Raw genomic sequence first — 144,179 nt, forward strand, 5'->3', positions numbered from 1 at the left:
GGTTGACACTCTATAAGACCAAGAAGCGTGAAGCTGAAGCTACACGTTACAAAATGTTTAGACCAGAAAGACCAAAAAAAACGTGAGACATTAGTCCACACGTTTGAAATGGAGAAACTTTGAAACTCTCAACCTCTACACGAGGTGAAGAAGAAGACAATGCACTAGACCTTATCATCTAAGTCTGCAGCTGGCATGTACAGTGCCTTGCAAAGGTATTCATCCCCCTTGGTGTTTTTCCTATTTTATTGCATTACAACCTGTAATTTAATTGGATTTTAATTTTTATTTCATGTAATGGACATACAAAAAATAGTCAAAATTGGTGAAGTGAAATTTAAAAAATAACTTGTTTCAAAGAATTCTAAAAAATAAATAACGGAAAAGTGGTGAGTGCATATGTGTCACGAATGTCAGTGAAATGCGGTGGAAGAAGTCAGCCGCAGGACACAGAACTCTCGGAAACGTACTTTACTCAGAATGCAAAGAACACGAAACAGAATACCTCCACACAGGGAGGAACTAACCCGCTCACCAACGACACACGTCACAAAGAAACAATCACACACAAAATCCAAATGAGAGACAGGGGTAAATATAGGGCATACAATCAAACATAATGGGGAACAGGTGTAAACAATACAGACTAAACTAGACAAACACCGAAACATCGATCGGCAGCAGTTAGTTCTCCGGGGACGACGAACGCCGAAGCCTGCCCGAGCAAGGAGGAGGAGCAGCCTCAGCAGAATCCGTGACAGTACCCCCCCCCTTGACGCGCTGCCCCAGCCGTGCGCCGACCCCGGCCTCGGGGATGGCCAGGAGGACGCGGAGCAGGGCGAGTCGGATGACTCCGGTGGAAATCCCTCAACAGGGAGGGATCTAGGATGTCCCTCCTAGCGACCCAGCACCGTTCCTCTGGACCGTACCCTTCCCACTCCACGAGATACTGCAGACCACCCATCCGACGCCTCGAATCCACGATGGAACGGACTGAGTACGCCGGAGCCCCCTCGATGTCTAGTGGGAGCGGAGGAGCCTGTTGTATCTCATTCTCCTGGAGTGGACCAGCTACCACCGGCCTGAGGAGAGACACATGGAACGAGGGGTTAATGCGGTAATTAATGGGCAGTTGTAACCTATAACATACCTTGTTCAATCTCCTCAGGACTTTAAATGGAGCCACAAACCGCCGACCCAGCTTCCGGCAGGGCAGGCGAAGGGGCAGGTTTCGGGTCGAGAGCCAGACCCGATCTCCCGGTGCATAAACCGGACCCTCACTACGGTGGCGATCGGCGCTCGCCTTTTGCCGTCTGATGGCCCGCTGCAGATGGACATGCGCAGCGTTCCATGTCTCCTCCGAGCGCCGAAACCACTCATCCACCGCAGGAGCTTTGATCTGGCTCTGATGCCAGGGTGCCAGAACCGGCTGATAACCCAACACACACTGAAAAGGCGTAAGATTAGTGGAGGAGTGGCGGAGTGAGTTTTGGGCTATCTCTGCCCAGGGGATATACCCCGACCACTCCTCCTGCCGGTCCTGGCAATAGGACCTCAGAAACCTACCCACATCCTGGTTTACTCTCTCCACCTGCCCATTACTCTCAGGGTGAAAACCCGAGGTAAGGCTAATCGAGACCCCCAAACGTTCCATAAACGTCCTCCAAACTCTAGAGGTGAACTGGGGACCCCGATCAGACACTATATATCCTCAGGCACCCCGTAGTGCCGGAAAACGTGAGTAAACAGGGCGTCGGCCGTTTGTAGGGCTGTAGGCAGACCTGGCATAGGAATGAGACGGCAGGCCTTAGAAAACCGATCCACAACGACCAAGATCGTAGTATTCCCCTGGGAGGGGGGAAGGTCCGTAACAAAATCCACCGACAGGTGAGACCACGGCCGTTGTGGAACGGGTAGAGGTTGTAACTTCCCTCTGGGCAGGTGTCTAGGCGCCTTACACTGGGCGCACACCGAGCAGGAAGAAACGTAAACCCTCACGTCCCTAGCTAAGGTGGGCCACCAGTACTTCCCGCTAAGGCAGTGCACCGTCCGACCAATACCAGGATGACCAGAGGAGGGTGACGTGTGAGCCCAATATATCAGTCGATCACGTACCTCGAGCGGCACGTACCTCCGCCCCTCTGGACACTCTGGGGGAGTAGGGTCGGTACATAATGCCCGCTCGATTTCCGCGTCGACCTCCCACACCACCGGTGCCACTAGACAAGACTCCGGAAGTATGGGAGTGGGCTCAATGGACCTCTCCTCTGTGTCATATCGTCGGGACAGGGCGTCTGCCTTAACGTTCTGTGACCCTGGGATATAAGTGAGCTTAAATACAAACCGGGCAAGAAACATGGCCCACCTAGCCTGACGAGGGTTCAGTCTCCTCGCTGCCCGGATGTACTCCAGGTTACGATGGTCAGTCAGAATGAGAAAAGGGTGTTTAGCCCCCTCAAGCCAATGTCTCCACACCTTCAGGGCTTGAACCACCGCTAGCAGCTCCCTGTCCCCCTCGTCATAATTGCGTTCCGCCGGACTGAGCTTCTTAGAATAGAAAGCACAGGGGCAGAGTTTTGGAGGCGTGCCCGAGCGCTGAGACAGTATAGCACCGATCCCCGCCTCGAACGCCTCCACCTCAACTTGGAACGCCAAAGAGGGATCCGGATGTGCCAGCACCGGAACCGAGGTGAACAGGTCCTTCAAATGTCTAAACGCCCTGTCCGCCTCAGCCGACCACTGCAAACGCACCGGGCCCCCCTTTAGCAGGGAGGTGATGGGAGCTGCTACCTGTCCAAAGCCCTGGATAAACCTCCGGTAGTAATTGGCAAAACCCAAAAAACGCTGCACCTCCTTAACCGTAGTGGGATTTTGCCAATTACGCACGGCTGAAACGCGGTCAATCTCCATCTCCACCCCTGACGCGGACAACCGATGTCGCAGGAAGGAGATGGACTCCTGGAAAAACAGACATTTCTCCGCATTCACATACAGGTCATGCTCCAACAGTCTACCCAGCACCCGACGTACCAGGGACACATGCTCGGTTCGTGTAGCGGAGTATGTTAGAATGTCATCAATATACACCACTACCCCCTGTCCATGCAAATCCCGGAAAATCTCGTCCACAAATGATTGGAAGACTGAAGGAGCATTCATTAAACCGTATGGCATGACGAGGTACTCATAGTGACCCGAGGTGGTACTGAATGCTGTCTTCCACTCTTTCTTCTTCACAAAAAAGAAACTCGAGGACGCAGGGGAAGTGGACGGCCGTATGTATCCCTGTCTCAAGGATTCGGTGACGTATGTCTCCATAGCTGCCGTCTCCTCCTGAGACAGAGGATACACATGACTTCGAGGGAGCACAGCGCCAACCTGGAGGTCTATCGCACAATCCCCCTGTCGATGAGGTGGTAATTGAGTCGCCTTCTTCTTACAGAAGGCGAGTGCCAAATCGGCATACTCAGGAGGAATGTGCATTGTGGGCATTTGGTTCGGACTTTCCACCGTCGTTGCCCCTACGGAAACACCTACACACCGCCCCACACACTGATCAGACCATCCCTTGAGAGCCCTCTGTTGCCATGAAATGTTGGGGTCATGAGATGTTAACCAGGGAAGCCCCAACACCACAGGAAACGCAGGAGAGTCAATCAAATACAACTGTATAATCTCCTATTGGCCCTTCATCTTAAGTGGCGCTGTGACCTCCCTAATCAATCCCGACCCCAAAGGACGGCTATCTAGGGCATGGATGGGGAAGGGCACATCGACTGGTACAATAGGGATCCCTAACTTATATGTGAAATGGCGATCGATAAAATTCCCAGCTGCGCCTGAATCTACTAGCGCCTTATGCTGGGAGTGAGAACAAACCTCTGGAAACACAACTTTAATACACATATGTACAGTGGGGGAAAAAAGTATTTAGTCAGCCACCAATTGTGCAAGTTCTCCCACTTAAAAAGATGAGAGAGGCCTGTAATTTTCATCATAGGTACACGTCAACTATGACAGACAAATTGAGGAGAAAAATTCCAGAAAATCACATCGTTGGATTTGTAATGAATTTATTTGCAAATTATGGTGGAAAATAAGTATTTGGTCACCTACAAACAAGCAAGATTTCTGGCTCTCACAGACCTGTAACTTCTTCTTTAAGAGGCTCCTCTGTCCTCCACTTGTTACCTGTATTAATGGCACCTGTTTGAACTTGTTATCAGTATAAAAGACACCTGTCCACAACCTCAAACAGTCACACTCCAAACTCCACAATGGCCAAGACCAAAGAGCTGTCAAAGGACACCAGAAACAAAATTGTAGACCTGCACCAGGCTGGGAAGACTGAATCTGCAATAGGTAAGCAACTTGGTTTGATGAAATCATCTGTGGGAGCAATTATTAGGAAATGGAAGACATACAAGACCACTGATAATCTCCCTCGATCTGGGGCTCCACGCAAGATCTCACCCCGTGGGGTCAAAATGATCACAAGAACGGTGAGCAAAAATCCCAGAACCACACAGGGGGACCTAGTGAATGACCTGCAGAGAGCTGGGACCAAAGTAACAAAGCCTACCATCAGTAACACACTACGCCGCCAGGGACTCAAATCCTGCAGTGCCAGACGTGTCCCCCTGCTTAAGCCAGTACATGTCCAGGCCCGTCTGAAGTGCATTTGGATGATCCAGAAGAGGATTGGGAGAATGTCATATGGTCAGATGAAACCAAAATAGAACTTTTTGGTAAAAACTCAACTCGTCGTGTTTGGAGGACAAAGAATGCTGAGTTGCATCCAAAGAACACCATACCTACTGTGAAGCATGGGGGTGGAAACATCATGCTTTGGGGCTGTTTTTCTGCAAAGGGACCAGGACGACTGATCAGTGTAAAGGAAAGAATGAATGGGGCCATGTATCGTGAGATTTTGAGTGAAAACCTCCTTCCATCAGCAAGGGCATTGAAGATGAAACGTGGCTGGGTCTTTCAGCATGACAATGATCCCAAACATACCGCCCGGGCAACCAAGGAGTGGCTTCGTAAGAAGCATTTCAAGGTCCTGAAGTGGCCTAGCCAGTCTCCAGATCTCAACCCCATAGAAAATCTTTGGAGGGAGTTGAAAGTCCGTGTTGCCCAGCGACAGCCCCAAAACATCACTGCTCTAGAGGAGATCTGCATGGAGGAATGGGCCAAAATACCAGCAACAGTGTGTGAAAACCTTGTGAAGACTTACAGAAAACGTTTGACATGTGTCATTGCCAACAAAGGGTATATAACAAAGTATTGAGAAACTTTTGTTATTGACCAAATACTTATTTTCCACCATCATTTGCAAATAAATTCATTAAAAATCCTACAATGTGATTTTCTGGATTTTTTTTCTCATTTTGTCTGTCATAGTTGACGTGTACCTATGATGAAAATTACAGGCCTCTCTCATCTTTTTAAGTGGGAGAACTTGCACAATTGGTGACTGACTAAATACTTTTTTTCCCCACTGTACAACAGAGAGCTGAGTTGGGTGCTTACTCACCTGGAATGACTCATCAGTGCGTTGCCTACTGCCTCGATTCCTAGGAGACCCTCCCCAGCACCGAACCGCAGTGTGTCCTCTGCGGCCACAGTTGGTGCAGGGGACGGCCTCTCTCCTGGTCTCCCTCCTAGTCTCCATAGCACCAGCACCCCCGAGCTCCATAGGGCTCGGCTCGGAAGTGCTGGAGGATGGAATGGACGGCCCCAGTTCCGGACGTCCGCGGGTAGCCAACAGGGTATCTAGGCAAATCGACATGTCCACCAGCTGATCGAAGCTTAGGTTGGTGTCCCTGCAGGCCAACTCTCGACGAACGTCCTCCCTTAAGCTGCACCTGTAGTGGTCGATGAGGGCCCTCTCATTCCATCCCGCATTGGCAGCCAGAGTCTGGAAGTCCAGTGCGAACTCCTGAGCGCTCCTCTTCCCCTGTCTGAGGTGAACTCCGCATAGTTTACTGTAGCGGCGTCATTCCCCCCCACTCGGCGTTGGCCCACTCCAGTGCCTTGCCGGACATACAGGAGATGAGGGCGGACACGCTCTTGTATCCCGAGGGCGCCGGGTGGATAGTTGCCAGGTAGAGTTCCACTTGGAGCAGGAAACCCTGACACCCGGCTGTGGTGCCATCATAAGCCCTCGGGAGCGAGAGCCGAATCCCACTGGACTCCTGAAGTGAAACGATGGGTATGGCTGATGGTGGTGGTATCGTTGGAGGAGGTGTGGGCAAACCTCCTCTTTCCCATCGCCTCAAAGTGTTTATCACCCCTTCCATAGCGGTACCAAGATCCTGGAGCATAGCCGCCTGTTGTAAAACGCGCTCCTCCAGTGATCCCGTTGGCACCGCCGCTCCTGCTGACTCCATGTCGTGGTGTGTGATTCTGTCACGAATGTCAGTGAAATGCGGTGGAAGAAGTCAGGCGCAGGACACAGAACTCTCGGAAACGTACTTTACTCAGAAGGCAAAGAACACGAAACAGAATACCTCCACACAGGGAGGAACTAACCCGCTCACCAACGACACACGTCACAAAGAAACAATCACATACAAAATCCAAATGAGAGACAGGGGTAAATATAGGGCATACAATCAAACATAATGGGGAACAGGTGTAAATAATACAGACTAAACTAGACAAACACCGAAACATAGATCGGCAGCAGCTAGTACTCCGGGGACGACGAACGCCGAAGCCTGCCCGAGCAAGGAGGAGGAGCAGCCTCGGCAGAATCCGTGACAATATGTATTCATCACCTTTACTATGAAGCCCCTAAATAAGATCTGGTGCAATCAATTACCTTCAGAAGTCACATAATTAGTTAAATAAAGTCCACCTGTGTCACATGATCTCAGGACATATACACCTGTTCTGAAAGGTCCCAGAGTCTGCAACACCACCAAACAACTGGCACCACCAAGCAAGTGGCACCATGAAGACCAAGGAGCTCTCCAAACAGGTCAGGGACAAAGTTGTGGAGAAGTACAGATCAGGGTTGGGTTATAAAAAAAATATCAGAAACTTTGAACATCCCACGGAGCACCATTAAATCCAATATAAAAAAATGGAAAGAATATGGCACCACAACAAACCTGCCAAGAGAGGGCCGCCCACCAAAACTCACGGACCAAGCAAGGAGGGCATTAATAAGAGAGGCAAAAAAGAGACCAAAGATAACCCTGAAGGAGCTGCAAAGCTCCACAGCGGAGATTGGAGTATCTGTCCATATGACCACTTTAAACTGTACACTCCACAGAGCTGGGCTTTACGGAAGAGTGGCCAGAAAAAATACATTACTTAAAGAAAAAAATAAGCAGACACGTTTGGTGCTCGCCGAAAGGCATGTGGGAGACTCCCCAAACATATGGAAGAAGGTACTCTGGTCAGATGAGACTAAAATTGAGCTTTTTGGCCATCAAGGAAAACACTATGTCTGGCGCAAACCCAACAGCTCTCATCACCCCGAGAACACCATTCCCACAGTGAAGCATGGTGGTGGCAGCATCATGCTGTGGGGATGTTTTTCATCGGTAGGGACTGGGAAACTGGTCAGAATTGAAGGAATGATGGATGGCGCTAAATACAGGGAAATTCTTGAGGGAAACCTGTTTCAGTCTTCCAGAGATTTGAGACTGGGACGGAGGTTCACCTTCCAGCAGGACAATGACCCTAAGCATACTGCTAAAGCAACACTGGAGTGGTTTAAGGGGAAACATTTAAATGTCTTGGAATGGCCTAGTCAAAGCTCAGACCTCAATCCAATTGAGAATCTGTGGTATGTCTTAAAGATTGCTGTACACCAGCGAAACCCATCCAACTTGAAGGAGTTGGAGCAGTTTTACCTTGAAGAATAGGCAAAAATCCCAGTGGCTAGATGTGCCAAGCTTATAGAGACATACCCCAAGATACTTGCAGCTGTAATTGCTGCAAAAGGTGGCTCTACAAAGTATTGACTTTGGGGGGGTTAATATGTATGCACGCTCAAGTTTTCAGTTTTTTTGTCTTATTTCTTGTTTGTTTCACCCCCAAAATGTTTTTGCATCTTCAAAGTGGTCGGCATGTTGTGTAAATCAAATGATACAACCCCCCCCCCAAAATCCATTTTAATTCCAGGTTGTAAAGCATCAAAATAGGAAAAATGCCAAGGGGGGTGAATACTTTCGCAAGCCACTGTATGTAGACACGTCTGAAAATGTGGGCACAATCAGAATGTGGACAAGATCAGGACCAATGATTCAGGTATAAATAAGGCTAGAACGAGGATCAGTAGAAGGTGTGTCCCCCAAATGGCAGCCTATTCCCTATATAGTGCACTACTTTTATCCAGGGCTGTAGGGCTCCTGTCAGAAGTAGTCCACTATTAAAGGAATATAATACGGTGCCATTTGGGAGACAACCAAGGCTATGGTTAGACGGTTAGCATGGGACGTCATGGTCCTCTCACACAATCGATCTACTCTACAGGTCAATGTCCTTGGTCTCGATGATTCAGAACTGTTTCTTCCTGTTCAAAACATACAGTACTGTACACTAGGAGAAATTGACAGTTGGATTTGGCAACTAGGGCCATACGTTTCGCAAAAATTATTGATTGGTTGTCAAGTTGCTCAAATTGCACATGCAATTCTCAAGGTTGGGTTGGCGGCATGAAAGACTGGCCCTCAAATTCAAATCTGGACCTCAAAGCCAGCTCCATAGCTTTGTTTTCATGCCCCTCTAATCAGGGCCTGATTTAGACCTGGGACACCAGGTGGGTGCAATTAATTATCAGGTACAACACAAACCAGTGTCTCTCTCTCTCTCTCTCTCTCTCTCTCTGTCTCTCTGTATCTCTCTCACTCTCTATCTCTAACACACACAAAGACACATTGGACACACACACGAACAAGGTCATAAACACGAACGTGTACACACACTCTTGGGCAATATACTTTTCTCCCTCCCTCCCTCCCTCCCTCCCTCCCTCTATCCCTCCCACGCTCCCAGTCCAGATTCCTGCAGCGTTTATGTCACAAGCCGGGCTAGAAACTCCGGTCTCAGATGTGGAGAGCTGGGGGTACTACCCCTTAGCCACAGCGGAGGTGTTGTAGGACCCAAATGAAACACCCAAGGCAATACTCCAGGCAAGTAGATTTAATGTTCCAAAACAGGAGGCAAAACAAAACAACTCCACGAGGGGAGAAAAACAAACTAAAGATAACTTTGAACAACTTACTAGGACTGACACAGGTGGGACAAAGCAGGAGACACATAGTCAGGACGCAATAACCAAGTGAGAAACAAGGGGAAAACACACAGCTAAAATACACAAGGGGGAAACAAGGCACAGGTGACCTGGATCAAGCTAATTAGGACACATGAGGAAGAACTAAGGCAGAGGGGAACACAGATGACCTCTAGAGGCCCGGAGACAAACAGGAGGCAGGAAGCTGACACACACGAGGAAGAACTAAGGCAGAGGGGAACACAGATGACCTCTAGAGGCCCGGAGACAAACAGGAGGCAGGAAGCTGACAGGACCCCCTCCTCTAGGAACGACTCCCGACGTTCCTCCCAGAACACCCCGGCCCCAGGGTGCGAAAATCTCGGATCAAACCTGGGTCCAGGATGTCCCTGGCTGGAACCCAGGAGCGCTCCTCCGGCCCGTAGCCCTCCCAGTCCACCAGATACTGCAGAGAGTTCTGGACCCTCCGGGAGTCCAGTATCCGGCGGACTGTGTAGGCTGGCTGGCCGTCAATGATCCTGGGAGGTGGCGGGGGTCTGCGTGGGGGGCAAAGGGAGAAGACAAGACAGGTTTAAGGAGTGAAACATGGAAAGTGGGGTTAACTCTAAGGGAGCGAGGAGAACCAAACGATACGACACAGGGTTAACCTTTCTAGCAATGCGGAAAGGCCCGATGTATCTCTGGGAAAGCTTCCTGGATTCGACCCGGAGGGGCAGGTTCTTAGTGGCCAACCAAACTCTCTGACCAGCTCGGAAACTAGGGCGCCCGGCGGTGGCGATTAGCCTGACTTTGGTATCTCTGGGAGGTCCGAAGGAGGGCACGCCTGGCCTTCTTCCAGGTCCGCCTACAGCGTTGGACAAAGCGCTGGGCCGAGGGAACACCAACTTGCGCCTCCTCCTCTGGAAACAATGGAGGGTTGTAACCGAACTGGCATTCGAAGGGGGACAATCCGGTGGCTGAGGACTGGAGGGTGTTGTGGGCATATTCAGCCCAAATGATATAGGTGGCCCAAGACGTGGGATTACTGGCCGCCATACACCGCAGGGTGGTCTCCAGATCCTGATTAATCCGTTCCGTTTGGCCATTAGACTCTGGATGGAACCCCGACGATAGGCTGGCTGTGGCCCCAACAAGCCTGCAGAAGGCCCCCAAAACCGGGACGAGAATTGGGGACCTCGGTCAGAGACCACGTCCAGGGGAATACCAAATATCCGGAAGACATGGTTCATGAGGAGCTCAGCAGTCTCCTTAGCCGAGGGCAGCTTGGGCAGGGGAATAAACCGGGCAGCCTTAGAGAACCGGTCTACCACCACTAGGATGACGGTGTTGCCCTGGGATAGAGGAAGTCCCGTAACAAAGTCCAGAGAAAGGTGTGACCATGGCCTTCGAGGAACAGGTAAGGGATGGAGCAGTCCCTGGGGTCGCTGGCGTGTCGACTTTCCCTGGTTGCACACAGGGCAGGCCTCAACATAGACCTGCACGTCCTTCTTGATGGACGGCCACCAAAACCGCCGCCGGAGGAACTCCAGTGTGCGAGCACTGCCTGGATGGCATGTCAAGGGCGACTCATGACCCCACTGCAAGACGCGGCCCCGAACAGAGAGAGGAACGCACAGGCGACCGGCAGGACCACCGCCTGGATCGGGCTCCTGGACAAGAGCTTCTCGTACCCCCTCTTTCTAGTTCCCACTGAAGAGGTGCGACGATCCTAGACCTCGGAATAATCGATGCCAAGGGCTTCTCTTGTAACTCGGGAGAATAGACTCGAGACAGAGCATCCGGCTTGACGTTCTTGGTGCCAGGTCGGTAAGTCAGGAGGAACTGGAATCGATTAAAGAAAAGGGACCATCGTGCTTGCCGAGGGTTCATCCGCTTAGCCTGTTGGAGATATTCCAGGTTCTTGTGGTCTGTGAGAACCTGGAAAGGGTGCTGAGCCCCTCAAGCCAATGGCGCCACTCTTCCAATGCCAGTTTTACCACAAGCAACTCTAGATCCCCCACGTGGTAGTTGCGCTCGGCCTCAGACAGGCGGCGAGACATGAAGGCACAAGGGTGTAATCTCCCATCCGCACCCCTCTGTGACAGGACGGCTCCCACCCCCCACCTCTGAGGCGTCCACCTCCACCACGAAAGGTCTCTCTGGGTCAGGGGTCACCAGAATCGGAGCAGACGTGAAGCGGCGCTTGAGATCCTCGAAGGCCCCTGCTGCTTCCGGACCCCAGTGAATCTTGGTCCCTCCTCCCTTGGTAAGCGTCGTCAAGGGGGCTACCACCGAGCTGAAATTCTTAATGAACTTCCGATAGAAGTTAGAAAAGCCAATGAACCGTTGAACCTCCTTGACCGTGGCAGGTGTGGGCCAATCGTGGACCGCCTTGACCTTCTTGGGATCCATCTCTAGGTGCCCGGGAGTGACAATAAACCCGAGAAACTGAGTCTGAGAAACATGAAATTCACACTTCTCAGGCTTAACGTAGAGGTGATTGTCAAGGAGCCTCTGGAGAACCCTGCTAACATGCCCCTCATGCTCCTTCAGTGACCTCGAGAAGATGAGGATATCGTCCAGGTACACGAAGACGAACAGATTAAGCATATCCCGGAGAACATCATTAATCAGGGCTTGGAATACTGCGGGGGGCATTGGTGAGCCCGAACGGCATCACCCGATATTCATAGTGCCCCGTGGGCGTGTTGAACGCCGTCTTCCATTCGTCTCCTTGCCGGATCCGCACGAGATGGTAAGCATTGCGGAGATCCAGCTTAGTAAAAATGGAAGCCCCTTGAAGCAGCTCAAAAGCAGTGGCCATGAGAGGAAGGGGGTATCGATTCCGAACCGTGATCTTGTTGAGTCCCCGGTAATCAATACAAGGCCTAAGACCCCGTCTTTCTTTTCAACAAAAAGAAGCCCGCCCCAGCCGGGGAAGTAGAGACATAGATGAGGCCGGCTGCCAAGGACTCCTTAATGTAGGTGTCCATAGCTGCGTGCTCGGGGAGGACAAGGAAAAGATCCGACCTCTAGGAGGGCAGCACCCAGGGAGTAGATCAATGGCACAGTCATACGTGCGATGAGGCGGTAAGGAAGTAGCCCGGGCCTTGCTGAACACTGCCTTGAACCGATGGTAAACACTGGGGACTCGGGAGACGTCAACAGACTCTTGAAACTGGGTACTAGGGGCTGAGGGACTCTGTAGCATGCAGGTGAGTTGGCAGGCGGGACCCCAGCTTAGAATGGTGCCCGTAGGCCAGTCGATCTGGGGATTATGTCTGCATAGCCAAGGGTGACCCAGGATAATAGGATACTCGGGAGAGTCAATGAGATAGAAGGTCTCCTCCTGCTGGTGTTGAGAGATGGTAAGTCGCAGGGACTGAGTCGCCTCGGTAACCTTTCCTGGTTCCAGAGGTCTGCCATCTAAGGCTGTAACTGCCTGGGGTTGAGGAAGTAGTTGGGTAGGGATCTTAAGTTCCTTAGCCAAGGTTACATCCAGGAAATCACCTGCGGCACCGGAATCGATCATAGCCTGGACCCGATGCTGGTGGCCCCCCCAGGACAGAGTGGCTGGAATAGCCAGGACAGCGTTAGTAGGAGGCGCTCTAACTCTCCCCATCACAGCCCTCCTGTAGCTGGGTGGGGACAGGCGTTTCCCGAAAGCTCGGGGCAAGCGGAGCGGAAGTGGCCGGCAACCCCGCAGTAGAGGCACCGACGTTCCCTCATGCGACGTTCCCTTTCGTTGGGAGAAAGCCTGGAACGGCCTAACTGCATGCTCTCCGGGGAATCCTGGAGCAGTTCAGGAGCCGGGGAAGCTCTGAATGACGGAGTCCAAACAGGAGAAACAGAGCTGCTCAGAGGAACTTGGGAATGAGACACCTGACGGCGAGCCGTTCTCCGCTCTCTTAGACGATTGTCCAGGCGGATGGCCAAGGCTATGAGGGACTCGAGATCACCAGCTGGTTCTCGGGTGGCTAACTCATCTTGAAGGGGCTCAGATAACCCTCCCTGAAAGCAGACCCTCAGCGCTTCATCATTCCATCCGCTCCCTTGCTGCTATGGTCCGGAAATCAATGGCAAAATCTGCCGTGCTTCGGGGCCCCTGACGGAGAGACAGTAGGCGCTGGAAGCCTCCCGCCCACTGACAGGATGATCGAACACCCGCTTGAACTCTTCTACAAATGCAGTGTGGGAGTCACAACAGGCCTCCTGGGACTGCCACACCGCAGAAGCCCAGGCGAGCGCCTTGTCTGAAAGAAGGGTAATGATGTAGGCAATCTTGGAACGGTCTGTGGGAAAACTTGAGGGTTGGAGCTCGAAGGTGAGGGAGCATTGGGTGAGGAAACCCTGGCAAGAGCTTGGATCCCCAGAAAAGGGCTTGGGAGGTGGTAGTCGGGGCTCCGCCAACCGAGACGACCTGTCGTCACTGGGGGTGACCTGGGGAAGGGAGAGGACCCGGGAGGCGTTCAAAGAGCTGGCGGAGGGAACTCATCATTTCGGCCAGGAGTTGAGAATGACTAGCCATCAGCTCCTCTTGTCGGCTGAGAACGGCTTCATGGCGCTGGAAAGAAGCCTCATGTCGAGTGATCACCGCCAACAGGTCCGGGGAACTGAGTGTTTCTGGGTCCATGATTGACTTGGTTATTCTGTCACAAGCCGGGCTAGAAACTCCGGTCTCAGATGTGGAGAGCTGGGGGTACTACCCCTTAGCCACAGAGGAGGTGTTGTAGGACCCAAATGAAACACCCAAGGCAATACTCCAGGCAAGTAGATTTAATGTTCCAAAACAGGAGGCAAAACAAAACAACTCCACGAGGGAGAAAAACAAACTAAAGATAACTTTGAACAACTTACTAGGACTGACACGGTGGGACAAAGCAGGAGACACATAGTCAGGACGCAATAACCAAGTGAGAAACAAGGGGAAAACACACAGCTAAAATACACAAGGGGAAACAAGGCACAGGTGACCTGGATCAAGCTAATTAGGACACATGAGGAAGAACTAAGGCAGAGGGGAACACAGATGACCTCTAGAGGCCCGGAGACAAACAGGAGGCAGGAAGCTGACACACACGAGGAAGAACTAAGGCAGAGGGGAACACAGATGACCTCTAGAGGCCCGGAGACAAACAGGAGGCAGGAAGCTGACAGTTTACAGTAGGGGACGTCACGACACACACACAGGGTCATTGGGTAAGCAGCAGTAAAAGGATAATTACCCATGACTACGTACCTACTGTATCTGCTGATCTGCTGCCGGTTTTATGCTTTATTATACCCAACGGCTCTAGTCTGACTCACACTGTGTCTGTTGATAACAGGTCACTCCTATGATCTATATATTGTAATCAACATGGTCTGTGTCCCAAATGGCACTCTATTCCCTATATAGTGCATATAGGCGCTGGCTAAAAGTAGTGCACTTTATAGGGAATAGGGTCCATTTGGGATGCATTCATGGGCTGTGATTCTGAAGGGCAAGCTTCTGGTTGTTAATCTCAACATTCATTACACCCCACATTTCTACCCCATCCATCTAGTTTACATTGTGTGCGCAGGCACGGGCATTTACGTCTCCTCCTCAGACGAGCTACACCCGGAGGGGAGAACGTAACACTAATGTTTGTCTTAGCTTTCCGAGCTGGGAGTGTTTATCTCTGCATTTTGAGCAGGGCCTTTTGATCTTATCAACCCGGCAGGTGGGAAACACACACACACACAGTAATCATCAAGGTAGGGTCTATCAACATTATAGATGGGACGATAGTCACGGCTATATTAGGTTTTGAGCCAGCAATGCATATTAAAGTGAGTTTTTCCCCTTGTCATTTCTCCGTCAATACTCCATATTACGGAACCAAATTTGACACACCGGATGAGAACAAAATTCCCTAAATGGTCAGCAGATGGTGCCGTGATCCACTTGCTAGTTTTCTTGCTGGAAGGATGGATGGAAATGTTGCATTCTCCCACAGGGATTCTCTTTTGAAGTAATTTAAGAAATTCCACTAAGTTGTCAACAGTGACACTCAAATGACAGAGAAAGATTACATATCAGAAGTGCCTTCTGTTTGAATATCCGAGAAAGGTGTTCTTGATGTAATTAAAAACAATATTTTCTCTGCTATCTTTTACAGCAAAAACTGAAGGAAAGCTAACTAATTACATGGGGGCTAACAGGCTAATATTTCATTTTTGTTGAAGGAGAAACAGAAAAAGATAGAATTAGGATTACAGATCACACAGCCTCATTGGAGATCTTTCTGTTCTATGTACCGAGCTGTGACGCAAAACTGAAACCTAGCCACTCTCTCGTATTTTAGCAACAGTAGCTACACAAGTTTTTAGCTAGCTAGCTAACTTTATATCCCGACAACATTGACGCTCAATATATTTTTGTTCTCAGCCATATCTAAGTCATATTCAAAATTGAATTCAAGCCAGATAGCCTACATTAATTGAAATTGTTTCTGTTTCGTTGGTTAACATTGTAATGTTAGTTGCTAGCTACCTAGCATGCTAGCCAGGCTCCCGGGTTCACGTCTCGTCCGAGCAGCCCAGCTATGGCACAAGTTGGCTAGCTGTTGTACCTTGACTAACAACATGCTTCTTTTGTTCAATTATCTTAGCCATATTCACAATTCAAGGCAGATTAATTATCTAACAGGCATGAGCTCAGATCAGCTACAAACATTAATTTTGTTGCATCAAATCGACCTCTCCACCGTAGCTAGCTAGTTAGCTACGCTACATAATCAAATCAATGCTCTAAAATTACATACAATAGCATAATGACACGACAGTTTTATCAAACAGAAGTGGAACATTATAGCTATGTCAATTCTTACCTTGATTGTTGGGATTAGCTACTCATTGGCCATATCTCCAATATTATGTGAAGTCTCATCACAAAATCATGAATTTAAATGTCCAGGAAATGTTGTTCTGTACTAAGATGGCTGTTGACTGATATTGCAGCATCTTAGCCTGATTTTTCCTCACTTTCTGACAATTGTGTAATTCATAAACAACTTATCTATTGAAATGCAAGCAGCAGGTGATGAGACCAGTTATAGAAAGTATTACAATACCAAAACATAAACAAAATAACAATATTTCACTCAAATCAACCTTACCAACATGATTGTAATACAGTCATCCGTACTATTCATATTAACCTATTAGACCTTCTTAGCACAAACAAACAAGAATATGAAACAAAGATGATTTACTTTATTTTAAATGATGATGTAATGGTGAATTAATCCCACATTGAAAAATGTGGTAGCTGCAAGCTGTCTGTGTTTACATCCCTCTCAGTCCAATCACCAAAGATGGCTATAGTAAAGGGAGAGAGAATACAAGAGAAAAGGGTGGGGCCTACAGTAGGTGGAGGTTCAGATCACCTGGAGAGTTACCCTCCTGTGGTTTATCAACCAGCTAGTTATTAGAATCAGGTGCACTAGATTAGGGTTGGAGAAAACCTACAAGACAGTAACTCTCCAGGAGAGCCCTGTATCAGATCATGCTGGATCTTGCATCAAGACTGTTGATTCCGTCTCGAACTGGTCATCCTCATTGTGATACTACATCGTCACATCCGAGTGAACCTTAAATGTCCCTTGCCCAAGCAAGGGAGAGTGATGATCGGAGAGGCAACGTCCTTGGTAGAAATCTTGAAGTTGAGCTTAAAAACAACCAGGGAAAGTGGCTAGCACAAGGGCTGAGGGGGTAAAAATAATGTGTTTGGACTGCAGCCATAATCTTCCTCCACTGTCCCTGTCCCACACTGGGCTAAAAACCAGTGATCCTCTGCTCGCAAAGCACACGTGACCGTCCTCCTTGATAATGTACCAACGGTTTGAGCCACCCAAAAGGTATCAATTGGATGCCTTCATCCACAACATTTCATGCTAGCTGTGGAGTGAGCTTACAGCACGTTCTTAACTCTTCTACACGTTTGTATGTGATCATGTATTATTGTATGTCTGTGATTCCTCTCGTGACCCACGTACCCTCTGCACTACTCATTCATGTCTCCTCTCTCTCTTAGACCATGGTACTGTACTTGCAGTGGTGTAAAGTACTTAAGTAAAAATACTTTAAAGTACTACTTAAGTAGTTTTTTGGGGTATCTGTACTTTATTTTACTTTTATTTATATTTGACAACTTTTACTTTTACTCCACTACATTCCTAAAGAAGATATGTACTTTTTACTCCCATATGCTTAGCAGGACAGAAAAATGGTCCAATTCATCCCTACTGCCTCTGATCTGGCGGACTCACTAAAATTATGTCTGAGTGTTGGAGTGTGCCCCTTGCTATCCATAAAATAATAAACCAGAAAATAGTGCCTTCTGTGAAAATATTTATACTTTTACGTTTAATACTTAAGTACACTGCTCAAAAAAATAAAGGGAACACTTAAACAACACAATGTAACTCCAAGTCAATCATACTTCTGTGAAATCAAACTGTCCACTTAGGAAGCAACACTGATTGACAATACATTTCACATGCTGTTGTGCAAATGGAATAGACAACAGGTGGAAATTATAGGCAATTAGCAAGACACCCCCAATAAAGGACTGGTTTTGCAGGTGGTGACCACAGACCACTTCTCAGTTCCTATGCTTCCTGGCTGATGTTTTGGTCACTTTTGAATGCTGGCGGTGCTTTCACTCTAGTGGTAGCATGAGACGGAGTCTACAACCCACATAAGTGGCTCAGGTAGTGCAGCTCATCCAGGATGGCACATCAATGCAAGCTGTGGCAAGAAGGTTTGCTGTGTCTGTCAGCGTAGTGTCCAGAGCATGGAGGCGCTACCAGGAGACAGACCAGTACATCAGGAGACGTGGAGGAGGCTGTAGGAGGGCAACAACCCAGCAGCAGGACTGCTACCTCCGCCTTTGTGCAAGGAGGAGCAGGAGGAGCACTGCCAGAGCCCTGCAAAATGACCTCCAGCAGGCCACAAATGTGCATGTGTCTGCTCAAACGGTCAGAAACAGACTCCATGAGGGTGGTATGAGGGCCCGACGTCCACAGGAGGGGGTTGTGCTTACAGCCCAACACGGTGCAGGACGTTTGGCATTTGCCAGAGAACACCAAGATTGGCAAATTCGTCACTGGCGCCCTGTGCTCTTCACAGATGAAAGCACGTTCACACTGAGCACATGTGACAGACGTGACAGAGTCTGGAGACGCCGTGGAGAACGTTCTGCTGCCTGCAATATCCTCCAGCATGACCGGTTTGGCGGTGGGTCAGTCATGGTGTGGGGTAGCATTTCTTTGGGGGGCCGCACAGCCCTCCATGTGCTCGCCAGAGGTAGCCTGACTGCCATTAGGTACCGAGATGAGATCCTCAGACCCCTTGTGAGACCATATGCTGGTGCGGTTGGCCCTGGGTTCCTCCTAATGCAAGACAATGCTAGACCTCATGTGGCTGGAGTGTGTCAGCAGTTCCTGCAAGAATTGATGCTATGGACTGGCCCGCCCGTTCCCCAGACCTGAATCCAATTGAGCACATCTGGGACATCATGTCTCGCTCCATCCACCAATGCCACGTTGCACCACAGACTGTCCAGGAGTTGGCGGATGCTTTAGTCCAGGTCTGGGAGGAGATCCCTCAGGAGACCATCCGCCACCTCATCAGGAGCATGCCCAGGCGTTGTAGGGATGTCATACAGGCACGTGGAGGCCACACACACTACTGAGCCTCATTTTGACTTGTTTTAAGGACATTACATCAAAGTTGGATCAGCCTGTAGTGTGGTTTTCCACTTTAATTTTGAGGTTGACTCCAAATCCAGACCTCCATGGGTTGATAAATTTGATTTCCATTGATAATTTTTGTGTGATTTTGTTGTCAGCACATTCAACTATGTAAAGAAAAAAGTATTTAATAAGATTATTTCATTCATTCAGATCTAGGATGTGTTATTTTAGTGTTCCCTTTATTTTTTTGAGCAGTGTATATTTGAGCAATTACATTTACTTTTGATACTTAAGTATATTTATTTACTGGGTGACTTTCACTTTTAGTTTAGTCATTTTCTATTTAGGTATCTTTACTTAAGTATGACATTTGGGTACTTTTTCCACCTCTGTGTACTTTTACTCCTCAGTCTTGCCTTCATCGTTCTTTAGATAGACGAGGTGGGGGTATTGGGGTGTTGCCCTTGGTCTCATTCATCTGAGGCAAGCCTCTCCAGAGGAACACTGAGGGGGGAGAGAGGGATAAATGGGAAGGAGAGAAAATGTACATGGTCTTATCAGTAATGTATACCAGTATAAATACAGGTATTCTGGTTGGAAATTGGGTGATTGTTGAGGCAAATAATGCATTACTAAACCTTCTAAAAAGACATTGAGGAGCCATTTAGACATTGAGGAGCTGAGAGGGGAGGATACTCACATGCACATGGAGAGGAAGCCATAGTTGGAGTTGACTACGTACGTCTCCTAGTTGAACATCTTACTAGCATCCCAGCCATTAGACTATCAGAGAGAGATACAAGGGAATGGTGGTCAGTGTGTGTGTCACAGTGTGTGGTATACTACGAAGCAAGCTAGATCAACTCAGGCTTTTCTGAAGCTTTATGAAGGCTTCATCCGTACTACGAAGGTGGATATTGCTTGCACGCCTGCCGCTAACAGCAGCAAGCTTGTAACTGAGTTTGTATGTCGCACATGGCTAGTAAAACGCCAAACTCTTCATTGAGACAATGTTAACACATCAAACCATGGGCGAGTCAGTGCCACATTTTCATTTGTGACAAAATCTAAATGAAAGAAAAGTTGTCTTGCAAATTCAGCAGGCTATGGTGTGAAATAGACTTTTAAAAGTGCAGTCTTTATCTTATTATTTATAGCTAATGCCGTCTTTGGTGTGCTTTGGTGTGCTTATCAATGCACAAGCACCTTATTCCCACTCCTATCTCTCCCTCTATCTGTGGAACAGCTTGTTGCCTTGTGGCCATAGACATATAATCCATAGAAGGGTTTTGAAACCTCTAACCCTGGTAATTTGACTGTTAAACTCATGGGTACACTAGCAATGGCTGCCAGTCTTGACTTGAATGGGAACTGCCATTTATGGATTATATGTCTATGGTTGGTTGCGGCTGTCAGTTTGCCTTTTGCAAATTTCAAAATACAATTGCGCGAAAAACTTGGTTTGGAAAGCAAATTCTGTCCTTACTAAATGTGTAATGTGATAGGTATTACTATTGTTTTTACAGACAAAAAGAAAACATTTGATTAATAAAATATTTTATCAGTCATCTTCCTTTTTCTATTTATTTGTTTACTTTTTTTATACAGGTGGGTCACAATTGAAACCAGGGTCTCATTTACAAGGGGGCCCTGTGAACATGAGCATACACAATTGAATACACATAATGTAAGATAATAATATCAATACAATACAATAAATACAACAAGATTAATCAAAACAAACACAACTCTCACATAGCATCTCCTTTAAACTAAATCTAAACTGTCCAATGGAGACCAGCCAGTCTAATTCCAAGGTGGCCTGAAGGCTATTCCCTGAGCTGGGGGCATAAAAACTAAAAGCATTTTTCCCCAGTCAGTGGAGACCTGCGGGAACTCCAGAACCAGCCAGTCCGGAGAGCAGGTCTGAAAATGGCTGGATCTCCAATTAATACGTGAACTCAGGTAGTGGGGGAGTCTCTGAAGAACCGCTTTATGTACAGAAAGTAGCCAATGCTGGGCCCTTCTGGTAGTCAGAGACTCCCAGCCAACAGAATTATACAAAATGCAGTGATGTCTACGAAAATTGTCCTCAGCGCAGTGCTGAGTAATCTAAAGGTTTTAAAACAGAGGCTGTCGCACGCATGTAGATTAAATCACCATAATCAAGTACTGAGAGAAGCGTTGCTTGAACAATCTTCCTTCTACTTTCCAAAGTGAGGAAGGATTTATTTATATAGAAGAAACCAATCTTAATTCTCAGCTTTTATGTCAGTTTTTCAATGTATGTTTTAAAAGAGAGCATATCATCATTTTATTTTAAATTATTATTATTTTAATTTTTTTTGCAGACGCTCTTATCCAGAGCGACTTACAGTTAGTGAGTGCATTATTATTTCTTCATACTGGCCCCCCGTGGGAATCGAACCCACAACCCTGGCGTTACAAACGCCATGCCCTACCAATTGAGCTACATCCCTGCCGGCCATTCCCTCCCCTACCCTGGACGACGCTGGGCCAATTGTACGCCGCCCCATGGGTCTCCCGTTCGCGGCTGGCTACGACAGAGCCTGGATTCGAACCAGGATCTCTAGTGGCACAGCTAGCACTGCGATGCAGTGCCTTAGACCACTGCGCCATACCCAAGTACTTATAATGGGGAACTTGCTCAATTTGGCCTCCCTTCAATGTGAAAATACGCGGTAAGCATTTTGGGGAATTGAGTCAAAACCATGCTGAAGGTCATGAATGGCCTGCTGTACTGAGGGGGCACAGGAGACAATAACTGTATCATTCACGTACAGATAAATGCTTCAGGTTTTAACAGATAGACCAACTAAATGCATGCTCTTCAACCGAACGCTGCTTGCACCCGCCCACCCGACCAGAATCACTATTCTCGGCGGGTATGACCTAGAGTATGTGGACAACTACAAATACCTAGGTGTCTGGTTAGACTGTAAACTCTCCTTCCAGACTCACATTAAGCATCTCCAATCAAAAGTTAGATCTAGAATCGGCTTCCTATTTCGCAACAAAGCCTCCTTCACTCATGCTGCCAAACATGCCCTCGTAAAACTGACTATCCTACTGATCCTTGACTTCGGCGATGTCATTTACAAAAGAGCCTCCAACACTATTCAGCAAATTGGATGTAGTTTATCACAGTGCCATCCGTTTTGTCACCAAAGCCCCATGGGCGGCAGGTAGCTTAGTGGTTAAGAGCATTGTGCCAGTAACCGAAAGGTCGCTGGTTCTAATCCCTGAGCCGACTAGGTGAAACATCTGTCGATGTGCCCTTGAGCAAGGCACTTAACCCTAATTCCTCATGTAAGTCGCTCTCGGTCTCCCGAGTGGCGCAGTGGTCTAAGGCACTGCATCGCAGTGCTAGCTGTGCCACTAGAGATCCTGGTTCGAATCCAGGCTCTGCTGTAGCCGGCCACAACCGGAAGACCAATGGGGCGGCGCACAATTGGTCCAGGGTAGGGGAGGGAATGGCCGGCAGGGAGGTAGCTCAGTTGGTAGAGCATGGCGTTTGCAACGCCAGGGTTGTGGGTTCGATTCCCACGGGGGGCCAGTATGACAAAAAATTAAAATAAAATAATGTATGCACTAACTGTAAGTCGCTCTGGATAAGAGCGTCTGCTAAATGACGTAAAATTAAAAAATTTCAATGGATAAGAGCGTCTGCTAAATGACTAAAATGTAAATGTAATACTACCCACCATTGTGACCTGTATGCTCTTGTTGGCTGGCCCTCACTACATATTAGTCGCCAAACCCACTGGCTCCAGGTTATCTATAAATCACTGCTTGGCAAATCCCAGTCTTATTTTAGCTCACTGGTCACCATAGCAACACCCACCCGTAGTCTGCGCTCCAGCAGGTATATCTCACTGGTCATCCCCAAAGCCAACACCTCCTTTGGCCGCCATTCCTTCCAGTTCTCTGCTGCCAATGACTGGAACGAACTGCAAAAATCTCTGAAGCTGGAGACTCTTATGTCCCTCACTAACTTTAAGCGTCAGTTGTCAGAGCAGCTTACCAATCACTGCACCTGTACACAGCCATTCTGAAATTAGCCCACCCAACTACCTCATCCCATTATTGTTATTTATTTTGCTAATTTGCACCCCAGTATCTCTATTTGCACATCATCTTTTGCACATCTATCATTCCAGTGTTAATAAGAAATTGTAACTATTTTGCACTATGGCCTATTTATTGCCTTACCTCCATAACTTACTACATTCGCACACACTGTCTATATATTTTCTGTTGTATTTTTGACTTTATGTTTTGTTTACCCCATATGTAACTCTGTGTTGTTGTTTTTATCGCACTGCTTTGCTTTATCTTGGCCAGGTCGCAGTTGTAAATGAGAACTTGTTCTCAACTGGCTTACCTGTTTAAATAAAGGTGAAATAAATAAAAAATATTATTTATATAAATAGTGAAGAGAAAAGAGAAAAGGGCCCAAAATCGACCCCTGTGGCACACCTTTTGTAATATTGAGGAAACTAGATTTTATACAGTCAGTAAGCAAACATTGTGTCCTTTCCGTTAGATAGTTTGTGATCCAATTGCAAGATGCCTGATCTAGGCCTACAGTGCCTTCAGAAAGTATTCACACCCCTTGACTTTTTCCACATTTTGTTGTGTTACAGCCTAAATTTAAAATTGATGACATTTTGATTTTGTTTCACTGGCTTACACACAACACCCCATAATGTCAAAGTGGAATGATTTTTTTGAAATGTTTACAAATTAATAAAAATTGAAAAGCTGAAATGTCTTGCAACAATAAGCATTCAGCCCCTTCGTTATGGCAAGCCAAAATAAGTTCAGGAGTAAAAATGTGCTTAACCTTTTACTACAGAGTTTCTTGGTAGTCTTAAACAAATCTACTTTGAAACAAATGTATACACACACACATGGTTATGGGGTTATAAAAAAGAAGACACCTGTACCATGTCACATATGCAATGTAACAGTTAAAATGTATTCAATTTTGAGTTTGCATACCAATATTACACTGTATATACATCATGGAAGACTAAAATATAACAAAACTGTTTGACATAGAAACACCGGATTGTCATTTATTTATATTTTTATGTTGATTAATTATGAAATTATGACAAATATTAACAACATTCTATCCATGAGTTCACTAGATGTGTGAAAGTTAGGGTATAAGCTAATGATCCATCATGTATGACATCCCTGGGAGTGTGTAAACTTACATTTTGTATTACCATATCATTTTTGTATGTTCTCTATAGTTATGTACTTGAAAATGTATCAATTGACCAATTCGGCACATTTGGGTAGACTTGAAACAAAATAGTCCAGTATTGCAATGCTTCACTGGATCAATCTGAAACTTTGCACACACACAGCTGCCATCTAGTGGCCAAAATCTAAATTGCGCCTAAACTTCAATATTATATTGTGATCTTTCTCTTGCATTTCAAAGATGATTAAAAAAAACTAAAAAACACATGTTTTACATGATCTTTTACCAGATATATTCTCCTACATTAATTTCACATTTCCACAAACTTCACAGTGTTTCCTTTCAAATGGTATCAAGAATATGCATATCCTTGCTTCAAGTCCTGAGCTACAGGCAGTTAGATTTGGGTATGTCATTTTAGGCGAAAATTTAAAAAAAGGGTCCGATCCTTAAGAGGTTAATGGGGTAAACCTACTCTAAGAGTATGTATTAGGCTGTTTGAGAGAAGGTTTGAACCCTAATCAACCCATTTAATGTTGTTACATCTGTTGTTGAAGTACAGTAGATCAATAAAGCTACAGTACTCTAGCAGTAGTCAAGCTGCTTATGCTGAAAAGCCTTGTTAGTGCATAGGTCAAATTAGCTTTTGAATTTCCTGTAATTTTTCAGGCTTCAGACAAAAGCTAATATTTAACTTAAAACATCATTTTTGTGTTAGTACTATACAGTGATTGTGAAATGTGTGTGCGTCTGTGTGTGTGTGTGTGTGTGTGTGTGTGTGTGTGTATGTGCATGTTTTTGGAATGTTATTTATTATTTGAATGGATCACGGACCCCATCACATGGTTCAAACCCTGGTCAAGGGGGAACTTCTATGTTCTTATTCTTTATTGACTCTTTGGCTATGTCCCAATTTCCTATGTAGTGCACTACTGTTGACCAGGGTGGTGCACTATATAGGGAATAGAGTACCGTTTGGGTCGCATCCATTGACTAATTTGAAAAACAAAGCCCTGATATCATGTCAGGCCACGTAGCTATGACAACCAACTGCCATGTCACTCAGGTCTGTGCATCCCTCAGAGATAAAGCAGGGGTGAAGTGGGGATAATGTAGCTAGGTAGAAGGACCTTAGCATGATCATCAGAAATCTGCTAATTCTGTTCAATTCCCTCTGTTAAATGGCAATACAAAACAGCACACACACACACACACAGAGACACAGAACAAGTGCAACGTTCCCAATCTGTGCTGGATGTTTGGAAGCACCCTCTTCCTGTGGCAGGACTTGAACCATCCCCTCAGCTTTTCGCTCACATAAACACACACACACACACACACACACACACACACACACACACACACACACACACACACACACACACACACACACACACACACACACACACACACACACAGGACTTGAGACATCCCCTCATTTGTCCTCTTGCACAAACGCTGACGATAACACCCATCCTTTTCCTTTTGTCCCAATGAGAGGAACCCTCTGGTGTGTGTATGCCAGGCTGAGCTTCCACCACCGTCACTACTACTGGAACACCTCATTGGTACCACTCCTAACTACGCAAGCTGCTGGCGCTGCGCCATATACGGGAAGTCTGTGTGTGTGAGAAAGCGAGAAAGAGAGAAAGGCACTGTGTGTGTGTGTGTGTGTTTCAAGTTTTAATGTCACATGCACAAGTACAGTGAAATGCCTTTCTTGCAAACTCAAAACTCAACAATGCAATAATCAATAACAATGTATTACTAGAAAAAAACACACGAGAAATAAGAATTAGAAATAAGAAATACACAATAAAGTAAGTAAGTAGGCATACTATATACAGGAAATATTTAAAAAGTCAGTTCCAATACCATTTTTGCATGTGAAGGGATACTGGAGTGATGTAGGTAGATATGTATAGGGGTAAAGGGACTAGGGAACAGGATATAAGATAAACAGAGTAGCAGCAGCTTGTGTGTGAGTGGGTGTGTGTGTGTGTAGAGTCAGTATAAATGTATGTGCATATTATGTGTGAGTGAGAAAATGAGTGTCTGTGAGTGTTGGAGTGACAGTGTGTGTGAGTGTGTAAGGCCCTGTGAGTGTGCATAGAGACAGTGCAAATATTGAAATACAAGTTCAATAAAGACACAAGGTAAACTCTGTCCGTGTAGCTATTTTGTTAGCTATTTATCGGTTGTATTGCTTGGGGATAGAAGCTGTTCAAGAGCCTGTTGGTGTCAGACTTGATGCACTGGTACCTCTTGCCATGCGGCAACAGAGAAAATATTCTCTGGCTTGGGTGGTTGGGGTCTTTGACGATTTTCCGGGCCTTCTTTTCACACAGCCTGATATAGAGGTCCTGGATGGCAGGGAGCTTGGCCCCAGTGATATACTGGGCTGTACGCACAACGCTCTGTAGCGCCATGCGATCAAGGGCGGTGCTATTGTACATAATGTTTCTGCCACAGTCTCTTATGACTGAAAAAGAGCTTCTGGATATCAGGACAGCGATTACTCACCTCGTACTGGACAAAGATTTTTTCTTCAACAAGGGAGGAGAAAGAGGAGAAAGAGGCGGAGATATTGGGGACGTAGGTCGGGTGCCTTGTAAGGGTCCGACAGCCAGTGGGTAATCTACCTCTTCCGTCAGTCCTATTAGCCAACGTACAATCATTGGATACCAAAATTGACGAGCTACGATCACGAATATCCTACCAACGGGACATTCAATACTGTAATATCTTATGTTTCACCGAGTTGTGGCTGAATGACAACATGGATAACATACAGCTGGCGGGGTTTACGCTGCATCGGCAAGAAAGAACAACGGAAACAAGATGGCGTATTGAACACAAAGCGGTAAAATTCACCTCAAGATAAAAACATAATATTCAATATCAGGAAGTTAGACTAATTATTAGAATTAACATATTCGAGGGTAATAACATTCAATCTGGATAATAACACAAAACAAATTATAAGGCTAGAGAAATGTATCGACAAATATTACAACAACACGCAACACCCAAACATGACTGAAGATAAACGAGGAGAATCAATCTCCAAGAGAAAACGAGACTCCTCGACTGATACATATTTTACATTTTAGTCATTTAGCAGACGCTCTTATCCAGAGCGACTTACAGTTAGTGAGTGCACACATTTACATACTGGCCCCCCGTGGGAAACGAACCCACAACCCTGGCGTTGCAAGCGCCATGCTCTACCAACTGAGCTACATGGGGCCTTGATAAACTCTATATTGACAATCAAATGTTCCGCGAAATTAGAACACAAGTACTCAATCAACATAGTGGAGATAAAAACATAGCAAACAGAAGACGTAGAAGTGTGGGGTGTGGGGATATGTGTGGATGAATTGTGATGGAAGGCGTGGTGTGCGTTTTGGTGTTTGAATAATTGTGGCGTTAAGTGAGTGAGAAAGGAAATGGTTGCATATCCCAGAACCAACATGTGTATGTGAGAAGAGGTTGTGAGAGAGAGCTTTCAATTTTGTGCAGATGAAGGATATACATTTTATAGTATAGTATACATCTAATATATTTTTTTATTGTCCTATCATGATTGAACGCTTCCCAACCCTATATCCTAGACACCCACCTGAGCGACCCATAAACCAAAGAGAAGTCCCCATCTGTTTTATGGACCTGCTGTGAGTTGCCTATATGCAGCCAAAACAGGAAAACAAATGCGGTCAGAGACCTGCTTGAGCAGCACCACCCCCTCAAGATTCTGAGCCTGTCTGGCAGGGTTGGTCCTACAAAGCCAGAGCCCCCTGATGGGAGAGCATTATATACAAGGAAATTCTCAAAGCTGCTAATGAGAAACTTGACGACCTTGTACCTAGCCGGTGGGGATTCCGGTGGGGTACCCCCACCCAGGTAGTGGCAGTGCTGGAAACACTGGCTGCAGTAACCCATGGGGAGGGGGTCCTTTGGACAGATACTCCAATCTCTGCTGTGGAGCTTCGCAGCTCCTTCAGGGTTATCTTTGGTCTCTTTGTTGCCTCTCTGATTAATGCCCTCCTTGCCTGGTCCGTGAGTTTTGGTGGGCAGCCCTCTCTTGGCAGGTTTGTTGTGGTGCCATATTCTTTCCATTTTCTAATAATGGATTTAATGGTGCTCTGTGGGATGTTCAAAGTTTCTGATATTTTTTTATAACCCAACCCTGATCTGTACTTCTCCACAACTTTGTCCCTGACCTGTTTGGAGAACTCCTTGGTCTTCATGGTGCCGCTTGCTTGGTGGTGCCCCTTGCTTAGTGATGTTGCAGACTCGGGGGCCTTTCAGAACAGGTGTATATATACTGAGATCATGTGACACTTAGATTGCACACAGGTGGACTTTATTTAACTAATTATGTGACTTCTGATGATAATTGGTTGCACCAGATCTTATTTAGGAGCTTCATGGCAAAGAACATTTGGACGCACCACTTTTCAGTTATTTATTTTAAAGAATTTTTTTAAACAAGATGTTTTTTTCATTTCACTTCACCAATTTTGACTATTTTGTGTATGTCTATTACATGAAATCCAAATAAAAATCTATTTAAATTACAGGTTGTAATGCAATAAAATAGGAAAAACGCCAAGGGAGATAAATACTTTTGCAAGGCACTGTAAATAATGTACTTACATTCAGTAATCTTGCTCTGATTTGTCATCCCAAGGTTCCCAGAGATAAAATGTAGCATAGTTTTGTTTGATCAAATAAATTTTTATATTCAATTGTAGGAACTGGGTTCTACAGTTTGAACCCCTGCTGTCTCTGGCTCCACACCCACCCCGCCCGGCCATCTAGATGTGTGAAAGTTAGTGTATAAAATAATGATCCATCATGTATGACATCCCTGGGAGTGTGTAAACTTACATTTTGTATTACCATATCATTTTTGTATGTTCTCTACACAGTGGGGGAAAAAAGTATTTTAGTCAGCCACCAATTGAGCAAGTTCTCCCACTTAAAAAGATGAGAGAGGCCTGTAATTTTCATCATAGGTACACGTCAACTATGACAGACAAAATGAGGATAATCACATTGTAGGATTTTTAATGAATTTATTTGCAAATTATGGTGGAAAATAAGTATTTGGTCAATAGCAAAAGTTTCTCAATACTTTGTTATATACCCTTTGTTGGCAATGACACAGGTCAAACGTTTTCTGTAAGTCTTCACAAGGTTTTCACACACTGTTGCTGGTATTTTGGCCCATTCCTCCATGCAGATCTCATCTAGAGCAGTGATGTTTTGGGGCTGTCGCTGGGCAACACGGACTTTCAACTCCCTCCAAAGATTTTCTATGGGGTTGAGATCTGGAGACTGGCTAGGCCACTCCAGGACCTTGAAATGCTTCTTACGAAGCCACTCCTTCATTGCCTGGGCGGTGTGTTTGGGATCATTGTCATGCTGAAAGACCCAGCCACGTTTCATCTTCAATGCCCTTGCTGATGGAAGGAGGTTTTCACTCAAAATCTCACGATACATGGCCCCATTCATTCTTTCCTTTACACAGATCAGTCGTCCTGGTCCATTTGCAGAGAAACAGCCCCAAAGCATGATGTTTCCACCCCCATGCTTCACAGTAGGTATGGTGTTATTTGGATGCAACTCAGCATTCTTTGTCCTCCAAACACGACGAGTTGAGTTTTTACCAAAAAGTTATATTTTGGTTTCATCTGACCATATGATATTCTCCCAATCCTCTTCTGGATCATCCAAATGCACTCTAGCAAAATTCAGACGGGCTTGGACATGTAATGGCATAAGCAGGGGGACACGTCTGCACTGCAGGATTTGAGTCCCTGGCGGCATAGTGTGTTACTGATGGTAGGCTTTGTTACTTTGGTCCCAGCTCTCTGCAGGTCATTCACTAGGTCCCCCTGTGTGGTTCTGGGATTTTTGCTCACCGTTCTTGTGATCATTTTGACCCCACGGGGTGAGATCTTGCGTGGAGCCCCAGATCGAGGGAGATTATCAGTGGTCTTGTATGTCTTCTATTTCCTAATAATTGCTCCCACAGTTGATTTCTTCAAACCAAGCTGCTTACCTATTGCAGATTCTGTCTTCCCAGCATATTGCAGGTCTACAATTTTGTTTCTGGTGTCCTTTGACAGCTCTTTGGTCTCGGCCATTGTGGAGTTTGGAGTGTGACTGTTTGAGATTGTGGACAGGTGTCTTTTACACTGATAACAAGTTCAAACAGGTGCCATTAATATAGGTAACGAGTGGAGGACAGAGGAGCCTCTTAAAGAAGAAGTTACAGGTCTGTGAGAGCCAGAAATCATGCTTGTTTGTAGGTGACCAAATACTTATTTTCCACCATAATTTGCAAATAAATTCATTAAAAATCCTACAATGTGATTTTCTGGAGAAAAAAAAATCTAAATTTGTCTATCATAGTTGACATGTACCTATGATGAAAATTACAGGCCTCTCTCATCTTTTTAAGTGGGAGAACTTGCACAATTGGTGGCTGACTAAATACTTTTTTGCCCCACTGTAGTTATGTACTTGAAAATGTATCAATTGACCAATTCGCCACATTTGGGTATACTTGATACAAAATGCTTCACTGGATCAATCTGAAACTTTGCACACACACTGCTCCCATCTAGTGGCTAAAATCTAAATTGCGCCTAAACTTCAATATTATATTGTGATCTTTCTCTTGCATTTCAAAGATAATTAAAAAAACGTTTTTTACCAGATATAATGTGTTATATTATCCTACATTAATTTCACATTTCCACAAACTTCACAGTGTTTCCTTTCAAATGGTAGCATTATCCCAGAAACCCTAGACCCACTCCAATTTGCATACCGCCCCAACAGATCCACAGATGATGCAATCTCTATTGCACTCCACACTGCCCATTCCCACCTGGACAAGAGGAACACCTACGTGAGAATGCTATTCATTGACTACAGCTCAGCATTCAACACCATAGTGCCCTCTAAGCTCATCACTAAGCTAAGGATCCTGGGACTAAACACCTCCCTCTGCAACTGGATCCTGGACTTCCTGACGGGCCGCCCCCAGGTGGTAAGGGTAGGTAACAACACATCTGCCACACTGATCCTCAACACGGGGGCCCCTCAGGGTGCGTGCTCAGTCCCCTCCTGTACTCTCTGTTCACCCATGACTGCATGGCCAGGCACGACTCCAACACCATCATTAAGTTTGCCGACGACACAACAGTGGTAGGCCTGATCACCGACAACGATGAGACAGCCTATAGGGAGGAGGTCAGAGATCTGGCCGTGTGGTGCCAGGACAACAACCTCTCCCCTCAACGTGACCAAGACAAAGGAGATGATTGTGGACTACAGGAAAAAAAGGAGGACTGAGCACGCCCCCATTCTCATCGACGGGGCTGTAGTGGAACAGGTTGAGAGCTTCAAGTTCCTTGGTGTCCACATCACCAACGAACTATCATGGTCCAAACACACCAAGACAGTCGTGAAGAGGGCACGACAAAGCCTATTCCCCCTCAGGAGACTAAAAAGATTTGGCATGGGTCCTCAGATCCTCAAAAAATTCTACAGCTGCACCATCGAGAGCATCCTGACTGGTTGCATCACCGCCTGGTATGGCAACTGCTTGGCCTCCGACCGCAAGGCACTACAGAGGGTAGTGCGTACGGCCCAGTACATCACTGGGGCAAAGCTTCCTGCCATCCAGGACCTCTATACCAGGCGGTGTCAGAGGAAGGCCCTCAAAATTGTCAAAGACTCCAGCCACCCTAGTCATAGACTGTTCTCTCTGCTACCGCACGGCAAGCGGTACCGGAGTGCCAAGTCTAGGTCCAAAAGACTTCTCAACAGCTTCTACCCCCAAGCCATAAGACTCCTGAACAGCTAATCATGGCTACCCGGACTATTTGCACTGCCCCCCCACCCCATCCTTTTTACGCTGCTGCTACTCTGTTAAGTATTTATGCATAGTCACTTTAACTCTACCCACATGTACATATTACCTCAACTACCTCAACGAGCCGGTGCCCCCGCACATTGACTCTGCAACGGTACCCCCCTGTATATATAGCCTCCCTACTGTCACTTTATTTTACTTCTGCTCTTTTTTTTTCAACACTTTTTTTTGTTGTTGTTTTATTTTTACTTTTTTGTTTAAAATAAATGCACTGTTGGTTAAGGGCTGTAAGTAAGCATTTCACTGTAATGTCTGCACCTGTTGTATTCGGCGCATGTGACCAATAAAATTTGATTTGATTTGATTTGAAGAATATGCATATCCTTGCTTCAGGTCCTGAGCTACAGGCAGTTAGATTTTGGTATGTCATTTTAGGCGAAAATTGAAAAAAAGGGTCCGATCCTTAAGAGGTTAATGGGGTAAACCTACTCTAAGAGTATGTATTAGGCTGTTTGAGAGAAGGTTTGAACCCTAATCAACCCATTTAATGTTGTTACATCTGTTGTTGAAGTACAGTAGATCAATAAAGATACAGTACTCTAGCAGTAGTCAAGTTGCTTATGCTGAAAAGCCTTTTTAGTGCATAGGTCAAATAAACGTTTGAATTTCCTGTATTTTTTCAGGCATCAGACAAAAGCTAATATTTAACTTAAAATATAATTTTTTGTGTTAATACTATACAGTGATTGTGAAATGTGTGTGCGTTTGTGTGTGTTGTGCGTGTGTGTGTGTGTGTTTGTGTGTGTTGTGTGTGTTGTGTGTGTGTGTGTGTATGTGTGTGTGTGTGTGTGTGTGTGTGTGTATGTGCATGTTATTGGAATGTTATTTATTATTTGAATGAATCACGGACCCCATCACGTGGTTCAAACCCTGGTCAAGGGGGAACTTCTATGTTCTTATTCTTTATTGACTCTTTGGCTGTGTCCCAATTTCCTATGTAGTGCACTACTGTTGACCAGGGTGGTGCACTATTTAGGGAATAGAGTACCGTTTGGGTCGCATCCATTGACTAATTTGAAAAACAAAGCCCTGATATCATGTCAGGCCACATAGCTATGACAACCAACTGCCATGTCACTCAGGTCTGTGCATCCCTCAGAGATAAAGCAGGGGTGAAGTGGGGATAATGTAGCTAGGTAGAAGGACCTTAGCATGATCATCAGAAATCTGCTAATTCTGTTCAATTCCCACTGTTGAATGGCAATACGAAACAGCACACACACACACACAGACTCACACACAGAGACACAGAGCAAGTGCAACGTTCCAATCTGTGCTGGATGTTTGGAAGCACCCTCTTCCTGTGGCAGGACTTGAACCATCCCTTCAGCTCTTCGCTCACATAAACACACACACACACACACACACACACACACACACACACACACACACACACACACACACACACACACACACACACACACACACACACACACACACACACACACACACACACACACACACACACACACACACACACACACACACACACACACACACACACACACACACACACACACACACACACACACACACAGGACTTGAGACATCCCCTCCTCTCTCCTCTTGCACAAACGCTGACGATAACACCCATCCTTTTCCTTTTGTCCCAATGAGAGGAACCCTCTGGTGTGTGTATGCCAGGCTGAGCTTCCACCACCGTCACTACTACTGGAACACCTCATTGGTACCACTCCTAACTACGCAAGCTGCTGGCGCTGCGCCATATACGGGAAGTCTGTGTGTGTGAGAAAGCGAGAAAGAGAGAAAGGCAGTGTGTGTGTTTGTTTCAAGTTTTAATGTCACATGCACAAGTACAGTGAAATGCCTTTCTTGCAAACTCAAAACTCAACAATGCAATAATCAATAACAATGTATTACTAGAAAAAAACACACGAGAAATAAGAATTAGAAATAAGAAATACACAATAAAGTAAGTAAGTTGGCATACTATATACAGGAAATATTTAAAAAGTCAGTTCCAATACCATTTTTGCATGTGAAGGGATACTGGGGTGATGTAGGTAGATATGTATAGGGGTAAAGGGACTAGGGAACAGGATATAAGATAAACAGAGTAGCAGCAGCTTGTATGTGAGTGGGTGTGTGTGTGTGTAGAGTCAGTATAAATGTATGTGCATATTATGTGTGAGTGAGAAAATGAGTGTCTGTGAGTGTTGGAGTGACAGTGTGTGTGAGTGTGTAAGGCCCTGTGAGTGTGCATAGAGACAAATAAAAGTTCAGTAAAGATTCAAGGTAAACTCTGTCCGTGTAGCTATTTTGTTAGCTATTTATCGGTCGTATTGCTTGGGGATAGAAGCTGTTCAAGAGCCTGTTGGTGTCAGACTTGATGCACTGGTACCTCTTGCTGTGCGGCAACAGAGAAAATATTCTCTGGCTTGTGTGGTTGGGGTCTTTGACGATTTTCCGGGCCTTCTTTTCACACCGCCTGATATAGAGGTCCTGGATGGCAGGGAGCTCGGCCCCAGTGATATACTGGGCTGTCCGCAAAACGCTCTGTAGCGCCATGCGATCAAGGGCGGTGCTATTGTACATAATGTTTCTGCCACAGTCTCTTATGACCGAAAAGAGCTTCTGGATATCAGTACAGCGATTACTCACCTCGTACTGGACAAAGATTTTTTCTTCAAGAAGTCAGAGAAAGAGGAGGAGAAAGAGGCGGAGATATTGGGGACGTAGGTCGGGTGCCTTGTAAGGGTCCGACAGCCAGTGGGTAATCTACCTCTTCCGTCAGTCCTATTAGCCAACGTACAATCATTGGATACCAAAATTGACGAGCTACGATCACGAATATCCTACCAACGGGACATTCAATACTGTAATATCTTATGTTTCACCGAGTTGTGGCTGAATGACAACATGGATAACATACAGCTGGCGGGGTTTACGCTGCATCGGCAAGAAAGAACAACGGAAACAAGATGGCGTATTGAACACAAAGCGGTAAAATTCACCTCAAGATAAAAACATAATATTCAATATCAGGAAGTTAGACTAATTATTAAAATTCATATATTCGAGGGTAATAACATTCAATCTGGATAATAACACAAAACAAATTATAAGGCTAGAGAAATGTATCGACAAATATTACAACAACACGCAACACTCAAACATGACTGAAGTTAAATGAGGAGAATCAATCTCCAAGAGAAAATGAGACTCCTGATACAGATAATTTATGCTTTCACCACTCGGACTGGTAAGTGTGGAAAGCAACCTGTTGAAGTCGATAAATGACAAACTGGGCATACTGGAGTTGGTCAGTAATGATGTAAAAGAGTTGAAGGAGAGTCTGGAAATGAGTGACGGAAAAGTTGCCATAATGGAGAGCGATACAAAAAAACTAAAATGGACAGTCACTAGGATGGAAACGGATGTTAAGGAACTTAAAAAGGAGAACAACTTTCTGAAAGAAGCCTTACTAGAAATAAAAACTAGAGAGAAAATCTAGTACTTACGGGTATCCAGGAAAAGGAGGGAGAGATTACAGAAAGAATAGTGAGGGACTTCTTTCTTACAGCGCTGCAGATTCCACTCAAGGCTGTCGATAAAAACTTGAACGTGTACACCGTTTCGGACAAAGAGGACAGAGATATGAGCGTCCAATCATTGCCAAATTTGCCTTTTTTAAGGACAAAGTAATGATGAAAAGCCTAGGAAAAAGACTTGCTGGCACGAAAATAGGCATGAATGATCAGTTCCTGAGGGAGATTGCAGAACGGCGCAAAGTTCTGTACCCAATCTTCAAGGAAAACACATTAAAAGGGAAGCGTGTTGCTCTCGTTATATATTTTACATTTTAGTCATTTAGCAGACGCTCTTATCCAGAGCGACTTACAGTTAGTGAGTGCATACATTTACATACTGGCCCCCCGTGGGAAACGAACCCACAACCCTGGCATCGCAAGCGCCATGCTCTACCAACTGAGCTACACAGGGCCTTGATAAACTCTATATTGACAATCAAATGTTCCGCGAAATTAGAACACAAGTACTCAATCAACATAGTGGAGATAAAAACATAGCAAACAGAAGACGTAGAAGTGTGGGGTGTGGGGATATGTGTGGATGAATTGTGATGGAAGGCGTGGTGTGCGTTTTGGTGTTTGAATAAGTGTGGCGTTAAGTGAGTGAGAAAGGAAATGGTTGCATATCCCAGAACCAACATGTGTATGTGAGCAGAGGTTGTGAGAGAGAGCTTTCAATTTTGTGCAGATGAAGGATATACATTTTAAAGTATAGTATACATCTAATATATTTTTTATTGTCCTATCATGATGGAACGCTTCCCAACCCTATAACCTGAGCGACCCAGAAGTCCCCATCTGTTTTATGGACCTGCTGTGAGTTGCCTATATGCAGCCAAAACAGGAAAATAAATGCGGTCAGAGACCTACTTGAGCAGCACCACCCCCTCAAGATTCTGAGCCTGCCTGGCAGGGTTGGTCCTACAAAGCCAGAGCCCCCTGATGGGAGAGCATTATATACAAGGAAATTCTCAAAGCTGCTAATGAGAAACTTGACGACCTTGTACCTAGCCGGTGGGGATTCCGGTGGGGTACCCCCACCCAGGTAGTGGCAGTGCTGGCAACACTGGCTGCAGTAACCCATGGGGAGGGGGTCACACTCGGATAATCAGAGAGGGGGCTTATCATTGTGGCCCAGGTGGCACAAAATAATCAAAGGTCTAACTGCACGGAGATGCTTGGGAAAAATGGTTACAACGGGGGACCAGAGTGTTTGTGTCTCAGGTGAAGTGGGTGGATCTGATCTCCATCACCTAGGACTTGACATAGATTAAATAGATTAATCAAATCTCACATTGTTTTCAATTTCTGCTCAATCTTGCATGCTTTCTCAATCAGCTGTAACTGTATATGCATTCGTAAATCAGGTCCTGTTGGGCTCTGGGATGTAACAACCGTTGAGCATCTGATTTTATGGTTGATTGTGGAGGAAAGGGGTTGAGTGTGTTAGAGTATGTGAGTGTGTGTTCATCCCACATCTGTTGGAAGGGGGTAAGGATGTTAGGGAGAACAATAATTGTTTACTAAAATAATAATTGCTTGTCAAAAATGAAATGTAATACAAATGCAATCCGAGTTATATGTTAAAATCCTACGCATGAACTGCCGACATTATTACGCATATTAATTGATAATGATGGAAAATAAGATATGCAAGATATATTGAGGTGACAGCATTGGAAATGCTTTTGGCGGTTTACCTGCTTCTGTTTGGTGGGTGGCACTGTGTGCTGTTTTCGATGGATGGGGGAATATACTTCTCCCATGGGCAAAGAAACTCAAAAGGGGTGATGATATTAATTAATAGTAATTTCGATTCGAATGTGCAAATTGTCCAAATAGATACGCAGGGTAGATGGATTATTTTAAATATGTTATTGGACCATAAACAGATATGGCTCATTAACCTTTACGGACCAAATAATTATGATCCACACTTCTTTGACAATATATATAATAAATTATCAACCCTGCAAGCAATTCAAGACAATATTATTATGGTGGGGGATTATAATACTGTTTTAAATAGCTCAATGGACCGTAAAGGAAATCACACCACAAACAATCACCTTCATGCTCTTAAGGAGATCGTGAATGTCATGGATACATTAGAACTAGTAGATATATGGAGGCTTAAATATCCTTATCTAGTGAGATATACATGGCGGAGACTCAATCAAGCTAGTCGTCTTGACTTCTTTCTTATGTCATTCTCGTTGGCACCAAAAGTTTTAAAAGTGTTGTGTAAAAAGTGTTGATAGGGGACAGAATGCGGTCGGACCATCATATAATTGGCATATACAGTGGGGAGAACAAGTATTTGATACACTGCCGATTTTGCAGGTTTTCCTACTTACAAAGCATGTAGAGGTCTGTACTTTTTATCATAGGTACACTTCAACTGTGAGATACGGAATCTAAAAATCCAGATAATCACATTGTATGATTTTTAAGTAATTAATTTGCATTTTATTGCATGACGTAAGTATTTGATACATCAGAAAAGCAGAACTTAATATTTGGTACAGGAACCTTTGTTTGCAATTACAGAGATCATACGTTTCCCGTAGGTCTTGACCAGGTTTGCACACACTGCAGCAGGGATTTTGGCCCATTCCTCCATACAGACCTTCTACAGATTTCGGGGCTGTTGCTGGGCAATACGGACCTTCAGCTCCCTCCAAATATTTTCTATTGGGTTCAGGTCTGGAGACTGGCTAGGCCACTCCAGGACCTTGAGATGCTTCTTATGGAGCCACTCCTTTGTTGCCCTGGCTGTGTGTTTCGGGTCGTTGTCATGCTGGAAGACCCAGTCACGACCCATCTTCAATGCTCTTACTGAGGGAAGGAGGTTGTTGGCCAAGATCTCGCGATACATGGCCCCATCCATCCTCCCCTCAATAGTGTGCAGTCGTCCTGTCCCCTTTGTAGAAAAGCATCCCCAAAGAATGATGTTTCCACCTCCATGCTTCACGGTTGGGATGGTGTTCTTGGGGTTGTACTCATCCTTCTTCTTCCTCCAAACACAGCGAGTGGAGTTTAGACCAAAAAGCGGTATTTTTGTCTCATCAGACCACATGACCTTCTCCCATTCCTCCTCTGGATCATCCAGATGGTCATTGGCCAACTTCAGACGGGCCTGGACATGCGCTGGCTTGAGCAGGTGGACCTTGCGTGCGCTGCAGGATTTTAATCCATGACGGCGTAGTGTGTTACTAATGGTTTTCTTTGAGACTGTGGTCCCAGCTCTCTTCAGGTCATTGACCAGGTCCTGCCGTGTAGTTCTGGGCTGATCCCTCACCTTCCTCATGATCATTGATGCCCCACGAGGTGAGATCTTTCATAGAGCCCCAGACCGAGGGTGATTGACCGTCATCTTGAACTTCTTCCATTTTCTAATAATTGCGCCAACAGTTGTTGCCTTCTCACCAAGCTGCTTGCCTATTGTCCTGTAGCCCATCCCAGCCTTGTGCAGGTCTACAATTTTATCCCTGATGTCCTTACACAGCTCTCTGGTCTTGGCCATTGTGGAGAGGTTGGAGTCTGTTTGATTGAGTGTGTGGACAGGTGTCTTTTACACAGGTAACGAGTTCAAACAGGTGCAGTTAATACAGGTAATGAGTGGAGAACAGGAGGGCTTCTTAAAGAAAAACTAACAGGTCTGTGAGAGCCAGAATTCTTACTGGTTGGTAGGTGATCAAGTACTTATGTCATGGAATAAAATGCAAATTAATTACTTAAAAATCATAAAATGTGATTTTCTGGATTTTAGTTTTAGATTCCGTCTCTCACAGTTGAAATGTACCTATGATAAAAAATTACAGACCTCTACATGCTTTGTAAGTAGGAAAACCTGCAAAATCGGCAGTGTATCAAATACACTGCTCAAAAAAATAAAGAGAACACTAAAACAACACATCCTAGATCTGAATGAATTAAATAATCTTATTAAAAACGTTTTTCTTTACATAGTTGAATGTGCTGACAACAAAAGCACACACAAATTATCAGTGGCCAGTGGCGTATTTGCCAATCTTGGTGTTAAATGCCAAACGTCCTGCACGGTGTTGGGCTGTAAGCACAACCCCCACCTGTGGACGTCAGGCCCTCATACCACCCTCATGGAGTCTGTTTCTTACCGTTTGAGCAGACACATGCACATTTGTGGCCTGCTGGAGGTCATTTTGCAGGGCTCTGGCAGTGCTCCTCCTGCTCCTCCTTGCACAAAGGCGGAGGTAGCAGTCCTGCTGCTGGGTTGTTGCCCTCCTACGGCCTCCTCCACATCTCGTGATGTACTGGCCTGTCTCCTGGTAGCGCCTCCATGCTCTGGACATTACGCTGACAGACACAGCAAACCTTCTTGCCACAGCTCGCATAAATGTACCATCCTGGATGAGCTGCACTACCTGAGCCACTTATGTGGGTTGTAGACTCTGTCTCATGCTACCACTAGAGTGAAAGCACCGCCAGCATTCAAAAGTGACCAAAACATCAGCCAGGAAGCATAGGAACTGAGAAGTGGTCTGTGGTCACCACCTGCAAAACCAGTCCTTTATTGGGGGTGTCTTGCTAATTGCCTATAATTTCCACCTGTTGTCTATTCCATTTGCACAACAGCATGTGAAATTTATTGTCAATCAGTGTTGCTTCCTAAGTGGACAGTTTGATTTCACAGAAGTGTGATTGACTTGGAGTTACATTGTGTTGTTTAAGTGTTCCCTTTATTTTTTTGAGCAGTGTACTTGTTCTCCCCACTTTTTTTATTTATTTTATTTTTATTTCACCTTTATTTAACCAGGTAAGCCAGTTGAGAACAAGTTCTCATTTCCAACTGCGACCTGGCCAAGATAAAGCAAAGCAGTGCGATAAAAACAACAACACAGAGTTACATATGGGGTAAAACAAAACATTAAGTCAAAAATACAACAGAAAATATATATACAGTGTGTGCAAATGTAGCACGTTATGGAGGTAAGGCAATAAATAGGCTATAGTGCAAAATAATTACAATTAGTATTAACACTGGAATGATAGATGTGCAAGAGATTATGTGCAAATAGAGATACTGGGGTGCAAATGAGCAAAAATAAATAATAATATAGGGATGAGGTAGTTGGGCGGGCTAATTTCAGATGGGCTGTGTACAGGTGCAGTGATCGGTAAGGTGCTCTGACAACTGATGCTTAAAGTTAGTGAGGGAGATAAGTGTCTCCAGCTTCAGAGATTTTTGCAATTTGTTCCAGTCATTGGCAGCAGAGAACTGGAAGGAATGGCGGCCAAAGGAGGTGTTGGCTTTGGGGATGACCAGTGAGATATACCTGCTGGAGCGCATACTACGGGTGGGTGCTGCTATGGTGACCAATGAGCTAAGATAAGGCGGGGATTTACTGTACATTTTACCCACTGTACATTACTCTTACTGAATTTCCACGTGGGCGAGGATATTGGAAATTTAATCAAAGCCTATTGGATGATAATCTATTTTTAACTAGGACAAAGGAATTTATAACTGATTTTTTCTGACATAACATAGGTACAGCAAATCCCGTTATTGTATGGGACGCCTTTAAATGTGCCTTTAGAGGCCATGCAATTCAGTACTCATCTCGAAAACAAAAGCAATATAGGTCAAAAGAGTTTATACTTACAAAGGAAATAAAAGGTCTAACAGAACAGATAGATGGCAATAAAAACTGTAACATAGCGGCTCAGAATAAATTAGAGGAAAAACCAAAAGAAATGGAGAAACTTATTCAAGAAAGATCAAGGGTAACATATTATAAAAAATAAAGTAAACTGGATAGAATATGGGGAAAAATGCACCAAATTATTTTTTAGAGGCCATGCAATTCAGTACTCATCTCGAAAACAAAAGCAATTTAGGTCAAAAGAGTTTATACTAACACAGGAAATAGAAGGTCTAACAGAACATATAGATGGCAATAAAAACTGTAACATAGAGGCTCAGAATAAATTAGAGGAAAAACAAAAAGAAATGGAGAAACTTATTCAAGAAAGATCAAAGGTAATATATTATAAAAAATAAAGCAAACTGGATAGAATATGGGGAAAAATGCACCAAATTCTTTTTTAATCTTCAACATAGGAATGCTACTAAAAATAATTTAATGAAACTGGTTACAATTGACGGAGTCACCCATGATTCACCAAATTACATTTTGAAGGAGGAAACAAAGTACTTTAGGCATATGTTTTCGTTTCAGTCGCCTCCATCTCCTCTAAATGAAGTTAATTGTAGAGATTTTTTTTCTATTGATAATGTACAATTAACAGCCATACAGAAAGACTCATGTGAAAGTGAAATTACAGAGGAGGAACTTCTGGATGCAATTAAAGACTTTAAGTCCGGGAAAACTACAGGGTTGGATGGCATACCAGTCGAGGTATACCAAAACATTTTTGATATACTAAGAGGACCGTTATTAGCATGTTTTAACCACTCCTATGTAAATGGTAGATTATCAGACACTCAAGAAGAAGGTCTGATTACAAGTGGAAAATATAAAGATCCAGTCCATTAAAAAGATTGGAGGCCCCTTACACTTCAGTGTTGTGATGCAAAAATTCTAGCAAAATGTATAGCGCATAGAATTAAAAAAGTATTGTCGGACATTATTCCTTCTAATCAGACAGGTATTTTACATGGAAGATACTGTGAGGGAAAAAAGTATTTGATCCCCTGCTGATTTTGTACGTTTCCCACTGACAAAGAAATGATCAGTCTATAATTTTAATGGTAGGTTTATTTGAACAGTGAGAGACAGCTTGTTACCTGTATAAAATACACCTGTCCACAGAAGCAATCAATCAATCAGATTCCAAACTCTCCACCATGGCCAAGACCAAAGAGCTCTCCAAGGATGTCAGGGACAAGATTGTAGACCTACACAAGGCTGGAATGGGCTACAAGACCATCGCCAAGCAGCTTGGTGAGAAGGTGACAACAGTTGGTGCGATTATTCGCAAATGGAAGAAACACAAAAAAACTGTCAATCTCCCTCGGCCTGGGGCTCCATGCAAGATCTCACCTTGTGGAGTTGCAATGATCATGAGAATGGTGAGGAATCAGCCCAGAACTACACGGGAGGATCTTGTCAATGATCTCAAGGCAGCTGGGACCATAGTCACCAAGAAAACAATTGGTAATACATTACGCCGTGAAGGAATGAAATCCTGCAGCGCCCGCAAGGTCCCCCTGCTCAAGAAAGCACATATACATGCCCGTCTGAAGTTTGCCAATGAACATCTGAATGATTCAGAGGAGAACTGGGTGAAAGTGTTGTGGTCAGATGAGACCAAAATCGAGCTCTTTGGCATCAACTCAACTCGCCGTGTTTGGAGGAGGAGGAATGCTGCCTATGACCCCAAGAACACCATCCCCACCGTCAAACATGGAGGTGGAAACATTATGCTTTGGGGGTGTTTTTCTGCTAAGGGGACAGGACAACTTCACTGCATCAAAGGGACGATGGACGGGGCCATGTACCGTCAAATCTTGGGTGAGAACCTCCTTCCCTCAGCCAGGGCATTGAAAATGGGTTGTGGACGGGTCCAGCATGACAATGACCCAAAACACACGGCCAAGGCAACAAAGGAGTGGCTCAAGAAGAAGCACATTAAGGTCCTGGAGTGGCCTAGCCAGTCTCCATACCTTAATCCCATAGAAAATCTGTGGAGGGAGCTGAAGGTTTGAGTTGCCAAACGTCAGCCTCGAAACCTTAATGACTTGGAGAAGATCTGCAAAGAGGACTGGGAGAAAATCCCTCCTGAGATGTGTGCAAACCTGGTGGCCAACCACAAGAAACGTCTGACCTCTGTGATTGCCAACAAGGGTTTTGCCACCAAGTACTAAGTCATGTTTAGCAGAGGGGTCAAATACTTATTTCCCTCATTAAAATGCAAATCAATTCATAACATTTTTTACATGCGTTTTTCTGGATTTTTTTGTTTTTATTCTGTCTCTCACTGTTCAAATAAACCTACCATTAAAATTATAGACTGATCATTTCTTTGTCAGTGGGCAAACGTACAAAATCAGCAGGGGATCAAATACTTTTTTCCCTCACTGTACATTGGAGATAATATAAGGCAAGTACCGGAAACAATAGAACACTATGGAAAATCTGGGAAACCAGGCCTGCTATTCATAGCAGACTTCGAAAAGGCATTTGATAAAGTACGACTGGGGTTTATATATAAATGCCTGGAGCATTTCAATTTTGGAGAATCTCTTATAAAATGGATCAAAATCATGTATAGTAATCCTAGGTGTAAAATAGTAAATAATGGCTATTTCTCAGAAAGTTTTAAACTGTCAAGAGGAGTGAAACAAGGTTGTCCACTATCAGCATATCTATTTATTATGGCCATCGAGATGTTAGCTATTAAAATCAGATCCAACAATAATATCAAGGGAATAGAAATCCAGGGCTTAAAAACAGAGGTGTCATTGTATGCTGATGATTCATGTTTTCTTTGAAATCCACAACTAGAATCCCTCCACAAACAGCCTCATAGAGGATCTAGATACATTTTCTAACCTCTCTGGATTACAACCAAATTATGACAAATGTACTATATTACGTATTGGATCACAAAAATATACAATTTTTTCATTACAATGTTGTTTACCAATAAAATGGTCTGATGGTGATGTGGATATACACGGAATACATATGGTCTGATGGTGATGTGGATATACTCGGAATACATATCCAATACATTTTAATAGAAAATTAGCAAAAATAGATAAGAGCTTGCTACCATGGAAAGGTAAATACCTGTCAATTTGTGGAAAAATCACCCTGATTAACTCTTTAGTATTATCCCAGTTTACCTATTTGCTTATGGTCTTGCTTACACCTAGCGAACAGTTTTTTAAATTATATGAGAAAAAAATATTCCATTTTATTTGGAACGGCAAGCCAGACAAAATTAAACATCCTATTTATACAATTAATATGAATTCGGAGGACAGAAATGATTAAATATTAAAGCATTAGACCTATCACTAAAAGCTTCAGTCATACAAAAGTTATACTTAAATCCGAACTGATTCTCTAGCAAATTAGTAAGATTGTCTCACCCAATGTTCAAGAATGGCCTTTTTCCCTTTATTAAGATTACAACCTCTCACTTTCAGTTATTTGAAAAGGAAATCATCTCCCAAATATCACTATTTCTAAAACAAGCCATAGAAAGTTGGTTGCAATTTCAATGTAATCCTCCAGAAACGACAGAACAAATAATGCAACAAATATTGTGGTTAAACTCAAATATACTAATTGACAAAAAAACTCTTTTTTTTGACAAAATGTTTAAAAAAGGTATAATCTTCGTAAATGATATCATCGGTTGGACTGGTGGAGTTATGTCGCACATGCAGCTAACAAAAACACATGGAAATGTCTGCTCTACCCAAAATTACAATCAAATAATTGCAGCCTTACCGCAAAAATAGAAGAGGAAAGTGGAAGGGGGAGAAAGTAAGGAACTTGTCTGTCGGCCTTACATTAAAGAACATGATTGGTTAAAGAAAACTGTGATAAATAAAAAAGTATACCAGTTTCATTTAAGGACAAAAGGATTGACAGCCGTCCCATATAGATTGCAAAATAGTTGGGAAGAGATTTTTGACATACCGATCCCATGGCATAGTGTTTATGAACTGATACGCAAAACAACACCGGATTCAAAACTTATAATCTTTCAATTTAAATTATTATATAAAATTCTTCCTACCAATAGAATGTTATTTATATGGGGGATACAATCTTCCCAGCTCTGCAGATTTTGCTGCGAAGAGACAGAATCATTAGATCATTTGTTTTGGTACTGTCCATTAGTAGCTTGTTTTTGGACACAGGTCCAGGAATGGCTAAAGGATTGCAATATTTACCTGGAGCTAACGTTGCAGATAGCATTACTGGGTGATCTGAAAAGTCATAGTCAATCGATCAATAATATAAAATACTTTTAGCAAATATGTTTATTTTCAATTTACAATCTGTAGAAACAATGAGAATAGAAAGGTTCAGAACTTTTGTAAAACATCACAGTACAGTTGAAAAATATATGGCAAATATAAATCCTATATGGATGGTGTTAAGAGATAGATGGGTGGTGTTGAATGGAGTTGAAGGATGGGACTAATAACAACTAACAACAACTAATAACAATATAACTAATAATGTAAGCATACTGTGTCCATAATAAGTATATAGGTTGTGTCAGGAATCCCGCTTCCTGAGTCGGTTTCTGCCTGAGTTGCCTGTTTTCTGTCCTGGAGTCTTTTTTTCCTGAGTTTCCTGAACGCACCCTGTCTGGTTGCCGGGCGACGAAGCAAGGCGGGAGATCTCTCTATTACCCGCACCTGCATCTCATCAGCTATCTGCACACCTGGTTCTGATCATCACCTCTCCACTTCATAAGCTCTGTCCTGACATCCATTCCCTGTCGGATCGTTAGCCATGAACATTGCTCTCCCGGAATATTCACTCCACCTCTGCCTGGTCGTCTGTGGCTTCAGAAACATCATTGGATCTGCCCATTCACTCCCACCAACTCTCCTCCACTGCCAGCTCCGTCACCTGGATTCTCCTGCTTCCACATTTAAGTCTTTAAATAAATACTCACCTTCATTTAACTCACCTGGTCCTGGTCTGCTTCTGGGTTCTGCTTTAGAGAATCATGACAGGTTGTAGGTTGGGAGCTTTTGTGAAAGAGCAGAGTTAAAAAGATATGCATATAGAAGCAAACCGGATGGACATCATGAAAATGATCGGAGAGGTTGAGAGTAGAAGAAGTTCAGGAGAAAAAACAAACAAAATATAATTATTGTAAAATTGACTGTGTCCATAAAATGTATATAGTAAGTATAAGCTGGAAGTAGAGGCCTAAGCATTGTTGTTCACTAGTTTACTCCAATTAGGGAAAGGGTGGTGGGGTTGGAAAGGTTGGAATATATATTTTAAAAAAGGATATGTATGTGTATGTATGTATGTATATGTGTATGTATATATGTATATGTATGTACAGTGGGGAGAACAAGTATTTGATACACTGCCGATTTTGCAGGTTTTCCTACTTACAAAGCATGTAGAGGTCTGTAATTTTTATCATAGGTACACTTCAACTGTGAGAGACAGAATCCCAAAAATCCCATTGTATGATTTTTAAGTAATTAATTTGCATTTTATTGCATGACATAAGTATTTGATATATCAGAAAAACAGAACTTAATATTTGGTACAGAAACCTTTGTTTGCAATTACAGAGATCATATGTTTCCTGTAGGTCTTGACCATGTTTTTACACACTGCAGCAGGGATTTTGGCCCACTCCTCCATACAGACCTTCTCCAGATCATTCAGGTTTCGGGGCTGTCGCTGGGCAATACGGACTTTCAGCTCCCTCCAAAGATTTTCTATTGGGTTCAGGTCTGGAGACTGGCTAGGCCACTCCAGGACCTTGAGATGCTTCTTACGGAGCCACTCCTTAGTTGCCCTGGCTGTGTGTTTCTGGAAGACCCAGCCACGACCCATCTTCAATGCTCTTAATGAGGGAAGGAGGTTGTTGGCCAAGATCTCGCGATACATGGCCCCATCCATCCTCCCCTCAATACGGTGCAGTCGTCCTGTCCCCTTTGCAGAAAAGCATCCCCAAAGAATGATGTTTCCACCTCCATGCTTCACGGTTGGGATGGTGTTCTTGGGGTTGTACTCATCCTTCTTCTTCCTCCAAACACGGCGAGTGGAGTTTAGACCAAAAAGCTCTATTTTTGTCTCATCAGACCACATGACCTTCTCCCATTCCTCTTTTGGATCATCCAGATGGTCATTGGCCAACTTCAGACGGGCCTGGACATGCGCTGGCTTGAGCAGGGGGACCTTGCGTGCGCTGCAGGATTTTAATCCATGACGGCGTAGTGTGTTACTAATGGTTTTCTTTGAGACTGTGGTCCCAGCTCTCTTCAGGTCATTGACCAGGTCCTGCCGTGTAGTTCTGGGCTGATCCCTCACCTTCCTCATGATCACTGATGCCCCACGAGGTGAGATCTTGCATGGAGCCCCAGACCGAGGTGATTGACCGTCATCTTGAACTTCTTCCATATTCTAATAATTGCGCCAACAGTTGTTGCCTTCTCACCAAGCTGCTTGCCTATTGTCCTGTAGCCCATCCCAGCCTTGTGCAGGTCCACAATTGTATCCCTGATGTCCTTACACAGCTCTCGGGTCTTGGCCATTGTGGAGAGGTTGGAGTCTGTTTGATTGAGTGTGTGGACAGGTGTCTTTTATACAGGTAACGAGTTCAAACAGGTGCAGTTAATACAGGTAATGAGTGGAGAACAGGAGGGCTTCTTAAAGAAAAACTAACAGGTCTGTGAGAGCCAGAATTCTTACTGGTTGGTAGGTGATCAAATACTTATGTCATGTAATAAAATGCAAATTAATTACTTAAAAATCATACAATGTGATTTTCTGGATTTTTGTTTTAGATTCCGTCTCTCACAGTTGAAGTGTACCTATGATAAAAAATGACAGACCTCTACATGCTTTGTAAGTAGGAAAACCTGCAAAATCGGCAGTGTATCAAATACTTGTTCTCCTCACTGTATATACATATATAGAGTGGGGAGAACAAGTATTCGATACACTGCCGATTTTGCAGGTTTTCCTACTTACAAAGCATGTAGAGGTCTGTCATTTTTTATCATAGGTACACTTCAACTGTGAGAGACGGAATCTAAAACAAAAATCCAGAAAATCACATTGTATGATTTTTAAGTAATTAATTTGCATTTTATTACATGACATAAGTATTTGATCACCTACCAACCAGTAAGAATTCTGGCTCTCACAGACCTGTTAGTTTTTCTTTAAGAAGCCCTCCTGTTCTCCACTCATTACCTGTATTAACTGCACCTGTTTGAACTCGTTACCTGTATAAAAGACACCTGTCCACACACTCAATCAAACAGACTCCAACCTCTCCACAATGGCCAAGACCCGAGAGCTGTGTAAGGACATCAGGGATACAATTGTGGACCTGCACAAGGCTGGGATGGGCTACAGGACAATAGGCAAGCAGCTTGGTGAGAAGGCAACAACTGTTGGCGCAATTATTAGAAAATGGAAGAAGTTCAAGATGACGGTCAATCACCTCGGTCTGGGGCTCCATGCAAGATCTCACCTCGTGGGGCATCAATGATCATGAGGAAGGTGAGGGATCAGCCCAGAACTACACGGCAGGACCTGGTCAATGACCTGAAGAGAGCTGGGACCACAGTCTCAAAGAAAACCATTAGTAACACACTACGCCGTCATGGATTAAAATCCTGCAGCGCACGCAAGGTCCCCCTGCTCAAGCCAGCGCATGTCCAGGCCCGTCTGAAGTTTGCCAATGACCATCTAGATGATCCAGAGGAGGAATGGAAGAAGGTCATGTGGTCTGATGAGACAAAAATAGAGCTTTTTGGTCTAAACTCCACTCGCCGTGTTTGGAGGAAGAAGAAGGATGAGTACAACCCCAAGAACACCATCCCAACCATGAAGCATGGAGGTGGAAAAATCATTCTTTGGGGATGCTTTTCTGCAAAAGGGACAGGACGACTGCACCGTATTGAGGGGAGGATGGATGGGGCCAAGTATCGCGAGATCTTGGCCAACAACCTCCTTCCCTCAGTAAGAGCATTGAAGATGTGTCGTGGCTGGGTCTTCCAGCATGACAACGACCCGAAACACACAGCCAGGGCAACTAAGGAGTGGCTCCGTAAGAAGCATCTCAAGGTCCTGGAGTGGCCTAGCCAGTCTCCAGACCTGAACACAATAGAAAATCTTTGGAGGGAGCTGAAGGTCCGTATTGCCCAGCGACAGCCCCGAAACCTGAAGGATCTGGAGAAGGTCTGTATGGAGGAGTGGGCCAAAATCCCTGCTGCAGTGTGTGCAAACCTGGTCAAGACCTACAGGAAACGTATGATCTCTGTAATTGCAAACAAAGGTTTCTGTACCAAATATTAAGTTCTGCTTTTCTGATGTATCAAATACTTATGTCATGCAATAAAATGCAAATGAATTACTTAAAAATCATACAATGTGATTTTCTGGATTTTTGTTTTAGATTCCGTCTCTCACAGTTGAAGTGTACATATGATAAAAATTACAGACCTCTACATGCTTTGTAAGTAGGAAAACCTGCAAAATCGGCAGTGTATCAAATACTTGTTCTCCCCACTGTATGTATATAATATATGTATATATGTATATATATATATATATATATATATATATATATATATAAAAACATGGGGGGTTGGAAGTGATGCAGACAATTACATTGATGGAAGTTACAATCTATCTGCAATATTAAGCTGATCTACCACCTAAAAAAATAAAAAATAAAAGCACAACGGCCTCTGGTAAGACAAGGGGTTGGGGTCTGTGTATATTTGTAAACAACAGCTGATGCATGAAATCTAATATTAAGGAAGTCTCAAGGTTTTTCACGCCTGAGGTAGAGTACTTCATGATAAGCTGTAGACCACACTATTTACCAAGAGAGTTTTCATCTATATTTTTCGTAGCCGTCTATTTACCACCACAAACCGATGCTGGCACTAAGACTGCACTCAATGAGCTGTATAAGGCCATAAGCGAACAGGAAAACGCTCATCCAAAGGTGGCGCTCCTAGTGGCCGGGGACTTTAATGCAGGGAAACTTAAATCCATTTTACCTCATTTCTACCAGCATGTTAAATGTGCAACCAGACGGGAAAAAAACTCTAGACCACCTTTACTCCACACACAGAGACGCGTACAAAGCTCTCCCAAACCCTACATTTGGCAAATCTGACCATAATTCTATCATCCTGATTCCTGCTTACAAGCAAAAACTAAAGGAGGAAGCACCAGGTGCTAAGAAGTGGTCAGATGATGCAGATGCTAAGCTAAAGGACTGTTTTGCTAGCACAGACTAGAATATGTTCCGGGATTCTTCCAATGGTATTGAGGAGTACACCACTTCAGACACTGGCTTCATCAATAAGTCCATCGATGACGTCGTCCCCACAGTGACCGTACGTACATACCCCAACCAGAAGCCATTAATTACAGGCAACAGCCACACTGAGCTAAAGGGTAGAGCTGCCACTTTTAAGGAGCGGGACTCTAACCGGATGCTTATAAGAAATCCCGCTATGCCCTCCGACGAACCATCAAACAGGCAAAGCGTCAATACAGGACTAAGATTGAATCGTACTACACTGGCTCTGACACTCTCCGTAGCTGATGTGAGTAAGACCTTTAAACAGGTCAACATTCACAAGGCCGCAGGGCCAGACGGATTACCAGAACGTGTACTCCGAGTATGCGCTGACCAACTTGCAAGTGTCTTCGCTGACATTTTCAACCTGTCCCTGACTGAGTCTGTAATACCAACATGTTTCAAGCAGAACACCAAAGTCCCTGTGCCCAAGAACACTAAGGTAACCTGCCTAAATAACTACAGACCCGTAGCCCTCACGTCTGTAGCCATGAAGTGCTTTGAAAGGCTGGTCATGGCTCACAGCAACACCATTATCCCAGAAACCCTAGACCCACTCCAATTTGCATACCGCCCCAAAAGATCCACAGATGATGCAATCTCTATTGCACTCCACACTACCCTTTCCCACCTGGACAAAAGGAACACCTACGTGAGAATGCTATTCATTGACTACAGCTCAGCATTCAACACCATAGTGCCCTCAAAGCTCATCACTAAGCTAAGGACCCTGGGACTAAACACCTCCCTCTGCAACTAACTCCTGGACTTCCTGACGTGCCGCCCCCAGGTGGTAAGGGTAGGTAACAACACATCTGCCACGCTGATCCTCAACACTGCGGCCCCTCAGGGGTGCGTGCTCAGTCCCCTCCTGTACTCCCTGTTCACCCACGACTCCAACACCATCATTAAGTTTGCCAACGACACAACAGTGGTAGGCCTGATCACCGACAACGATGAGACAGCCTATAGGGAGGAGGTCAGAGACCTGGCCGTGTGGTGCCAGGATAACAACCTCTCCCTCAATGTGATCAAGACAAATGAGATGATTGTGGACTACAGGAAAAAAAAGGACCGAGCACGCCCCCATTCTCATCAACAGGGCTGTAGTGGAGCACGTTGAGAGCTTCAAGTTCCTTGGTGTCCACATCACCAACAAACTATCATGGTCCAAACACACCAAGACAGTCGTGAAGAGGGCACGACAAAGCCTATTCCCCCTCAGGAGACTGAAAAGATTTGGCATGGGTCCTCAGATCCTCAAAAAGTTCTACAGCTGTACCATCGAGAGCATCCTGACTGGTTGCATCACTGCCTGGTATGGCAACTGCTCGGCCTCCGACCGCAAGGCACTACAGAGGGTAGTGCGTACGGCCCAGTACCCAGTACATCACTGGGGCCAAGCTTCCTGCCATCGAGGACCTCTATACCAGGCGGTGTCAGAGGAAGGCCCTAAAAATTGTCAAAGACTCCAGCCACCGTAGTCATAGACTGTTCTCTCTGCTACCGCACGGCAAAAATGCTTCTTAACAGCTTCTACCCCCATAAGACTCCTGAACAGCTAATCAAATGGCTACCCGGACTATTTGCATTGTCCAACCCCCCTCCTCTTTTACCCTACTGCTACTCTCTGTTTATTATCTATGCATAGTCACTTTAACTATACCTACATGTTCATATTACTTCAATTACCTCGACTAACCGGTGCCCCCGCACATTGACTCTGTACCGGTACCCCCTGTATATAGCCTAGCTACTGTTTTTTTTACTGTTATTGTACTGCTTTTATTTTTCTGATTGCAGTACCAAGCAGTGATGCAGCCAGTCAATATGCTCTCAATGCTACAGCTGTAGAACCTTTCAGGATTTGAGGGCCCATGCCAAACTTTTTCAACCTCACGAGTGTGAGTGTGAGTGTGAGTGTGAGAGTGTGAGAGAGAGAGAGAGAGAGAGAGAGAGAGAGAGAGAGAGAGAGAGAGAGAGAGAGAGAGAGAGAGACAGAGAGACAGAGAGACAGAGAGACAGAGAGTGAATGTGTCTGTGTGTTTTTTCTTTATACCCATATTCCCAGATCTGTTGGCCATTCTCCCTTTGAGAGGATTCAATATTATGGGGATCAGTGATGTCTTGGTGTCAACAGATTTCCTGTCTTCTCTGGACAAGATTCCTGTCATGTTGTCAGTGTCTACCCCACATGACGTCCATACACTGTTACAACACAACCAACCACAACATAGAGAGAGAGCCACAGAGAGGCCGCACTATGACCTACAGCCTGACCCCATGTTGTGCTGTTGCCCCCCTCTCCTTACATCCCTTTGTTTTTGTCTTCTGCTGGGCCCAGTGGTATGTCATTTTAATGCGTTATGAATTTAGTTACCTCTCCATACGCAACTACTCTGGTTGCCTCACACACATGGACACACACACACAGGAAAAACACAAAGGGTCGAGGAGATTGACGCAAGAGCTTACGTTGATTATTTTTTAATAATACGTCAATATCATAGCAGTGCAAACACTTATAGTATAAAATAGTTTCTCCATAAGAAATGTACATTCACATAAAACATATCAACCAATACTGTTTTGTTAACAAAAGGAATATTGGACAAATATTTAACCATCATTCAGGTTTGTATGTCATGTCTCTCTACATACAATATACAGTGAGTAATACCTAAACATATCACAATATTTCAACCCGTATCATATATGAAAATATCAATATCTAATTCACAGGAAATATAGAATATAGAACCCTTGTCCATCAATGTTACTGGCTGTCCAAAGCAGAGGTATATAAAAATCTTTTTTTTCTCTCAGAAACTGATATGACGATATGGAGATAGATTGAATCTGATCTGAATCGGATAAAGAACGATGAAGAGTTTGAGACTTTCTGGTTGATATGATATGATAGGCAGAATCACTTCAGTCTTAATAAAATATGGTGATTGTTGATCGTGCTACAGTGTTCCAATAAAGTTTCTCTTGAGTTACAAAAGCACTGAGATCCCCTTTAAACAAATGACAAATGGAAACAGTAAAAATACAGTCAGTGAAACCCCATAGCCACAGGTATGTGTGCTACTGATGAACACAGGATGGGAGCTTCCCAAATGCCACCCTATTCCCTATATAGTGCACTAATTTTGGTCAAAAGTAGTGCACTATATAGGGAATAGAGTACCATTTGGGACGGAGACGATATGTATAATATGTTTACGACAATAGGTTGGCCATTGATACATCACCTAATCCATATCATTATGACCACAGAGTAGATCCCCCCCACCAACTCCCGGCCTCCAACCATCCTGCAATGTCACAGTTAGGTCCAACATGACTCACAAACTGAAGTCGATTTCAGACGTTTGTTCAACTACCGCAAACATCAAATTGAAGATCGTACGACCACACCACAGCACAACGCCCCAAAACAGTCACAGGTTCAAAAGCAGCATATATTCAAGAGCACTGCTTTCCTTGGCTTAGTTTTCACATGCAAGAGGACTATAGTAGAGAGGAATGTAGTGTGTCTGTTGTGTATGTTGGTCTGTTTGTGTCGTTGTGTCTTTACCTCATACAGACAAGATGCATAGCAGGCCGAGAGGAGAGGCCTTCAAAGTAACTGGCTATGGTGGCCCATAAGAGACATACAGTGCCATGATATAAATAATTTGGCTCTGCATGAAACGGGGAGAGAATATGAAGGAGAATGGTTGCTCTTCAGTGAGAGAATTGTACTCCCCTTCCTGCTTCAAAACCACAGGTCTCAATAAATGTTTGATAAAAATAGAAGTTAAACACCTTGAACATGGTATTTTTGTCATTGAAAATATCACTCAATAAACAAGCAGGCAAAAACGTAATGTTTTAAACCACCAAAGAATTGTAACCTCACCACACTCAACACAAAAAAATAACTCTCTGTAACATGCTTTTCTTTTTTTGCACAGAAATACATACTTTTTTTTTGTCACGGCAATGCATGCTCTTACAAGTTAAGAGCACTATCCATTCAGGATGCTCTTGCAGTTAACAGCACTATCCAGTTAGGATGCTCTTGCTGTTAACAGCAGTATCCAATCAGGATGATCCAGTTAACAGCACAATCCAGTCAGGAATCAGGATGCTCTTACAGTTAACATCACGGTCCAATCAGGATGCTCTTAAACAGCACTATCCAATCAGGATGCTCTTTAACAGCACCATCCAATCAGGATGCTCTTACAATAAACAGCTATCGAATCAGGATGCTCTTACAATGAATAAACATCTATCCAATCAGGATGCTCTTACAATAAACATCTATCCAATCAGGATGCTCTAACAGCACTATCCAATCAGAGTTGGGCGACTGAACCAGCTGACCTCACGGCAAAACGTAATCTAAGGACTTCTAGCAACAAATCAAGGAGCCAATAGTGAATCTCACTGAAAAACTGTTGGCAACACTGCTACTGCAAGCAGGACAGGCCAGGGGACATTCTGTTTCAGAAGAACACACACTGTTTTATTGCTACACATTTACTGGAATTTACTGGAATGACAGAAGGAAGATTCTGGAAGTTATAAGCATCATTTATCCACTTTAATATAAACACACAGCAAACTGGACTCCAATGCAGCGGAAGGTGTCATCATGCGTCCAACAATACTGTTGGCCAATGCTGAACCCCAACTGATACAAGGCAATGCCCCATCTCTAAGATAATAGCTGTCCTTCTTAAATTCAAAGTTTTGTACATTTAAAAAGCTGTAATAAAGACTACTTCACTTTGCAATAGACAATGTGGTCTGGCAGTTTGTATTGGAGGAATATGGTCCAGGAAACGGAATATGGTCTAGTCTGTGACAGACATTCTTGGCAGAATTACATTGATATAGAAAAGGGATGAAATCTACATGCTTAGATAAAATCTACATCTATCTGAAAGGCAATAGAATTATAACACTTTCAGTAAACTCTGCCTGTAGAATGGTCGGTCGGTAAGGCAACAGCTCTGATATAAGATGCATAAGAGGTAGGGTTGCACAATTCTGGTAACTTTCCCCAAAATCGCAGGTTTTCCGGAAATCCTGTTTGTAGGATTCCTGGATTTCCATCTTATTCATTCCTAATTCCAGGTATCTTCCAACCGGGATTTCTGAAAAACCTGTGCATTTTGGGAAAGTTACTGGAATTTTGCAACCATAATAAGATGGATAGAAGGGTCAACCTAAGGTGAAGTGAAGGAAAGTTTAGGTTAGGAAAGGTAAAGGAATGGTTAGGTTAGGTAAGGTAAGGTGAATGAATAGTTAGGTAAGGTAAGGTAAGGTGAAGGAATGACAAGGTAAGGTAAGGTAAGGTAAGGTAAGGAAGGTAAGGTAAGGTAAGGTAAGGTAAGGTAAGGTAAGGTAAGGTAAGATAAGGTAAGGTAAATGAATGGTTAGGTAAGGTAAGGCAAGGTAAGTTGAATGAATGGTAAGGTAAGGTAAGGTAAGGTAAGGTAAGGTAAGGTAAGGTAAGGTGAGGTAAGGAAAGGAAAGGAAAGGAAAGGAAAGGAAAGGAAAGGAAAGGAAAGGAAAGGAAAGGAAAGGAAAGGAAAGGAAAGGAAAGGTAAGGTAAGGTAAGGTAAGGTAAGGTAAGGTAAGGTAAGGTAAGGTAAGGTGAATGAATGGTTAGGTTAGGTAAGGTAAAGGAATGGTTAGGTTAGATAAGGTGAAGGAATGGTTACATAAGGAGAAAGGAATTTCTAGGTAAAGTAAGATGAAAACAATGTAATGCGAGTGAAATTTGCATGGTACAGATTTTTTATCTTTGACTAGAAGAAATTGTGGTCTGCTAGCCCGGCTGGCCAGTCACCAAAATCCTTGAGTTCCATCTCCTCACAGAGAGAGAAAGGACTGGGTCCAGGACTATTTATCTGTCTGTCTGTACCGTGGAACCACATTCTCTCTGAGAGGGGGACCTAGTGAAAGTCCAGTAAAGTGGAACCCGCTTCTTCTTTCTCATCCCTATTTCACTCTCACTTTCAGTCCCTTTCTATCTGCTCCACTCTATCTCTCTCTTGATCTCTACTCTTATCTCACTTTCAGTCCCTTTCTATCTGCTCCACTCTATCTCTCTCTTGATCTCTACTCTCTATCTGTCAAGGAGGATTCCTTGGTCACTATGGAGTCAGTCTCCATGTCAGCCACTCACTCACACCCCCATCACCGTGGGAACAGCCACAGAGGGCAGGTAGAGGATGGTGCTGTTGGTGGAGGTGGTTGCTGCAGAGGCCGTGCCGGGGGTGAGGTTTCGCATCGTGGCATAGGGGGTCACGTTGGGGGCAGGGCTCAGTTTGGTGCAGATGTTGCTAATGGTTGAACGGTTGAACGGACTTGTCCGGGAACGATCCAGGTTCCTGGGCTGGTGCTGTGACCCCCTGCCGGGGATCCGCCCCTCCAGGAAGTAGGTGAGCATCTGTCCTTTGCCCTTGACGCTGACTTTGCCGCGACACACAAAGTCATAGTGACCCTTGATGATGCGCTGCACATCTTCTGTCACCTGTGGGTAATGTAGGACACATGGTAACAAACAACAACTGAATGATCACCTGCATATTGTGTGTGTGTGTGTGTGTGTGTGTGTGTGTGTGTGCGTGTGTGTGTGTGTGTGTGTGTGTGTGTGTGTGTGCGTGTGTGCGTGACTGAGAGTGTGTGTGTGCGTCTGTGTGCGTGTGTGTCCGTCTGTGTATCTGTGTGCGTCTGTGTGCGTGAATCTGTGTGCGTCTGTGTGTGTCTGTACATTTGTGTGTGTTTGGGGTGCTGTACCTGTATCTTGCCCGGTAGTCCGGTGGTGTCCATCCTGCTGGCCACGTTGACTGTGTTCCCCCAGATATCATACTGAGGCCTCCGCGCTCCAATCACTCCTGCTACCACTGGACCCACGTTAATACCTACACACACACACACACACACACACACACACACACACACACACACACACACACACACACACACACACACACACACACACATACACGCACAATGAAAATACATACATAATACATATCAGTATGATCCTCACTGTGGTTCACACAAATCTACAACGCCAAGTTTCTGCAGTCACACACATGCACACGCACACGCACACACACACACACACAGAGAGTCTGCAGACAGTATGGAATACTCGTTACCACAAACACAAAGTCATAATTATGGTTAAACCCTGCCTATTTCCACAATTTATCTTCTTAAAATCTGATTTTGAACCTAAGCCTAACCGTAACCCTAACCTTAACCACACTGCTAAACTTATGCCTAACCCTACCCTCAAATTAATGTAATTCTTTTAATGTGATAACTAGTGACAACCCCTCAGGTCTCTCTGTAACACGCTTCCTGTCACAAGGCTCTTTCAGTGACGCGTTTGAACGGACCGATGGAACACAGAGGAGATGGTGCTGACGGACAGCTAGTTAGTGTCAAAGGTCACAACTTTACGCATTGACTCTCACAAAAAACTGTGTGTGTGTGTTTTGACTCACCCACTCTCAAGACAAAGTCGTTGTAAGACTGGTAGTTGATGGCATCCAGTACATCAAACATCTCAACAGCAAAATCTGCCACTGTGCATAAGTGTGAGGAGGTGGACTTCTTAGCCTTGGAATCACAAGACAAGAAGAGAGAAATAAATACAAAATGGCACCCACTCATTTTTATCCCCAGGTCACATACTGTAAGTTGCACATTCCGTACAGCTATGAAGGAAGTTATCTAATGCAGCCCATATCATGAGGATTTAAAATAATGCTGGCTCACGAACAGTGTTGTTTGCATAAAGTTTGCATTTATGTCTCAAAATGAAAGCTTTGTTTGTCCACCTTAGAGGATCTCACTCACTCACTCTCTCACTCTCTCACTCTCTCACTATATTTATATATAGAATCTGAGGACCCTTGGATTTGGGTCTCCAGAAGCGGTTTGTATTGAGGTCACACCACATTTTCACACACACTCTGTATGCTATACTGTAGTTAAGTGTACCTTGGAGCCAGTGGTAGGCACCAGGCCTACTGCAGCCATGTATGTGCTGCCGATAGTTTTGATCTTCTCAATGTCCTTATAGCACTCTTTATCCATCAGCTATAGGCAGAGAGAGAGAGAGAGAGAGAGAGAGAGAGAGAGAGAGAGAGAGAGAGAGAGAGAAAGGAAAATAGATAAATAATTATATATACTGTAGGTTTACAGGGAGTTATTAGAGAGATGTGACTAGTAAGCATTATAAATAACAAACCAGAGTTGGGTTCATTCGAATTGAAGTCAGTCAATTCAGGAAGTGATTTGATTTTAAAAACCAGAAATCAACTAACTTTAGACATACATAGCTTCTCTTTTTAGGTTAATTGAAAATTCATTAAAAATAGATGTAAAAAATGCAAGTATGGAATTAGAAAAAAATTTAAGGTTTCTTTCCTGAATTGACTGCCTTCAATTCAAACTGACCCAAACCCTGTTATCAACTTTCAGCCAAAACAACCTCCTCCCCACATTCATATCTTCCTCTCCCTGAAGAGAGCAGAACTGTATGATCACGCCACTACTCTAATCTCTGACCAGCTAATGTCAACACTGTCAGTACACATGGAACAGTAGAAAGTGAAAGTAGAGGAGATGTTGGGCCACATCCCTATGCACTACATTTGACCAGGGCCCATAGGACTCTGGTCAAAAGTAGTGGACTATAAAATAAATAAGGTTAGATAGGGCTCTGGTCAAAAGCAGTGCACTGTATAGGGAATAGGGTGCCATTTGGGATGCCTCACCTCGTCAAAGTCTGCAATGATCTCGTTGAGCAGCCTGAGACACTCCACTCCCATGTTGTTGCCGTCCAGCTCGATGTAGAAGTCATTGAAATTAGCGATGGAGGCAAACAGCACTCCTACCTGACTATACGACTGGTAGTACAGGTCCTAACATAGATTCAGACAGGGAACCTGGCCGTTAGATAGGACTATTACACAGGTATTAACAGGTCCTGGGACAATTTTTTAGAAAGGGTTAAAGGAAAAGTTCATCACCCTGAAAGAACAGTTATTACAGAGTTAATGGTACCAGTCCTAGATCAGAGAGGCAGAAAGGGAGATACACAGGTTACATACACAGGTCCTGGGACAGTTGTTACATGGTTATAACAGTACAGGTTCTAAAACAGGCAGGCAGCTAGGTAGACAGGGAACAAGACTTACATAGGGCTATTGCACAGGTATTAACAGGTCCTGGGTTAACAATACATGTCATAGAACAGATACAAGGAACTAAAAGTTAGATAGGGCTAATACACAGATATGAGCAGGTCCTAGGACAGTTGTTACAGACAGAGGGTTAACAGTACATGTCCTAGAATAGAGGTAGACATGCAACCAGAGCTAGATAGGGCTATTACACTGGTCCAGGGACAGTTGTTACAGGGGTGGCAGAACAGGTCCTAGAGTGCCCTGGCATATTGGTACAGTGCATTGATGGACATAGGGATACATGGGATCAAGATGTTGTAACCATTCTACAACATTCCAGGGTTTAAGGGTCACCACTGTTCCCGGTATCCCTATGTCAATCAATGCACTGTACCAATATGCCAGGGCGCTGTAGGAACTGTACTGTTAACCCTATGTAAAAACTGTCATCTCTCTCCCTTGCTCTAGGACCTGTTATACCACCTCTATAACAACTGTCCCAGGGTCACTTCCTGGTTCCACTGTTTACAAAACAATCCTATCCTCGTGACGGGAATACACATGTCCTGGTTGGGAAGTCTACAGGATGTTTGATTTAAGCACTTCCTGTTCCTGAGAGGGGAGAGGGTGAGGGGCCTGGGAGAGGAACAGACATCAGTAGAACGGATATTGATCAATCAGTGGACACAGCAACGGAGAACCTGTCAGATAATAATAATATGCCATTTAGCAGAAGCTTTTATCCAAAGCGACTTACAGTCATGCGTGCATAATTTTTTTGGTGTATGGGTGGTCCCGGGGATCGAACCCACTACCCTGGCGTTACAAGCGCCGTGCTCTACCAGCTGAGCTACAGAGGACCACATCATATCACACCTCAACCAAACCACTTCCAAACCGTAACCAAACCACAACCAAACATCAACCACAACCACAACTAAACCACAATCAAATCTCAAACAAATATCAACCACAACCGCAACCAAATCACAACCAAACTGCAACCAAACCGCAACAACCATACAACCTTGGAGGTCAAAGAAGAAATTCTTAACATTTACTGTTCAAAAGTTCTCGGGCAACATCAAAACATGACCACGCATGATGCGGTCAGATCACACTTCAACCCAAACATGACCTCAAAACGACCTGATCGCACCAGCTCCTCCAGTGCACCGCTACCCAAACATGACGGGGAGAAGACCTAGCGGGGAACGGCGGGGACAGGGGGACGAGATGCAGGGTGACGGGGTGATGGGGGACAGGGGGACAGGGGGACAGGGGGACGAGATGCATGGGGGACGGGGTGATGGGGGACAGGGGGACAGGGGGACAGGGGGACGAGATGCATGGGGGACGGGGTGATGGGGGGGACAGGGGACAGGGGGACGAGATGCATGGGGGACGGGGTGATGGGGGACAGGGGGACAGGGGGACAGGGGGACGAGATGCATGGGGGACGGGGTGATGGGGGACAGGGGGGCAGGGGGACAGGGGGACAGGGGGACAGGGGGACAGGGGGACGAGATGCATGGGGACAGGGGGACAGGGGGGAAAGGGGGACGAGGCACAGGTGGGACGTGGGTGTGACTCACCATGTTGCGGGGGTTGGACATGAGGAAGTGCTGAGCTACGTGTGCAGGTAGGAGATTGAACAGGATCCTCTTGTTGTCCAGCTTGACTTTCTCCATGTCGCCTCTCTCCTCCTCTGCCTGCACAAAATACATGGAAACAAAAACAAGGTAGCCGCACATCTCTATCACTCTGATGCAATACATGTATTAGTATAGTCTGGCAACCTATTCCTTATAGGGCTCTGGTTAAAAATTGTGCACTACATAGGAATAGGGTGCCATTTGGGTTTCTGCTAAGAATCAACCAACAAATAACCAACACACCTGGATACAGACAGAATGAAAGAGTGATAGTCCTTTAATTGGTTTTCAGTTCAGAAAGTACTTCTCAGTGAGTCTCTTTCAGCTGTAATAGCTTTTCCTCATCACTAGAGGGGGGTAATGACTCACAAACACACACATACACACACATAAACACTCACCTGAGTGGCCCACAGGTAGTCTAGACGTAGTTTGAGGTCCAGTTGTCTACAGTGTAGAGCCAGAGCTACAGCAAACAACAGGAGACCCAGCACAGGATCATACCCCCGAGGGTGGAGCAAACCTCCCCTACACACACACACACTGCATTAAAACACACACACACACTTACCACACTTACCAATAAAGCATACCCTACCTATATTGAACCATACTCCTCTCACTCCCTCACGCCTTCGCCTCCCTCCCCCTTACCCCACGGCGATGCGGTACCCGCTGGTCTCCATGGCGATGGTGTAGAGGACCGAGAGAAGGAAGAGCAGGAGGATCTTGGGTAACGAGGAGACGCGGAGGTAAGGGACAACGGTAAGAGTTCCGGCCACGCAGGAGAGGAGAGCATAGGAAACGCTCGGACACACCCCCTCCGCTACCGTACCATTCACTGGCCCCAGCCGTGGCTCGCCCGGCGTATCCATGGAAACAGTCTCCACGGAGCTGCTACTGGAGTTACCTCCCATCATCCAGACCCAGGGTAAGCAGCTCACCTGGAGGAGGTAGGAAAAGGGTGAGGGGTAAAGGGGAAGGGGGAGGTTTAAAAAGAGAGGGAGAGGATATGCGGGGAAGGGAGCTCTTGTATGTCAGTCTAACAGTGGAGCTAACCTGAGTTTTAAAGCATGCCCTAGAGTTGCCAGATTTCAAACGGACATGATGACTTCTAAACACACACACTTACCACACAGGCTTGGGTGACAGAGTAGGTCAGCAGGACTAGAACCACACAGAGCACAGTTCGGATCTGAATGGTGAGACACCCTGGAAAACACTAAAGCGAGGAGAGGGAGAGAGAGAAAGAGGAGTTGAAGTACCAGTTTATCTCAATTATAGTTTTATGCATCTTGTCATTACTGAGGAGTGGAAAAGACAACAGAGTCTGAAAAGAGAATGAGTCTCTCTATGAGAGGGGGGAAATGAATGGAGGGGGAAGGACAGTAAGTCCACTCCACAGGCACTACACTGCTATAGAGGAGGAGCGGTAGACTATTCCCTATTTAGTGCACTACTTTTGAGCAGGGCCTATCGGTAGGGCCCTGTCTTTTGGTTAATCATGACCTGGATTTTAACATTTAGTTCAAGCCAACTGTCCCCTTCTCTTTTTATGTCAGAAGGTCCAGCTCCATCCTCAAACAACTGCTTTCATTTTTGGTCTAATTCTCATTTCTGGAAAAGGCTTAATAGAATAAAGGTAAAAAATCCTGGTCATGTGAAACAATGGGCAAAACACAGGGCCCTGCCTATAGAGAATGGAGTGCCATTTGGGACATGTCACAGGATAGAGCACAACACTAGGGAGAATAGCTGGTAACACTTTACTTGACACCCAGTGTCATAACACATTATGACACGGTCATAACCATGTCATAATATGTCATAACAGCTGACACAACTTGTCATAACCTGTCATAATATGGTCATAACACTGTCATGACCCATATATGTAAACCTGTTTTGACATATATTGCATTATTTTATGGCTGGTTATGACACCTACATGAATATATATATATATATATATATATATATATATATTCAAATGAGCTTTTATGACCATCATAATCATATAAGCCTGATAGGCTAATCACGTACATGCTCTTATATCAGTCATCAGTCAAAAAGAGGCTGTCCTGCTCCTGAAATCTGCTCCTGCATTCACCCCAGTCATTAGCAACAGAGCATTGGGGAAGTTGCATGTCTGACATCAGTGTGTGCACAATTACAATGATAATTTAACATGGTCAATTTCAAAAATATATATATAACGTAAACATACTATTGACGCGGAATGGAATGTTTTGCCTTGTGTAGTAGGTTTTGTGGGTTTTGACACTCTTATGTAGATGTCATAACCAACCATAAAATAATGGTCTAAATATATGTGTCATTACAGTGTTATGACCATATTATGTCAGCTGTTATGACCTATTATGACATGGTTATGACCGTTATGACGCTGGGTGTCAAGTAAAGTGTTACCAAATAGGTAGACTAGCACTAGTTAGGCAGAGTTCCCTACCTGAACACTTGTGATGTAAATGTACATCACACAGACCACATGGAAGCACACACACAGTATCAGCAACAGCAGCACCAACAGTCCCCTAGAGACAGAGCGGGAGCGAGCGAGAGAGAGAGCGAGCGAGAGAGAGAGAGAGAAAGAGAAAGAGAAAGAGAGAGAGAGAGAGAGAGAGAGAGAGAGAGAGAGAGAAAGAGAAAGAGAAAGAGAAAGAGAAAGAGAAAGAGAAAGAGAAAGAGAAAGAGAAAGAGAGAGAGAAAGAGAAAGAGAGCGCGAGAGAGAGAAAGAGAAAGAGAGCGAGAGAGAGCGAGTCGGAGAGAGCGAGAGGGAGAGAGAGATAATAAGTACATAGTGACTTTTCAACTTCTCTTACATCTCGTTACTTTCAAGACGTTTTCTTTGTGTGTGTGTGTGTGTCTGTGTTTATGTGTGTATGTGTGTATGTGTGTATGTGTGTATGTGTGTATGTGTGTATGTGTGTGCAACAAGATATCAAAGTTTGTCCGGGGGGGGCGGGGGGGTTAAGTTTAGGCAATAATTACGATTGGTTAAGTTGAGGGTTAAGGTTTGGTATAGGTTAAAACCCCAACATTTAAAACAAGTACCTACCACTGGGATTGAACCCTCAGAGCCGGAGCTCGTGGCTTAGGCTCATCCACAATCCCCGCCCACAATGCCCTAGCAAGCCGTGAGCCTGCTAGTGTTGTTACGATACCAGAATTTTGACATCGATACCAATACCAGGTTTAGTATCACCATACTTGATACCAAAACTATATTCATTGGACCTATGATTCATTATTCATTACAGCTAAATAATTTAATGTATTAGATTAATAGATTAGTTCCAAAACTACATAAAAAAACACTTTCAAGCTAATTTCTGAAGTTTCTATAATTGCAATAGTCTCTACACATCATAGAAACACAATGGATTTTACACAGCATTGTACTATTCCCAGAGTGCATTTCAACTCCCAGAGTGCAACGGTCCACCCAGGGCTACTGGCTGCTAGTGGCTACTGCTAGCAAGCCCAGACAAACGTGAAGTAGTCTAAATACACTGAGTGTACCAAACATTAGGAACACCATCAACACATTTTGAGTTGCACCCCCATCTTTTGCACTCAGAATAGCCTCAATTCGTAGGGGCATGGACTCTACAAAGTGTCGAAAGCGTTCCACTGGGATGCTGGCCCATGTTGACTCCAATGCTTTCCACAGTTGTGTCAAGTTGGCTGGATGTCCTTTGAGTGGTGGACCATTCTTGATATACAGGGGAAACTATTGAACATGAAAAACCCAGCAGCGTTGCAGTTCTTGACACACTCAAACTGGTGTGCCTGGCAGCTACTACCATACTCTGTTCAAAGGCACTTAAATACACTGCTCAAAAAAATAAAGGGAACACTTAAACAACACAATGTAACTCCAAGTCAATCACACTTCTGTGAAATCAAACTGTCCACTTAGGAAGCAACACTGATTGACAATAAATTGCACATGCTGTTGTGCAAATGGAATAGACAACAGGTGGAAATTATAGGCAATTAGCAAGACACCCCCAATAAAGGACTGGTTTTGCAGGTGGTGACCACAGACCACTTCTCAGTTCCTATGCTTCCTGGCTGATGTTTTGGTCAGTTTTGAATGTTGGCGGTGCTTTCACTCTAGTGGTAGCATGAGACGGAGTCTACAACCCACACAAGTGGCTCAGGTAGTGCAGCTCATCCAGGATGGCACATCAATGCGAGCTGTGGCAAGAAGGTTTGCTGTGTCTGTCAGCGTAGTGTCCAGAGCATGGAGGCGCTACCAGGAGACAGGCCAGTACATCAGGAGACGTGGAGGAGGCCGTAGGAGGGCAACAACCCAGCAACAGGACTGCTACCTCCGCCTTTGTGCAAGGAGGAGCAGGAGGAGCACTGCCAGAGCCCTGCAAAATGACCTCCAGCAGGCCACAAATGTGCATGTGTCTGCTCAAACGGTCAGAAACAGACTCCATGAGGGTGGTATGAGGGCCCGACGTCCACAGGTGGGGGTTGTGCTTACAGCCCAACACCGTGCAGGACGTGAGCCTCATTTTGACTTGTTTTAAGGACATTACATCAAAGTTGGATCAGCCTGTAGTGTGGTTTTCCACTTTAATTTTGAGGGTGACTCCAAATCCAGACCTCCATGGGTTGATAAATTTGATTTCCATTGAAACATTTTGTGTGATTTTGTTGTCAGCACATTCAACTATGTAAAGAAAAAAGTATTTAATAAGAATATTTCATTCATTCAGATCTAGGATGTGTTATTTTAGTGTTCCCTTAATTTTTTTGAGCAGTGTATTTTGTCTTGCCCATTCACCCTCTGAATGGCACACATAGACAATCCATGTCTCAATTGTCTCAAGGCTCAAGGATTTAACAAGTTACATCAATAAGGGATCATAGCTTTCACCTGGTTTCACCTGGTCAGTCTATGTCATGGAAAGAGCATGGAAGTTCTTAATGTTTTGTACACTTAGTGTATATTGCTGTCATAGATATGTGAGTGCATTTCCCATTACTTTTGGGTTGTAATCATATTTTTACGCTCACATGAATGTCATGCTGAATAATTGTTCATGTTATTGTCACTTAAAAATAATTCAAATTGAGTTGCTAATAAAATAACGTTACAATGCAAATGTCATGTGTAAAACAGTTTTTGGTCATTTTGGAACTAAACCTCCCTTGCACTGCACTGCTTTGTAACACCTTTTGCTTAGTTGTTTTTGCTTAGTTGTTTTGGTGGGCTGTCCCTCATCATCTGCTCTGTAATCAAAGTATTCCCATAGTTTGCATCTGCAGCCAGTTTTGCCAACAAGCTGCGGGCGTGGAGGTATGATGTTTTTGTTAGAAGAAGCCATACTGTCGGCATTTTCTCTCTCCTCTCGCTTGCTTTTCAAAAGTGGCTTGCGCCGTGTCACCTGCATGCGCAAGCACAGACTGACTGGCTACTGCCCCCTTGAGAAGATTCAGAAAAATTTCTAGACAGACTCGATCCTCTCAATTGGTACAGTGAGGGGAAAAAAGTATTTGATCCCCTGCTGATTTTGTACGTTTGCCCACTGACAAAGAAATTATCAGTCTATAATTTTAATGGTAGTTTTATTTGAACAGTGAGAGACAGAATAACAACAAAAAAATCCAGAAAAACTAATGTCAAAAATGTTATAAATTGATTTGCATTTTAATGAGGGAAATAAGTATTTGACCCCCTCTCAATCAGAAAGATTTCTGGCTCCCAGGTGTCTTTTATACAGGTAACGAGCTGAGATTAGGAGCACACTCTTAAAGGGAGTGCTCCTAATCTCAGCTTGTTACCCGTATAAAAGACACCTGTCCACAGAAGCAATCAATCAGATTCCAAACTCTCCACCATGGCCAAGACCAAAGAGCTCTCCAAGGATGTCAGGGACAAGATTGTAGACCTACACAAGGCTGGAATGGGCTACAAGACCATCGCCAAGCAGCTTGGTGAGAAGGTGACAACAGTTGGTGCGATTATTCTCAAATGGAACACAAAATAACTGTAAATCTCCCTCAGCCTGGGGCTCCATGCAAGATCTCACCTCGTGGAGTTGCAATGTTCATGAGAACGGTGAGGAATCAGCCCAGAACTACACGGGAGGATCTTGTCAATGATCTCAAGGCAGCTGGGACCATAGTCACTAAGAAAACAATTGGTAACACACTACGCCGTGAAGGACTGAAATCCTGCAGCACCCGCAAGGTCCCCCTGCTCAAGAAAGCACATATACAGGCCCGTCTGAAGTTTGCCAATGAACATCTGAATGATTCAGAGGAGAACTGGGTGAAAGTGTTGTGGTCAGATGAGACCAAAATCGAGCTCTTTGGCATCAACTCAACTCGCCGTGTTTGGAGGAGGAGGAATGCTGCCTATGACCCCAAGAACACCATCCCCACCGTCAAACATGGAGGTGGAAACATTATGCTTTGGGGGTGTTTTTCTGCTAAGGGGACAGGACAACTTCACCGCATCAAAAGGACGATGGACGGGGCCATGTACCGTCAAATCTTGGGTGAGAACTTCCTTCCCTCAGCCAGGGCATTGAAAATGGGTCGTGGGTGGGTATTCCAGCATGACAATGACCCAAAACACACGGCCAAGGCAACAAAGGAGTGGCTCAAGAATAAGCACATTAAGGTCCTGGAGTGGCCTAGCCAGTCTCCAGACCTTAATCCCATAGAACATCTGTGGAGGGAGCTGAAGGTTCGAGTTGCTAAATGTCAGCCTTGAAACCTTAATGACTTGGAGAAGATCTGCAAAGAGGAGTGGAACAAAATCCCTCCTGAGATGTGTGCAAACCTGGTGGCCAACTACAAGAAACGTCTGACCTCTGTGATTGCCAACAAGGGTTTTGCCACCAAGTACTAAGTCATGTTTTGAAGAGGGGTCAAATACTTATTTCCCTCATTAAAATGCAAATCAATTTATAACATTTTTGACCTGTGTTTTTCTGGATTTTTGTTTTGTTTTTCTGTCTCTCACTGTTCAAATAAACCTACCATTAAAATTATAGACTGATCATGTCTTTGTCAGTGGGCAAACGTACAAAATCAGCAGGGGATCTAATATTTTTTTCCCTCACTGTACATGACATGGGACAAGTACCGAAAGCAACAAAACTCTAGTACAGAATCGGTTTTCAAGTTCTAGTATTGAAAAAGTACCGAAGTTTTGGTATACTGTGCAACAACAGAGCCAACTTGATGGTAATAATGCTCACCATTGCTCCTAGTGGCCAGTATTGAAGGCATCTCCCAATGTCCTGGGTACCTGGACAAACATCCAATACTAAATTGGATCTGGTGTGTGTGTGTGTGTGTGTGTGTGTGTGTGTGTGTGTGTGTGTGTGTGTGTGTGTGTGCGCGCGTGTGTGTGTGTGTGTGTGTACGTACGTACTGTGGTATCATCAGAAGATAGATAAGGCCAAAGAGAGCAGCGAGGACCAGAGAGACTATCACTGCGCTGATGAAATTACCATCATACTCCAGGTTATACTAGAGATAGAGAGGGAGAGAGATAGTGATCCAGAGAGTGAGAAATGAGAGAGAGGGGGGAGGGGAGAGAGAGAGAGATAGATAGAAAAAGAGGGGTGAAGAGAGAGAGTAGTGATTATTGACATGTAATTAATGAAAGGAAGGAGCATCTGAAACTGTTTTTCACCCCTTCCAGAGTTGAGATTTATCTTTGAAATGTCAGGTCATCTACACACACACATAGAGAGAGACAGAGAGACAGAGAGAGAGAATGGGGCAAAATATGAGTTGTAGTTAAACAAATGTAACAATTATGTAAACACTGTAGCCAAAGGACAGTCAGTCTATGTGGAACCATACTGACCCAAAGACCCCTTTGAGCCCTTCAATGGTTCTTTGCAATTCAAAAAATTGTTATTTCCTTTAGTGATGAATTAATTAAAATGTAGGGGCGGCGGCTCTTCAGAATATTTTGGGGCGTGGTTTGCGCACAGCTCTTTTTGTGAAACCATGAGTGAAAGTGTCATTCCAGTTTATCTAATCTGTTGTGTTATGCCAATACATGTTATATATGACTATGGCCTTGTGTTAATTGAGAACATTTGACTAAGTCAGTAGTTCCCAATTCTCTGCTCAAAGACCCTCATCCATTCCAGAAATAGCACACCTGATTCAACTTGTTAATAAACACAATAATAAAACCTATGGAGTTTCAACCATATAATATGGCTATTAAACCAGAATATAAACCCTGTATGGTTCTACAAAGAATATTTGAAATTGAGAAAGATTCTTTATAGAACCATTCTCCATAAAGGTTCTATAAAGAACCATAAAAAATTGTTCAGAAACTATTCACACCGCTTGACTTTTTCCACATTTTGTTTTAATTCAAAATGGATAAAATGTAGATTTTGTGTCACTGATCTACGCACAATATCCCATAATGTCAAAGTAGAATTATGTTTTTAGAAATGTTTACAAAATAATAAAGAATGAAAAGCTGAAATGTCTTGAGTCAATAAGTATTCAACCCTTTTGTTATTGCAAGCCTAAATAAGTTCAGGAGTAAAAACATGCTTAACAAGTCACATAATAAGCTGCATGGACTCACTCTGTGTGCAAGAATAGTGTTTAACATGATTTTTAAATGACTAACCCATTTCTGTACCCCACACATACAATTATCTGTAAGGTCACTCAGTCGAGCAGTGAATTTCAAGCACAGATTCAACCACAAAGACCAGGGAGGTTTTACAATGGTTCGCAAAGAAGGGTAGATTGTTTAAAAAAAAAAAGCAGACATGGAATATCCCTTTGAGCATGGTGAAGTTATTAATTACACTTTGGATGGTGTATCAATACACCCAGTCACTACAAAGACACAGGCGCTCTTCCTAACTCAGTTGCCGGAGAGGAAGGAATGATTATTTTAAAACAGTTACAGAGTTTAATGGCTGTGATAGAAGATAACTTAGGACGGCTCAAAAACATTGCAGTTACACCACAATACTAACATACATGACAGTGAAAAGAAGGAAGCCTGTACAGGATAAAAAATATTCCAAAACATGCATCCTGTTTGCAATAAGACACTAAAGTAATAAGAAAGTAACTTTTTGTCCTGAATACAAAGCATTATGTTTGGGGCAAATCCAGCACAACACATCACTGAGTACCACGCTTCATATTTTCAAGCATGGTGGTGGCTGCATCATGTTATGGGTGTGTTTGTCATCGGCAAGGACTAGGGAGTTTGTTTAAATAAATAAAAACGGTATAGAGCTAAGCGCAGGCAAAATCCTAGAGGAAAACCTGGTTCAGTCTGCTTTCCAACAGACACTGGGAGACAAATTCACTGTTCAGCAGGACAATTACCTAAAACACAAGGCCAAACATACACTGGAGTTGCTTACCAAGATGACATTGAATGTTCCTGAGTGGCCTAGTAACAGTTTTGACTTAAATCGTCTTGAAAATCTATGGCAAGACTTGAAAATGTCTGTATAGCAAATATTGTACAATCCAGGTGTGCAAAGCTCTTAGAGACTTACCCAGAAAGACTCACAGCTGTAATCGCTGCCAAAGGTGATTCTAACATGTATTGACTGAGGGGGTTCAATACTTATCTAATAAAATAAAATAAAATTGTATTTGTCACATGCGCAGAATAAAACAGAAATGCTTACTTACGAGCCCTTAACCAACAATGCAGTTCAAGAAATATTAGTGTTTAATTTTCCATAAATGTGATTTATTTTTTTGCATTTTTCTTCCACTTTGACATTAGAGTATTTTGTGTAGATCATTGACAAAAACGTACAATTAAATCCATTTTAAACCCACTTTGTAACAAAACAAAATGTGGAAAAAGGGGTGTGAATACTTTCTGAAGGCACTGTAGCCCCAAAAAGTGTTGTCACCATAGCGGAACCGTTTTTTGGTGCTATATAGAACCGTTTTTTAATGGTTCTTTATAGAACCTTAAGAAAGCGTTCTGTTTAGCACCATACAGGGTCCATTTAGAACCTTATGAGCATGGTTCTTTACAGAACCTTCAAGAAAATGTTTCATATAGCACCTAAAAGGGTTCCGCTATGGTTACAAGACGAATAACCCTTATTTGGCACCATATAGAACCATTTGTTTTTAGTGTATTACCAGCAAAAATATTGTAATCAGATTAGATACTTTGAAAAACTAGATGACCCCTAGATGATTACTTCTTGAATTACTTTTAGAAAGGATTTTTGTGAAAAAATACATTACGACACCTTTCTCTTTTATCAATGACATTCAATTCAGCAATGAAAAAATACGCAAGTTTAAGTTTGTTCCACCTGAGCGAGTCTGACCACAAGTCAGAGACCACTATGGTGACACAGCAAATGCGTTTAATAGATTATCTTTGTCTTCTTCTAATGCCTCTTAATGGGAAAGTAATTAAAAAGTAACTTAAACTAATCCGATTACATTTCTGAGTTTGGGTAATCCAAAAGTTAAGTTACTGATTACAATTTTGGACAGGTACAGTGGGGAAAAAAGTATTTAGTCAGCCACCAATTGTGCAAGTTCTCCCACTTAAAAAGATGAGAGAGGCCTGTAATTTTCATCATAGGTACACGTCAACTATGACAGACAAAATGAGAAAAATAAATACAGAAAATCACATTGTAGGATTTTTAATGAATTTATTTGCAAATTATGGTGGAAAATAAGTATTTGGTCACCTACAAACAAGCAAGATTTCTGGCTCTCACAAACCTGTAACTTCTTCTTTAAGAGGCTCCTCTGTCCTCCACTCGTTACCTGTATTAATGGCACCTGTTTGAACTTGTTATCAGTATAAAAGACACCTGTCCACAACCTCAAACAGTCACACTCCAAACTCCACTATGGCCAAGACCAAAGAGCTGTCAAAGGACACCAGAAACAAAATTGTAGACCTGCACCAGGCTGGGAAGACTGAATCTGCAATAGGTAAGCAGCTTGGTTTGAAGAAATCAACTGTGGGAGCAATTATTAGGAAATGGAAGACATACAAGACCACTGATAATCTCCCTCGATCTGGGGCTCCACGCAAGATCTCACCCCGTGGGGTCAAAATGATCACAAGAACGGTGAGCAAAAATCCCAGAACCACACGGGGGGACCTAGTGAATGACCTGCAGAGAGCTGGGACCAAAGTAACAAAGCCTACCATCAGTAACACACTACGCCACCAGGGACTCAAATCCTGCAGTGCCAGACGTGTCCCCCTGCTTAAGCCAGTACATGTCCAGGCCCGTCTGAAGTTTGCTAGAGTGCATTTGGATGATCCAGAAGAGGATTTGGAGAATGTCATATGGTCAGATGAAACCAAAATATAACTTTTTGGTAAAAACTCAACTCGTCGTGTTTGGAGGACAAAGAATGCTGAGTTGCATTCAAAGAACACCATACCTACTGTGAAGCATGGGGGTGGAAACATCATGCTTTGGGGCTGTTTTTCTGCAAAGGGACCAGGACGACTGATCCGTGTAAAGGAAAGAATGAATGGGGCCATGTATCGTGAGATTTTGAGTGAAAACCTCCTTCCATCAGCAAGGGCATTGAAGATGAAACTTGGCTGGGTCTTTCAGCATGACAATGATCCCAAACACACCGCCCGGGCAACGAAGGAGTGGCTTCGTAAGAAGCATTTCAAGGTCCTGGAGTGGCCTAGCCAGTCTCCAGATCTCAACCCCATAGAAAATCTTTGGAGGGAGTTGAAAGTCTGTGTTGCCCAGCGACAGCCCCAAAACATCACTGCTCTAGAGGAGATCTGCATGGAGGAATGGGCCAAAATACCAGCAACAGTGTGTGAAAACCTTGTGAAGACTTACAGAAAACGTTTGACCTGTGTCATTGCCAACAAAGGGTATATAACAAAGTATTGAGAAACTTTTGTTATTGACCAAATACTTATTTTCCACCATAATTTGCAAATAAATTCATAAAAAATCCTACAATGTGATTTTCTGGATTTTTTTTCTTCTCATTTGGTCTGTCATAGTTGACGTGTACCTATGATGAAAATTACAGGCCTCTCTCATCTTTTTAAGTGGGAGAACTTGCACAATTGGTGGCTGACTAAATACTTTTTTCCCCCACTGTAACTAGTAACTGTAACAGATTACATTTAGAAAGTAACCTACCCAACCCTGCACACACGCACATGCACACACACACGCACTCACACAAGCACACATGCAATGCACGCAGGCACACACACACACACACACACACATACACACACATACACACACACATGCAGTTCTTCTGTTCTCTGTGTCTTTGTGTCAGACTCCCACGCACACAAAGGAGAAAGTCATCCAGCGGGCGCATGTGGCTCAGAGGCTCCCAAATCATTAGCAGTACCCCCTCCTGAGAGTGTGGGTGGATCACTTTAAACTCCACAACCAAAGATGACAGGCGTGGGAGAGAGAGAGGAGAGGGGAAGGGGGGGGAGGAGAGAGGGGAAGAGGGGGAGAGAGAGAGGAGAGGGGAAGAGGGGGGAGAGAGAGAGGGGGAGGGGGGAGAAAGAGAGAGAGGGGGAGGGGGGAGAGAGAGAGGAGAGGGGAAGGGGGAGAGAGAGGAGAGGGGAAGAGGGGGAGAGAGACATAGAGAGACAGAGAGAGAGAGAGGGGAAGGGGGAGAGAGAGAAAGAGAGAGAGAGAGAGAGAGAGAGAGAGAGGGGAAGGGGGGAAGAGAGAGAGACAGAGAGGAGAGGGGAAGGGGGAGAGAGAGAGAAGCGAGAGAGAGAGGGGAGGGAAGGGGGAGAGAGAGAGACAGAGAGGAGAGGGGAAGGGGGAGAGAGAAAGAAGAGAGAGAGAGAGAGAGGAGAGGGGAAGGGGGAGAGAGAGAGAGAGACAGAGAGGAGAGGGGAAGGGGGGAGAGAGAGAGAGAGAGAGAGAGAGAGAGAGAGAGAGAGAGAGAGAGAGAGAGAGGAGAGCGGAAGGGGGGAGAGAGAGAGAGGGGAGAGGGGAAGGGGGGAGAGAGTGAGAGGAGAGAGAGAGGGCGAGAGAGAGAGAGAGAGAGAGAGAGCGAGAGAGAGAGCGAGAGAGAGAGATGAGCGAGAGAGAGAGAGAGGAGAGAGAGAGAGGAGAGGGGAAGGGGGAGAAGGAGAGAGAGAGGAGAGAGAGAGTGAGGGAGAGAGAGAGGAGAGAGAGAGAGAGAGGAGGGGAAGGGGGGAGAGAGAGAGGAGAGAGAGAGAGCGAGAGAGAGCAAGAGAGAGAGAGATGAGCGAGAGAGAGATGAGCGAGGGAGAGAGAGAGGAGAGGGGAAGAGAAAAATAAAGAGTAAGAGAGAGGAGGGAGAAAGAGAGAGAGAGAGAAAGAGAGAGAAAGAGAGAGAAGATAAAGGGAGTCACGAAGCATTCCCCTTTTTTGCCACCCCCTCACTGAGAAAGAAAGACAGTGAGAAGACAGATTTTTACTGTGTGTGTGTGTATGTGTGTGTGTGTACTCTACATACCCTGCGCTCCCTGTCTGTGTTCCTGTAGGTGAGTGTGATGAAGTTGAGGTCAGTGGTCTGTGAGTCTGTCTGACGAGCCTCGATTAGCCGGCCGATGTAGCGGTTGACCCGTGTACCAGGCGGGTGCTGCACGGCACCCGAGAACGACGTCCGGCTACGCACCTTCTCCGATGCCGTCCGCAACGCACGCCTCTGTCAGGGACACGGGACAGGGGACAAGGTGTTAATATTAGGACAGCATCAGAGTCACAAGGACTTGAACTCTAACCACAGGAGAACCTGGAAGTGGCCATTCCACCTTCATACAAATGGTCATTCCAAGCTTATATAAGTTCTTATAGGTCCTACAGCTTATATAGTTATCGGAAGAAGTGTGCAAAGCTGTCATCAAGGCAAAGGAAGAAGAAGAATCTGAAATATAAAATATATTTTGATTTGTTTAACTTTGTTTTGGTTACTACATGATTCCATATGTGTTATTTCATAGTTTTGATGTCTTCACTATTATTCTACAATGTAAAAAATAGTTAAAATAAAGAAAAACCCTTGAATGAGTAGGTGTGTCCATACTTTTTACTGGTACTGTACATGCATAGATAATAAACAGAGAATAGCAGCAGCGTAAAAGAGGGGGTGGGGGGGAACAATGCAAATAATCCGGGTAGCCATTTGATTAGCTGTTCAGGAGTCTTATGGCTTGGGGGTAGAAGCTGTTAAGAAGCCTTTTGGACCTAGACTTGACGCTCCGGCACCACTTGCCGTGCGGTAGCTGGAGTCTTTGACAATTTTTAGGGCCTTCCTCTGTCACCGCCTGGTATAGAGGTCCTGGATGGCAGGAAGATTGGCCCCAGTGATGTACTGGCATATCACCTGGCATAGAAAATGTGCTCTCTCGTCAGGACACTGTTGTTCAGAGGAGCTAGCCAACAACACAGCTAACACTTAAAACTGAAGCTGGAAAGACTGCAAACTAGCTGCATTTATTTTCGTTTTACCTATTTTCTATTGACATTTCTATGTATATGTCCATAAAAATGACGCTGATTTATGATTTTGACTGGCTGAGAAAAGCTGTCTGCCTGTCTGTCTCGTCCCGACTCCCAACCCCTACACGTTAATTACTATGGGACAGCTGAAGATCGAATTTAAATATTAAAACAATGTTCAGAGAGACAGACCGCAAGTGTTATACAAATCTCCACTATTGAAAATCAATTGCTAGTCTAAAAGAAATGGGAGATAATGTCTAGATGCTTTTTACAGCGGAGATAAAGTTTATAAATTGCCAGGCTGGTCTGATGAGACGGTGGATTGCGCAGTGAGATGGAACCGAGTCAATAGGCATTTCAACGTCATAGCTTTAGCCGGTGGTACCTTGTGGAATAGACACCGGCTGGAATGTGGTTTTCACCAATCAGCGTCCAGGATTAGACCCACCCGCTGTATAATGTAATATTATTGGGTGTAATAATGCTAGCATTAGCAGTGAGCTCTACAATGTAATACTATTGGGTGTCATAATGCTAGCATTAGCAGTGAGCTCTGCAATGTAATACTATTGGGTGTCATAATGCTAGCATTAGCAGTGAGCTCTGCAATGTAATACTATTGGGTGTCATATTGCTAGCATTAGCAGTGAGCTCTACAATGAAATACTATTGGGTGTCATAATGCTAGCATTAGCAGTGAACTCTGCAATGAAATACTATTGGGTGTCATAATGCTAGTATTAGCATTGAGCTCTGCAATGTAATACTGTTGGGTGTCATAATGCTAGCATTAGCAGTGAACTCTGCAATGTAATACTATTGGGTGTCATAATGCTAGCAGTGTGGTGTCATCATAACGTGGCTAGACAAAGCCCTGACAGTTATTAGAGGATTACACAGTTACAGGGCTATTCCTGACAGAGAAATGATGCCTCCACACACACCACCAATCATGACACACTGAGTCATCACTGAGTCACAGTTTTCAACACCCACCCACCCTATAATGTAGAAGTTTGTTTTGGCATTAGAGTTAGCAATGATATCTGTTGCCTTGGTTTTAACCAAGTTTCTGTAACTGACTCCGTGAATGAGAGTGTGTGGGCACAGGGAGGTTTATAGGAGTGATCCAGATTAGTGTGTTAGTGTGTTTGTGTGTGTGCGTGTGCGTGTGTGTGAGTGTGTGTGCGTGTGTGCGTTCAGGATTAGGAAACCGAGCAGGATTTCACCGCTGGACATAAAAACCTGTTAAAAGGTTTTTAGCACTCAGCCATATTATTTCCCAGAAATATGAATACACACACACCAACACATTAACAGCAACAGACACACACCTTGTCGTCGTCGTCGCAGGTCATGACGTTAGAGAAGGGGATCTCCGCCTTGAACATCTTCCTACAGTGCATGAGCTGAACCAGCAGGTAGCACACTGTCTTAAACTTCATCTTCTTGGCTGGCTTGATATCCGACAGGATCAACCCTGGGAAGATCTGAAGAGAGAAGGGAGAGAGAGGGAAAGGGGGTGGGGGTGGGAGGGGAGGTGGGGGAGAGAGGGAATAGATGGAGCAGGGGGAGAGAGAAGGGAAGGGAGAGAGGGGAGAGGGGGAAAGCAGGGGGAGAGAGAGGAGTTTAAGTACCAGAGAAAGATCAACTTCAGCCTTTATAATGGAAACTATAAAATAGTCTATTAACTGGTAGTGTTATGTTATAGGGTCTATTAACTGGTAGTGTTATGTGATAGAGTCTATTAAATGGCAGTGTTATGTGATAGAGTCTATTAACTGGCAGTGTTATGTGATAGAGTCTATTAACTGGCAGTGTTATGTGATAGAGTCTATTAACTGGCAGTGTTATGTGATAGAGTCTATTAACTGGCAGTGTTATGTGATAGAGTCTATTAACTGGTAGTGTTATGTGATAGAGTCTATTAACTGGTAGTGTTATGTGATAGAGTCTATTAACTGCCAGTGTTATGTGATAGAGTCTATTAACTGGCAGTGTTGTGCGATATAGTCTATTAACTGGCAGTGTTATGTGATAGAGTCTATTAACTGGCATTGTTATGTGAGAGGACATCAAGACTATGAGGAAGAAAATAAGTGTGTGTGTGTGTGTGTGTGTGTGTGTGTGTCAAACCTATCTTAGTGAGGACTATAACGATTTCACCCACTCCTATAAACTTGTGTGTGTGTGTATGCCTGTCTGTGTGTGTGTCTGCCTGCTCTAGAAGATACTTTAGACCTGTTGTGGTTATTAAGTGTTTCAGGTACCACAACTAAAAACAGACATTTGAACTGAGAGCAGCGTGAAAGTATGATTCAACATGTATGATTCACATGTATGATTCACATGTATGATTCACATGTATGGAGCATTACTGGGACTGGAAGACACTGACCCACAGCCTAACACTCTGTGGACCACCTCATAGGATAAATCATTTAGTGGAATCATCATGCGTGAACTCCGGAGGTGAATCCTCTGCTGTCTACAGTAGATTACACAGAATGGTGCAAATGAAGTTGAAGTTGACTAATCTGGGCAACCCAGAACCAAATCACACATGAGGGGTGGCCAGCCACTGCATTAGGTTCTGGGTAGAGCACAGGAGATGTTGGACTAGTGCAAGTGGCGGAACCAGGATATGGACCCTGGTGCACTATAAAGGGATTAAGGTGCCATTTAGGATGAAAACAGTATGAGTCACTGTGTACCTTAAGTCTGTGGAAGGGTACAATTTAAGATTGTTGTGGTTGTGTGTTTGTGTATATAAGGTTTTTGGACTGTGTGTGTGTGTGTGTGTGTTTGTGTGTGTTGTTGTGTACCTTGCGCCTATGGGAGGGTATTATGAAGAAGGTCTCGATGTTGTGTTTCTGTAGGAAGGCGTGTCTATCATGACCAAAGCCAGGCTCCACCTCATAGTCTCCATTCAAACACTCTAGAGTAGTCCTGGTTATGTGGACCTTACTGAGAGAGGAGAGTGAGAGGAGAGAGGGAAAAGGAAGGGGTATACAGGGAAAGTGGAGAGAGAGAGAGAGAGAGAGAAAGGGAGTAATTATGGATATGTAAGTAATTAAAGGAGAATCAGAAACTGTTTTTCATCTCTTCCAGGTTTCTAAATCATCAATTACATTTCAGTTCATCTACTGAGCTCACTGGGATTGGAATAAAATGGATCCCTACCCTGCTATCTCTTCTCATTAGTTGGTTATTGTTTACTTGAATTGTATCGAATTGAAAGCACTCCCCTTTTTGTACACTCAACATTTCACAGCTCTAGGACCAATGAAATGTATTAAAAATAGCTTCTGTAGTTTTGTGATTGTATGTTCGTAAATAGTAAAATAGCTTTTGAAGTTTCAGTTTTGGAGATACAAGGCTTTCTTTCAATAGCGAGACAATTCTCTCACAAAAGAGCTTGACAAAACTGTCCATGTCATCAATATGTGGTGTTTCTCAAATGACACCTTACTCCCTATATATGGGCTCTTCATGGGCTCCCTATGGGCTCTGGTCAAAAGTAGTGCACTACTGTATGTAGGGAATAGGGCACCATTTAGGACAGACATGGTTTCCAGTAGTCATACGTACCCAGGCAGTCCTCCTGCCTCCATCACGTTGGCCAGAGTGACATCATTGGACCAGACATCATACTGCCACTTCCGGAGTCCCAGAACCCCACAGAGTACCCGGCCCGTGTGCAGACCCACACGCATGTTCAGATCCACCTCCGTAGCCTCCACCACAGACCTAGGAAGAGATAGAAGCACATCTTCCTCGTGAAATTTACAGCCTGCTTCTAGTCTAAAGCAATGTTGTAGATCGCTTTATATAATCAGAATCCATTTTTTTCACTTCAATATCTTAAACTAACAAGCGGTTTGCTTTTTGCCCTTTACTTTAACAATGGGTACGGCCCTGAGTATGCACTCTTAGAAGTAAAGGTGACTGGAATAACCTTTTGGGGTTCTAAAAATTGCATAACCAGTGGAACCTTTACAGTTCAAAAGGTTCCTCGAGGAACCCCTCTGAAAAGAGTATTCGAGGAACCCTTCTGAAAAGGGTCTTCAAGTCACCCCTGTGTAAAAGCTTAAACCAGAACCTTATTGTGATGGGAGGGGTTAAATGTTGAACGTTTTTAATAATATATTGTAGAGGTAGCAGTCTATCAGAAGATTGGCGGTGTGGCTTATTTGGAGGCGTGGCTTTCAGATAGTTCTTTTTGGACACACTTTTTGGTAAATGTCATTCCTGTTCATCATGCTAAGTTTGTACAACGCAAAAAAAAAAAAATCCTTTAATATTTATGCATATTACATATTACATAGTGATGGGAAACCAAGGCTTTCTGAACCCTTTGGGGCTTTCGCCAAGTTGTGCCGAAAAATGGTGAATTATTTGGAGCGATTAACAGAGTGCACATTAGTGGCATCTGCTGGTCAGGAAAAAATATCTGCATGTTTGACGTTTATATAGACTTGTTTTCCCATCCATCAAAACTTTGTGGCGCAATGGACAGATAAACACATTTTAGTTAGAATGTGGGGTTCGCAAAACATATATATTCTACTTACCCTTTTTGCCTCCAGGTTCACAATTTTTAATAAAACTGTGCATCCGTGATATTATTTAGGATGCTGAAGACAAAAGAGTATCATAGGCTACACTAAATAAAACAAAGTATTTGAACAACAATGGGAAGATAGTGTGGTTTCACAGAAAATACATTTTCAACCATAGCCAGTATCTGATCTTGTGCTATGCTGGTGTCTGATCCCAAATCCCCATCCCTACCTGCTGAACTACTATTCAGGTACTATAAACTGAAACAAATCTAAATAAATTGGTAAATAAGTTGTCCAGTAGAGGTCGGTGTTTGAAAGCAGCTTTGCATCGAAGAAAGCAACTTTGCATTGAAGAAAGCACCTGTGCTGGGGCGAAATCAGCGGGATCTTCCATTTTGCACCACACAGTTAGAAAAAGCATGTGATCGAATGAAGCTTCGGAAGTCATTGATCGCATGGTAATGTTACTTTGAAGCTATCTGTCTATGCTTTGAAAGGAGCAACCTAGTAAAAAAAGAAACCTAGTTTCAAAGAAAAAAATTTTTTTTAGCCCTTTTTCGTGATATCCAATTGGTAGTTACAGTCTTGTCCCATCGCTGCAGAGAGCCATGCGTCCTCCGAAACACGACCCTTCCAAGCCGCACTGCTTGCTTAACCCAGAAGCCAGCCTCACCAATTTGTCGGAGGAAACACTGTACAACTGCCGACCGTGTCAGCGTGCATGCATCCGGCCCGCCACAGGAGTCGCTACAGCGCGATGGGTCAAGGACATCCCAGCTGGCCAAACTCTCCCCTAACCCAAATGTGCATCGCCTCATGGGTCTCCCGGTCACGGCCGGCTGCAACACAGCCCAGGATCGAACCCGGATCTGTAGTGACACCTCAAGCACTGTAGTGCCTTAGACCGCTGCGCCACTCGGGAGGCCCCGAATTAAACTTTTTTTAACTCACTTTTACATATTAACAAAAAAATGTGGATCCATAATTTGAAAATTATCTATTACAACTACTAAAGCTGTTTCATTTACAATCACTGTTTGAGAAATAAAAAACTCTGCTAAGATTTCAGAATAGATTCCTCTGCCGTGTGGCTCTACGCCCTGAGCTATCTTTCCACCTGCTAAGAAGGTGAAATATCTAGATAAAAACAAAACGCTTCCAGCAGGGGTCGTCGCTCTTACTTTCAAGTTCCGACATTTGACAGATTTGTAGTGTGACGTTCGAAGCTTTTAACGTCATCATCACGTAGTATTGTTTCTTCGATACAAGCATCGTTACGTTGTGTCGAATCCAGGCCCCCAGTGTCCGGTCTGGAGCGTGAAGTCACAAGCTCTGCTGGTCGGCTACTGCGTAGCAACATAGCGGTGCCAAAAGCCCTGATCTGCCATAGAAAGCCCATGTAAAGTACTGCTTTTTAGACTGTCGTTTTAGGCTCTAAAATGTGTTTATTATGATCAAGTTCGATACCCATGGTGAATTATTTTAAAGTTCACTACAAATCGAGATATTTAATTAAATAGTGATCCATTCTGACTACTACATTTGTCATCACACAGGACCACATGCTGACACAGACCAATCACGGGCCGGCAGGCTACGAGGAGGCTCCTGGTTGACTCTCTCAGGCAGGATGAAAACGATTACATTGACCATGATCATTTGCTAATTACGGCTACTTTCACCATGATCCTTGGCGCTTCAAATCCAAATACTTCCGGCTTCATGAGCCATAAGGAGCTTTCTACTGGAATACGTGGATGACGTCAGCGCTATCACTATCAACTGGTTTTAATGTCTATGGTCGAATCAGTAGTGCTTTGAAAACTGCATCGGAGCATCGGCGCTCCGGTATAAATTGTCCCATCACTACAAATTCTAATATAATAATAATATTAACATTGCTAATTACATTAATTAATAAAGTGGTAACTATTCCAACTTTTGGATTTGCATAGACTCTTGAGGAAAACTGTCAGTGTTCAACCTTAACATGTGATGACAATACAACAGTCTCAATCTTGTTTTATGCAAAGGGTCCCGAAAATTAGAACCGAGCATGGAAAAAGGTTATTTCAGCCCCCTAGTCTTGGAATTCCCTCCAAGCCAACCTGAAAAAAGGAGTTCAAAGGACAAATAGATGAACAGGTTGTTGAGGCATGTAGTTGTTTCTAGCCACTAGCTTGCATTGCCTTATTATATGCCATTTAGCAGACGCTTTTATCCAAAGCGACTTACAGTCATGCGTGCATACATTTTTTTTTTTTTGTGTATGGGTGGTCCCGGGGATCGAACCCACTACCCTGGCGTTACAAGCGCCGTGCTCTACCAGCTGAGCTACAGAGGACAACATGTAAGGAAGCATGTTGTTTTACTTCACACACACCACACACATCCACTGTTTGTTTGCTGTTGGATTTGTGCTGTTGTCAGTGTCTTTTGTCTGTGTTGTCCATTTTGTCTTACATTGTTTTGTGGGTTTTTCATCCCAGCCCCAGCCGGAAGCCTTTTGCCTCTAACCAAGCCTTCATTGCAAATTATTATTTGTTCTTATTGACTAGCCTGGTTAAATAAAGGTTAAATAAACAACAATAAAAAACAGAACAGATGAACACCAATGCCATTTACTCTAACGGATTGCCAAAAAATATGTATCTTTAAGCCATGCCCCTAATAAGCCACGTCTCTAGTCTGAGGTTACTCCAGAAATCCTTTGCTACATTGAAACGTTAGAAGTTCCTCCAATAACCCCTCAACTAACCAAAGGTGCAAATATGAACAATTGACCAATGGCAATGGTTCCTTGAGAATCTCCAGGGTTCCTCGAGTCACCACTAATTCTAAGAGTGTAGAGCTGATACCTGTCTGCTTCTGAGAGAAGGAAGGGGGATTATTGATTCCATGGCTTTGTTTAAATAATAAACAATTATCTATAACCCCATGTGTGTGTGTGTGTGTGTGTGTGTGTGTGTGTGTGTGTGTGTGTGTGTGTGTGTGTGTGTGTGTGTGTGAGTGAGTGTGTGTGTGTGTCTGTGTGTGCATGTGTGCAGTCCCTGTCTTAGTGGTATGGCTTTGAGGAGATATAAAAAAATAAAACAACGTATGCACTCACTAACTGTAAGTCGCTCTGGATAAGAGCGTCTGCTAAATTTACTAAAATGTAAATGTAAATCAAGTGGGACTATTTCCACCACAGTCTCTTCTTTCCTCCACATCAGTATATCTAGAGGGAGAGAGGGGGAATCTAGAGGGAGAGAGGGGGAATCTAGAGGGAGAGAGGGGGAATCTAGAGGGAGAGAGGGGGAATCTAGAGGGAGAGAGGGGGAATCTAGAGGGAGAGAGGGGGATAATTCAAGGAGAGAGAGAAAGAGAGGACCATATGGAATAGAGAGAGAAAGGAAAGAGAAGGGGGAGAGGAGTGTGTATGAGCGAGGGAGGAGAGAGGAGTGTGTATGAGCGAGGGAGGAGAGAGGAGTATGAGCGAGGGAGGAGAGAGGAGTATGAGCGAGGGAGGAGAGAGGAGTGTGTATGAGCGAGGGAGGAGAGAGGAGTGTGTATGAGCGAGGGAGGAGAGAGGAGTGTGTATGAGCGAGGGAGGAGAGAGGAGTGTGTATGAGCGAGGGAGGAGAGAGGAGTGTGTATGAGCGAGGGAGGAGAGAGGAGTGTGTATGAGCGAGGGAGGAGAGAGGAGTGTGTATGAGCGAGGGAGGAGAGAGGAGTGTGTATGGCAGCACCTGTCCTGGGTGATAATGAGCTCCAGCAGTGACATCCATCCACTCAACAGAAAGAGAGGAAAACAACACAACAGCAGAAATGCTCTGCTTCTCGTTCTGGAGGATGGGATCAACACCGTGACACACAGTCTCTCTGAGTGTGCGCTTATGTGTGTGCGTGTGTGTGTGTGTGTGTGTGGTCAGTGCAGACTCACGTGATAGTGTCGATCATGTCCAGGCCCATCTCTACACAGCAGTGTGCATGGTCTGCCTTGGGTTGGGTCAGACCTGACACACAGTAGTAACAGTCCCCCAGGATCTTTATACGCCTACAGTGGTTCTCCTGGAGAGAGAGGGGGGAGGAGGGGGAGGAGCGGGAGCGGGAGAGGGAGAGAAGAGCGGGGTAGAGGAGAGAGGAGGAGAGGGGGGAGAGAGAGGGGGGGAAGAGGGAGGGAAGAGATAAGAGAGGGGAGAGATAGAGGAAGAGAAACAGAGGGCAATGGAGAGGTGAAGAAATGGGGAGGAAGAGAGACAGGAATTTTCATAATTGCAAATAATGATGATAAAAAAAGGGTCCTTCTCAGTCAAAACCTGTAACAGGGCTTCCATGATAAACCTGTAACAGGGCTTCCATGATAAACCTGTAACAGGGCTTCCATGATAAACCTGTAACAGGGCTTCCATGATAAACCTGTTACGGGTCTTCCATGATAAACCTGTTATGGGGCTTCCATGATAAACCTGAAACGGGGCTTCCATGATAAACCTGTTACGGGGCTTCCATGATAAACCTGTAACAGGGCTTCCATGATAAGTCTTCCTAATAAAGAAACAGGGAGAACACTTCTCGAGTACCTGTACATACTTCTCCGATCAGACACTGATTAGTGCTGCTGAGCATAGAGAAACTAGCAGAGAAAACTGAGCAAGGGAACACAGGGAAGTGAGGGCATAAATACACAGGTGAACAGGTAGACACAGGTGACACCAATAGGATGATGATTAGTCCAGACTGTGAGTAAGGAGGTGCCTAAGGTTGTCGGAGGATGACACCTAGTGGGTCGCTCCGGAACTGCGACCCCCTCCTGTAACTGTGCAAGCAGCCACGAAGGCACGCGTATCCACCTCAGCTGATGGCCACCAGAACCTCCTACGCAGGAACTCCAATGTCCTGGCGCCCCCCGGATGGCTGGTCAGGTTGGACGTGTTCGCCCACTGAAGCAGTCGCAAGCGCGCCGCCTTGGGTATGTACATCCTCCCCGATGGACCTCCGCCCGGAACGGGCTCCCGCCGTAGCACTGCTCTGACCAGCCTATCGATTCCCCACAAACCTGGGGCAGCAATCAGGGCGTTGGGGACAATGGGGTCGTCCCTCTCCACCAGGTCCACGGACGGTATGAGATCGTGAACCGGAACCTGGTGAAGAACAACGCCCACCTGGCCTAGCGCGAGTTGAGCCTCTTGGCCCCCTGAATGTAGGCTAAGTTCTTATGGTCAGTCCATACGACGAATGGATGGGCGGCCCCCTCTAGCCAATGCCTCCACTCCCCCAGGGCGAACATGACCGCTAGCAGCTCACAATTTTCAGCAGTTCCGAGTCGTTTGACCCCACATGGACTACGACAGCGTCAGCCCCCGGCAGCTGTCGTAGAACGGTAGCAAGCGGCATTGTAATGTCCTGTACTCGTGCTCCAAGATAGCACAGGGTTTGTGCCCCAGGAACTGAGATGTTTCTCACCATAGAGCAGCCAATGATGACAGCTGGTGAAATGGATGAGGAGGTCCGGCCATTCTTTCGCCTCGAGTAGTTTAGAAGACCCCTCAAGAACGGATGGGAGGTGGGGCCCAATGGACCAGAGCCAGCCATAGAATCCATTGTCGCTGATGAAGGAGCCGGAGTCTCAGACACCCTCACGGTCCGATGAGGGGGGAGCTCTGAAGATCTGAACCCGAGGTAGGAGGGCAAAGCTGTTTGATGTCTGGATTGGGCTTCCCAAAGCCAAGGAAGCCCTGTTCATCATTGACCGCTGCCTTCCATTAGGCTTACAGCTGGTGACGTGGTTCCATTGCTGAGACTGTGGCATCCGCTAGGTCCTCTAGAGGCGGATTACCCGCAATTTTTACAGATTACCCGCAATTATAAAACACCAAGATAATATGACTCAAGAACTGTCAGAAAAGTGTAGAAACCTTTTTGCCCGTCAAGACCTGAACCCAGACAGCTAAACTCAGCAAAAAAAGAAATGTCCTCTCACTGTCAACTGCGTTTATTTTCAGCAAACTTTTCATGTGTAAATATTTGTATGAACATAACAAGATTCAACAACTGAGACATAAACTGAACAAGTTCCACAGACATGTGACTAACAGAAATTTTATAATGTGTCCCTGAACAAAGGGGGGGGGGTCAAAATCAAAAGTAACAGTCAGTATCTGGTGTGGCCACCAGCTGCATTAAGTACTGCAGTGCATCTCCTCCTCATGGACTGCACCAGATTTGCCAGTTCTTGCTGTGAGATGTTACCCCACTCTTCCACCAAGGCACCTGCAAGTTCCCAGACATTTCTGGGGGGAATGGCCCTAGCCCTCACCCTCTGATACAAAAGGTCCCAGACGTGCTCAATGGGATTGAGATCCGGGCTCTTTGCTGGCCATGGCAGAACACTGACATTCCTGTCTTGCAGGAAATCACGCACAGAACGAGCAGTATGGCTGGTGGCATTGTCATGCTGGAGGGTCATGTCAGGATGAGCCTGCAGGAAGGGTACCACATGAGGGAGGAGGATGTCTTCCCTGTAACGCACAGCGTTGAGATTGCCTGCAATGATAACAAGCTCAGTCCGATGATACTGTGATACACCGCCCCAGATCATGACGGACCCTCCACCTCCAAATCGATCCCGCTCCAGCGTACAGGCCTCGGTGTAACGCTCATTCCTTCGACGATAAATGCGAATCCGACCATCACCCCTGGTGAGACAAAACCGCAACTCGTCAGTGAAGAGCACTGTTTGCCAGTCCTGTGTGGTCCAGCGACGGTGGGTTTGTGCCCAAAGGCGACGTTGTTGCCGGTGATGTCTGGTTAGGACCTGCCTTACAACAGGCCTACAAGCCCTCAGTCCAGCCTCTTGCGGACATTCTGAGCACTGATGGAGGGATTGTGCGTTCCTGGTGTAACTCAGGCAGTTGTTGTTGCCATCCTGTACCTGTCCCGCAGGTGTGATGTTCGGATGTACCGATCCTGTGCAGGTGTTGTTACACATGGTCTGCCACAGCGAGGACGATCAGCTGTCCGTCCTGTCTCCCTGTAGCGTTGTCTTAGGCATCTCACAGTACGGACATTGCAAGTTATTGCCCTGGCCACATATGCAGTCCTCATGCCTCCTTGCAGCATGACTAAGGCACGTTCACTTAGATGAGCAGGGACCCTGGGCATCTTAATTTTGGTGTTTTTCAGAGTCAGTAGAAAGGCCTCTTTAGTATCCTAAGTTTTCAAAACTGTTACCTTAATTGCCTACTGTTTGTAAGCTGTTAGTGTATTAACGACCGTTCCACAGGTACATGTTCATTCATTGTTTATGGTTCATTGAACAAGCATGGGAAACAGTGTTTAAACCCTTTACAATGAAGATCTGTGAAGTTATTTAGATTTTTACGAATTATCTTTGAAAGACAGGGTCCTGAAAAAGGGATGTTTTTTTTGCTGAGTTTTTGTATATGAATCAGAATGTTATTTCTTGTAGCAAGGGTTATGACGACTAGGAAATCAGGTTACAGGATTTGCTTGAATAATAATAATAATATAATATGCCATTTAGCAGACGCTTTTATCCAAAGCGACTTACAGTCATGCGTGCATACATTTTTGTGTATGAATGAGACCCAATCGTTTCCACTGTGTGTCTGGAAATAATGAGTAGGACTCAATATAAGAATGTAGAATATCAGAGATATTTAGTGTGTGTGTGTGTGTGTATGTGTGTGCGCGTGTGTGCGTGTGTGTGTGGGTGCGTGTTTCAGGCTAACTCTAATGGCTCCGACATGCTCTTGAAGTAGAATCCCTCCCACACATTCCCACAGAGATTAGCTATTTGTCACAGAGCACAAATTCACCAGCATCAACAACACACACACACAAATACAAATACACAGACACACACACACAGACAGAGATATAAAGACACACACAGACACACGCAGATGCATGTACACATTCACAAGGACACACACAAGAATACGCACCTACAGTAGACACACAAACACAACCAAAAGCAGAGGCCTACACACACAGCTACACAGGCACACAAACACCTAACCAGAAAACACAACCAGGATATCCAGTTAGCACCATATCACACATCAGCACATCAGAGACACGTAAGGGTAGACATACAATAATTAGGCTGAAGGCACCCACCTTCACACACACACACACACACAGGGGAGCGATGCATGGCAACTGCAGTGAGAAGCAGAGATGAGATGAGAGGAGACGGGGAGCTCCGGTTTTCTGCTCACAGGAGCAGAATAATTCTGTGTGTGTATGTGTGTGTGTGTGTGTGTGCGTGTGTGTGCATGTGTGCGTGTGTGTGTGTGTGCGTGTGTGCGTGTGTGTGTGTCACGTAAAGAAGTCAGACAGGCTTAGCTGCTGTGACAGACCCGGTTGGAGCAGTGAATTTCCCCTCGCCTGTTGGCCAAACACGACAGGGTATAAATCTCAATTAGGCCACAGCTGCAACTACACAAAAGACACACACACACACACATGCGCACAGGCACACACACACATGCGCACACACACACGCACACACACACACACATGTGCACACACACATGCGCACACGCACACACACACGCTCACACACAAAAACACACATTTACTTTCTTATATATTGACTTCATTAAATCAATATCCATAACTGATTGAAGGACAGAAAGACTCATATTGCACTGCAGTTACGTCCTCCATATCTATCATATAGGGCACTACTGTCACCCATATATGTCTCATTGTCGGCGTCCCAAATGGCCCCCTGTTCCCTACAGTGAGGGAAAAAAGTATTTGATCCCCTGCTGATTTTGTACGTTTGCCCACTGACAAAGAAATGATCAGTCTATAATTTTTATGGTAGGTTTATTTGAACAGTGAGAGACAGAATAACAACAAAAACATCCAGAAAAAACGCATGTCAAAAATGTTATGAATTGATTTGCATTTTAATGAGGGAAATAAGTATTGACCCCCTCTCAATCAGAAATATTTCTGGCTCCCAGGTGTCTTTTATACAGGTAACGAGCTGAGATTAGGAGCACACTCTTAAAGGGAGTACTCCTAATCTCAGTTTGTTACCTATATAAAAGACACCTGTCCAAAGAGGCAATCAATCAGATTCCAAACTCTCCACCATGGCCAAGACCAAAGAGCTCTCCAAGGATGTCAGGGACAAGATTGTAGACCTACACAAGGCTGGAATGGGCTACAAGACCATCGCCAAGCAGCTTGGTGAGAAGGTGACAACAGTTGGTGCGATTATTCGCAAATGGAAGAAACACAAAAGACCTGAAAACAATTGGTAACACACTACACTATGAAGGACTGAAATCCTGCAGCGCACGCAAGGTCCCCCTGCTCAAGAAAGCACATATACATGCCCGTCTGAAGTTTGCCAATGAACATCTGAATGATTCAGAGGAGAACTGGGTGAAAGTGTTGTGGTCAGATGAGACCAAAATCGAGCTCTTTGGCATCAACTCAACTCGCCGTGTTTGGAGGAGGAGGAATGCTGCCTATGACCCCAAGAACACCATCCCCACCGTCAAACATGGAGGTGGAAACATTATGCTTTGGGGGTGTTTTTCTGCTAAGGGGACAGGACAACTTCACCACATCAAAGGAACGATGGACGGGGCCATGTACCGTCAAATCTTGGGTGAGAACCTCCTTCCCTCAGCCAGGGCATTGAAAATGGGTCGTGGATGGGTTTTCCAGCATGACAATGACCCAAAACACATGGCCAAGGCAACAAAGGAGTGGCTCAAGAAGAAGCACATTAAGGTCCTGGAGTGGCCTAGCCAATCTCCAGACCTTAATCCCATAGAAAATCTGTGGAGGGTGCTGAAGGTTCGAGTTGCCAAACGTCAGCCTCAAAACCTTAATGACTTGGAGAAGATCTGCAAAGAGGAGTGGAACAAAATCCCTCCTGAGATGTGTGCAAACCTGGTGACCAACTACAAGAAACGTCTGACCTCTGTGATTGCAAACAAGGGTTTTGCCACCAAGTACTAAGTCATGTTTGCAGAGGGGCCAAATACTTATTTACTTATACTTATTACTTATTTCCCTCATTAAAATGCAAATCAATTTATAACATTTTTGACACGCGTTTTTCTGGATTTTTGTTGTTGTTATTCTGTCTCTCACTGTTCAAATAAACCTACCATTAAAATTATAGACTGATCATGTATTTGTCAGTGGGCAAACGTACAAAATCAGCAGGGGATCAAATACTTTTTTCCCTCACTGTATATAGTGCACTACTTTTGATCACTACTCTCTCTCTCCCTTAGAGCCCTGGTCAAAAGTTGTGCACTATAAAAATAATAGGGTGCCATTTAGGACGAAACTAATGTGTGGGACATTCTATGTGGATGTAAATCATTACACAGAGTGACCTAACCTCCCTCTTAATCTCTTAATTTAATTCTCTCCATTTATTTTATCTTCTGTTTAAATCTCTACATTCCTTTCATCCTCCATACTTCGTTCTTTAAAGGAGACCAGCAAGAATATCAACCTGACAGTCTCAACGCTAGATAGGGACTTACTTAGAAATATACTCTCCCTCTTTATCTCTCTCTTCTTCATCCCTCTTTTCTCTTTCTCTCCCTCTCTCTCTCTGTCCCTCTCTCTCTCGTTATCTCTCTCTGTATATCTCAATATCGTTCTCTCCCTTCTCTGTCTCTCTCTCTCTCTCTCTCTCTGTCCCTCTCTCTCTCTCGTTGTCTCTCTCTGTATATCTCAATATCGTTCTCTCCCTTCTCTGTCTCTCTCTCTCTCTCTCTCTCTCTCTCTCTCTCTCTCTCTCTCTCTCTCTCTCTCTATCTCTGTCTCTCTCTGTCTCTCCCTCCCCCCTCTCTCTCTCCCTCTATATTATTTCACTCTCTGTCTCTCTCTCGCTCCCTCCCCCCTCTCTCTCCTCTATATTATTTCACTCTCTGTCTCTCTCTCTGCCTCTCTCTCCCTCCCCCCTCTCTCTCTCTCCCTTTATATGATTTCACTCTCTGTCTCTGTCTCTCTCTCTCCCTCCCTCCCCTCTCTCTCTCTCCCTCTATATTATTTCACTCTCTGTCTCTGTCTCTCTCTCTCCCTCCCTCCCTCCCCTCTCTCTCTCTCTCTCTCTATCTTTTAATATTATTTCACTCTCTGTCTCTCTCTCTCTCTCTCTCCCTCCCTCCCCTCTCTCTCTCTCCCTCCCTTTATATTATTTCACTCTCTGTCTCTGTCTCTCTCTCTCCCCCTCCCCTCTCTCTCTCTCTCTCTCTGTCTCTCTCTCCCCCTCTCTCTCCCTCTCTCCCTCTCTCCCTTTATATTCTTTCACTCTCTGTCTCTCCCCCATCTCTCTCTCTCTCTCCAAGTTAAGCTGATTGCTGAGACACCGTTTCAGACTCAAGAGGGGATAATGCTGATCATGTGACATAGCCATGGGTGTGTGTGTGTGTGTGTGTGTGTCTAACGTGCATGTGTAGAGTGTGTGCATGCGTTAGTAGTATCAAGAGATATTGTCATAAAGTGTGGTATCATAGCGACAGGAAGACATAAAATAAGCTTTGCTATCCTCGTGCTTTAAGACATAAAATAAGCTTAACTCTCCTCATTAGTAAAAACTTTGGGATTCAACCCTTAAAGTCTGGTTTGAGTGTGTTTGAATGTATTTGAGTGTTCTAGGGGTTTCTACTACTCAGTTATCCTCCTCCTGTTCCTCTATGATAGAGAGACGGTGGTGGCTACCTGCCAGAGACAGAGAGAATGAACTAAAAGGAAAAGAGAGAGAGAAAATGACTGAAAGAACAAGAGAGATGGATCTTTAATTTACTATCCTACTTTATTATGTCAAGGAATGTATCGATCGGCATACTGATCCAAGGCCTGAGGGACAGAGTGGATGAGAGAGAGAGGGATGGAAGAAGAGAGGGGAGGAGGAGAAGGTCAAGGAGCAGATTGAATTAGAGCAAGAGAGATAGAGGGATCATCCGAGAGAACAGAATTGAAGAGGGAGATATGGAAATATGATGAGTAAAATAGATTTATAGAGACACAGGAAGGAAAAAGAAAAAGAGGTGGAGGAAATGAAGGAGGCATGCTTGCGCATGTGCATCCGTCTTTGAGTGTATTTACATACTGTATTTCGTACAGTATGGCATAGTTTTCCTCTTGCAAACACATACGCTATGAGTCACTGTAATATTTTAAATAAACAGGATATCTGATACTGTAGCTGTAGGGTGTAGCTCAGTGTGAGAGAACGACACAGAGAGAGAGAGAGAGAGAGAGGGAGAGAGAGAGAGAGAGAGAGAGAGAGAGAGAGAGAGAGAGAGAGAGAGAGAGAGAGAGAGAGAGAGAGAGAGAGAGAGAGAGAGAGAGAGAGAAAGAGATGCTGTAATGTATGTCTGTTCATTTTTATTAATTGTTTTCTTTTGTTTCTTGTCAATTTCACTTGCTTTGGCAATCTAAACATATATTTCCCATGCCAATAAAGCACTTTGAATTGAATTGAATTGAGAGAGAGAGAGAGAGAGAGAGAGAGAGAGAGAGAGAGAGAGAGAGAGAGAGAGAGAGAGAGAGAGAGAGAGAGAGAGAGAGAGAGAGAGAGAGAGAGAGAGAGAGAGAGAGAGAGAGAGAGAGAGAGAGACAGAGAGACAGAGAGACAGAGAGAGACAGAGAGAGAGAGAGAGATATTATAAAATATACAGACCACAAATTCCAATTGGCTATACTTAAACTCTTTAACATCATCCTTAGCTCTGGCATCTTCCCCAATATTTGGAACCAAGGACTGATTACCCCAATGCACAAAAGTGGAGACAAATTTGACCCCAATAACTACCGTGGGATATGCGTCAACAGCAACCTTGGGAAAATCCTCTGCATTGTCATTAACAACAGACTACTTCATTTCCTAATTGAAAACAATGTACTGAGCAAATGTCAAATTGGCCACATATTCACCCTGCACACCCTAATTGACAAACAAACAAACCAAAACAAAGGCAAAGTCTTCTCATGCTTTGTTGATTTCAAAAAAGCTTTTGACTCAATTTGACATGAGGGTCTGCTATACAAATTGATGGAAAGTGGGGTTGGGGGAAAAACATACGACATTATAAAATCCATGTACACAAACAACAAGTGTGCGGTAAAAATTGGCAAAAAACACACACATTTCTTTCCACAGGCCCGTGGGGTGAGACAGGGATGCAGTTTAAGCCCCACCCTCTTCAACATATATATCAACGAACAGTCTTCAGCACCCGGCCTCACCCTACTAGAATCTGAAGTCAAATGTCTACTGTTTGCTGATGATCTGGTGCTTCTGCACCAACCAAGGAGGGCCTACAGCAGCACCTAGATCTTCTGCACAGATTCTGTCAGACCTGGGCCCTGACAGTAAATCTCAGTAAGACAAAAATAATGGTGTTCCAAAAAAGGTCCAGTTGCCAGGACCACAAATACAAATTCCATCTAGACACCGTTGCCCTAGAGCACACAAAAAACTATACATACCTCGGCCTAAACATCAGCACTACAGGTAACTTTCACAAAGCTGTGAACGATCTGAGAGACAAGGCAAGAAGGGCCTTCTATGCCATCAAAAGGAACATAACATTTGACATACCAATTAGGATCTGGCTAAAAATACTTGAATCAGTTATAGAACCCATTGCCCTTTATGGTTGTGAGGTCTGAGGTCCGCTCACCAACCAAGAATTCACAAAATGGGACAAACACCAAATTGAGACTGCATGCAGAATTCTGCAAAAATATCCTCTGTGTACAACAAAAAACACAAAATAATGCATGCAGAGCAGAACTAGGCCGATACCTGCTAATTATCAAAATCCAGAAAAGAGCCGTTAAATTCTATAACCACTTAAAAGGAAGCGATTCCCAAACCTTCCATAACAAAGCCATCACCTACAAAGAGATGAGCTTGGAGAAGAGTCCCCTAATTAAGCTGGTCCTGGGGCTCTGTTCACAAACACAAACAGACCCCACAGAGCCCCAGGACAACAACAACAACACAATTAGACCCAACCAAATCATGAGAAAACAAAAAGAGAATTACTTGACACATTGGAAAGAATTAACAAAAAAACAGAGCAAACTAGAACGCTATTTGGCTCTACACAGAGAGTACACAGTGGCAGAATACCTGACCACTGTGACTGAGCCAAACTTAAGGAAAGATTTGACTATGTACAGACTCAGTGAGCATAGCCTTGCTATTGAGAAAGGCCGCCGTAGGCAGACCTGGCTCTCAAGAGAAGACAGGCTATGTGCACACTGCCCACAAAATGAGGTGGAAACTGAGCTGCACTTCCTAACCTCATGTCAAATGTATGACCAAATTAGAGACACATATTTCCCTCAGATTACAGAGATTCACAAAGAATTTGAAAACAAACCCAATTTTGATAAACTCCCTTATCTACTGGGTGAAAAACCACAGTGTGCCATCACAGCTGCAATATTTGTGACCTGTTGCCACAAGAAAAGGGCAAAACGTGAAGAACAACCACCATTGTAAATACAACCCATATTTATGTTTCTTTATTTTCCCATTTGTACTTTAACTATTTGCATATTGTTACAACACTGTATATATATACTGTGGCGTACAGCAGGTCAGCCACCAGTGGGAGACTCGTCGAGGCCTGGTAACAGATTGAGTATACATCACGAGGTGGTGTCTCCATCTGCTGGACGTGCCAGGTCTCGACGGGCTCCCCGGACAGGACTAATTGGGGCTGATTGGGAGCTGGTGAGTAATTAAGGGCGGATTGCTCACCAGCTGTGCAAGGCCCATAAAGCTGCCAGAAGGGCAGCACATGGGAGAGGACTGGGGAAAGTAAGGTAACTTCTGTGTAGTTGGAGACGGTATCCTGGAAAGGATCTCATGGGGGAGACCTAAACTTTTCTTTTGATTATTTTATTAATTAGACCTAACCTTTTCTTTTGATTATTTTATTAATAAACACCCTTGAAACCGAGCTAATCATACCCTGTCTGTGTCTGATCTGTGTAAACGTCTTGACCCAAACCTCTGATCCTGTTTGAGTTCCTCTCTGGGAATGCCCAAAAGGCGTATTGGGACCTGAACGTTGAACAGGCGGCTAACTACGACGGACTCAAATGGGAGATACTCAGCCGCTACTGGTACAGTCTGGCCCATCGGGCTCAACGGTTCCACAACTGGAGGTTCGTACCCGATGCATCCCCCCGAGCACAGATGAGCGACCTTCTGCACGTCACCAGGGCATGGCTCCTAACCGACGTTTCCACCCTCTCCCTCCTCGACAAAGTGGTCCTGGATCGCTTCGTACGGGCGCTACCCCATTACATGAAGCGGGCAGCGAGCCTATGCACGCCCCAGACCTTGGAGGGCCTCCTGGAAGCAGTGGAGACACATCAGAACACTCAGGCCCTACTGAGGGGGAGCCGGGACGAGTCGGCGACCTGTGCGAGGGGAAAGAAGGACAACCCCACTGCGGTGTACCCCGAACCGACAGTCGGCAGGGCCAAGGGACCGCAAACCAGTGGAGAGATGGCTGGGGAAGGGCCGACCCGCCACCTACGACCCCAGGTAGATGGAGACCAACGGAGGTGTTTTGAGTGTGGCGCCCGGGGGCACATTGCCTGGAATTGCCCTGCTCGAGAGGAGTCGATGCCATCAGCTAGCACCGGAGGCCAGATGGGTTACGCCGTGAACTATGTCACCTCCTGTTGGGCGCACCATGAATCAACTGCACCCATGGTCCCGGTGAAGGTTGACGGACATGACACGGAAGCGCTATTAGACTCCGGAAGCATGCTTACGCTTGTAACCACGAGCCTGCTGAACGAGGAGACCGAACGGGGTAGGGAGATGTCCATTTCCTGTGTTCACGGTGACACAAAGCGGTATCCCGCCGTATGGACCAACATCGTGACACCACAAGGGTGCTGCCAGATGATGGTGGGTGCAGTACCAGAGCTGCCGGTACCTATTCTAGTGGGACGGGATTGTCCGCTGTTCGCGGCCCTATGGGGGCACGAGTTGAAAAAAAAGATACGAGCCGGCCAAAGAAGAGAGCAGGGACGACCCCTCGCCTGTGCGGCCAGGACGCTACCGGTTAACCAACCTGACTCTACAGGTCCGGAGTCGGAGTCGGAGGGGGAGCCGGAACCCGAAGCCCCTGGGGAACCACTGGAGGAGGAGCCCAGCCTCCCCCTTCTCGATTTCGAGGGGCCAGTCGAGAACCCTGTTGGGGGCCAACTGAGGGGACAATTCGGGACGGCCCAGTGGAGGATCCGAATTCGAAAGCTACCGCAGCCCAAGTTATAGCGGTGGATGGACAGCTACTTCCGGGGGTGAGTGACTGGCGATACCCCCATTTCCAAATTAAGAATAACCTTTTGTATCAGGTGTCGCGCCAACAGGGGGAACTTCGAGAGGTATTGTTGCTGCCCCGATGGTACGTAGGAACCGTTCTTCAGCTGGCCCACACCCACCTGTTGGGGGCACACCTGGGAATGGAGAAGACCCGGGAACGGGTCGCCGCCCGGTTCCACTGGCCCGGGATGAGGAGGGCCGTGGAAGACTACTGTCGCAGCTGCCCGGAATGTCAACTCACTGCCCCGAAAGCACACTTCCGAAACCCTCTGGTCCCCCTGCCGATAATCGGGGTGCCCTTTGAACACATCACCATGGACATAGTGGGAGCTGTTCCACCTCTTTAGCCGGGTGGGCATCCCGAACGAGATACTGACAGACCATGGTACAGAGTTTATGTCCCGCCTCATGAAAGAGTTGTGTGCCCTCATGCAGATCAAGCAGATCCGGACCTCCGTTTTTCACCTGCAGACGGATGGGCTCGTCGAGCGCTTTAACAAAACGCTCAAACAGATGCTGCGGCAGGTCATCGAGCAGGACGGGAAGAACTGGGACCAGCTGCTACCCCACCTAATGTTCTCAATCCGAGAAGTACCCCAATCCTCCACTGGGTTTTCCCCGTTTGAACTCCTATACGGGCCACGTGGCCCACTTGACCTCGCCAAGGAGGTGTGGGGAGCCCAACCGACCCCTTACGCAGCGTGGTAGAGCACGTGGAGATGATGCGGGAGTGGATGACAGACATATGGCCAGTCGTGAGGGAACATATGGAGAAGGCCCAACACGCCCAAGCCCAGCCCCGAGAATTCCAGAGACAGGGTGTTGGTGTTGATCCCCACGGCCGAAAGTAAGTTCCTGGCAACATGGCACGGACCATACGAGGTGGTCGAGAAACTGGGACCTGTCAACTACCGCGTACGGCAACCGGGGAGACGAAAACCTCAACAGATTTACCACGTGAACCTGTTGAAGAAGTGGCACGAGAGGACAGCCTTGGCCGTGTTATGTTCGGGACCCAGGAGGCCAACGGTACCAGTGGTTGTCCCGAGTAGTGAGGACCTCAACCCCAGAAGCAAGAGCTCCGGGAGCTTGTCGATCGGAACACAGCGGTGTTCTCCGAGAAGCCGGGCCGCACGACCCTCATTGAACACCACATCCGTACCCGGCCCGGGGAAAAGGTAAGAAAGAGGACGTATCGAATTCTGGAGGCCCGACGGAAGGCCGTGAAACAAGAAGTGGAGGCTATGCTGAGGATGGGGGTCGTTGAAGAGTCACACAGTGCATGGTGCAGCCCCATCGTGTTGGTGCCCAAACCGGACGGTAGCTTCTGTAATGATTTCCGGGGTGTGAACGACATAAGCGTATTCGACGCCTACCCCATGCTGAGGGTGGACGAGCTAATCGACCGATTGGGAAAGGACCGGTACATCAGCACCCTTGACCTGACCAAAGGATATTGGCAGGTACCATTGGCAGCCTCCTCCCGGGAGAAGACGGCATTCTCGACACCAGACGTTCTGTACCAGTACCGGGTGCTCCCGTTCGGTCTCCACGGAGCTCCGCCCACATTCCAGCGACTGATGAACAGAGTGCTTCGACCCCACCAGCAGTACGCAGTGGCCTATCTGGATGATATCATCATCCAAGGTTGAGAGGAGCACCTGACGCGCCTCCAGGCGGTGCTGGGCACGCTCAGACAAGCCGGGTTGACCGCAAACCCCAAGAAATGCAAGCTAGCGTTCGAGGAGGTGGAGTACCTGGGGTATTTGATCGGACGGGGGAACGTCAAGCCCCAGGAGAGGAAGGTTCACGCGGTACGTGACTGGCCCGTTCCACGCACCAAGACACTGGTCAAGTCCTTCCTGGGACCGGCAGGATACTATAGCCGGTTTATCCCCAACTTTGCGGCTATAGCTTCCCTCCTCACCGATCTAACCAGGGCCCGCCTCCCGAAAACAGTGAAATGGACGGACGAGACAGAAGCGGCGTTCAGCCGTCTGAAGGAAACGCTGTGCTCCCATCCGATTCTCGTAACGCCCGATTTCCAGGTGCCGATGGTGGTCCAGACGGATGCATGTGATACGGGACTAGGGGCCGTTCTGTCCCAAATACACGATGGGGAGGAGCACCCCATCATGTACATCAGCCGAAAGCTGATACCGAGATAAAAAAAATGCTCAATTGTTGAGAAAGAGTGTCTGGCGGTGAAGTGGGCACTAGACACTCTCAAGTATTACCTGTTAGGTACCCACTTCACCCTGGACACGGACCATGCTTCCCCCAGGGGAAAAGACACAAACGATCGGGTCACCAGGTGGTTCTTGTCCTTTCAACACTTCTGTTTTTCTGTTGTGCACAGGTCGGGGCGAAGCATGGAAACGTGGATGCCCTATCGAGAAGGGAGACAGACGTTGCGCTGATGACCGTCCCCTCCCCGACAGAGCTAAGGGCAGCAGGTTCTGAGTGTAATGTTTACTGTTCATATTTATTGTTTATTTCACTTTTGTTTACTATCTCCTTCACTTGCTTTGGCAATGTTAACATACATTTCCCATGCCAATAAAGCCCTTAAATTGAATTGAATTTAATTGAGAGAGAGAGAGAGAGAGAGATGCTGTAATGTATGGTGTAGCTGAAGGTGTTGTGAGAGTGTGATTTGAAGGAGTCAGGCGCAGGAGGGTAAATCACAGAATACAGAGTTTATTCCGTAGGACACGGTTACGCTGGATAGCGTCAACAAAATACAGGTACACGGGGAACAATATCCCCGGAAATACAAGGTACGGGTAGCTCAACCGAGCTACACTCAACTCACAAATAACAATCACCCAGAAGGACAAGGGGGCAGAGGGAACACTTATGCATGTACTAATGAGGGGATATGAACCAGGTGTGTGTAATTGACAAGACAAGACAAATGGAATGATGAGATATGGAGCGGCAGTGGCTAGTAGGCCGGTGACGACGAATGCCGAGGCCTGCCCAAACAAGAAGGGGAGGCAGCTTCGGAGGAAGTCGTGACAGGTGTAGCTCAGTAAGCCTGTCCAGAGCTGTGGCCTGGTAAAGCAAAAAAGCTTTCTACTGCCAGACTACTGTAATCATATTGATAATGCATGTGCCACAGATAACAGTTCTCTACCTCCTTCCTACCAGGCACACCTACCAGCTCTCACAGTCTCACGTCTGAATTAGACGTTCATCCATGTTTCTCAAACATCAAATTTTCGAAGTTGTTCCAAACGTCACATTTCTAAGTGTTTAATGTTAAGTTTAGGCAGTAACTCTGACTTTTTAAGGTAAGGGTTAAGGTTTGGGATAGGCTTAAAACAAAAATATCAAAAATAACTTTCTATTGCTGGATTCAAACTTGCAACCTTTGGAATCAGAGGCAGAAATCTACTTGAAGGTAACATTGCTCACTGTTGCCCCTAGTGGCTGGTTTCCACATCATCTCCCGACGTCCTCAGACATGGATGGATGTCGAATACTGACTTGTATCACGGGTGACCTGGCTGAGCCACACACAGACACGCACGCATTCATGCACACCACACACACACACACACACACACACACACACACACACTGAGGTTAGGGAACCAATAGGATGGAGGGACTCACTGTGGCCAGCTCGTCAAACTTCCCGAAGAGTTCGTTGAGCAGTTTGACCAGTTCCTGGGCAGTACACTGAGACGCCAGACTGGTAAACCCCACGATGTCTGCGAACAGGATACTGGAGGGGAGATAGGGGAGGTGGGAAAGAAAGAAAGAAAGATGAAAATGTTTGTAATTCTTCTAAAAATGACAACCTAAAAAGGTCTAGTCATGCCCAAGGGCACTTCACAGTCACAAATAACATTCTTCTCTTGTAGCACAGTTGAGTTTATTTGAGTCTGACACTGTCAACATTATTTTGTTGATGAAAATGAATGTACTGAGCTAAGAAGATGTGTTTGTCAGCTTATCCCAGTTCATCAAAGGGATAAAAACACAATCATCCCAATCACTCACATGCACGAACACGTACACACAACACACAGACTCCCACGAAAGAGTGAGTAAAGGAGAGTAACTTGTAGAACAGTCTGGTCAAAAGTAGTGCTCGATTAAGGGAGTAGGGTGCCATTTGGGATGAAGTCAGTGTTGCTTTAGTTTGAATAGTGTAAAGCAGGGGCGTGAATCAGAAAACCAGTCAGTATCTGGTGTAACCACCATTTGCCTCATGCAGCACGACACATCTCCTTCGCATAGAGTTGATCAGGCTGTTGATTGTAGCCTGTGGAATGCTGTCCTACTCCTCTTCAATGGCTGTGCGAAGTTGTTGGATATTGGTTGGAACTGGAACATGCTGTCGTACTCGTCGATCCAGAGCATCCCAAACATGCTCAATGGGTGACATGTCTGGTGAGTATGCAGGCCATGGAATAACTGGGACATTTTCAGCTCCCAGGAATTGTGTACAGATCCTTGCGACATGGGGCTGTGCATTATAATGCTGAAACATGAGGTGATGGCGGCAGATGAATGTCACGACAATGGGCCTCAGGATCTCATCATGGTATCTCTGTATTCAAATTGCCATAGATAAAATGCAATTGTGTTTGTTTTCCGTAGCGTATGCCTGCCCATACGATAGCCCCACCACCAACACGACGCAATATCGTGGTCTGCGGTTGTGAGGCGTGTTGGACATACTGCCAAATTCTCTAAAACAATGTTGGAGGTGGCTTATGGTAGAGAAATGAACATTCAATTCTCTGGCAACAGCTCTGCTGGACATTCCCACAGTCAGCATGCCAATTGCACACTCCCTCAAAACTTGAGACATCTGTGGCATTGTTCTGTGTGACAAAACTGCACATTTTAGAGTGGCCTTTTATTGTCCCCAGCACATTTTACATTTAAGTCATTTAGCAGACGCTCTTATCCAGAGTGACTTACAAATTGGTGCACAAGGTGCACGTGTGTAATGATCATGCTGTTTAATCAGCTTCTTGATATGTCACATTTGTCAGGTGGATGGATTATCTTGGCAAAGGAGAAATGCTCACTAACAGGGATGTAAACAAATTTGCGCACACAATTTGAGAGAAATAAGCTTTTTGTGCGTATTGACAATTTCTGGGATATTTTATTTCAGCTCATGAAACATGGGACCAACACTTTACATGTTGCGTTGATATTTTTGTTCAGTGTTGATCTAATTCACTGTGAATATCTTCACTAGCCCTTGATTCTAACACAAAGAGAATGTATGGATGGGAGTGTGAGAGAGAGTGTAACTTCTTCAGTAAGCCATAATGTGAGAGAGTGTAACTTCTTCTGTAAGCCATAATGTGAGAGAGTGTATCTTCTTCAGTAAGCCATAATGTGAGACAGTGTATCTTCTTCAGTAAGCCATAATGTGAGAGTGTAACTTCTTCAGTAAGCCATAATGTGAGAGAGTGTAACTTCTTCAGTAAGCCATAATGTGAGAGAGTGTATCTTCTTCAGTAAGCCATAATGTGAGAGAGTGTATCTTCTTCAGTAAGCCATAATGTGAGAGAGTGTAACTTATTCTGTAAGCCATAATGTGAGAGAGTGTGTGACTTTTTGAGAGTCCCTCCCCTGCACCGTGACTGTCTGTCTATGGGCCCTGGTCAAAAGTAGTGCACTATATAGGGAATAGGGTGCAATTTGAGACGCAGCCTCAGTAGCATGAAACTCGCTGTCTGCAGCTTGGCTTGACTTGGCTTGGAGACAGAAGAGAGAATGGTGTGGTTTGGTAGATGCAAAGCAGGAATCTAGACTCTCTATTCACAACCCCACTTCTGTAATTTCTATTTGAACAGGGCTCTGTTGTGGGTCGTGTGTGTGTGCTCTCCCTACTCTGGAGAGGAGCGGAGGAGGAGGGGTGCAGGAGGGGGGATGAGGAGGGTTGGAGGAGGGTGCAGTAGGGGGCAAGGAGAGGGGGCGAGGAGGTTTAGAGGAGGGGGGCGAGGAGGGTTGGAGGAGGAGGACGATGAGGGTTGGAGGAGGGGGGCGATGAGGGTTGGAGGTTGGGGGCGAGGACGTCCCTGAGTCACATCAAAAGACCCAGATCAGGGAGATGTCACACACAGATACAGACACACACACACACACAGGAGCTGTAGCAGTACCCTAGCTGGTTGGAAGATAGCCAAGGCTGTGGTGTTGTTTTACACTGACAGTGAATGGGCGGTTTACAGAGCTGTAGGTGTCCAGTAGGGAACCCAGCAGAGCAGGCCGTTTGATAGACTGTGTCCCAAATGGCACCCTATTCCCTATATAGTGCACTACTTTTTACCAGGCCCCTTATAGAATATATAGGGAATAGGTTGTTATTTGGGACGCAGCCATAGAATAGACAGTGGAGAGGAGAGAGGAGAGAGGAGAGAGGAGAGAAGAGAGGAGAAGAGAGGAGAGCCCTTGACTGGAGTGCTGCTGTTGACTCTGCCTGACTGCCATCCACTCCTACTCTCATCATCACTGATACATAAAGCTGTCTTTTTGCTGCCTAGTTAATGTGTAATCATTAGTTCAACTGTCACCCTGACTCTGGCTCAGTGGTGTCTGGTGAGAGGAGATTAATGAAAAAGTATCAAACTAAATAATGGAAAGCATGTGTTGGATCACTTTTCCATTTATTCCATTTCAGCCATTACAATGAGCCCATCCTGCGATATCTTCTCCCACCAGCCACCACTGCTCTGGCTCTACCTTTGCCTCTGACACACACATTGGAGAGTTGGTTTCTGGACATTCTTATTAATCTGACCAGGTGACTGAAAGTCATTACCTCTCACTGAGCCAAATCACTTTTTTTTTTTAAATCCTGATGTCATTTGACGAAGACACAGTGGATCAAGAACAAGACGACCATCAAACCTCTTGCCGCCCGTTAGAAAGCCTGTTGTTGCCATAGTGTCACTCACGTACGTACCTGACGTTGTCATGACGCTGGATGTAGATCTTATGAAAGATCCTCTCGGGCGGCTTCAGGAAGTCCTCCTTCATCTCCATGGCAACGTTCCTGGGCAACAGGCTCATCAGGAGGCGCTCCTAAAGCAGGAGGGGGAGGAGCCGAAAGAGAGAGTGGGCGGAGGTATGTCATTAAGTCATATTATGCAGAAGTAAAAAACCGAACTCACTCATTATTAATAGTATGTCTCCCAAATGACACCCTATTCCATAATATAGTGCACTACTTTTGAACAGAGCCCAGTCCGCCCATGTGGGACACAGCCCTAGCCTTCAGAAGTTACAGCAGCAGAGGTCAAATGGATGCATTTTGGTCAACAGCATTACAGTACAATAGACACACATATACAGGTAACTGCCAAAATAAAGGAAACACCAACATAAAATGTCTTAATAGGGTGTTGGGCCACCACAAACCAGAACAGTTTCAATGCACCTTGGTATAGATTCTACAAGTGTCTGGAACTCCTTTGGAGGGATGCGATACCATTGTTCCATGAGAAATTCCATCATTAGGTGTTTTGTTGATGGTGGTGGAAAACGCTGTCTCAGGCGCAGCTACAGAATCTCCCATAAGTCTTCATTTGGCTTGACATCTGGTGACTGAGACGGCCATGGCTTATGCTTCACATCGTTTTCATACTAATCAAACCATTCAGTGACCACTCGTGACATGTAGATGGGGGCATTGTCATCCTATGGGGGAATACCATGGTAGCCAAAATAATGGCCTGCCCAGCATCTTTATACATGACCCAAAGCATGATGGGATGTTAATTGCTTAATTAACTCAGGAACCACATCTGTGTGGAAGGACCTGCTTTCAATATGCTTTGTATCCCTCATTTAACGTTTCCATTATTTTGGCAGTTACCTGTGTACATACAGTGCATTCGGAAAGTATTCAGACCCCTTGACTTTTTCCACATTTTGTTACGTTACAGCCTTATTCTAAAACTGATTAAATTAATTTTGTTCCTCGTCAATCTACACACAATACCCCACAATGACAAAGCGAAAACAGGCTTTTTGAAAAAAATGAGAAAAAAACAGAAATACCTTATTTACATAATTATTCAGACCATTTGCTATGAGACTCGAAATTTAGCTTAGGTACATCCTGTTTCCATTGATCATCCTTGAGATGTTTCTACAACTTGATTGGAGTCCACCTGTGGTAAATTCAATTGATTGGACATGATTTGGAAAGGCACACACCTGTCTATATAAGGTCCCACAGTTGACAGTGCATGTCAGAGCAAAAACCAAGCCATGAGGTCGAAGGAATTGGGGAGAAGGGCCTTGATCATGGAGGTGACCAAGAACCCGATGGTCACTCTGACAGAGCTCCAGATGGGAGAACCTTCCAGAAGTACAACCATCTCTGCAGCACTCCACCAACCAGGCATTTATGGTAGAGTGGCCAGACAGAAGCCGCTCTTCAGTAAAAGGTACATGACAGTCCGCTTGGAGTTTGCCAAAAGGCACCTAAAGGTTCTCTGGTCTGAAGAAACCAAGATTGAACTCTTTGGCCTGAATGCCAAGCGTCGTGTCTGGAGGAAACCTAGCACCTTCCCTACGGTGAAGCATGGTGGTGGCAGAATCATGCTGTGGGGATGTTTTTCAGCGACAGGGACTGGGAGACTAGTCAGGATCGAGGGAAAGATGAACAGAGCAAAGTACAGAGAGATCCTTGATGAAAACCTGCTCCAGAGTGCTCAGAAACTCAGACTGGGGAGAATTATGAAATATCATATTATGTAAATGTGATATTTTAGTTTTGTATTTGTAATACATTTGCAAAAAAATCTAAAAACCTGTTTTTGCTTTGTTATTATGGGGTATTGTGTGTAGATTGATGATGGCAAAAAACTATTTAATCCATTTTAGAATAAGGCTGTAACGTAACAAAATGTGGAAAAAGTAAAGGGTTCTGAATACTTTCCGAATTCACTGTATAAGGTATAACATACATATACTCTGCAAATATATAAGGACTATTGAGAACAACACGCCCATTCTTGATTCTCCCTCATACAGTAGTGTAGCATCCATCCCTGTTGCTTCTCAGAGTGTGGTGTCTGAGAGATGCCCTAGCCTGGTATGACATTAATACCAGCATGCTCCAGTTCCTCCCTGGTCTTCACGCTAGTCCTGACCTTAACAACCACCATGAGCTCAACACCACCACCACCACCGTCTTATTAAGGGTAAAGAGCAACAGAGAGTCGGAGACCTACTTCTCTCGTTCGCTCAGTCGTAAAACATTCCTCTTTATACTTTGATTTCAGTCCTCTCAATAGCCTGCATTGGCCCATATTCACAAAGCTTCTCAGATTAGGAGTGCTTTTTGTTGTTTTTGTTGTTTTTGCCTTTTAGATTATAATGAATGGACAAGGGGACCTGATCCTAGATCAGCACTCCTTCTGTGAGATGCTTGATGAATACAGGCCCTGGTCCCATTCTATATGTGCTGTAGCCAATTCTACTGTTGGATCCAACACAGAGAGGAATTGGCTAAAACACAAACAGATTGGACGGATCAGGCTATTGCCATGAGAGCAAAGGCCATGACCCTACATGACTGCACCTACTCCTAAGAATACAAAACATTGTTTTGGCAGCAGCTGTAGCAACACAGATGAGCTGTGCGTGAATTAACAAATGATCAGGATTGCTGTAAAAACAAAAATCGAAATATGAAAGTGCGATCTACCAGGAACAAGTCTGAGAGGTACAACATATAACATGATGTACATTTGAGTGGGGTTCTATTCTCCCTCTGAAATAATGTAGTAGTCATCCTCTCTCCTCTCCTCATTAATTATTCCTGGTGTCGCTCTCTTCGCTGGTCCTGCTGCATTAATCGCTCACTAAATAAATGACTTTTCTTAATTGTCTCTGAGCTGCTGTGGATAAAACAAACTATTCAATTTGCAGACACTGTTTTAAAAACCTGATTACACTCAGTGTACAAATCATTATGCTCTTTCCATGACAGACTGACCAGGTGAATCCAGGTGAAAGCTATGATCCCTTATTGAGGTCACCTGTTAAATCTACTTCAGTCAGTGTAGATGAAGGGGAGGAGACAGTGCAACTCAATATTATCACGAAACGCATTAGAAAATGTTTAATACTCAGCATGTCAAATGTTTTAAAATGATAATTACACAACAATGAAATAAAATGTTTTAAAAAACGGTTTTGGTTATTACTGTCAGAATAGCAGACTGGCTTTTGTTATAGGCAGAATATAGTAGACTGGTTTGGTTATTATGAGCCAAATGGCAGACTGGTTCAGTGGCGGTTTACATCATGACACCGTGCTGTTCCCAGATCCCAATCAGGGTGCTGTGTGCGTTTTGATACCCAGATAAACTGGTGACCTTTAGCGGGTGGCGTAAGGAGGCCATGAAAGCAATTTGCCTGTGTAATAATGACCTGTCAGAGCTCAGAGCTTTTACTGCAGGACAGGGAAACAACACAACATATCATCAGCTAATCTACAAACAACAGGTGTGTGTGTGTGTGTGTGTGTGTGTGTGTGTGTGTGTGTGTGTGTGTGTGTGTGTGTGTGTGTGTGTGTGTAGGTGTAGGTGTGGGGGGTTGTGTGTGAGTGTATGTGTAACGGGGTATGGGCATTAAGATAATGAATTCCTATAAGTGACTTCTATAGGTAGGTATAGTGGGCGGAGGAGGAGAGGAAGGTTGTGTGTGTAATGTTGTGTGTAATGTTGTGTGTAATGTTGTTCCTGTGTGTGCAGGTTTGTGTGGAGAGGGGTGGAGTGTGTGTGTGTGCTGTGGCTATATGCGTACGCTACGGTAATTGTTATTTCCTTATATAGCTGCTGTCATAGTTACTGTGTGCCTTTGGGCATGTTGCTGCAGAAGCTACATTGGCACCTGCAACCTTTAGAAACTCACTCTGAAACGTATCAAGCTCTAACACACATTCTTTGCACAAGATGCACTCTAAAAAATTATGGGTTAAAAAGCAACCCAGCACTGGGTAAATAGTGGACAGAACACACGTGGGTTATTTTTGACCCAGCAGTTGGGTCACTGAACTATGACCAGATGGACAGTATTTCTGCTGCATGTATTTAAAATAAGTATTTTAATTACTTCTGAGTATTTTGTATTTTGTATTACACTGGGCTGAACTACTCTCCAATGTATTTTGTAACAAGATACTTTTGAAAGCTGTAATTTGTATTTTCAATATACAAAACACTTTTCTATACCATTTCTGTATAGTGGTTCACAATTTTGTGGCCCCCTTTCACCCTACATTGGTATCAAAAGTCTGATGGCACTATGAGCGATAAGAGCTTCTGCTAAATTAACTCAATGTAAATGTATATGTAAAAATGAAACTAGGCCAATGACAATACCCAGTGTGCTTTGCAGTTGTTCATTTCCACATATACATTTACATTTTGGTCATTCAGCAGACTCTCTTATCCAGAGTGACAGTGCATTCAACTAAGGTAGATAAACAACAACATATAACAGTCATAGCAAGTAACCATTACTGAGAATGTTGCTGCAGTTCGGCCGGCTACTTGCAAATGTATTTTTGTATTTTTAAATACAAAATACATGTACTATAATTAAATACAATGCTTTGCAAAAAAGTATCTTAGATTTTATTGAATTACAAATGACAATTACACAAAACAACTACAAACTATCCTAAAGACCAATGTATCAAAATAATATATAAGATACTTCTGCAAAGTATTGTATTTTGTATTTTGTATTTTAAAATACATTTCCAAGTAGCCGGTCGAACTGCAACAACATTCTCAGTAATGGTTACTTGCTATGACTGTGATATGTTGTTGTTTATCTACCTTAGTTGAATGCACTGTCACTCTGGATAAAAGCGTCTGCTAAATGACCAAAATGTAAATGCAATAAAACATGTACAGTACCAGTCAAAAGTTTGTACACACCTACTCATTCAAGTGTTTTTCTTTATTTTTACTTTTTTCTACATTGTAGAATAATAGTGAAACATCAAAACTATGAAATAACACATATGGAATCATGTAGTAACCAAAAAAGTGTTAAACTAAGCCACCCTTTGCCTTGATGACAGCTTTGCACACTCTTGGCATTCTCTCAACCAGCTTCACCTGGAATGCTTTTCCAACAATCTTGAAGGAGATCCCACATATGCTGAGCATGTGTTGGCTGCTTTTCCTTCACTCTGCGGTCCAACTCATCCCAAACCATCTCAATTGGGTTGAGGTCGGGTGATTGTGAAGGCCAGGTCATCTGATGCAGCACTCCATCACTCTCCTTCTTAGTCAAATAGCCTTTACACAGCCTGGAGGTGTGTTGGGTCATTGTCCTGTTGAAAAACAAATGATAGTCCCACTAAGCGCAAACCAGATGGGATGGTGTATCGCTGCAGAATGCTGTGGTAGCCATGCTGGTTAAGTGTGCCTTGAATTCTAAATAAATCACAGACAGTCTCACCAGCCTAGCACCTCCACACCATCACACCTCCTCCTCCATGCTTCATGGTGGGAACCACACATGCGGAGATCATCCGTTCATCTAGACACGGTGGTTGGAACCAAAAATCTCAAATTTGGACTCATCAGACCAAAAGACAGATTTCCACCGGTCTAATGTCCATTGCTCGTGTTTCTTGGCCCAAGCAAGTCTCTTCTTATTATTGGTGTCCTTTAGTAGTGGTTTCTTTGCAGCAATTTGACCAAGAAGGCCTGATTCACAAAGTCTCCTCTGAACAGATGATGTTGAGGTGTGTCTGTGACTTGAACTCTGTGAAGCATTTATTTGGGCTGTCGATGGACTGTCGTTCCTCTTTGAGCTGCTCTTGCCATAATATAGACTTGGTCTTTTACCAAATAGGGCTATCTTCTGTATACCAACCCTACCTTGTCACAACACAACTGGTTGGCTCAAATGCATTACAGTTTTTTACAATCACTTTGGCACTAATTTCAGAACCTTGACGTCATTTTTCGAAACTCTAGACACAAAACTCACAACCAATGATCAAAATGCACATTTTTTAAAACTCTAACACTTTTTTCAATTGCTTGGATACAATACACATAAAACTAAGATCATTTGTTCATTTAACAAAAATCACCTGTTCAATATGACACAACTTAACATCAAAGTACTACCATTTCAAAAGGCAATTCACACATTAAATTTCAGATGAGTGTCTATTCATTTCATTACAATTATCCAACTATCAATTGATACAACTGCTCAAAATGATAAGTAACTGTTGCATTACTCTTAATGCATAGTTATATGGAAACAGACAAACAATATTCCATGTTTAGATCATGAAAGTTTCAAGATAACGAGATTCATTATCACCAATTAGCGTGGAGCATGAACCAATTAGACTACATTATCTATGGATGTAATATTTCATCATAATTCTTTATCAGACACTGTTTCTATGGTCCCATGTACCACCTTTTCCCATGTACCACCCACTATTTACAGTATTGACAGTACTGCGCTATATGGATACAGGCCCTTGTAATTGCTTGTTCAACTCTGCCAACTCGTTACTGATGATTGAGTTCACATTGTGGAACGAGTATATCAAGAATTGATTGGGATCCACTGGCAACAACATAGCGATATGTACTGTAACATGGAGCCGGCAGGTGATCCAGGTCACAATAGAGGTCAAGCAGTGGTGGGAGGAAGACGAAGAAGACGTGTTGGTCAAAGGAATGGCAGGGGACAAGCACCCCTTCTGAGAGGTGGTCGTGGGCCTCGTTTGAGAGGTGTGGGGGAACGTGGTAGAGGACAAGGCCACGGACCAAGACAGCGGCAGCAACAGCAAAGAGTGTCCAATGAAATCTGAGCAATAGTTGTAGACCATGTCATAAATCATGGCATGACAATGACTGAGGCGGCTACAATGATACAACCAAACCTCAGAAGGTCAACCGTGGCCTCAATAATCAGAACTTTCCGCAATGAGAACCGGTAAGTCGTCAGCATGCACTAAACATTGTGCTACTCTCAATTGTCAAATGACTGCATACCAATGTGTATCACAGAGTAGGTGATGTGACCAAGTGTCTTCTTACTGTAATGTTCCCTGTAGAATTGAGACTAGGCCAAATAGGAGAGGCAGAGGCAAAATTCTGACTGACCAACAAGAGCAGGCTGTGGTCGATTTGGTTCGGGCCAGAAATGATATTCGCCTTACAGAAATTCGCCAGCATATCTTGGACAATGAAGACATGTTTAACAATGTGGAATCCGTAAGTTTGCCGACTATTGCACGCATGCTGAAAAGGCACTAGGTGTCTTTAAAACAACTATACCGTGTGCCTATTTGAAAGAAATGCAGACAGAGTGAAGCAAATGAGGACTGAGAATGTTCAGGTATGTTCAGTTTCAAGATGGCTGTTGTAATACAATTCCCTAATAATTCTACATTGTACAGTAATCAGTAAATCTTTTTCCAAAATGTATTTTTAGAGGGTGATAGAGCTGGATGCTGATGAGGCAGGCTTTAACCTGGCCAAGACAAGGAGGAGAGGTCGGAATTTCAACCATCCAAGTACCTGGACAACGTGGGGCTAACATTACCATGTGTGCGGTTATATCAGAAGATGGTGTGGTGGGACGCAGACCTCGTATTGGATCATATAATGCAGCTCTCCTTGTAACCTTCCTTGATGAGCTCGATCAGGTCTGTAGAGCTGATGGCGTGACCTATGTCATTGTGTGGGATAATGTCAGGTTCCACCATGCTCATATGGTGCAAGCATGGTTTCAGGCCCATGCACAATTTACCACCCTGGATTTACCCCCATACTCTCCTTTCCTTAACCCGATTGAGGAATTTTTCTCCACATGGAGATGGAAGGTTTATGATAGGCACCCTCATGAACAAGTCACTCTTCTCCAGGCCATGGATGACGCATGCAATGACATCACGGCAGACCAGTGTTAGGCCTGGATTCGCCATGCCCAAAGGTTTTTTCCAAGATGTTTGGCTAATGAAAACATCCATTGTGATGTAGATGAGAACCTGTGGTGAAATCCACAAGACAGAGTTGATGAAAATGTAGAAGCACAGTAATCACTCCTATGTTTTGCTTTTTACAATACAAGCAAGCAAGTTGAGGAACACTGCATTTGATGTTTTAGAGTACTGTATTGTTTTTCATCAATATATTTCAGATTTTGTTCAATGATTTCACTGTGTCTGTAGTATTCTCTCTACTACTGCAGTACTTTTACAGGGATATATTCACATGTAGTACCATAATGAAACATGTATCACCTATTTTGTACTACAATATTTAATGATTGTACGAACAATGGCACAGTGAAACTATCGGTTGCTTGTGTGTGGGTGATCTAAATTAATGTTTCATTGGTATTTCACAATAAATGTGTTTTTTGAACCAATGATTGTGCAAGTGCAAGATTTCTTTAAAGATATGAATGCACAATGCAATGTTTTGAACATTGGACAGCCTGTGTTACAAGTGATGACCGTTTTGAGTTTTGTGTCTAGAGTTTTGAAAAATGACGTCAAGGTTCTGAAATTAGTGCCAAAGTGATTGTAAAAAACTGTAATTCTTCATTGTACAATAATCAATAAATCTCTTTCCAAAATGTATTTTTAGAGGGTGATGGAGCTGGATGCTGATGACAACCATCACAAATTCATATATTTGGATGAGGCAGGCTTTAACCTGGCCAAGACAAGGAGGAGAGGTCGGAATTTAATTGGCCAGTGGGCAACCATCAAAGTACCTGGACAACGTGGGGCCAACATTACCATGTGTGTGGCTATATCAGAAGATGGTGTGGTGGGACGCAGACCTCGTATTGGATCATATAATGCAGCTCTCCTTGTAACCTTCCTTGATGAGCTCGATCAGGTCTGTAGAGCTGATGGCGTGACCTATGTCATTGTGTGGGATACTGTCAGGTTCCACCATGCTCATATGGTGCAAGCATGGTTTCAGGCCCATGCACAATTTACCACCCTGTATTTACCCCCATACTCTCCTTTCCTTAACCCGATTGATGGAAGGTTTATGATAGGTGCCCTCATGAACAAGTCACTCTTCTCCAGGACATGGATGACGCATGCAATGACATCACGGCAGACCAGTGTCAGGCCTGGATTTTACAAGATGTTTGGCTAATGAAAACATCCATTGTGATGTAGATGAGAACCTGTGGCCAAATCCACAAGACAGAGTTGATGAAAATGTAGATGTACAGTAATCACTCCTATGTTTTGCTTTTTACAGTACAAGCAAGCAAGTTGATGTTTTACAGTACTGTATTGTTTTTCATCAATATATTTCAAATCAAATCAAATCAAATTTTATTGGTCACATGCGCCGAATACAACAGGTGCAGACATTACAGTGAAATGCTTACTTACAGCCCTTAACCAACAGTGCATTTATTTTAAACAAAAAAAGTAAAAATAAAACAACAACAAAAAAAAGTGTTGAGAAGAAAAAGAGCAGAAGTAAAATAAAGTGACAGTAGGGAGGCTATATATACAGGGGGGTACCGTTGCAGAGTCAATGTGCGGGGGCACCGGCTAGTTGAGGTAGTTTCAGATTTTGTTCAATGATTCCACTGTGTCTGTGGTATTCTCTCTACTACTGCAGTACTTTTACAGGGATGTATTTACATGTAGTACCATAATGAAACATGTATCACCTATTTTGTACTACAATATTTAATGATTGTACGAACAATGACACAGTGAAACTATCGGTTGCTTGTGTGTGGGTGATCTAAATTAACGTTTCAATGGTATTTCACAATACGTTTGTATTTTGAATCAATGATTGTGCAAGTGTAAGATTTCTTTAAAGATATGAATGCACAATGCAATGTTTTGAACATTGGACAGCCTGTGTTACAAGTGATGACCGTTTTGAGTTTTGTGTCTAGAGTTTTGAAAAATGACGTCAAGGTTCTGAAATTAGTGCCAAAGTGATTGTAAAAAACTGTAAGAAGGAAAGAAATTCCACAAATGTAACTTTTAACAAGGCACACCTGTTAATTGAAATGCATTCCAGGTGACTACCTCATGAAGCTGGTTGAGAGAATGCCAAGAGTGTGCAAAGCTGTCATCAAGGCAAAGGGTGGCTACTTTGAAGAATCTCAAATCTCAAATATATTTTGATTTGTTTAACACTTGTTTGGTTACTACATGATTCCATATGTGTTATTTCATCGTTTTGATGTCTTCACTATTATTCTACAATGTAGAAAATAGTAAAAATAAAGAAAACCCTGGAATGAGTAGGTGTGTCTAAACTTTTGACTGGTACTGTATTTCAAATACATGTAACAGAAATACTGCCCATCTCTGATCGTAGCTCAATAACCCAGCATCAACAACCCAGCCCAAAAGGTGTTCTGTCCAATATTTACCCAAATTGAGTTGTTTTTTAACTCAGCATTTTTTAAGTGTGTGATTTGTTGCCTATGCAAGACAATACCTCTGCTTGAAAATATGTACATGTACTGTACTGTCAGTATGTACTGTATGTGCATCTTTTTGTGTCATTTGTGTGCGTCTTTGAAATAGTGTGTGTGTGTGTGCCTGTGTGTTTGTGTGTGCGTGTGTGTCTGTGTGCCTGTGTATGTGTGTGTATCTGCATCCATGTGTGTGTGTGTGCCTGTGTGTGCCTGTGTGTGTGTGTGTGTGCCTGTGTATGTGTGTATCTGCATGCATGTGTGTGTGTGTGTGTGTGTGTGTGTGTGTGTGTGTGTGTGTGTGTGTGTGTGTGCCTGTGTGTGTGTGTGTGTGTGTGTGTACATGTGTGCCTGTGTGTGTGTGTGTGTCTGCATGCATGTGTGTGTGCCTGTGCGTGTGTGCCTGTGTGTGTGTGTGTGTGTGTCTGTGTGTGCCTGTGTGTGTGTGTGTGCCTGTGTGTGTGTGTGTGTGTGTGCCTGTGTGTGTGTGCCTGTGTGTGTGTCCCCGTGTGTGCCTGTGTGTGTGTGTGTGTCTGTGTGTGCCTGTGTGTGTGTGTGTGTGCCTGTGTGTGTGTGTGTGCCTGTGTGTGTGTGTGTGCCTGTGTGTGTGCCCCGTGTGTGCCTGTGTGTGTGTGTTTGTGTGTTTGTGTGTGCCTGTGTGTGTGTGTGTGTGCCTGTGTGTGTGTGTGTGCCTGTGTGTGTGTGTGTGCCTGTGTGTGTGTGTGTGTGTGTGTGTGTGCCTGTGTGTGTGTGTGTGTGCCTGTGTGTGTGTGTGTGTGCCTGTGTGTGTGTGTCCCCGTGTGTGCCTGTGTGTGTGTGTTTGTGTGTGCCTGTGTGCCTGTGTGTGTGTGTGTGCCTGTGTGTGTGTGTGCGTGTGTGTGCCTGTGTGTGTGTGTCTCTCTCACCTGCTTCTCATTCTCATCCTCTAGCCGTAGCCTTTCCTCTATGCAGCTCCTAGCCTGCAGAAAGACCTTCCTTTGAGCACGCTCAGTCAGCACCCTGACAAAGACTCCAGACAGGTTGACACTGGTGAACAGTACAGCGTTGGCCACCAGCTGCAGATCACACAGGACAAGAACAATGTACACAGTCAGGGGGGGTTGCATTCTTACCGTAGAAACCCTGATTATTACTAAAATACTATATGTCAGCACACAAGGGCAACAGGAATTGCAAAGACAATGGACCCTATAGTAGATCACAAAGAGGGAGCAGCAGAGATAGGGAGGGAGGGCAGATGGAGAAGGCTATTGATTATTGATACTTGGTTATTGATTCTGTGTGTGTGTAGTTAATGTGATTAATGAACTTGGGTAACCTTAAACACACCAGGCCATTCTCAAAGGGTAAAGGTTGAGTGTTATAGAACACCCACACAATACCCAATACTAAATATACCCGCTAATAAATATATGGATTTAGTAGGAAGACTTTTAAGGCTTTTGTTTTTGTTCTTTTTTATCTCTTCATCTTTCTTTCTTTCTTTCTTTCTTTCTTTCTTTCTTTCTTTCTTTCTTTCTTTCTTTCTTTCTTTCTTTCTTTCTTTCTTTCTTTCTTTCTTTCTTTCTTTCAGTTCCTGCTTCCTTCCTTCCTTTCTTACTTTCATAGAACACCGTGACTGCTTGTGTAATCCACTTTGATTTTAAAGTCAACATTGGCAGAGTGGGTGGGGTTATATCCTTCCTGTTTGGCCCTGTCCGGGGGTTTCTTCGGATGGGGCCACAGTGTCTCCGGACCGCTCCTGTCTCAGCCTCCAGTATTTATGCTGCAGTAGTTTATGTGTCGGGGGGCTGGGGTTAGTTGGTTATACCTGGAGTACTTCTCCTGTCTTATCCAGTGTCCTGTGTGAATTTAAGTATGCTCTCTCTAATTCTCTCGTTCTCTCTTCTCTCTGAGAACCTGAGCCCTAGGACCATACGTCAGGACTACCGGGCATGCTGACACCTTGCTGTCCCCAGTCCGCCTGGCCTTGCTGCTATTCCAGTTTCAACTGTTCTGCCTGCGGTTACGAAACCCCTACCTGTCCCAGACCTGCTGTTTTCAACTCTTAATGATCGGCTATGAAAAGCCAACTGGGAGACCTGAGCCCTAGGACCATACGTCGGGACTACCGGCCGTGGTGACTCCTTGCTGTCCCCAGTCCGCCTGGCCTTGCTGCTATTCCAGTTTCAACTGTTCTGCCTGCGGTTATGGAACCCCTACCTGTCCCAGACCTGCTGTTTTCAACTCTTAATGATCGGCTATGAAAAAGCCAACTGAGATTTATTCCTGATTATTATTTGACCATGCTTGTCACTTATGAACATTTTTGAACATCTTGGTATGGTTCTGTTATAATCTCCACCCGGCACAGCCAGAAGAGGACTGGCCACCCCTCATAGCCTGGTTCCTCTCTAGGTTTCTTCCTAGGTTTTGGCCTTTCTAGGGAGTTTTTCCTAGCCACCGTGCTTCTACACCTGCATTACTAGCTGTTTGGGGTTTTAGGCTGGGTTTCTGTACAGCACTTCGAGATATTAGCTGATGTACGAAGGGCTATATAAAATAAAATTGATTGATTGATTGAACATGCTTATTCAAACCGCTTAACATAAACCACTTGATATTGATTGGAGAGCATATTGTGTATCCCTAAGGTCCTTCTGTAGCCTATATCACCATGACAGGTATTGGAAATTTGAATGACAGAATGGTTGGTGTTCAGTTGAATGGAGTTATGAATGGCATTCACATTGGGTTATACAGAAATTAGATGTTGTGGTGGTGTTGGCGCTAGTTGTTGTTGTGTGTGTGTGTGTGTGTGTGTGTGTGTGTGTGTGTGTGTGTGTGTGTGTGTGTGTGTGTGTGTGTGTATGTATTGTATTATAATGTTTTGTTGTTAGATGACTTGTACGTGAAAAGCTCAGCATGCACTCCGCTGTTCGTTTCAGCACCACCGCGAGTGGACAGCGCCTGCTATCTGCGGTTTAATGGTCGGGGGTTTGTATAGCTGGAAAGCCAAAGTGTACCAGGGGAAAGTTTGATTCACAACCTTTCTCACCACCACGGTCCACAACCACCACCACACCACTTATAACAAGAGCAGTGCAGCACTAGCCTATCGATAGACACTGATATTCAATAGAAAATGGAGTGAAATCCACAACTTGTCACACTGAAACAAAGCATTGGCTATAACAGTGAAAACAGGAGACTTGAAGAGAAGGCAGGTTAGTTAAAGCTTAGCTCGGTACAGCTCGTTCTAAATGACAGACTAACTGACTAACCGGTGTGCAGGACTGAGCAGGAGTACCGAGGGTGCAGGACTTACCGGTCTCCAGAGCTTGTGTTTTCTGGCCGTGACTGATGTCGCTGTGACGATGAAGTGGGAAACGGCCACCATCATACCAAACAGCACCGCGAGCAGCGTCCTCACCGGGAGCAGCACGTACGCCACGAGAGTGACCAGCATGAGCTGCCACACACCTTGCTCCGGTGCGGCGGGAGCCCCGACGCCGGCGGCGCCAAGCGCTAGGGGGAACGGGCAGCAGAGGAGCGCGAAGGTGAAGCTGAAGAGCAGCGCGAGTTTGGCGATCTGCTGCAGCTGCGTCACTTGCAGGTACTTGACGTTGGTGACTATGAAGAGAGAGACGAACACTACGCAGTGCACCGGGTGAGAGCCCTTGGACACGGTGAGCCGGGGACCTGACAGAAGCTCCATCAGCGCGAGCGACGAGGCGGCCACGATGAGCACCGCGAGGGCTTTGAGCGTCGCGGTCTGCTCCAGCTTCAGGTTGTAATTTTGGAAGAGCGTCTCGAGCTCTTTGCTCTCGAACTCGTCCTCGCACGCAATGGCAGCGATGGTTGTACCGGTGGCGGCCGGACAGTGACCCTCCTTCCGGGTCTGGACTCTTTCAAACGGAATTTCCTCCATGTTCGGGCCATTCATAAAGCGGGCTCGGCGCGCGCCCCCAGACTTGGCGTCGGTCCCTCTCCTTTCATGAATTAAATGGGAGCAGGTCGCAGCCGGTGCATCCTTGATTTCAGCGGCTTGAGCTGGGGAGGTGGGGGGTGGGGTGTCCGCAGCGGTGACAGCCTAGCTCGCGACTTGAATATCCTCACTCCACGCGCTGCTATCCACAGGTTGACTGTTTCGTCGTTAGAAAAGTAGCCTGAACCAATGTGCCATACAGGAACGCATCTCTCTCTCTCTCTATCCCCCTCGCCCACTCTCTGTCTCTCTTTCTCTCTTATGCGCTCTGGAGGCAGACCTCCAGCAGCGTTGTCTATGCTCAGCCCCAGACAAAGGTACTGGAGAGGTGGGGGAGGATCCCACGTTTGGTTGGTCAACCTGGTCTCAGAGCAAAAGTATTATATGTTTCTAAAATCCATGCCACTCCATTTAATATGATATGTTATGTTAGGTTAGGTTACATAACATTGGCCTACCAATTTAATAGTGTCATACAATATAATACGAATTGTAGGACATATAGTATGTTACGAATTACAATTCGTTTTATATGTTATGAATTGCAATTTGTACAATATGTAACGAATTTGCCATACATATGATATGTTACAAATTCCAATTTGTTGTTCGCTAAAGTTAGCTAGGCTACAGGTTAAGGTTAGGGGTTAAGGTTAGGGTTAGGAGTTAGGTTAAAGGGTTAAGATTAGGGGTTAAGGTTAGGGTTAGGAGTTAGGTTAAAGGGTTAAGGTTAGGGGTAGGGGAAGGGTTAGCTAGGATGCTAAGTAGTTGCAAAGTAGCTAAAAAGTAGTAAGTAGTTAGCTAAAATGCTAAAGTTGTTCATCATGAGATTCGAACACACAACCTTTGGGTTCATTTTTGCATCAAGTAACCTACTGTCTTATCGAACGTAATATATCATACTAAACGGGTAAAATAATGTAACTTAACATAATGTAACATATCATACTACACGGAGTGGCACATATTTTAGTAACATATACTACGTTTTGCTCTGAGACCAGGCTGGTTTGATTGGGACTCAATTGGATCATGCTTGCAGTGCACCCTTCCAAACAATGCACCTCTCTCTAAGCTAAGAACAATCATTCTGTCAAATGAAAACCAAAGGCTGCTTTCATTTAACTAACACATCTCGAGCTGTTCTATTTTTCCAAAAAAGAGAGCTGTCTTTCCTCTACATCCCCCTACACACACAGACAAATGCGCAACACACACACGCGCACACACACACACACACACAGAGAGAGAGCGAGAGAGAGAGAGAGAGAGAGAGAGAGACCAAAACAAGCCAGTGATTCCCCGGATCTACTGACTGCTGTATTTCCAGACTATTAATAGCACGCGCTACCGGTGAGCCTCACTGGTGATCTTTTAATAAAGCGCAACAACAACATCTGGTTTCTACCGTTTCCTTTTGTTTCACCCCCCTTGAGTTCCTCCTGACACAACCCGTCACCGTTATCTAACGGTCTCTCAGCAGGTGTTAGGAATTATGGGGTTTATTAATCTATTCTCGCGCATCTGGAGACTGAATTGAATATTGCCGTGCGCTAAGTGGATTTTGACGTGTGCACATATGCGGTGAAGTCGCACGGAGATCCCTAGTCATATGACGGCTCTAATATTAATCAGCTGGCCTTCACTTTTAATTGTACTAGGAGGGGAATAATACTTCTCTCTCTCTCTCTCTCTCTCTCTCTCTCTCTCTCTCTCTCTCTCTCTCTTTCTCCCCTCTGTGTGTGTTTCTCTCTCCCTCTGTGGTGTTTGTGTGCGTGTGTGTGCACGTGCGTGTGTGTGTGCACGCGTGTGTACATGCGTGTGTGTGTCAAAAAGTCTACAATAAATCAATTAGAAAGCACAAAAGGAGGAGAGGTAGAAATTAGATTAGCAGTTGGCACACATAATATGTTAAATAACAGATCACTTCAAACTCAAAATAAGTAATTAATACACAGAAAAGGGTCTGGTCTCCAATTGGGGGGGGGGGGACAAGGGAGGGTAACACGGGAAGTGTGTGTGTGTATGTGTTTGCGTGAATTGTGTGAATTGATATATGATTAAAATGAGTGAATATGCAAAGTAGCCTATATCACTCAAAGAAGCAGTATATACTGTAAATTAATTAAACACCAGGCACATGGGCGGCAGGGAGCCTAGCGGTTAAGAGTGTTCATGTGTGTGTGTGTGTGTGTGTGTGTGTGTGTGTGTGTGTGTGTGTGTGTGTGTGTGTGTGTGTGTGTGTGTATGTGTGTGTGTGTGTGTGTGTGTCTGTAGGGGAGAGGCACCATAATTTACATGCAGATGCTCTGAGCTCTCTCTCTCTCCACTGTGGATCTGTGGATGCTCTGTTACTGGATCCTCTAAAAGACCAGACAGAAGGAAGGATATTAAAGCAGAGACATTTCTGGATCCGGGGCAACATTAGTTCTAGGGCTGCCTCCCAGTTGGGCAGCAGGTTGCCTAGCGGTTAGAGCAGGGGTGTCAAACTCATTTTAGCTCAGGGGCCACATGGAGGAAAATCTATTCCCAAGTGGGCCGGACCGGAAAAATCATGGTATATATAACTTAAAAACAACAACTTCAGATTGTTTTCTTTGTTTTAATACGATCAACATACAACATAAAGCTGGAGCCTGAGGACAGTGTGTCCAAAATAGTACAAGCACAACATCACTATTAATCATAAAACACGTCAAGTTTATTTGAAAATTCTAAAGAAAAAGAACACACAAACACACAATGCCTCAGTGATTAACAGAACTGTTTCACAGATCACAGAACTATATCAGGGTGTCATTTCTCAGGCAGAAATGTAGATAAAAATAATGAAATCCTGTTCCCCAAACAAGTACAAGAACCACAGAGTCAAGAATAGGTTAAATATACAAATAAAATAAAATCAATTAAAAACAATAGCACATCAACATAAAAACATATAAACATAAAGCTGGAGCCTGAGGACAGTGTCCAAAAGCACAACATCACTATTAATCATAAAACACCTCAAGTTATTTGAAAGTTCTGAGGACAAAGAACACACAAACACACAATGCCTCAGTGATTCACAGAAGTATATCACAGATCACAGAACTATATCAGGGTGTCATTTCTCAGGCAGAAATGTAGATAAAAATAATGAAATCCTGTTCCCCAAACAAGTGCAAGAACCACAGAGTCAAGAATAGGTTAAATATACTGTCACGATCGTCGGGAACAGAGGAGGACCAAGGCGCAGCGTTGAAGATGAACATACTCTTTATTTAGTGATTACACAACCAAAACAACAAAACGATAACGTGACAGTCCACGGTCTAACACAAACCAACTAGAACAAGATCCCACAACCACTGTGGGAAAACAGCTTGTCTAAATATGGTTCCCAATCAGAGACTACCAGCAACAGCTGACACTCGTTGCCTCTGATTGGGAACCACTCTGGCCAACCTAGAAATACAACTACTAGAAACAAATGAAACTCACACCCTGGCTCAACATACCAGTGTCCCCAGAGCCAGTGCGTGACATATACAAATAAAATAAAATAAATTAAAAACAATAGCACATCAACATAAAAACATATAAACATAAATCTGAAAGCGTTGCTCAAACTCCCGTAACAGTCCCGTTATTTTATCTTTGAACCGCTTCATGTCTGCCACATGTTGGGTCGCGCACACATTTTTCAGACAGGGGAAGTGAGCTGCATCACCAGCGGCAAGTTGCGTCTCCCACAATGACAGCTTCAATTTGAAAGAATGTATGCTGTCATAATAATGCGTGACAACTTTGTTGCGCCCTTGCAGCTGTTTGTTCAAGTTATTCAGGTGCTCTGTAACATCCACCATAAATGCAAGGTACTGCATCCATTCTGCGGAATGAAATTCTAACACTGGTTTGCCCTTTTCTTCCATGAACTGTTCAATTTCTTCTCGTAAATCAAAGAAACGCCTCAGCACAGCACCTCGGCTTAACCATCTTACCTCAGTGTGGTATGGCAGGCCATAGATGTGGTCTTTCTCTCTGAGAAGGCTGTCAAACTGACGGTGATTCAGGCTTCTGGATCGGATGAAATTAACAGTTTGGATGACCACCTTCATGACGTTATCCATCTTTAATGACTTGCAACACAAAGCCTCCTGGTGCAAAATACAGCGAAAAGTCAAAAATCACGTCCTCCATTTGCAGATTGCACTTTCTCTCTGAACTTTGTCACAACGCCTGCTTTTTTCCCGATCATTGAGGGCGCACCATCTGTAGCCAGGCTGACAGCGCGGGACCAGTCCACTCCGACCCTGTCCAGCGCGCCGACGAGTGCGGTAAAAATATCAGCTGCTGTCGTTGTATCTGTCATCGGCACCAACTCCACGAACTCCTCGGTGACGGTCAATGTGTCATCAACTCCGCGGATGAAAATGGCCAGTTGTGCAACATCTGTAATGTCCGTGCTTTCATCAATTGTAACCGAAAACGCAATAAATGACTTTACTTTTTGCTTCAACTGGCTGTCCAAATCCACTGAAAGATCGGAAATCCTGTCTGCAACTGTGTTTCTTGTCAGGCTGATATTTGCAAAAGCCTGCCGCTTTTCAGGGCACACAATCTCCGCTGCCTTCATCATGTGTCACGAACAGAAGAGGACCCAAGAGCGCAAGTTCAAATTCAGAGTTCTTTATTCAAGGTTACAGGCGGGAAGAGGAGTCCCAGGGGTGTCAGGGGTCTTTCAGGGTCCTCCTGTGGGTACCTGTGCTCCGGGGGTCACCAAATGTCCGGGGGTGTCCAGTCCAAGTGCTTAGTGTGTGTGTTCCCCAGTGATGGAGCGGCGTATCGGGCTGAGGGTGGTGAAACGTCTGGGCACGCTCATCTGGTGGTCGGAGACCTGGGGGAACACACACACACAACAGCAATATGAATGGCAGGCAGAAGTACAGATCAGGGCTGGGCAAATATCGTGGTGAGAGACAGAAGGCAGAAACGAGTTACCGGAGGGGCTGAAGATCGGAGAGTAGTCGAGGTCCAGAAGGCAGGTTGGGATAGACGGGGCAGTAGAACAAGGAGGCAGTCAAGAAAGGATCGGTATCACAAACAGGAGTCAGAGCGCAGACAGGCAGGTTACTGGTCCGGGTTTGAAGACGATCTGACAGGGCTTGGCTGAAAACCAGGGCTTGATATACTGGGAGAGGTAGTGGGGAAATGCAGTTCAGCTGGCAGAGTAATTAGAACAGAGTGAGGCAAGGTGAGGATGGTGAGTGGGAAATGCAGTGCAGCTGGCCAGGTAACAAGAGCAGAGCAGGGCAGGTGGAGCTAGTTAGGCTGAGTAGAGAGAGGGAGGTGAGCAGAGTGGAAGATAATTGAATGCAATTAATGTTGCTACCAGGGAGAGAGAGTGCTCATGACAGGACCCCCCTCCAAGGGACGGCCCCAGAAGTCCCAAGAACAACATCATGCCGGGAGGGTGGAGGGGAGCAGGCGGCGGGTCAGAACTCCTCCGAGCGGTCCGAGTGAATCTCCTCATCCTCAGAAGGAGCTGGAGGGTCACGGTCGGGGAGACAGGACAGGCACTGAGACAGGAGCAGGGCGGGCCGGACGGCTAGGAACCCCCTCTTGGACGGCCCCCTACGGATTGCAGGCTGATCAGGATGTAGTCGGTGGAAGTCAGTGATAAGGGTCCGGTCCACTATCCTCCTGGCCGGGATCCAGGTCCTCTCCTCTGGACCATATCCCTCCCAATCAACGAGGTACTGGAGACCCCTACCCCTTCGCCTAGAGCGGAGCAGCCGCCGGACGGTGAAGACAGGACCGCCATCTACGAGGCGCGGAGGAGGTGGCGCCGGAGCTGCAGGGACCAGGGGACTTTCATGGACCGGCTTGACCTTGGAGACGTGGAAGGTGGGGTGGACCCGCATGGAAGCGGGCAACTGAAGTCGGACCGCCGTTGGACTGATGACTTTCTGCACAGGAAAAGGACCAATGAAGCGAGGGGCCAGCTTTCGTGATACAACCCGCAGCGGCAGATCCCGGGCAGACAGCCAGACCTTCTGACCAACCCGGTAAGTAGGTGCTGGGGTCCTCCGTCGGTTGGCACCGACGGCGTAGCTGGTTCCAGACTTCAGGAGCACAGTGCGAGCCTGGGCCCAAGTGCGGCGGCAGCGGCGGGCATACGCAAGAGCAGACGGACAGGTGGCATCCGCCTCCTGGCTGGCAAACAGTGGAGGTTGATACCCGTAGACACACTGAAAGGGGGAGAGCCCGGTGGAGGAACTGGTGAGTGAATTATGGGCATATTCCACCCAGAGCAGGTGTTGAGCCCAGGCCCGGGGATTTTGGGAAGCCACACACCTCAGTGCCTTCTCCAGCTCCTGGTTCATGCGTTCAGTCTGGCCGTTTGACTGCGGGTGGAATCCAGACGATAGGCTGGCGGTGGCCCCAAGGAGATGACAGAACTCCTTCCAAAAGGTTGCTGAGAATTGCGGGCCCCGGTCTGACACTATATCCTGGGGTAGGCCATGGATACGAAACACATGTTCCAGGACCACCTGGGAGGTCTCTTTAGCAGAGGGTAGTTTGGGAAGGGGCACGAAGTGGGTCATCTTACTAAAGCGGTCAACAATGGTAAGGATGACTGTGTGTCCGTCAGAGGGCGGAAGGCCCGTAACAAAGTCCAGTGAAACGTGGGACCAGGGCCTCTTGGGTATGAGTAGGGGTTGCAGCAACCCAGCAGGAGGCTGGTTGGGAGTCTTGTTTCGGTTACAAGTGGGACAAGCTCGGATGAATTCTCGGACATCCCGTCTCATCCCCCGCCACCAGAACCGCTGGCGGACCAGATGAAGGGTGCGAGTGATGCCGGGATGACAGGCCAGACGGGATTCGTGCCCCCACTGAATCACAGGTGACCTGAGATTTGCTGGAACAAACAGACGGTTGGGGGCGCTGGTGCTTGGACCTGGCTGGTCCCGAAGAGCCTCCATGACCTGCTTCTCGATCTCCCAGGTGAGGGCCGCTACGACCAAGTGGCTGGGAAGAATGGGAGCTGTCATGGCGGTGGTCTCGTCCTTCTGAAACATCCGGGAAAGAGCATCAGGTTTGATGTTGCGAGATCCCGGGCGGTAGGAGAGCGTGAAATTGAAGCGCGTAAAGAACAGAGACCACCGCTGTTGACGGGAGTTCAGCCTCCTGGCTGTTTGGATATACTCCAGGTTCTTGTGGTCTGTCCACACTACGAATGGTTCCTTTGACCCCTCTAACCAGTGCCGCCATTCTTCAAGGGCGAGCTTGACAGCCAACAGCTCGCGGTTCCCAATGTCGTAGTTGCATTCGGCAGGGGTTAGCCGACGGGAGTAGAAGGCACAGGGGTGCATCTTGCCATCCTCAGCTGCTCTTTGAGAAAGCACTGCACCCACTCCCACGTCCGAAGCATCTACCTCCACCACAAACTGCCTTGCTGCATCTGGCATCTGGAGGATGGGAGCAGAAGTGAAACATGTCTTGAGGATATTGAAGGCCTTATCAGCAGCTGATGTCCATTGGTACGGTTGTTTAGTGCTGGTTAGCGCCGTGAGGGGTGCAGCCACTGTGCTATAGTTTCTGATGAATCTCCTATAAAAGTTGGCAAAGCCCAGGAACTGTTGCAACTTCTTCCGAGACTCAGGAACTGGCCAGGAAGTGACAGCCGACACCTTCGTGAGATCCATCTGAATGCTGCCCTCGGTCACCACATACCCCAGGAATGAAACGGTCTTGGCATGGAACTCGCACTTCTCTGCCTTCACGAAAAGAGAGTTCTCCAGCAGGCGGCGCAGGACCAACCGGACGTGGTGCGTGTGTTCTGACAGAGTCTTTGAGAATATTAAAATATCGTCAAGGTACACAAATACGAACGTATTTAGCATGTCCCTGAGGATATCATTCACTAGGGCTTGAAAAACTGCTGGGGCATTGGTGAGGCCGAAGGGCATGACGAGATATTCATAGTGGCCGGTTGGTGTGTTGAACGCTGTCTTCCATTCGTCTCCCTCCCTCATCCGCACCAGATGGTAGGCATTGCGAAGGTCCAGCTTAGTGAATACAGTGGCTCCCTGCAGCAGTTCGAAGGCAGACGAAAGTAAGGGCAGTGGGTAGCGATTCTTAACCGTGATGTCGTTCAGACCCCGGTAATCTATGCATGGACGAAGAGAACCGTCCTTCTTGCCGACAAAGAAGAATCCCGCTCCTGCGGGGGAAGACGACGGTCTAATTATCCCCGGAGGCAAGAGAGTCATTAATGTAGTCCTCCATGGCCTTTCTTTCCGGGGCTGACAGTGAATACAGACGACCCTTGGGAGGTGCTGTGCCAGGCAGGAGATCAATCGCGCAGTCATAGGGTCTGTGTGGGGGTAGAGATGTCGCCTTGGATTTGTTGAACACCTCTTTCAGGCTGTGGTAACAGGCCGGAACATTGGATATGTCGGAGGTAGCGCTAGATCCTTCCCGGTGAACGGGCAGGGTGGCCCCCCTTAAACAGGTCTGGTGACAACTCCTTCCCCACTCACGGACTGTTCCTGTCTCCCAGTCGATGTGGGGGGTTGTGCTGACGGAGCCACGGGTATCCAAGAATGAGTGGTTGGCCAGGTGAGTGTAGGAGGTGAAACTGGATGGACTCCTGGTGGTTTCCTGACAGCAGGATTGTCACAGGGGCGGAGATATGAGTGACAGTGCCAAGATGATGCCCATCCAGGGCTCGTGCAGGAATGGGTTGTGTCAGTTGATGATGGTTCACGCCCAGTTGCTGTGCAAGCTCAGGGTCCATGATGTTTGCTTCGGCTCCGGAATCCACAAGGGCGGCCAATGTATGAGTCTTGTCAGAAAGCTGAAGGCGGAGATGAAGCAGGGTCTTTCGGATGGAGGGAGACTGAAGGCTTGTTGAGCTCACCCGGATCTCCCCTACACCTGGTGAGCTGCGGCTTTTGCCGGACAAGTAGCGACACGGTGATTCTCGCCACCACAGTAGAGGCAAAGGTTGGAGCTTAGACGGCGCCGACGCTCCTCGGGAGTCAGAGAGGCACGGCCAATCTCCATGGGCTCAGGCTGATTGAGTTGGCTATGGGACTTGACAGGCAGGGGCTGGACAGAAGCGGTATCGACCCGAGTACGGATGGCAGGTTGACTGAGACGGCCCTTCTCCCTCCTCCGGGTCTGTATACGGCGGTCAATGCGAACGGCAAGGTCAATGGCGGCATCAAGCGTTGAGGGCGGGTCATGGGAAACAAGCTCGTCCTTGATATAGTCCGCCAGGCTATGGAGGAAGGCTTGCACCAGTGCCTCTGGGTTAAACGAGCTGTGACTGGCCAGGGTACGAAAGTCAATGGAGAAGTCTGCCACTGTCCGATTGCCCTGACGGATGGTGAGCAGAGCTTGTGACGCTCGGCTGTTGGCGAGCCTAGGTCAAAGACCTTTAACATCTCCTCCTCAAAGGCACTGAAGGAGGCACAGGCTGGGGTTTGCCGGTCGAATTCCGCCGTTCCCCACAACCGAGCTCGACCAGTGAGATGTGTGATGACATACCCCACCTTGGCTCCCTCTGTTGAGAAAGTCCTGGGCTGTAGTGCAAACTGGATTCGGCAGCTGCTCAAGAATGGTCTTACTTGCTTCTGGTTGCCATCAAAACGTTCCGGGTTCCCAATCCTTGGTTCAGGAGCGTGGGGATCTGGTGGCAGCACTGCCGGGCCTGCAGCATTGGGACCTCCAGCGGAGGGATGAAGGAGTATCGGTGGTACAGGAACAAAAGGACCAGGGGGGTGCAGGTGGAGTAGCCGGGCTTGAGAGTAGTTGCAGGGCTTGGGCTAGCTGTTGTTGCTGCAGTTGGAACTGTTGTTGCTGCTGGTTGAATAGCTGGAGAAGGGAAGCGATGTCGCCAGCCATCCGATTTATGTCTCCCTCAGAGCGTTCCAGTCGCTGTAGGGCAGTCCTCTCTGGCTCTTCCTCCATCGTGGTCAGGGAGTGCGCTGGGTCCATGATGGTCAGATCGTTCTGTCACGAACAGAAGAGGACCCAAGAGCGCAAGTTCAAATTCAGAGTTCTTTATTCAAGGTTACAGGCGGGAAGAGGAGTCCCAGGGGTGTCAGGGGTCTTTCAGGGTCCTCCTGTGGGTACCTGTGCTCCGGGGGTCACCAAATGTCCGGGGGTGTCAGTCCAAGTGCTTAGTGTGTGTGTTCCCCAGTGATGGAGCGGCGTATCGGGCTGAGGGTGGTGAAACGTCTGGGCACGCTCATCTGGTGGTCGGAGACCTGGGGGAACACACACACACAACAGCAATATGAATGGCAGGCAGAAGTACAGATCAGGGCTGGGCAAATATCGTGGTGAGAGACAGAAGGCAGAAACGAGTTACCGGAGGGGCTGAAGATCGGAGAGTAGTCGAGGTCCAGAAGGCAGGTTGGGATAGACGGGGCAGTAGAACAAGGAGGCAGTCAAGAAAGGATCGGTATCACAAACAGGAGTCAGAGCGCAGACAGGCAGGTTACTGGTCCGGGTTTGAAGACGATCTGACAGGGCTTGGCTGAAAACCAGGGCTTGATATACTGGGAGAGGTAGTGGGGAAATGCAGTTCAGCTGGCAGAGTAATTAGAACAGAGTGAGGCAAGGTGAGGATGGTGAGTGGGAAATGCAGTGCAGCTGGCCAGGTAACAAGAGCAGAGCAGGGCAGGTGGAGCTAGTTAGGCTGAGTAGAGAGAGGGAGGTGAGCAGAGTGGAAGATAATTGAATGCAATTAATGTTGCTACCAGGGAGAGAGAGTGCTCATGACATCATGCATGTTTTTACAAATTCACCCTCACTAAATGGTTTTGAAGCCACTGCGATTTCATTAGCAATGAGGTAGCTAGCTTTCACTGCAGCGTCACTGATGTCTCGGCTGTGAGTAAACACAGACTGCTGTTTCTTCAGACCCGCCAACAGTTAATTCACCTTCTCTCATCTCCGCTGTCCTTGAAAGTTGGCATATTTGTCGGCATGAAGACTCACATAGTGGCGACGAAGGTTATATTCTTTCAGCACTGCAACATGCTCTGAACACACCAAACATACAGCTTTCCCATTCAATTCCGTGAATAAATAGGATGACAATTTTTCTTGGAACACTCTGCACTCTGCGTCCACTTTTCTCTTTTTTGACAGAGACATATTGGGGCAATGAGGGTGCCAAAGCACATAATGTTAAAAGTAGAAGCCGTAATAAATATTGCGGGCAAAACAAAGTAGCTCATTGGCTGCACGTGCTTGACCTACTTGCTCTGCCCCGGTATAAACAGTTTGCTTGCTTAACACAATTGCTATTGCGCCATCCAGTGGACTCAATTGGAACAGCAGTTTATTTAATTGAACAATTTTACAAAATTATAAAAAAACAATTTTTTTTTATTTTTTATTTTTTATCATCTCGCGGGCCGGATTAAACCCGTTTGCGGGCCTGATCCGGCCCGCGGGCCGGACGTTTGACACCCCTGGGTTAGAGTGTTGGGACAGTAACCGAATCCCTGAGCCGACAAGGTGAAAAATCTGCCCATATGCCCTTGAGCAAGGCACTTAACCCTAATTGCTCAGTGGTCGCTGCTCATAATGGCTGACCCTGGCCGTGACCCCACTCTCCGAGGGTGTCTCAGGGGAGTTGGGATATGCAAAAAACACATTATAAGCACCCACCAAATGGCACCCTATTCCCATAGGGCTCTGGTCAAAAGTAGTGCACTTTGTAGAGAATAGAGTGCCATTTGTCTTGAAGGAGACAAAAGCTGTTTTTACAATATACATGGCTTTGCTTTTCTATGGCGTCGACAAGCCCATTAAAACACAGCACACTCCTGGAATAGAGGAGGGGATGGATGGAGCTGGTGTAGAGACAGAAGGGAGGGCTGGAAGAGGGAGATGGATAATCAGCTAATCTTGGTGGGGTAGGGGGTGGAGGGGGTACTGAGAGGACCCAGGAGACAGGTTTACACCCCAGTCACACACAGTCAAGGCCAGACAACATATAACAACACAGCTACAGCAGCATTTTTTCTAGACACCTTCTCTCTCTGTCCCCCTCCTTGGCCTATTCTTTGCTTTACGTTCTGTCTATTCCTTGCTTTACGTTCTGTCTATTCATTGCTTTACGTTCTGTCTATTCCTTGCTTTACGTTCTGTCTATTCCTTGCTTTACGTTCTGTCTATTCCTTGCTTTACGTTCTGTCTATTCCTTGCTTTACGTTCTGTCTATTCCTTGCTTTACGTTCTGTCTATTCCTTGCTTTACGTTCTGTCTATTCCTTGCTTTACATTCTGTCTATTCCTTGCTTTACGTTCTGTCTATTCCTATTCCTTGCTTTACATTACACACGCCGCACATGCACACACAATCACACGCACGCACGCACGCACGCACGCACGCACGCACGCACGCACGCGCACACACACACACACACACACACACACACACACACACACACACACACACACACACACACACACACACACACACTATCCTTTCCTCACAGACAGAACGCTTGACAGTCCCCCATTTCCATGGCAACAGAGGTGGTGAGGGCAACCGTTACGATGTGATGAGGTGCTCCCCAATCACCATGGCTGTGTCCCAAATGGCACCCTATTTCCAACATGGTGCACTACTATTGACCAGGGCCTATACTGCTCTGGTCAAAAGTAGTGCACTAATTAGGGAATAGAGTGCCATTAGGGATGAAGGCCATCCCTCACTGTCTGCCACTCACTGGAACTGTGTATGTGTCCCAAATGGCACCCTATAGGACTCTGGTCAAAAGTAGCGCACTGTGCCATTTGAAACACAACCGAGATGAATAGGGTAAAGTTTATATATCTGAGCTGTCTGTAGCTCGGTAGCTCTGACACACCAACACCGTCTTGCTGCTTTGCCCTGTGCTTTTGTGCTCAGTGACATTTTACCAAATTGATGGTCTGACATGGAGGAGGGGGTGGCACAGTTGAAAGATGAACCTCGCACACATTCACACACACACAGACACACACACACACAGACACACACACACACACACACACACGCACACACACACACACACACACACACACACACAGACACACACACACACATTCACACACACATGTTTGTTTTACTATCCTTGTGGGGACACATCAGTTGATTCCCATTCAAAATCCTATTTTCCCTAACCCCTAACCCTAACCCTTAATCTAACCTTAACCCTAACCCTAACCTTAACCCCAAACCCCTAACCCTAAACCTAATCCCTAACCCTTAACCCTAACACTAATTCTAACTCTGTTTGCATAGAGGCCTTCAAACATTTTCCTTAGGTAAGGGCATACCTAAGGGGTTTACGCTAGTTTGAAGACATGTATGGCAGAAAGAGTATCTGGTTACCATGGAGACAACCTGATTCACTGACTGAATGTCTCATCAAAGAGATCTAATTTATTTTGGGAGATCACAAAATAGAACTACATTCAAGACAGGATAAACACATTTATTCAGAAGATAATAAAACACGTTTCTTTTAGTTACTTTTTTCTCAATTTGTTTATATTACTTTCTAGCATGTCAAGCTAACTTACAGAGTAGGTAGCTAGCTAGCCAGCAAGCTTTGTAACCATGGAGTGTGCACCTTCCATTGTTTAGCTAAGTAGCTAGCTAGTTATACACCTAGCTAACTGGTTGATGTTTTCCTTTTGCAACCAGGGCAGAGGAAAGCAACATTCACCTCCACAAATTCAGTTTACATTGATATCCATATTGAATTAAGCACTTAAGGGACCTCATGGGCACCCTTAACTTTTTCACTTACTTTAATGGGGAAATTTGCCTTAAAATGTTTTGTGCAACTGACTTAAAGTTCAGGACACTTTAAGGGATAAGATAAGGGGAAAAGTGACATAAGATATTTTATGCAACCAGTCCCTGATAGTAAAACCAAAAACACATACACACTCACAAACACACAAAGTGGGGCCCAGAACACAACCTACAGGAGGAATCAGAGACAGGAAGGGGGTCTGAGACGATGGGCAGGGGGGGGTGGCTAGGGGCGGCTGGGAACAACAAAGTCACCTCTCTGAAAAGGATTAGGTGACCCAGAAAGTCTGCTTTGATTTGTGTCCGCTTCATTTCCTGTCATCAAAGGTGGGTCATTTCCTGTTTAGAGACACAGACAGAGGAGTGAGGACTCAGACACGACACAGTGGGAAGATCTCAATTTCATACCCCTTGCATCCTCTCTCCTCGTCTCCCGCCCCTCTGACCTTCTCCTCCAATGGGTTTTGAGAAGGAGACGAGGAGAGAGGATGCAAGGGGTATGAAATGGAGATCTTCCCAGTATGTCAGAGAGGGGGAAAGAGAGAGAGGGTGGGACGTCTCTCTCTCTCTCTCTCTCTCTCTCTCTCTCTCTCTCTCTCTCTCTCTCTCTCTCTCTCTCTCTCTCTCTCTCTCTCTCTCTCTCTCTCTCTCTCTCTCTCTCTCTCTCTCTCTCTCTCTCTCTCTCTCTCTCTGCTGCCATTCATACTAACACACCATTCTGCTGCTGCCTGCAGAAACATGTATGGTACACAGGATGTTGTCAAACACTCCATGAGCATACAAACCTATTCCCTATATATTGCCCTTTGGGCCCTGGTCAAATGTTGTGCCATTTGGGACGCAGACCCATTCCCACAATTACATAGGCTCCTATTCTAAGACCTGCAGTAAACACATGCTATGAACAACAAAAAACTAGCCTATCCATCCAACCAGCATCACAAATGGTTGGTTGAACCAGCCACCCTCTTTATCTCCTGTGAAATCCTTCAATCCTTACCGCTTTGATGTAGGTGGTTACTTCACAGACACAGCCAAATCTGTATTGTTGCTTTGATGTCTGTCTGTTTAGGTTGTATAGCAGCCAACAGAGAGTGTGTGTGTGTGTGTGTGTGTGTATGTGTGTGTGTGTGTTTATGTGTGTGTGTGTGTGTGTGTGTGTGTGTGTGTGTGTGTGTGTGTGTGTGTGTGTGTGTGTGTGTGTGTGTGTGTGTGTGTGTGTGTGTGTGTGTGTGTGTGTGTGTGTGTGTGTGTGTGTGTGTGCGTGTGTGTGCGTGTTCTCCTGTGGGTTGCTGTGTGTGGGAGTGTTATTGAGAGATATTTTTAAATTCGTGTGTCAGCTCTTCTCATCTCCCGCTGCAAGAGAGACGTTGGCGGAGGCAGAAAAACATCTCCAGTGTAACTACCATTTAAACACACACACATGCGCGCACACACACACACTCTGAGAAAATGTGCTCAGTTGTGTCTCTGAAAATAAGGCAGCCAGTTTTCAATTTCCATCTGAGCATTTTTAGCTAAGAGAATTATACATGAACACGATTAATAAATGACTACGATTATTAATTTATAAATTTTAGATGAACACGAGCAAAGGAAAGCCCATAACGCTCTGGTTTAAAAGTAATGCACTATATAGGCAAGGGGGTGCCACTCCTAGGGCCTCCCATAGAAATTAGGTGTAGTAATGGATGACTAAACCAACTGGTTAGCAGCTCTTCTAGTCCAATGTCCGATTTACATGTTTAACAAAAGAACAAATTACTGTAACAGCTGTGAAGAGCTTGGATTGGGAAACCAAAAAGGTCTCGCCTTATCCTGCCAGCGCACGCACACATACACACACATAGGCACACGCACACACACACAAACACACGCACACACACGCACACACACGCACACAAACACGCACACACACACACACACCACTCTATTGTCACTTTATCAGCCTGTAGAAGATGATGAGAATGGTATCCCCGAGAGGAAGGCCTCACAGTAATGACTTTCTTCTTCTCTACCATTCCGCTGGTTTTAGTGGCGTGTAAAAACCTGTCGTTGTGTCGAGTAAACGCACACAGACACACACACACACACACATACACACACACACACACACACACACACACACACACACACACAGACACACAGACACACACACACACACACATACACACACACACACACACACACACACACACACACATACACACACACACACACACACACAGACACACACACACACACACACACACACACACTACACAGTTGAGTAAAAGCAGGATTGGCAGCTAGGTCCTGGTGGAATACAGACCAGGAAGCATCTTTCCTCGGGAAAACAGGAAATGGCTTTTCAAATACTCCTCTGCTCAGTTTCTGGCTTAAGGAACAACACTTTCTAAGAAAAACATTTATCCCTGACACTCTGAAGCATCCATTACTTAACATAAGAGAGTGTGTGTGTGTGTGAGTGAGTGTGAGTGAGCATGTGTATGTCTGTGTGCGTGTGTGTGTGCGTGTGTGTGTGTGTGCGTGTGTGTGTGTGCATTTGTGCGTGCGTGCATGTGTAAAACGTGCACTTTTCCCAGACAGCTCGCCTACACATCAAGTATTAAAGTGACGGGATAAATTATTGATTTCAATGGAATGTTACAAGATCACAGCTCTCAGCTGGATAAGCTGTCTGTGTGGGAGATCATGATGAGGGCTAAATGCTACCCATTTACATTTACATTTACATCATTTAGCAGACGCTCTTATCCAGAGCGACTTACAAATTGGTGCATTCAACTTATGATAGCCAGTGGGACAACCACTTTTTTATTTAATTTTTTCATGGGGGGGTGGGGGAGGGAGGGGTAGAAGGATTACTTTTATACTATTCCAGGTATTCCTTAAAGAGGTAGGGTTTCAAGTGGCTCCGGAAGGTGGTCAGTGACTCCGCTGTCCTGGCGTCGTGGGGGAGCTTGTTCCACCATTGGGGTGCCAGAGAAGCGAATAGCTTTGACTGGGCTGAGCGGGAACTGTGCTTCCGTAGAGGTAGGGGGGCTAGCAGGCCAGAGGTGGATGAATGTAGTGCCCTCGTTTGGGTGTAGGGTCTGATCAGAGCCTGAAGGTAAGGAGGTGCCGTTCCCCTCACAGCTCCATAGGCAAGCACCATGGTCTTGTAGTATATGCGAGCCTCAACTGGAAGCCAGTGGAGTGTGCGGAGGAGCGGGGTGACATGAGAGAACTTGGGAAGGTTGAACACCAGACGGGCTGCAGCGTTCTGGATAAATTGTAGGGGTTTAATGGCACAGGCAGGGAGCCCAGCCAACAGCGGGTTGCAGTAATCCAGACGGGAGATGACAAGTGCCTGGATTAGGACCTGTGCCGCTTTCTGTGTGAGGTAGGGTCTTACTCTGCGAATGTTGTAGAGCATGAACCTGCAGGATCTGTCACGATTCAGACAGACGACCAGAGGACCACAATTGCGTCACACCAGAAAGTTTATTAAACTTAAGGGAAAAGGGAAGTAGGGGAGTGAATGAAGGCTCCAGGGGTAACAGGGATCCCGTCCAATGCGCTGGGTCTGTGCCCCCCAGTGGCAGCGATGCGTCCTATGAAGCCGGTGGTGGGTGGTCCAGAAGTCCTGGGGGGAGACACAGACACAACAGGGCGGAATGAAACCAGGCAGCAGTACAGTTCAAGGGAAATCCAAAATACGTAGTAGCAAGGCAGAAGGCTGGTCAGAGTTACCGGGATTGAAGAGTAGTCAGGAGTCGTAATGGCAGAAGCAGGTCTGGATCTCCTGAGGCAGAAGAGTATCCAAAAAACAGGCAGGTCCGGGGTCACAAAACCAGGGTGAGCCAGAAGCGCGAGCAAACAGGTTCCGGGTGTGAGCTTTGCAGACGATCTGACACCGGAGAGCTGAAAGACAGGGCCTTAAATACTGGGAGAGGTTAGTGGGTAATGCAGCGCAGCTGGCAGAGTAATTAGAGCCGAGCAGAGCAGGGACAGGTGGAGCTAGTTAGGCTGAGTAGAGAGAGGGAGGTGAGCAGAGTGGAAGATAGTGGAAACAAATTAAGGTGGTAACCCGGTGGAGTGAGAGGGCTCATGACAGAACCCCCCAAGGGACGGCCCCAGAAGTCCCAAGAGCAACACCACGCCGGGCGGAGGAGGGGAGCCGGAGGAGGGCTAGAACTCCTCCGAACGGTCCGAGTGAACGTCCTCATCCTCGGAGGAAGCCGGAGGGCCGTGGTCGGGAGATGGGACAGGTCCCGAGACAGGATCAGGCACAGGACAGGAAGCCGAGCGGGCCGGACGGTTAGGGACCCCTCTGGGGCGGCCCCTACGGATTGCAGGTTGATCCGGATGCCGTTGGTGGAAAGCGGTGATGAGAGTCCTATCCACAATCCGACTAGCTGGCACCCAGGTCCTTTCCTCAGGTCCATAGCCCTCCCAGTCAATGAGGTACTGGAGACCCCTACCCCTCCGTCTGGACCGAAGCAGGCGGCGGACGGTGTAAACCAGACCACCATCGACGAGCCGTGGAGGAGGAGGACCAGGCGCAGCAGGGACCAGCGGACTCTCATGGATGGGCTTAATCTTAGACACATGGAAAGTGGGGTGCACCCTCAGGGAATTAGGCAGTTGGAGCCGGACAGCAGTTGGGCTAATCACTCTTATGATAGGGAATGGGCCAATGAACCGAGGTGCCAGCTTCTGCGACTCCACCCTGAGTGGCAGGTTCTTCGATGACAACCACACCCTTTGACCAACATGGTAGGTGGGAGCAGGAATTCTCCGACGGTTGGCCCCGGTAGTGTAGCTGGCAACGGACCTGAGGAGTGTGGCTCGGGCTTGTGACCAGGTGCGGCGACATCGACGGGCAAAAGCAAGTGCAGATGGGCAAGTAACCTCCTCCTCCTGGCTGGCAAATAGAGGAGGCTGGTATCCATAAACACATTGGAAAGGGGACATACCGATGGCAGAGCAGGTCAGAGAATTGTGTGCGTACTCCACCCATGTCAATTGCTGCGACCAGGAGTGGGGTTGCGTGAAGTCATGCATCGCAGTGCCTTCTCGAGCTCCTGATTAGCCCGCTCTGACTGCCCATTGGATTGGGGATGGAATCCGGAAGTCAGACTGACTGTGGCTCCCAGCAGGTGACAGAACTCCTTCCAAAAAGCGGAGGAGAATTGTGGACCACGGTCAGAAACAACATCCCTTGGCAGTCCGTGGATCCGGAAGACGTGTTCCAGGACCACCTGGGCGGTCTCCTTGGCGGTTGGGAGCTTGGGGAGGGGAATGAAGTGTGCCATCTTGCTGAAACGGTCAACGATGGTGAGAATGACGGTCATGCCACTTGAAGGGGGGCAGCCCCGTGACAAAGTCAAGGGCGATGTGAGACCAGGGACGTCTGGGCACAGGCAGGGGGCTGCAGCAATCCGGCTGGGGGCTGGCAGGACGACTTGTGTTGGTTGCAGATGGGGCAGGCTTGGACGAATTCCCGTACATCCTTCCTCAGAGAGGGCCACCAGAACCTCTGGGCGAGCAGGTTGTAAGTGCGGGTGGAGCCAGGGTGACAAGCTAGGCGGGAGTCATGTCCCCACTGAATGACCTGGGACCTCAGGTCTTCGGGGACAAAAAGGCGGTCAGCTGGGCAAGTGCTGGGACCTGGCTGGTTACGGAGAGCCTCCAGCACCTGTTCCTCAACAGCCCAGGTCAGAGCTGCAACGATGCAGGGACTTGGCAGAATCGACACAGGGTCCTTGGAGGGGGTGTCATCCTTCTGGAATTGACGGGAGAGGGCGTCTGGCTTGGTGTTGCGTGATCCAGGCCGGTATGACAGAGTGAAATTAAACCTGGTGAAGAACAGGGCCCAGCGGGACTGCCTGGAGTTCAACCGTTTGGCCGTGCGGATGTACTCCAAGTTCTTATGATCGGTCCAAACGAGAAATGGAATGGTGGACCCCTCCAGCCAGTGACGCCACTCCTCCAAGGCAAGCTTCACAGCCAGCAGCTCACGGTTCCCTATGTCGTAATTGCACTCAGAGGGGGACAACCGACGTGAGAAAAAGGCACAGGGATGGAGCTTCCTATCCTCCGCAGCCCACTGAGAAATCACAGCACCAACTCCCACATCCGAGGCGTCCACCTCCACAATGAATTGCCGGTCCACATCAGGCATCTGGAGGATGGGAGCGGAGGTGAACCTCACCTTGAGGGTACTGAAGGCTTTGTCGGCTGCTGGGGTCCAGGTGAAGGGTTGCTTGGTGCTGGTTAGAGCAGTGAGAGGGGCAGCAACGGTACTGTAGTTCCGGATAAACTTCCTATAGAAGTTAGCAAACCCCAGAAACTGTTGCAGCTTCTTTCTGTTCTCCGGAACTGGCCATGAAGTGACTGCTGATACTTTGGCAGGATCCATTTGGATACTTCCTTCTGCCACTATGTACCCCAGGAAGGCCACTGTCTTGACGTGAAACTCACATTTCTCTGCCTTGGCGTAGAGGGAATTCTCCAGAAGACGATGAAGGACTTGCTGGACATGGCGGGTGTGTTCAGACAGGTTTCTGGAGTAAATTAAGATGTCATCCAGGTAAACGAAGACAAACTTGTTTAACATGTCCCGCAGTACATCATTCACTAGAGCCTGGAACACAGCAGGAGCATTGGTGAGGCCAAAAGGCATAACCAGATACTCGTAGTGGCCTGTTTGTCAGAATGGTGTATGTAGGTGAGTGGAAGGAATCAAGCGCAGGCACCAGGATGACTTCAACCGTTTAGTAATGTTCACCAAAACACGAGAACACACGAGTCGCCAACCCAACCGGGTGGCGCAAACAATTACGCACAAAAACACAGTGCGTCAAAAACAAGAAAAGCGCACACAGTGCGAGCTCTCGGTAAAACACAACGAGAGAAATACAATACACTATACAGAGGTAGGCTGACAATCAACAATCACGCATAACACCTGACCCAAACAAACAAACTAAATAAGGGGAACAATCAAGACACAAATAAGGGACAGGTGTTATGAACAGACAAAACCAAATGAACAAGAAACATAGAACGGTGGCAGCTAGTACTCCGGAGACGACGACCGCCGAAGTCCGCCCGAACAAGGAAGAGGAGCAGCCTCGGCCGAAACCGTGACAGTACCCCCCCCTTGACGCGCGGCTCCAGCCGTGCGCCGACCCGGAGCTCGAGGACGACCCGGACGACGCGGAGCAGGGCGCGCAGGATGACCCCGATGGAAATCGGTCAGTAGGGACTGGTCTAACACGTCCCTCCTGGCACCCAGCACCGCTCCTCCGGACCGTACCCCTCCCACTCCACGAGATATTGAAGACCCCCCATCCGGCGTCTAGAATCCAGGATGGACCTCACGGTGTACGCCGGAGCCCCCTCGATGTCCAACGGGGGCGGAGGAGTCTCCTCAATCTCAAAGTCCTGGAGTGGACCAGCTACCACCGGCCTGAGGAGAGACACATGGAACGAGGGGTTAATATTCTTGTAGTCAACAGGTAGTTCTAACCTATAACTCACCTCGTTCAATCTCCTCAGGACTTTAAACGGCCCCACAAACCGCCGACCCAGCTTCCGGCAGGGCAGGCGGAGGGGCAGGTTTCTGGTTGAGAGCCAGACTCGATCTCCAGGTGCGTACACTGGCCCCTCACTGCGGTGTAGGTCGGCGCTCGTCTTCTGTCGACGTATGGCACGCTGCAAATGGACGTGTGCAGCGTCCCACGTCTCCTCCGAGCGCCCGTACCCACTCATCCACAGCGGGGGCCTCGATCTGGCTCTCATGCCATGGTGCCAGCACCGGCTGGTACCCTAACACACACTGAAAAGGGGTTAGTTGGGTGGAGGAGTGGCGAAGAGAGTTCTGTGCCATCTCGGCCCAGGGCACATATCTCGCCCACTCCTCCGGCCGGTCCTGACAGTATGACCTCAGAAACCTACCCACATCCTGGTTGACACGTTCAACCTGCCCATTACTCTCCGGGTGGTAACCCGAGGTAAGGCTTACCGACACCCCCAACCGTTCCATAAATGCCCTCCACACTCTAGAGGTGAACTGGGGGCCTCGGTCAGACACTATATCCTCGGGTACCCCGTAATGCCGGAAGACATGAGTGAACAGAGCCTCTGCGGTCTGTAGGGCCGTGGGTAGACCCGGCATGGGAAGGAGACGACAGGCCTTCGAGAACCGATCCACAACGACCAGGATGGTAGTATTTCCCTGTGAGGGGGAAGGTCGGTAACAAAATCCACCGAGAGGTGGGACCAGGGTCGTTGTGGAATAGGCAGGGGTTGTAACTTACCCCTGGGCAAATGTCTGGGCGCCTTACACTGGGCACACACCGAACAGGAGGAGACATAAATCCTCACATCCCTAGCTAACGTTGGCCACCAGTACTTCGTGCTAAGGCAGTGCACTGTCCGGCCGATACCCGGATGGCCAGAGGAGGGGGACGTATGAGCCCAACAAATGAGGCGATCGCGTATCTCGAGCGGAACGTCGTCCGACCCACAGGACACTGAGGAGGACTCGGGTCGGTGCGTAACGCCCGCTCGATCTCACCATCAACCTCCCACACCACCGGAGCAACCAGACAAGACTCCGGTAGTATGGGCGTGGACTCAACTGACCTCTCCTCTGCGTCATACCGCCGGGACAGAGCATCTGCCTTCCCGTTCTGGGACCCAGGGATGTATGTGATCTTAAACACAAACCGGGCCAGGAACATAGTCCAACGAGCCTGGCGAGGATTCAGTCTCCTAGCTGCCCGGATGTACTCCAGGTTACGATGGTCAGTTTGAATGAGGAAAGGGTGTTGAGCCCCCTCGAGCCAATGCCGCCACACCTTTAGGGCCTGTACTACGGCTAACAGCTCCCTGTCTCCTACGTCATAATTCCGCTCCGCCGGACTGAGCTTCTTTGAGTAGAACGCACAGGGACGGAGTTTAGGTGGAGTGCCAGAACGCTGGGAAAGAACGGCCCCTATCCCGGCCTCTGACGCGTCCACCTCTACTTGGAACGGTAAGGAGGGATCCGGATGCGCCAACACCGGCGCCGAGGTAAACAGGTCCTTCAGTCTCCCCAAATGCCCTGTCCGCCTCAGCTGACCACCGCAAGCGCACCGGACCCCCTTTAACAGAGACGTGATGGGAGCTGCCACCTGTCCAAAACCCCGGATAAACCTCCGGTAGTAATTCGCAAAACCCAAGAACCGTTGCACCTCCTTCACAGTGGTTGGGGTCTGCCAATTACGCACAGCTGACACCCGGTCTACCTCCATCCTCACCCCTGACGCAGATAACTGGTAACCCAGAAAGGAGACCGACTTCTGGAAAAACAGACATTTCTCTGCCTTGACATATAGGTCATGCTCCAACAGCCTCCTCAATACTCGGCGCACCAGGGCTACATGCTCAGCACGGGTAGGACTATACACCAGAATGTCGTCGATGTACACAACCACTCCCCTGTCCCTGCATGTCCCGGAAAATCTCATCAACGAAGGATTGGAAGACTGAGGGAGCATTCATCAACCCATATGGCATGACTAGATACTCGTAGTGCCCGGAAGTCGTGCTAAACGCTGTCTTCCATTCATCGCCCTTACGAATGCGCACCAAGTTATATGCGCTCCTAAGATCCAATTTTTGTAAAGAACTGCGCACGTGCAGTGACTCCGTCATAGTCGCAATCAGAGGAAGTGGATAGCTGTACTTCACTGTGATCTGATTGAGACCGCGGTAATCAATACACGGCCGCAGACCTCCATCCTTCTTCTTCACAAAAAAGAAACTTGAGGAAACGGGTGAAACGGAGGGCCGTATGTATCCCTGTCTAAGAGACTCAGAGATGTATGTCTCCATAGATCTTTTCTCCTCTTGAGACAAGGGATACACATGGCTCCGCGGGAGAGCTGCGCCTGACTGGAGATCTATCGCACAATCCCCCCGTCTATGAGGCGGCAGCTGAGCAGCCCTAGTCTTACTGAACGCCAGTGCCAAATCCTCATACTGGGGGAATCTGCAGTGCTGGCATTAGATTCGGACTCTCCACCGAGGTCGCCCCTATGGAAACACCCAGACACCGCCCCTCACATTGAGCAGACCACCCTTTAAGAGCTTTCTCTCGCCACCCAATAATAGGGTCATGAGTCATCAACCAGGGAAGACCCAACACCACCGGATACGCAGGAGAGTCAATCAAATAAAGCTGAATTCTCTCCTCATGACCCTCCCGCGCCATCATCTGAAGTGGTGCTGTGACTTCCCTAATCAAACCAGACCCTAACGGACGGCTATCTAGGGCATGGACGGGGAAAAGGCTTATCCACTGGAAGGAGGGGAATCCCTAACTCTAAACAGAACTGGCGATCTATAAAATTCCCAGCTGCGCCTGAATCTACCAGCGCCTTATGCTGGGAACGAGGTGCAACCTGTGGGAAACAAACAGGCAAGGTTAGGTGCACGACAGAAAGCTCTGGGTAAGCAGGGCGCCTACTCACCTGGGGGACCCCCAATGCCTGACCGGCCATCTCCTCCCCTGGAGGACCCGCCCCAGCACCTAGCCGCAGTGTGCCCTCCACGACCACAGTTGGTGCAAGGGCCGGGTCCCCGTGGGCTCCTCCTCCTCCGTTCCCTAGCGCCAGCACCCCCGAGCTCCATAGGACTCGGCTCGGAGGCGCTGGAGAGTGGAATGGGCGAACCCCCCCCTCCGGAACGCCCACGGGTGGCGAGCAGGGTATCCAGCCGGATGGCCATGTCGACCAGTTGGTCGAAAGTCAACGACGTGTCCCTGCACGCCAACTCTCGCTGGACGTCCTCTCGGAGGCTGCAGCGGAAATGGTCAATAAGGGCCCGCTCATTCCACCCTGCATCAGCCGCTAGGGTCCGGAACTCTAAGGCAAAGTCCTGTGCGCTCCTCATCCCCTGTCGGAGGTAGAACAGACGTTCCCCCGCCGCCTTCCCTTCTGGTGGATGGTCGAATACAGCACGGAAGCGGCGGGAGAACTCCGCATAGTTCGTAGTTGCGGCGTCCATTCTCCTCCACTCGGCGTTGGCCCACTCCAACGCCTTGCCGGTGAGACAGGAGATGAGGGCTGAGACGCTCTCGTGTCCCGAGGGCGCCGGGTGGACGGTGGCGAGGTAGAGCTCCACCTGCAGCAGGAACCCTTGACACCCGGCGGTGGAGCCGTCGTACGCCCTCGGGAGCGAGAGCCGAATCCCACTGGGTTCCGGAGATGACACTGGAGGGCTGACCGCTGGAGCTGGGTCGGTGTGTGGAGGTGTGGGAACCCCGCTGGTCTCCCATCGGTGCAGCGTGGTCATCACCCTATCCAGAGCGTGACAGACCTGGTTCATGCGGTCCTCCTGACCTTGAAGACGTTCAGCCATATCAGCTGGTGGCGCGGTCGCTCCTGCTGATTCCATATTGTGATGCGTGATTCTGTCAGAATGGTGTATGTAGGTGAGTGGAAGGAATCAAGCGCAGGCACCAGGATGACTTCAACCGTTTAGTAATGTTCACCAAAACACGAGAACACACGAGTCGCCAACCCAACCGGGTGGCGCAAACAATACGCACAAAAACACAGTGCGTCAAAAACAAGAAAAGCGCACACAGTGCGAGCTCTCGGTAAAACACAACGAGAGAAATACAATACACTATACAGAGGTAGGCTGACAATCAACAATCACGCATAACACCTGACCCAAACAAACAAACTAAATAAGGGGAACAATCAAGACACAAATAAGGGACAGGTGTTATGAACAGACAAAACCAAATGAACAAGAAACATAGAACGGTGGCAGCTAGTACTCCGGAGACGACGACCGCCGAAGTCCGCCCGAACAAGGAAGAGGAGCAGCCTCGGCCGAAACCGT

The 144,179-nt window shown here is 45.9% G+C and overlaps 1 protein-coding gene across 1 annotated transcript; it reads right to left on the reverse strand.

Annotated features, from left to right (window-relative positions):
- Positions 1-56,341: 56,341 nt before the first annotated feature.
- Positions 56,342-118,772, reverse strand: adcy1a (adenylate cyclase 1a). The gene is made up of 20 exons (XM_041840184.2): positions 117,813-118,772; positions 115,411-115,560; positions 103,980-104,098; positions 100,658-100,769; positions 84,602-84,729; positions 79,703-79,861; positions 78,937-79,078; positions 77,446-77,601; positions 75,123-75,314; positions 69,052-69,149; positions 64,096-64,180; positions 62,758-62,847; positions 62,280-62,569; positions 62,027-62,153; positions 61,566-61,682; positions 59,560-59,706; positions 58,781-58,879; positions 58,282-58,396; positions 57,563-57,687; positions 56,342-57,296 (listed from the first exon to the last, which is right to left on the reverse strand). The coding sequence occupies exons 1-20, from the start codon at positions 118,428-118,430 to the stop codon at positions 56,949-56,951; spliced, it is 3,417 nt and encodes a 1,138-aa protein (XP_041696118.1). The 5' UTR covers positions 118,431-118,772; the 3' UTR covers positions 56,342-56,948.
- Between the last annotated feature and the right edge of the window lie 25,407 nt (positions 118,773-144,179).

Source organism: Coregonus clupeaformis, chromosome 20 (genome assembly GCF_020615455.1).
Source record: "Coregonus clupeaformis isolate EN_2021a chromosome 20, ASM2061545v1, whole genome shotgun sequence".
Lineage (NCBI taxonomy): Eukaryota > Metazoa > Chordata > Actinopteri > Salmoniformes > Salmonidae > Coregonus > Coregonus clupeaformis.

Coding starts and splice junctions, on each gene's coding strand:
- adcy1a (XM_041840184.2), bottom strand. CDS start 118,430: ATGAATGGCCCGAACATGGAGGAAATTCCGTTTGAAAGAGTCCAGACC. Junction 69,150..75,122: donor ACACAGACAGGGAGCGCAGG/GTATGTAGAGTA, acceptor CTCTATCTCTAG/TATAACCTGGAGTATGATGG. Junction 62,570..62,757: donor CTGTCACCCAAGCCTGTGTG/GTAAGTGTGTGT, acceptor TACCTCCTCCAG/GTGAGCTGCTTACCCTGGGT.